The sequence below is a fragment of the Neoarius graeffei genome, chromosome 4 (genome assembly GCF_027579695.1).
Source record: "Neoarius graeffei isolate fNeoGra1 chromosome 4, fNeoGra1.pri, whole genome shotgun sequence".
NCBI classification, from domain to species: domain Eukaryota; kingdom Metazoa; phylum Chordata; class Actinopteri; order Siluriformes; family Ariidae; genus Neoarius; species Neoarius graeffei.
In genome coordinates, this window is record NC_083572.1 from 58,456,866 (window position 1) to 58,601,044 (window position 144,179).

Here is a 144,179-nt window from a genome sequence, read left to right on the forward strand (position 1 = left end):
CTTCCATCTGTGGCGTGTACGGCTTAAAGTGGTCCTATGGACAGATACTCCCATCTCCGCTGTAGATCTTTGCAGCTCCTTCAGTGTTATCTTTGGTGTCTTTGTTACATCTCTCATTAATGCCTTCCTTGCCCGGTCTGTGAGTTTTGGTGGGTGGCCTTCTCTTGTCAAGTTTGTAGTGGTGACATATTCTTTTCATTTTGCTATAATGGATTTAATGGTGCTCCATGGGATATTCAAAGTTTGAGATATTTTTATAACCCAACCCTGACCTATACTTCTTCACTACTTTGTCTCTGACCTGTTTGGAGGCTCCTTGGTTTTCATGTTGCTCGCTTAGTAGTGTTGCAGAGTCAGGGTCCTTCCAGAACAGGTTGATTTATACAGACATCATGTGACAGATCATGTGACACTTACACAGGTGGATCTTAATCAACTAATTATGTGACTTATGAAGTGAATTGGTTGGACCAGCTCTTATTTAGGGGTTTCATACGAAAGGGGGTGAATACCTATGCACACTCCAGATTTCTGTTTTTTTTTTCATCTTAATTATTGTTTGTGTCACAATAAAACAACAATTTGCACCTTTAAAGTGGTAGGTGTGCTATGTAAATCAAATGGTGCTTACCCTCCAAAAATCCATTTTAATTCCAGCTTGTAATGCGACAAAACAGGACAAACACAAAGGGGGATGCATACTTTTGCAAAACACTATACATTTGCAGGGGAAGCACCACTCAGTGGCAGTGTGGGGGGATGTAGAAAACCCAACTGTATATGTGTTCGCAGAATCCAGCTAACTTCGCAGGGTCTCAAAAATATATCTTCAGTATTCAGCTATGATTTTACACCTGTATTCTCTAACTGTGTCTGGCATATTGGACGTGTTTGTGCTATTGTGAGAATGATTTATTGCTCAAAACACTTACTATTCTCTGAAAGCTGAATATGGATTAAAGCTACAGCATTTGCACATGCTGTCTCAGGATAAAATTCAGACACAGACAGGGACACAGTGGAAAACGCTATAACAGGAGAAGAGTGTGTTTTTTTGTATCCCCAGAGTCACAAAGAGGACCTTTAAAAGTCAGTTGCTTTCTTTCTTCAGATTCGTGTAGTCTGTAGTGACGGCCACCAACTGTGAAGTGAAGGAGAGAAGGGAATATATTTAAATCTACTTAGCTTAAATTAAAATAATCAGGGTGTCGACAAAAAGTGAGCACACTAATGTGTGCATGCATACACATATTGATACTGTCTGTCTGCTCACCCCCACTTTCATGCCCCCTGTACTTAGTCACTTTTAAGCTGTTTTAGAAAACTGATTTCTCTCTCTGACCTGCATTGAGTGTCTGCAACAGCTTCCAGTGTACATGGCAGCAGACCCAGTTTCCTTGATTATTTGCATTGATTATTCGCCTCCTGCATATTGATCATTTGGCTGCCTAAACACACACACACACACACACACACACACACACACACACACACACACACACACACACACACACACACACTTTTTGCAATGGAGTGTGGAATCCTGACCTTTAACAAATGTTGACAATTAAATGTACTGTCAGAAAAATATCTTCCAGAGCATTACACTCCCACTCTCACCTCAGCCCAAAACACATAGCACTTTAAATATGTTCTATTATTACTGAGTCCATTTGCATTTTGTTTAAATTCCTCCCAATTTTCTCCTTAATTCAGTCATGGCCAATTCCCATCTATCAGACATTTCCCCATTACACGACAACCATCAACCAGGGAGGGCGAAGGTTATGATGTGGTTCCTCTGAGACATTTAATGCTAGCCAACCACATCTTTTTGCATTGGTGTTTATGCAGTGTTAGGGGGAGGCATAATACACTTGGAGGAAAGCGATATCCAATCACTTCCATATGCATGAGCTCACAGACGCCCATGATTGGTTAGAGTCGCTGTAATTGACAGGATTATAGTGACTCCAGCTTGCCTGCGACCCTGTTCTACAGGGTCGCAGGCAAGCTGGAGCCTATCCCAGCTGACTACGGGCGAAAGGCGGGGTACACCCTGGACAAGTCGCCAGGTCATCACAGGGCTGACACATAGACACAGACAACCATTCACACTCACATTCACACCTACGGTCAATTTAGAGCCACCAGTTAACCTAACCTGCATGTATTCTATTCGTTAAATTCGTTTCTTAAGACAAGGATTTTTTAAGATGTTACCTTGACAGTTTCGGCGATAAACTTCCGCCTTCTTCAAAACAGTCACCAGATGTCGAGTGGTGACGTGCCTTATCAGCTGATGTTACTCTAAGGAGGCGTGAATGTCCCGCCCAATTTGACAGGTAGTTCACGCCTCCTGCTGTCAGGTCGCTCCTCCAGGACTGCGCTCCAGGTGTGCGACAGCGCATACGCTCCCTCATCCCGGTTCATCGTTCTCTGCGCACGCTTTCGTATCTCCACTGCCTCTAAAATCCAACGCTGGAATCTATTTTCTTCAGCGCGAATAACTCTGGCCTCTTCCCAATTCATTATATGATTTTGCCGTTTACTGTGGTCTGAAATGGCTGATTTTAAGTTTTCTTGGTGTACTTTTTCTTTTTCGGATCTTGTGAGTCTTTTTGTTGTTTCTTTTTCACATTCTATTTGGTGTTATTATTTTTTTTTCATATTCATATGAATTCATATTAGCCACGGAACTAGCATGCAACATGTTACAGGACCAAGGGCAGAAGGCCGCATTAAGAAACGAAATAGCAGGCATCCTCACCTCAGCTAAACCGCCACCCAGAAACACAACTAAACAGGAAATGGAAGCCATCAGAACACTCACAAAGAACAAGAAAATAACAATATTACCGGCTGATAAAGGGAGGACCACGGTTATCATGGACACTAATCAATACGAAAAACAAATGAATGAAATGCTCACGGACCCAAACACATATGAAATACTCAAAAAAGACCCGACTGAGGAAAAGAAAAAAAGACTAAAACTATTACTCAAACCGTTAATGGACAACAATAAAATCGATAAACAAACATACAACCACCTCATCCCCACAGCAGACATCACCCCCCGGATATACGGCACACCGAAAATTCATAAACCCGGAGCACCACTAAGACCCATAGTAGACAGTATAGGATCAGTTACCTACAACCTTTCCAAGACACTGGCAGACATAATTAAACCACTCCTCGGACTCACGGAATACCACTGCAAAAACTCAAAACAACTGGCGAAAGAACTAAAGGAAATCAAGATTAAAAAGGATGAAATTTTCGTATCACATGATGTCATATCCCTCTTTACAAAAACATCGGTCACAAACACTCTCAACATAGTAGAAAACCGGTTAAAAGCAGACAGAACCCTGAAAAAATGTACAAAACTTACAGCACAGGACATAACAAAACTATTACATTTCATTTCCACTTCCACATATTTCCAATTCAGAGGCACAATTTACAGACAAAAAGAGGGATTTGCAATGGGGGACCCGCTATCTGCCACTCTATGCAACTTTTATATGGAGGATCTGGAAACCCGAGCCATAGAAACCGCACCGGATGACTGCAAACCTATCTTCTGGAAAAGATACGTTGATGACATTCTTGAAATAACCAAAACAGGTCACACACAACAATTCACGGATTATCTAAACTCCATAGACAAGACAGGCAACATCAAATTCACACACGAAGAGGAAACGGACAAGACAATAGCTTTTCTGGACCTAAAAATACACCACACAGAAGAAGGGAACATTAAAATCACAACATACAGAAAACCTACACATACCGACCAGTATCTTCTCTGGACATCTGAACATCCCATCGCACATAAAATGTCAGTAATCAGAACACTATACGACCGAACACAGAACATCACGGAGGAGAAAGACAGACAGACAGGAGGAGGAACAACACATCCAACAGGCATTAAAAAACTGCCAATATCCACCGTGGGCAATTCGAAAAGGGAAATTACAGACACAAACAAAGGAAAAAAACAAACAAACAAGGAAAAACACAGAAAAAACAAACCGAGGCTTTGTCACACTACCATACATAAAAGGAGTTACAGAACGCATCCAACGATCCATGAAGAAATACCACATCAACACCCCGGTCAAACCATACAAAAACCTCCGACAGCTGCTAGTTCACCCCAAAGACAAAATACAACTGGACAATAAATGCAACGTCATATATGAAATCCCTTGCCGTTCATGTAATAAAGTTTATATTGGTGAAACGGGCAGATGCTTCCATACTCGAAAAAAAGAACACCAAATAGAATGTGAAAAAGAAACAACAAAAAGACTCACAAGATCCGAAAAAGAAAAAGTACACCAAGAAAACTTAAAATCAGCCATTTCAGACCACAGTAAACGGCAAAATCATATAATGAATTGGGAAGAGGCCAGAGTTATTCGCGCTGAAGAAAATAGATTCCAGCGTTGGATTTTAGAGGCAGTGGAGATACGCAAGCGTGCGCAGAGAACGATGAACCGGGATGAGGGAGCGTATGTGCTGTCGCACACCTGGAGCGCAGTCCTGGAGGAGCGACCTGACAGCAGGAGGCGTGAACTACCTGTCAAATTGGGCGGGACGTTCACGCCTCCTTAGAGTAACATCAGCTGATAAGGCACGTCACCACTCGACATCTGGTGACTGTTTTGAAGAAGGCGGAAGTTTATCGCCAAAACTGTCAAGGTAACATCTTAAAAAATCCTTGTCTTAAGAAACGAATTTAAAGAATAGTTTCAATAGGTAGACATAATGAACTTTCACTACTAACCTGCATGTCTTTGGACTGTGGGAGAAACCGGAGCAAACCCACACGGACAGAACATGCAAACTCCACACAGAAAGGCCCTTGCCGGCCACGGGGCTCGAACCCAGACCTTCTTACTGTGAGGTGACAGTGCTAACCACTACACCACCATGCCGCCCTGTCATATATATATATATATATATCTTGATTAGCCATTCAAATTGTTGCCCTTGAACAGCATGTTCTGTTATTCCAGACAGAATCAAAACATTCCTAGCATTAGTGAATGCCTTCCAGCTACACGCACATTCTCTTACAGCTTGTCTAAAAGACAAATGGGCCCAACTGGTTATCTATCATTGTTGTCATCACTGCCAACCCCGATCCAGGCTTGAGGCGAACCATGTTTTGTTGACTTGGCCAGAATTGTAGCAGTAGGGTGGCCAGTTCTTTTCTGTGCACTCACACACATTCACACCTATGGGCAATTTAGTTAACCTAACTGCATGTCTTTGGATTGTGGGGGAAACCGAAGCACCTGGAGGAAACCCACACAGACACAGGGAGAACATGCAAACTCTACACAGATAGGCCCCCGCTGGCCACTGGGCTCAAACCCAGAACCTTCTTTCTGTGAGGCGACGGTGCTAACCACCACACCACCGTGCTGCTCATGGTTAGCTATACCCTACTGTAAATCCCAAGCTGGTCATGAAGAGATTTCTGACCTTTTCCCCTCTTGTACCGTAGAATACCTCGTGAATACCTTTCCTTTAAAAAACTTTGCTTGGACTGAATGTGATTATTTTATTCATCTCAGCTGAATGTGAATTTTTTTCAGGAAATACATGGGAGCAGGAACAGTCAGAGATTTGTGTAGATAGTAGGGACTGAAGGGACTCGTGCCATGGCTCAAGGTTACAGTTCCTATTCCCTGCTGACAGAATGAGGATAAGGCTGGGCCTGGGAGAGGAAAAAAAAAGGTGGGAAGGGAAGAGAGAAAAGGAGGGGGGGAGACAGAAGATCAAGATGAGCAAAAACAGAAGGAGCGAAGGGAAAAGAGATGAAGGGAAAGCAGAAGGAGGGCGAGTAATTATCACTTGAGGTGAAGGAGAGCAGCATACTGGCAGCCTGCCGCTCTTCATTAAACAAAGTTTGTTTCTTGCAGAGGCAGCGGGGCCTGCAATAGTGCAATGCAGGCCCCAGACACCCCAGTGCAAACATATATAAACAAACACACAGTAATAAACAGAGGAAAGGAGTGTGGAACATGAGTCTGGCACAAAAAAATGATAACAGCTGTGATTTTTTTTTAAGATATTTTTTTTGTTTTTTTTCACCTTTATTATTGGATAGGACAGTGTAGAGACAGGAAACGAGTGGGAGAGAGAGACGGGGAGGGATCGGGAAATGACCTCAGGCCGGAACCGAACCCGGGTCCCCGGACCCATGGCACGGCGCCCCAGCCACCCGAGTCACAACGCCCCCAACAGCTGTGATTTTAAAGGTATTAAAGTGTCTATAACAAGTATTATAGTATAAGAAAGCAAAACTGAACTATTGCTCTGCTAAATTCTTCTAATCATGCTGAAGTGCTTGGCTGTGTTTTCTTTTTCTATGTTGAGCACAGATACTTAATAACAGGAAGCAACCAATCTGACTTTCAGTTCAGACTAAGCCTTCAACCTGTTTGGAGTGTTTTTGGTGAGAAACAATATCATGTGGAAGCTTTGAACAGTAGGTCATTTTTCCATGGATGTAGCATGATTTCTATTGTTAGATCATTATTTTATTGATTTTCACAAGGTCCGTTATATTATAACTGGCTAGTATGCATCGGGAGACCAAGACAGACATCATGATGATTCAAAGAAAAAAGCAGACATGCAGGCTTGTAATTCTCCCGTCATACTCATGCCTTTATAAATCAAAATGTCCAAATTCTAATTCTGGCTGTGGTTGTTGGTTGTACGTTAAGGTTTTTAACACAGTATAATCATTCATGCTTTGCTTTTCCACAATGTTTTTTTTTTTTTTTAAGCTGCAACATACCCTCAAAGATCATTTCTCACAGCTTCTTCTCATTGTCGAAGCATATATCTTGGAGCCAGGTGACACTGCCAGATACTGGGCAAACATTTGGCTGTATTTGTTTCTGTACCTTAAGGAAATGGCCTTTAAGAAGCAGTCTTCATCAACATTTGTTGTTTGTGTTCATCAAAGGCAGTTTCTGCCTTTGACTTGCCCAGTTTCTCATGTTGTTAGTAATTACCATCCAATACCCATTTATCTGCTAAATTCCATGACTAAGTTCTCCAAATCATTATCTAATAATTATAGTGGATCAGATGTGCTGCTGGTGGAATTTAACAAATACATGGAATGGCTGAAGTGCCAGAATGAGAGGTTTTGGAAACCTGTATTCTTATAGTCACTTTTTTTTTCTAGCCAGGTTCATTAACAAGATAATCCAGAATCCAAATCCCATAAATAATAAACAGGCTAGGGTCATGGAGCCATGTTATTCATGGTTTTTTCCTTTTTCTTTTACTTTTATTTATTTATTTATTTTCAGACAATGAGCTAAACAAAGAGATCTCAATACCAGTGGCATCATCCGGAATGCCTCAGCTACCAAGTCTTGTCCTTCTTGTTACTAATTTGTACATGTCTTTAAAATATTTTGTACCAGTCAAAAATATGGACACACTCATTTGAATAAGTGTGTCCAAACTTTTGACTGGTGCTGTATTTCAAACAGGAAAGAAGCTATTGAAGAAAGACTATTCAGTCATTTGACTTTGCTGTGACCTTGACCCTGTTTAGGTAAAAAATGCTGCTTGCAATGATAATTCCATATAAAGCCTACAAACATTCATACACTTAGGGCCCGTTTACACGAGGACGCTGTCGGGTAAAAACGACTAAATATTTTATCGGAAGTGCCTTTCGTCTACACGGGGACGGCGTTTCCAAGGCTGAAAAACGGAAAAAATTGAAAACGCCTTCCAGAGTGGATAATTTAAAAACAGCCCCCATTGCATATCCATCTAAACTACCCAATACGCGAAACTCTGCTCGGATCTGCTCACGTCGGGTACGCGTTTACGTCATACAGATGTCATATACTGTACATGCCAGCCCGGGAAGTAAGAAAGTCAGTAAAAAAGTAAGAGCATGTCTGATTACATCGATCCAACGGACCTTCAAGCTGCTCTGGCAGCTTTAATAAACGTCCAGGAGTCCTTCGAACATCTATACCGAATCTGCACATATACCGTTAATGAACAGAGGCGGATATAGTATGCTCTTACTTTTTTACTTACTTTCTTACTTACCATAGCCAGAGTAGTCAAAGTTTTCGCGGCGCAGATGTGCAGATCAGACAAGACGGAAGACGTTGCGCATGCGTGCAGACATAGCGGAGGTCTTTCACAGCACCACCTAGCTGCCTGGTATGCACATCCAATTGAATTCCACACATTTATGCATCACCGTATAGATGCAGATTTCCACCTTGAAAACGGTCGTGTAGACGCGGAAAAAAGTGAGAACGAAAACGGACTCTTGCGTTTTTGTTTCAGACCGTCCCCGTGTAAAGTGGGCCTTATACAATCACATTAATGAGATTCTCTGATGGATGGACAACCCGAAAACATAATGCCTCCATCACCTGGTAACAGAAGTATAAAAACAGGCAGACGAGCAAGGGTCAGGGTAAATAATAATAATAAGAAGAAGAATTTATTATTATTATTATTATTATTATTATTATTATTATTATTATTATTATTTAATAACTTACAGTGGTGCTTGAAAGTTTGTGAAACACTTAGAATGTTCTATATTTCTGCATAAATATGACCTAAAATATCATCAGATTTTCATACAAGTCCTAAAAGTAGATAAAGAGAACCCAATTAAACAAATGAGACAAAAATATTATACTTGGTCATTTATTTATTGAGGAAACTGATCCAATATTACATATCTGTGAGTGGCAAAAGTATGTGAACCTCTAGGATTAGCAGTTAATTTGAAGGTGAAATTAGAGTCAGGTGTTTTCAATCAATGGGATGACAATCAGGTGTGAGTGGGCACCCTGTTTTACAACCCCGATTCCAAAAAAGTTGGGACAAAGTACAAATTGTAAATAAAAACGGAATGCAATAATTTACAAATCTCAAAAACTGATATTGTATTCACAATAGAACATAGACAACATATCAAATGTCGAAAGTGAGACATTTTGAAATTTCATGCCAAATATTGGCTCATTTGAAATTTCATGACAGCAACACATCTCAAAAAGTTGGGACAGGGGCAATAAGAGGCTGGAAAAATGAAAGGTACAAAAAAGGAACAGCTGGAGGACCAAATTGCAACTCATTAGGTCAATTGGCAATAGGTCATTAACATGACTGGGTATAAAAAGAGCATCTTGGAGTGGCAGCGGTTCTCAGAAGTAAAGATGGGAAGAGGATCACCAATCCCCCTAATTCTGCGCTGACAAATAGTGGAGCAATATCAGAAAGGAGTTTGACAGTGTAAAATTGCAAAGAGTTTGAACATATCATCATCTATAGTGCATAATATCATCAAAAGATTCAGAGAATCTGGAAGAATCTCTGTGCGTAAGGGTCAAGGCCGGAAAACCATACTGGGTGCCCGTGATCTTCGGGCCCTTAGATGGCACTGCATCACATACAGGCATGCTTCTGTATTGGAAATCACAAAATGGGCTCAGGAATATTTCCAGAGAACATTATCTGTGAACACAATTCACCGTGCCATCCGCCGTTGTCAGCTAAAACTCTGTAGTTCAAAGAAGAAGCCGTATCTAAACATGATCCAGAAGCGCAGACGTCTTCTCTGGGCCAAGGCTCATTTAAAATGGACTGTGGCAAAGTGGAAAACTGTTCTGTGGTCAGACGAATCAAAATTTGAAGTTCTTTATGGAAATCAGGGACGCCGTGTCATTCGGACTAAAGAGGAGAAGGACGACCCAAGTTGTTATCAGCGCTCAGTTCAGAAGCCTGCATCTCTGATGGTATGGGGTTGCATTAATGCGTGTGGCATGGGCAGCTTACACATCTGGAAAGACACCATCAATGCTGAAAGGTATATCCAGGTTCTAGAGCAACATATGCTCCCATCCAGACAACGTCTCTTTCAGGGAAGACCTTGCATTTTCCAACATGACAATGCCAAACCACATACTGCATCAATTACAGCATCATGGCTACATAGAAGAAGGGTCCGGGTACTGAACTGGCCAGCCTGCAGTCCAGATCTTTCACCCATAGAAAACATTTGGCGCATCATAAAACGGAAGATACGACAAAAAAGACCTAAGACAGTTGAGCAACTAGAATCCTACATTAGACAAGAATGGGTTAATGTTCCTATCCCTAAACTTGAGCAACTTGTCTCCTCAGTCCCCAGACGTTTACAGACTGTTGTAAAGAGAAAAGGGGATGTCTCACAGTGGTAAACATGGCCTTGTCCCAACTTTTTTGAGATGTGTAGTTGTCATGAAATTTAAAATCACCTAATTTTTCTTTTTAAATGATACATTTTCTAAGTTTAAACATTTGATATGTCATCTACAGTGGTGCTTGAAAGTTTGTGAACCCTTTAGAATTTTCTATATTTCTGCATAAATATGGCCTAAAACATCATTGGATTTTCAGCACAAGTCCTAAAAGTAGATAAAGAGAACCCGGTTAAACAAATGAGACAAAAATATTATACTTAGTCATTTATTTATTAAGGAAAATAATCCAATATTACATGTCTGTGAGTGGCAAAAGTATGTGAACCTTTGCTTTCAGTATCTGCTGTGACCCCCTTGTGCAGCAATAACTGCAACTAAACGTTTGCGGTAACTGTTGATCAGTCCTGCACAACGGCTTGGAGGAATTTTAGCCCGTTCCTCCGTACAGAACAGCTTCAACTCTGGGATGTTGGTGGGTTTCGTCACATGAACTGCTCGCTTCAGGTCCTTCCACAACCTTTCGTTTGGATTAAGGTCAGGACTTTGACTTGGCCATTTCAAAACATTAACTTTATTCTTCTTTAACCGTTCTTTGGTAGAACGACTTGTGTGCTTCGGGTTGTTGTCTTGCTGCATGACCCACCTTCTCTTGAGACTCAGTTCATGGACAGATGTCCTGACATTTTCCTTTAGAATTCGCTGGTATAATTCAGAATTCATTGTTCCATCAATGATGGCAAGCCGTCCTGGCCCAGATGCAGCAAAACAGGTCCAAACCATGATACTACCACCAGCATGTTTCACAGATGGGATAAGGTTCTTATGCTGGAATGCAATGTTTTCCTTTCTCCAAACATAATGCTTCTCATTTAAACCAAAAAGTTCTATTTTGGTCTCATCCGTCCACAAAACATTTTTCCAATAGCCTTCTGGCTTGTCCATGTGATCTTTAGCAAATTGCAGACGAGCAGCAATGTTCTTTTTGGAGAGCAGTGGCTTTCTCCTTGCAACCCTGCCATGCACACCATTGTTGTTCAGTGTTCTCCTGATGGTGGACTCATGAACATTAATATTAGCCAATGTGAGAGAGGCCTTCAGTTGCTTAGAAGTTACCCTGGGGTCCTTTGTGACCTCACTGACTATTACACGCCTTGCTCTTGGAGTGATCTTTGTTGGTCAATCACTCCTGGGGAGGGTAACAGTGGTCTTGAATTTCCTCCATTTGTACACAATCTGTCTGACTGTGGATTGGTGGAGTCCAAACTCTTTAGAGATGTTTTTATAACCTTTTCCAGCCTGATGAGCATCAACAATGCTTTTTCTGAGGTCCTCAGAAATCTCCTCTGTTCGTGCCATGATACACTTCCACAAACATGTGTAGTGAAGATCAGACTTTGATAGGTCCCTGTTCTTTAAATAAAACAGGGTGCCCACTCACACCTGATTGTCATCCCATTGATTGAAAACACCTGACTCTAATTTCACCTTCAAATGAACTGCTAGTCCTAGAGGTTCACATACTTTTGCCACTCACAGATATGTAATATTGGATTATTTTCCTCAATAAATAAATGACCAAGTATAATATTTTTGTCTCATTTGTTCAGCTGGGTTCTCTTTATCTACTTTTAGGACTTGTGTGAAAATCTGATGCTGTTTTAGGTCATATTTATGCAGAAATATAGAAAATTCTAAAGGGTTCACAAACTTTCAAGCACCACTGTATGTTCTATTCTGAATAAAATATGGAATTTTGAAACTTCCACATCATTGCATTCCGTTTTTATTTACAATTTGTACTTTGTCCCAACTTTTTTGGAATCGGGGTTGTATTTAAAGAACAGGGATCTATCAAAGTCTGATCTTCACAACACATGTTTGTGGAAGTGTATCATGGCACGAACAAAGGAGATTTCTGAGGACCTCAGAAAAAGCGTTGTTGATGCTCATCAGGCTGGAAAAGGTTACAAAACCATCTCTGAAGAGTTTGGACTCCACCAATCCACAGTCAGACAGATTGTGTACAAATGGAGGAAAGTCAAGACCATTGTTACCCTCCCCAGGAGTGACCGACCAACAAAGATCACTCCAAGAGCAAGGCGTGTAATAGTCAGCGAGGTTACAAAGGACCCCAGGGTAACTTCTAAGCAACTGAAGGCCTCTCTCACATTGGCTAATGTTAATGTTCATCAGTCCACCATCAGGAGAACACTGAACAACAATGGTGTGCATGGCAGGGTTGCAAGGAGAAAGCCACTGCTCTCCAAAAAGAACATTGCTGCTCATCTGCAGTTTGCTAATGATCACGTGGACAAGCCAGAAGCCGATTGAAAAAATGTTTTGTGGCTGGATGAGACCAAAATAGAACTTTTTGGTTTAAATGAGAAGCATTACGTTTGGAGAAAGAAAAACACTGCATTCCAGCATAAGAACCTTATCCCATCTGTGAAACATGCTGGTGGTAGTATCATGGTTTGGGTCTGTTTTCCTGCAACTGGGCCAGGATGGCTTGCCATCATTGATGGAACAATGAATTCTGAATTATACCAGTGAATTCTAAAGGAAAATGTCAGGACATCTGTCCATGAACTGAATCTCAAGAGAAGGTGGGTCATGCAGCAAGACAACGACCCTAAGCACACAAGTCGTTCTACCAAAGAATGGGTAAAGAAGAATAAAGTTAATGCTTTGGAATGGCCAAGTCAAAGTCCTGACCTTAGTCCACTCGAAATGTTGTGGAAGGACCTGAAGCGAGCAGTTCCTGTGAGGAAGCCCACCAACGTCCCAGAGTTGAAGCTGTTCTGTACAGAGGAATGGGCTAAAATTTCTCCAAGCTGGTGTGCAGGACTGATCAACAGTTACCGCAAACGTTTAGTTGCAGTTATTGCTGCACAAGGGGGTCACACCAGATACTGAAAGCAAAGGTTCAGATACTTTTGCCACTCACAGATATGTAATATTGGATCATTTTCCTGAATAAATAAATGACCAAGTATAGTATTTTTGTCTCATTTGTTTAACTGGATTCTCTTTATCTACTTTTAGGACTTATGTGAAAATCTGATGTTGTTTTAGGTCATATTTATGCAGAAATATAGAAAATTCTAAAGGGTTCACAAACTTTCAAACAGCACTATATATAGTGCTATTTACATACACTGATCAAAAGCGCTTAACAATGTCAAAAATAAATATCAATACAGCCAGTTATCTAAAAAACATACAATAGCTAAAATATATATAATTAAAATACCATAAAAGATTAATTAAAAATAAATAAAATAAAGTAGTACGGCCACTAATCATAAAATTCATAATAAAATCAAAATGCAGCCGTAAACAAATGCGTCTTCAACTTACGTTTAAAAACACAAAGTGATTTAATTTCACAGAGACAAGAAGGAAGGCTGTTCCATAAAGTTAGTGCGGCATAAGTAATGGACCTAGCACCCTGTGTTTTATGCATGATTTCCCAAAGAGCTTCTAACGTTAAGCTATGATTAGACTGTAAACAGTATGAGCTCTTTTGCTTAATACTAATTAGCTCATAAAGGTATGATAGAGCCAGTCCATAAATAGCTTTAAAAGTAAGAACAAGAATCTTCTATGCATAACAGGCATCCAGTGAAGTTCATAAAGCGCTGGAGTTATGTGGGAATACTTAGGTATGTCCATGATCAACCTTGCAGCAGCAGTCTGTATGCGCTGTAACTTAGCAATCTGTACATTAGGAAGTCTATACATTAAATTATTACAGTAATCAAGACATGATGTAATGAAAGCATGGATGAGTGTACAGAGACTTTCCATAGACAAATACCTCTTAATTCTCTTAATATTATGCAAATTAAAAAACGCACTGCCACATACCTTTGTAATATGCATTGACATGGACATGTTATCATCGAACCAGACACCTAAATTCTAAGCACTGGTAACAGGACCAATATTATTATCACTGACGCGCAAACTACAATTCAGATCTACAGTTGTTGTCAGAAGTTTACATACAGTGACATGAATGTCATCTTGGATATGTCATGACAATATTTAGGCTTTCAGTAATTTCTTTGAACTGTTCTTTTTCTATGGCAGAATGTACAGCATACAAATTTAATTTAAAAAAATTAGAATTTGGTGCACAAGTTTTAATTTTCTTTGAGTTTTCTGAAATCAACACAGGGTCAAAATTATACATACAGGGTCAAACATTTTTACATCCACTCACTTAGATTATTAATTCAGAGGTGCTGAAACTTCCAAAATGTCTTTTATCTTACCAAGGCTGAGGTCTCTTAACTTCCTGTTAGTGATCATGATTGACTACAGCTGGTAGCTTCTCTCTGTCTTCATAAAAAGGGTTTGTTTACAGCACTCATTGGATTGACTAACACACAATACAATGGGAAAGTCCAAGGAGCTCAGTGCAGACCTGAGAAAGAGGATCGCAGATATACACAACGCCGGAATGTCTCTTGGAGCCATTTCTAAAAAACTGCAAATTCCAAGATCAGTTCAAACAATTGCATACAAATTATTGTGAAGTGTAGTCAGTTTGCCAAGCCACTTTGCTTCAAGAAAACCCAAACTGTCACCCTCAGCTGAAAGGAAATTGGGTTGGATGAGCAGGACCAATCTGGGAACCACCATGGCACAGCCCTGCCATGAACTGGAAGTTGATGGATCACTGTCTACAGTTCAGTGAGTTTTACATCACTGTGGACTAAGAGGCTGCTTTCCAAGAAATAACCCCCTGCTCCAAAATTGACACCTTCAAGCTTAACTAAAGTTTGAAGCTGACCATGTGAACAAAGAAAAAAGCCTTATGGAGGATAGCTGTATGGTCAGATGAGACAAAGATTGAGTTGCTTGGCCACAGTGACCACCATGGACAGAGGGACACTGTACCAACTGGTGGTGGTGGTAGGATCATCGTGCTCTGGGGCTGTTTTGCTGCCAGTGGAACTGGTTCATTGCACAAAGTGGATGGAATAATGAAGAAGGAGAACTACCTCAGAATTCTTCAGCATAAACCATCAGAAACTTGAACATGACTTGGAACTTGGGAGTTACAACAGGACAATGAGCCCAAACATGCATCAGAGCTGGTTGTGGAGGATAAAGCAGGCTAATATTAAGCTTAAAACAAGCCCCGACTTCAACCCTATTGAAAATATATGGACTGTGCTTATAAGTCGAGTCCATGCCAAAAAAAAATAATAATAATTGAACTCTACCAATTCTACCATGAAGAGGAATGAAATATTCATCCAGAATTCTGCCAGAAGCTTGTTTATGGTGAACAAAAATGTTTGGTCAAGGTGAATCTTGCGAAGAGACATTTTACCCAAATATTAGGTTTGCTGTATGTATACTTTTGACCCTGTATGTATAATTTTGACCCTGTGTTGATTTCAGAAAAGTCAAAGAAAATTTAAACTTGTGCACCAAATTCTAGTGTTTTTTTTAATTAAATATGTATGCTGTACATTCTGCCGCAGAAAAAGAACAGTTCAAAGAAATTACTGAAAGCCCAAATATGACCATGACATTCATATCCAAGATGACATACATGTCACTGTATGTAAACTTCTGACCACAGCTGTCTCTTAAAACAACAGCTCAGAACTTACACAAGAAGTAATAATGGGTAAGGCTTTGCAGTGAGCATATGTAATGAACAAGAACTGACTGTGACAACTGAGGAAGAGCTCTCAGAATTCAGAGGAGGGTGCAATTTGATGATGTGGCACTTTTTATGATGGGTTACTCTCTGTGTGTTGGTTTCCTCCAAGTTCTCTGGTTCATACCCACCTCCCAAAACGTACCAGTAGGTGGACTGACTGAATTGGTGCTCAGTGTTCCTGGCATAGACTCCCAATTCACCACAACCCTGATATCATAAAGAAGTTACTGAAGATGAACAAATGAACAAGATGTAGTCTTGTGCTGTGAAAACTTTGTATCTTATAGCTGTCATTTACATAATCCTCAAGAGTTTATTCTCATGAAGATGAAGGAATGAATGAAGGAACAATGTTTAATTTTGATTTTATTAATAAGGAGTCACTCACATAGTACGATACAGAAAAATGTGTTAGTTACTATTAACAATTCGCTATTATAATGTCCTACCTGACATGAAATATAGAGTCAGTCATACTAGATGATAATAATAATAATAACCGGTGGCACGGTGGTGTAGTTGTTGGCACTGTCGCCTCGCAGTGGGGGGGAGGGGGGTCTGGGTTCAAGCCCAGTGGCTGACAGGGGCCTTTCTGTGTGGAGTTTGCATGTTCTCCCCCTTGTCTGTGTGTGTTTCCTCTGGGTGCTCCGGTTTCCCCTACAGTTCAAAGACATGCGCTTGGGTTGACGTGGGGCGGCCATGGGCTGAGATACCCTTGAGTGGGGTGCCTGGCCCCCAGCTGCTCTCCGGGTGCTGTTAGCATGGCTGCCCACTGCTCTGGGTATGTGTGTGCGCTCACTGCTCACGTGTGTGCATGTGTGTGTTCATTGCTTCAGATGGGTTAAATGCAGAGAGTGTTAGTCCTGCGTGCCTTGGCGTGTGCGCCTGAAGGCGTACTTCGGGCTGTGCGCGCCAAACAAATGTCAGCATGTGTGCCGTGAACAAGGTGCACCTGTCCTCAATCAGTGAGCTAAGTGTTGGGCTATTTAAGGACTGTGCCAATGGAAAGACGACACGAAGTATTACGCCACGTTCAGTGTGCATTACCGAGCCTTGTTTCCTGTTTTTGTTATCTTCCTGGTTCCTTGACTCTTCTTCCCGATTCTAGCCCTCATTCTCGTTTTGCCTCCGATATCCTGTTTGTGCCTCGATTGACCCTTTGCCTGTTTTCACGCTTATGACCTTGCCTGCCGATTTGGACTGTTTGTTGTTGTGTGTGTTTGCTGCACTTTCTGTATATAGATCACACTGTCTTATAATAAACACTTCTGCGTTTACATCCACCTCTCTTGCACACCTGACAGAGAGGAATTTCACAAATGTACATGTGATGAATAAAGTTCTTCTTCTATAATAATTTATTACATTTATATAGCACTTTACAATTAAAAAAATGCAAACAAACAATAAATATACTTCAAGTCTAAAATCTTCACAGAATAAAAATAAATGAAAAAAACATTAAAATTCAATAAATAAGTCAGAATCTAAGAAGCATAAGCTGATTTAAATAGGAAGGTTTTCAATTGTTTCTTGAAATTGTTAACATTTACACATGACTTAGGTAAAATACCCAATCGGTGGGTTTGTACAAGACAGTGCATACTTAGTGCTGGTCCCAAGCCCGGAAAGACTGGGGAAGGTTGCATCAGGAAGGGCACCCAGTATAAAACCTATGCCAAATCAAATATGTGGAACAGATCTGCTGTGGCAACTCTGAACGTAGGGGAGCAGTCGAAAGAAGAAGAGTTTTATGGGAAATATGCCACTTGTGTTTTTCATATGAACTACATCCAGGACATTGAGTAACATATTTTCCAATATCCTCACTCGTGAGGATATTGATGAATTATTTTGATAAATTTGGGTACCTTTTGTTTTTGAATGTCAGTATATGAAGATATGAACATATGAAGTTTGTCTTTTCGTCTTGAAAAACTCTTATTTTTCATGTGAAATACATCTCAGATCTGAGTAACATATTTAAGTAATATTGGCTGGATTTTTTTGTGGTGTATCAGATATATTCCATTCAGCTAGCATGGTATTGAATGAGTCAAAGAGTCGAAGACGCATTCAATATCATGCTAGCTGAATGGAATATATCTGATAGACCATGAAAAAAAGCCATTATTATTATTATTATTATTATTATTATTATTATTATTATTATTATTATTATACATACACACTCTCTTCATATCAGCATTTTCAAAGGCCAATGCTAGCTTACCCGCGACTTGGTGCTGTTAGCACGGCAGTCCCATTACCTTCCAGCTGGTGCTGCAGTAGTGTTAGCAAAGGCCAATGCTAGCTTACCCACAACTCTGTGCTGTTAGCACGGCAGTCCAGTTACCTTCCAGCTGGTGTAGCAGTAGCATTAGCTAAGGCCAATGCTAGCTTACCCACGACTCAAAGCTGTTAGCGCAGCAGTCCAGTTAGCTTCCAGCCAGTGTAGTGTTAGCAAAGGCCAATGCTAGCACAGTCAAGCCGAATATTATTCTTATTATTTTTCCTGTGTAATTTACTTAGTTACTTTTAAAATCAACATCGACAACAACACACAACGGCGCGACCTGGCAGCCAAAATTCTCTCAAAATCTTCAGCTTTTAACGAAGCAAACCTCGCAGCCATGTTTGTTTACAAACTGTCACAGTCACTCACTAGCGAGGAAGTTTTACATCTCCGACATGTCTCTTTTCCACTTTTTTGATGTCTGTTGGTGTATTTTTCTCTTATAAATATGCATGAAGAATATATAATGAAATTTTGGTAGCCTTTCAGGTGTTCAGTGCATCTTCAGTTTCAGTTTTCAGTTTATTTATTTGGTGCTTAAGAGAATTGCTTCAGTTTAATCATGAACAATATGCATGTATAGAAAAACAGAAATTAAACCCATAAACCTGCTGATTAAAGTAATACTCCAGCATGCTTTCAATTTAATGTCTATTGACTGCATTTATGGTGTATGTGGGATTACTGGTGAGACAAATTTCCAGATTTCCCTGTATTAAGAAAAAACTGAAAACTATTGACTTGCAACACACCTACATTAAAAGTCTAAGGACAGTTATTGAAACATTATGCTACAGATATGGTTGATAGAAGTTATGTTGAAAAATACTATGTATTTCATTACTTATTACAACATTTGTGATAATTGAGCCAAAGAATATATCAAATATAAAAAAGTATTACTCCATTACGTGCAGCACTGGATTAGCCTCGTCTTCTCTCTTTCCCTGCAGACAAAGAAATGATTGTGCAGAAAAGATTGTGCAAATGATTGCGCAGCAGAAAAGTTTTGTCATTGGATACTTGCATGAGCTCTGATGTGTGACGTCATGTTGTCTTGACAATGTGCAATATTATAAAAATATTGCATGTTCATTCTCCATTGAGTGACGTAATACATGGAGAGTGGTGTAATACATGGAGGATAAGTGATATAATAACAATATTGCATATTATCAATAAACCCACTAGAAGGGAATAGAATGCATGTTTTTATACAGGTTCAAAATTAAAATTCTTTTGATTGACTTGTGTTTTTGTAGATGTGTCCAGATAATATAAAGAACATTACATGGTGGTGCGAAGATTCTATCTATCTATCTATCTATCTATCTATCTATCTATCTATCTATCTATCTATCTATCTATCTATCTATCTATCTATCTATCTATCTATCTATCTATCTATCTATCTATCTAACATGCACACAGACATGGTTGTTATTCCCCCCTGTCTCTAATTCATATGGATGAGAAATGGCATGAAATGTGTGCCAGGCTGGGTTGAGCAAGCAAGGGCACAGCAAATTGTGAAATAAGTGTGTGTGTGTGTGTGTGTGTGTGTGTGTGTGTGTGTGTGTGTGTGTGTGTGTGTGTGTGTGTGTTACAATTTGCACACACTGCCTATCATACTGAGTGACAGGATCAGAGACACTCTTCAGGCGGACCTATGTGAGGAGGTGGGCTCATCTGTGGGTGTTTGTGCAGTCGATGATAGGGATTAAAATATAAATATATATTAAGAGTAAATGTGATATGCCAAAATAGAGTGGTTTTTAAGTCAGAGAGAAAGACTTACTGTGAAGACTTTGCATCTTATAGCAGTCATTTACATAATCCTCACCAGTGTAGTGTCATTAGCTTATCAAGTGTGCTCAAATGATCTTAATTGTCAGCAACATGATACATGCTCAAAGTTTATGCCACTCTCATCTTCTTTCAGGTCAGAACTGTGAGAAATATTCATGTTTAATATATTTGATTAAAGACTTGTATAAAACTTTCAGAAAGTAATTTTGCATAGCAATAACTTTGCTGTGTTTACGTCTTGCTTACTGAGCACTTGGGTGACCAAGAATGGAGTCTCCTACTGTGGGACTCTCACATGAACAGATCCATCAGGGAACAAACTTGGTGAACTAATTGTGGTTATTAATAGTTGTTCAAGTATATTCTTTTTTCATCTTTTTGCTCCTCTGTCACATATTACTGTCTGTGAGTCATTACTGACCATGTTTGTATAATACTTTATTATAAAGTCTCTCCATTAGTCCTTTGAGTATGTACAACTGCATAACCTACTATTGTTATTGATAACGGAGCAACCTCTCTCTATCTGGCATATCACTGCAGTGACGTGGCCACTCTGACAGCTCCAGCCATCAAAGATTCTAGGGAAGAATTACAGTAGTGGTTTCCTGTTGCCTTCTACAGGATTTATTATAGAGGTTTTCTTCTCTCCACCATTCACACCTATGGGCAATTTAGAGTAGCCAGTTATGTCTTTGGATGGTGGGGAAGCCTATGCAGACATGGGGAGAACATGTAAACTCCACACAGAACGGCCCCCGTCAGTCACTGGGCTCAAACCCAGAACCTTCTTGCTACGAGTTGACAGTGCTAACTACGGCACCACCATAATGGAGTAATATGTTTTGATATTTTATATATTCTTTGGCTCAATTATCACAAATGTTGTAATAAGCAATGAAATACATAGTGTTTTTCAACATAACTTCTATCAACCATATCTGTAGCATAATGTTTCAATAACTGTCCTTAGACTTTTAATGTAGGTGTGTTGCAAATCAATAGTTTTCAGTTTTTTCTTAATACAGGGAAATCTGGAAATTTGTCTCACCAGTAATCCCACATACACTATAAATGCAGTCGATAGACAGTCGATTGAAAGCATGCTGGAGGTTTATGGGTCTAATTTCTGTTTTTCTATACATGTATATTGTTCATGATTAAACTGAAGCAATTCTCTTCTGGCACACCTGCTCTTCCATGAATCTTAATAAATATACAATCTGCCAAAACCCCATAATCTGGAGATATCTTTTTAAATTCTTGCAAGAATCTGCAGCATATCTGGAGATTTTTTTTGACAATACTGTGTTCAGAGAGGATATTCCGTATATAGTCTATATGTGGGTCATAGCGTCAAATATTCAGGCAAAACCAGCTCTGGATTCTGGGGCAGTTTTTGTGCAGTGTCCATGTTTCACCCTCAAAATATTTTTTAAACCACACTCTGTTGGATCCCTGTGAATGCGAACATCAAGTTTATGTAACTCATGTAATTTCACTCATTTAGATGCAGTGCCTAATCAGATCTCATTTTCCATCCCCATTGCTATAGTTTATTCATGAATGCCTGGTCATACCACCCTCATGTGGGGTTATAGGGGGTTTACATAACCACTAGCCAGACTTGATTTATATAATCACTCATTTTACATACAGCCAATCAAAATGTCTATGTTGAGAGCATGAGTCAGAAGATTCCAAGTACTCAGGCCAGCAGAGTCGCTAGCCAAATAAAAGAGAAGTTCAATCTGAAGTGTGAGTTGGAAGACCTATGGATTTGCCGTGATTGGGGAAAATTGAGATAATTATGAAAAGTTGATTTGCACTGCTACTGACTCAGTGAGTTACATTTCTACATTTACACACCCTGATATTCCATGTTTTCTTAATGGTTGGTTGGTTGGTTGGTTGGTTGGTTGATTTAGTCTAATTAACCTTATTAAAGTATATCTGTTTAGCTGTGGTCCACCAGCTCACTGGGATTTCTTAATGAAAATTTTCTTAATATTTTTTTCAGTGTCACTGTCCATATCTACACTGAGATCCATTCACATTACATTATTACACATGCTATTACATGCGCTATTACATTACATGCATTATTACTTTGTTATTGCACTTGTCATTACACTCATAATTACATTATTACATTCGTTATTACGTTATTGCACGTTATTATGCTGTTATTACATTGTTATTCCAGGTGATATTACACATTACGCATGTTATTACATTATTACAAGTGTTGTTGCACCCACTTGTCATTCACACTATTACATTGCTATTACATTATTACATTGTTATTGTGCTTGTAATTACACTCTATCACGTTATTACATTATTATACTTGCCATTACACTCGTTATTACATTATTACAATGCTTATTACACATGCTATTATTACAATGCTTATTACACACACTATTACATTGTTATTACACTTGTCATTACACTCGTTATTACGCGCGTGATTACATTATTACACTCATTATTACATTGTTATTACATATGTTATTACATGCGGTATGACATTATTACATGCGTTATTACACACGTTATTACATTACACTCTATTACATGCGTTATTACACTCGTTATTACATTGTTACTACACATGTTATTACACACGTTATTACACTTATTATGTGTTATTACACTCGTTATTACATTGTTATTACATGCGTTATTACACACATTATAACACACATTACATTACACACATTATTACATTGTTATCACACGTTATTACACTCGTTATTACATTGTTTTACACTCATTATTACATGTGTTATGACATTGTTATTACACTCGTTATTACACTCATTATTACATTGTTATTACACTCGTTTTTACACATTACATTACACTCGTTATTACACACTTTATTACATTGTTTTACACTTGTTATTACACATGTTATTACATTGTTATTATTACACTCGTTATTACATGAGTTATTACACTCGTTATTACATTATTCCACACGTTATTACATTGTTATTACATGCGTTATTACACTCATTATTACATTATTACATTGTTATTACATGCGTTATTACACGTTATTACACACGTTATTACATTGTTATTACACTCGTTATTACACGTGTTATTACATTACACTCGTTATTACATTATTATACGCATTATTACATGCTTTATTACATTATTACATGCTTTAATACATGTTATTACGCTCGTTATTACACTCGTTATTATATCGTTATAACACGCATTATTTCATTTTACACGAGTTATTACATTGATATTACACTCATTATTACACACATTATTACATTATTACACTCGTTTTTACATGTTAATACATTGTTATTACATGCGTTATTACATTGTTATTACACTCGTTATTACATTATTACACTCCTATTACATGCGTTATTACATGCGTAATTACATTATTGCACTCTTATTACACTCGTTATTACACTTGTTATTGCACATGTTATTACACTTGTTATTATACTCGTTATTACAATGTTATTATACTCGTTATTACATGCATTATTATATTATTACACTTACATTGTTATTACACGTGTTATTACACGCGTTAGTACACTCATTATTACATTATTATACTCATTATTACATGCGTTATTACATTGTTTTTACATGCGTTTTTACACATTACATGCGTTATTAAATTGTTATTACATGCGTTATTGCATGTTATTACATGCATTATTACATTATTACACTCATTATTACATGCATTATTACACTCGTTATTACATTGTTACATTGTTATTGCACTTGTCATTACATTCATTATTGCATTGTTATTACACACATTATTACATTACAATGCTTAATACATGAGCTATTACATTGTTATTATATTGTTACTGCACTTGTCATTACACTCATTATTACATTATTACAATGCTTATTACACATGCTATTACATTATTACATTGTTATTGCACTTGTCATTACATTCATTATTACATGATTGTGTTATTAATGTTATTGCACTTGTCATTACACATTACATTATTACATTATTTTTACACTCGTTATTACACTTCTTACATTGTTACATTGTTATTGCAGTTGTCATTACATTCATTATTGCATTGTTATTACATGCATTGTTACATTATTATAATGCTTATTACATGCGCTATTCAATTGTTATTATATTGTTATTGCACTTGTCATTACACTCATTACATTATACGCATTATTACATTTTTATTGCACTTGCCATTAGACTCATTACATTATTATACGCATTATTACATTGTTATTGCACTTATTCATTACATTATTATACGCGTTATTACATTGTTATTGCACTTGTCATTACACTCGTTACGTTATTATACGCATTATTACATTGTTATTGCACTTGTCATTACACTTGTTATTACACATTATTACACGCGTTGGATTTGAGATGGATGTAAATGAGAAATTGGGACTAGGCAGTGGGAGCTGGGAAATGTGAACTGGGAAATGGGAAGTGGGAGCTGGGAAATTCCCACTTCCAACTTCCTAGTTCTGAGTTCCGAGTTCTCAGTTCTGAGCTCCCACTTCCGAGCTCCCACTTCCGAGCTCCCACTTCCGAGTTCCCACTTCTGAGTTCCCACTTCCGACTTCTCAGTTCTGACTTCCCACTTCCGAGCTCCCACTTCCGAGTTCCCACTTCTGACTTCCCAGTTCTGACTTCCCAGTTCTGACTTCCCACTTCTGAGTTCCCACTTCCGAGTTCCAAGTTCCCACTTTCGACTTCCCAGTTCCGAGTTCCTAGTTTCGACTTCCTACTTCCAAGTTCCCACTTCCGAGTTCCCAGTTCTGACTTCCCACTTCCAAGTTCCTAGTTCCGACTTCCCACTTTCGATTTCCCAGTTCTGAGTTCCCAGTTCCAAGTTCCCACTTCTGAGTTCCCAGTTCCAACTTCCTACTTCTGAGTTCCCAGTTCCGAGCTCCCACTTCTGACTTCCCACTTCTGAGTTCCCACTTCCGAGTTCCCAGTTCCCACTTCTGAGTTCCCAGTTCTGACTTCCCACTTCCGAGTTCCCAGTTCTGACTTCCCACTTCCGAGTTCCCAGTTCTGACTTTCTACTTCTGAGTTCCCAGTTCCCAGTTCCCAGTTCCGAGTTCCCACTTCTGAGCTCCCACTTCCGACTTCCCAGTTCTGAGTTCCCAGTTCTGACTTCCCAGTTCCGTGTTCCCACTTCCGAGTGCTCAACTTGTCTCTTCAGAATTCCCCATAGGTGTTCAATTGGGTTCAGATCAGGAGACATACTTGGCCACTGAATCTGGTGTTCTCTGCTCATTCTGATCACCATTGTTATTGTCATCTCTATTCATAATTTTTGTACATTTCTAGGGTAGCATTGCAGCCTGGTGGTGCAGGAGGTAATGATTGTGCCTCATGTTTCCAGGTTCAATCCTGAGCTTACTATCTTGAGTTTTCGATATTCTCGTTGTGTCCAGGTACAAAATAAACCAAATGATTATACCTGTCTGCTTTCCTCTGAATAATTCCAGGGACCGTTATCCTCAATGGCATTTACAAATCAAGTTATGAAAGAAAATCTGTCACACTAATTTATTCTGTCATATACACACACATACACAGAGATTTGCTGTGTCTGGTGGTTTGGGAGTGTGTGCTCAGAAAAGAGATGCACTTGCCTTTGCCCTATGACCTGTGGGAATATTCATCCAGCTTGATTGATATAGAGAGCTGTGAGGTCAGACATACACCTCTTCTGGCATGAACCTGAGCATCAAAAGCACTTAACTGTTAGACTCTGATGCCTTTAATGAGACTATTATGTAATTAAGATGTGCTTGATGTGATTAGCATTAGCGTGCCAGGGCTGGACAGATTCTTGTCATGCGTTACCTCTCTGTGACACTTGTAATTAATTACTGTTCATTAATGCACAGGTGAGGCTTTGTCTGCCCTGGTCTACCACCCATTACACCTAGATGCTAACATTTATCAGAAGTACAAGAGCACTGTCATTTTTATATTTCATTCATATTACAACACCTCACATGCATAGTCTGCCATTAAAGCAAACCCAATAGTCTCCAGCAAGACCCCCTGTAATCAATAATTGTAGTGAAGTACCCTATGTTATTTATTATCTCTTGCATACAGGTTGATTGATTAAAATAAACAAGGAGAAAGCTACTGTATATCAAAATAGAACTATCACATCGATCACGTTTCTGCATGGTCTCTTCACAAACCTGCATTTTAAATTAGACAATATGTCCTGTCTTGGAGTGCTGCTGGATTTCTCAGTCAGACTGATGTGGAGGTGATCAGGTGATACACAAGTAGAGGGAATGAGATGCATTAATATAAGAAAAGCAAAACAAAAAAAATGCAGCTGCTTCCCCCATCCATCTCTACTACACACATTACCTATTGTTCACTCAAGAATTGTGATAGTTAGAAAGCACTCTGGTTGAAATATATATTTTTTTCTGATTCAGTAGTGAGGAAAGGCCATGCATACAGGATCATTTCTGTTTCAATGAAACCTGTTGTACATCAGCATGACCCCAAATCCTCATGAGAACGGCAGGGGTTGTACTCTCTTCTGTGGTTAGAAACACATTAGATGACCTTGGGCACACAACCTGCATAAATGTTGGAGTGGGTGCGTGCGTGTGTATACATTAGACAAGCTTCTGCAAAACCTCCATAAATGTTGAAACAGGTGAGCACTGCTATCTCTGTATCTCTGTGTGTGTGTGTGTGTGTGTGTGTGTGTGTGTGTGTGAGAGAGAGAGAGAGAGAGAGAGAGAGAGAGTGTGTGTTTTGGGCAGTGAGAATACAGTTGCTTTCATTCAAGCAGGAATGAAAGAATGATGATCTCAATACCATTACCAACACAAGCACCAGTCATAACATACCTGTATATTCTCCTTATTTCTGATCATCTTCATTTCTCCTTGAACTTCAAAATGGTCTAGCTATCTAGAATGTGATATTTGCATAAACAACATATTTTCCTTTAAAATTAATTGAATTTGAATTAATATTTGAATTTCAGGGCGGCACGGTGGTGTAGTGGTTAGCGCTGTCGCCTCACAGCAAGAAGGTCCTGGGTTCGAGCCCCGGGGCCGGCGAGGGCCTTTCTGTGTGGAGTTTGCATGTTCTCCCCGTGTCCACGTGGGTTTCCTCCGGGTGCTCCGGTTTCCCCCACAGTCCAAAGACATGCAGGTTAGGTTAACTGGTGACTCTAAATTGACCATAGGTGTGAATGTGAGTGTGAATAGTTGTCTGTGTCTATGTGTCAGCCCTGTGATGACCTGGTGACTTGTCCAGGGTGTACCCCGCCTTTCGCCCGTAGTCAGCTGGGATAGGCTCCAGCTTGCCTGTGACCCTGTAGAAGGATAAAGCGGCTACAGATAATGAGATGAGATGAGATTTGAATTTCAGACTTTAGCCAAAGCAGAAAGCCAATCCATGGAAAAAGCATATTTTCCAAAATAAGTTTCCAAAATAAGTTTCAACACTTTCCAAAGATTGTTAAATGGTAAGTGTGTATCACAGTGAGTATCACAATGAACAATGTGTCGACTAGTTAAGATGATTTTAACTTCACAATCCAAACTGGTGTTTTGATCTATGCTATGGATTAAGACTATGATGATTAGATGACATCATAGTCAGAATCAGAATCATTTTATTTGCCATATACACTCAAGGACCATTTTATTAGGAACAATGTAGTAATATTACAAAGGGCCTTCCTTTGCTTTTAAAACAGCCTCAATTCTTCATGTCATGGATTCCACAAGATACTGGAAACATTTCTTTGAGATTCTGGTCCATGTTGAAATGATAGGTTCATGCAATTCTTGCAGATTTTTCAGGTGCACTTTTATGCTGTGAATCTCTCATTCCACCACATCCCGAGGATATTGGATTCAGATCTGGTGACTGGATTGTCACTCATTGTCATGTTCATGAAACCAGTTTGAGATGACATTTGCTTTGTGACATGGTGCATTATCATACTGGAAGTAGCCATTAGAAGATGGTATATTTTGGCCGTGAAGGGATGCACATGGTCAAGAACAATACTCAAATAGACTGTGGCATTCAAACCATGATTGATTGGTATTAATGGGCCCAAAGTGTGCCAAGAAATCATTCCCAATACCATTACACCAGCTCCAGCGTAGGCTGTTGACACACAGTCACTGAGATCACATTTTTTTTCCACATTTTAATGGATGATGTGAAAATTAACTGAAGTTGCTGGCTTGTATGTGCCTAATTTTATGTATTGAACTGTTGCCACACAATTGGCTGATTAATGATTAGGTGTACAGGTATTCTAATCAAGTGTTTGGGGAGTGTACATTTACATGTATTCGGATTTTTTATTGGTGTTTGGTCACAACATGATGCATTCAACACAGTTTACAACCCACACCTCAGACAACACAACACAGTTACCATCCTAATATACAAATATTGCAGTTAAAGCAGAAATGGTAGACTCAGTTGTAATTTATATTACAATGGAGGTAGAAATAGCAGCAATTCAGCGTGCATTAAACAGAGTGGTCCAATTATTATATCTAATAAATAATAGCAATTATGTATATAGTAATGAAATTATTAATAAATAATAATAATATATTTAATAAATAGTCATTAATAGTAACATTTATTAATAAAATACTAAATAAGCACAAAAATCATAAATAAATAAAAAACTTGACATGGGCCTAGAGAAGACAACATGGAAAGTCAAGCTCATGCATAAACAAGCTGGGTAATCATATGTATAGTGAGACCAAGAAAGCATACCAAATTACTCCACAAACTCAAGGTATGTGTGTCTCATTAGGTATGTGATGTCTGTGGCAGAAACATCTGCAGGCTGCAGTGTGCTCTAGGTAACGGAAGTGCCATGCGAAAGCTCCAAAGCACCATTCAGTACTGACACACAGATCCACCCCAAGGCATGACTCCCAGTGCACCCACTTTGGCCTGGGCTGCTGGGCAATGATGTTTGGGGGCACAAGTTGATCCAGACAGGTCTCCCTCTGTTTCTCCCAGATCTGTTTATTCTGGGCTTGCAAACACTTGAAAAATCTGCTGTATCCATCGGGTGTGTTTTGGTGTGATAGTCTGTGGTGTCAATATCTACTGGTTATAGTGTGTTCTAGGTAACATAGTCCAGAAGTGCAATAGTCCGGAAATGCCACTTAGAAGAGCCAAAGTGCCATCTGGTGCCAGCATAAATATAAATATAAAATGTGTTCCCACTTCCCGAGTTCCCACTTCTGAGTTCCTAGTTCCGACTTCCCAGTTCTGAGTTCCCACTTCGAGTTCCCAGTTCCAAGTTCCCAGTTCCGAGTTCCCACTTCCCGAGTTCGTAGTTCCGACTTCCCAGTTCTGACTTCCCACTTTCGAGTTCCCACTAGAGATGGGATTTATGGCTCTTTGATGGGATCCGCATCTTTGCGATCCGTTCTTTGAAAAGAGCCGTTCAAAAGACTGGCTCATTTGGCTCTTTTTAAATATTTATTCAGTTTTAAGAAGACAGCGTCTAAAGAAGCCAGATCCCTCTGCTTAGACAGTGACATCAATATTTCTGGACATACCTTTTATATAAAGCAACCTAGACTTACATTATTGTAACGCCTAAACGCTCATAAATAACCATTAAAAAATAATGAGGGCTTCAATGAATGTCCATGCAGAACGGCTTTTCTGTAAAAAAAAAAAAAAGAACCCACTCAAGAACATAGTTATCAAGAACGCAAGAATATTTTATAGAAAAACACTTGTTTTACAAAAATATTTAAGTCTGAGATACAAAATAGATACAACTACAATAAATATAAACACAAGAACTAGTTATCACACAAGAACATTTTAATAGAAAAAAACAAACTTTCTATATTAAAAATATTGAAATTGTAACAAAAATAGATACAACTAAACAGTCAGATAAATAGATAAAGTTATAACAAGAACAAGATTATTTTAATAGGAAAAAACAAACTATTAATGCAAAAAATATATTAGAAAAATAGATACAACTAGACAAACAGATAAATAAAATACACAAAAATAGAACAAACAAAATGACGATAGAATAAATTAAATGAACGTCCGTGCAAAGTAGTTTTCACACAATATTATCATTAATATCACACAACAACATTATAAACTATATACAAAACAATTTGAACTATTAGGCAAACAGATAAAACTTGAATAAATAAAAACTCTGACGACCACCTCCCACTCCCCGATGTCACATCAGTGCCTATTTGTCTGATAGCTACATTTGCATATCAGACAAATAGGCACCACTGTGCCCTCACCGTAACCTTTCCCTAACTCAGTGAAGGGAGGAGTAAAGGAGGAGCTTTTTCGTCTGAAACACAGTACAGAAAAAGAATGACAGAAAGAACGGCTCCCCCAGCTCGAGACTCGGTTCTCATCGTTCATGCCTAGGAGCCGTTCAAAAGAATCGGTTCGTTCGCGAACGTCACAACACTAGTTCCCACTTCCGAGTTCCCACTTCCGACTTCCCAGTTTTGAGTTCCCACTTCCGAGTTCCCACTTCCGACTTCCCAGTTTCGAGTTCCCAGTTCCGACTTCACACTTCCGAGTTCCCACTTCCGACTTCTCACTTCTGAGTTCCCACTTCCGAGTTCCTACTTCCGAGTTCCCAGTTCCGTGTTCCCAGTTCCGATTTCCCAGTTCTGAGTTCCCACTTCCGACTTCCCAGTTAAAATGTGTGTTATTTTTTTCAGAATTTAATTCAAAAAAGTAAACTTTCATATTCATTACATGTAAAGTAGAAATATTTCAATCCTTTTTTGTTTTAATTTTCATGACTGTGGCTTATAGCTCATGAAAATCCAAAATCCACTATCTCAAATTATTAGAATATTTCCTAAGATCAATCAAAAAAGGATTTACAATACAGAAATGTCAAACTTCTGAAAAATATGTTCATTTATACATTCAGTACTTGATCGGGGCTCCTTTATCATGAATTACTACATCAGCGTGGTGTGACATGGAGGCGATCAGCCTGTGGCACTGCTGAGGTGTTACCGAAGCCCAGGTTGCTTTGATAGCAGCCTTCAGCCTTCAGTCTGTCTGTATTTTTGGGTTGGATGTTTCTCATCTTCCTCTTGACAATATCCCATTGATTCTCTATGAGGTTCAGGTCAGGCAAGTTGTCTGGCCAATCAAGCACAGTAATATCATGGTCAGCAAAACACTTGGTAGTAGTTTTGGCACTGTGGGCAGGTGCCAAGTCCTGCTGGAAAAGGAAATCAACATCTTCATAAAGCTTGCCAGCAGATGGAAGCATGAAGTGCTCTAAAATCTGGTAGATGGCTGCATTGAATTTGGGCTTGATAAAACACAGTGGACCAACACCAGCAGATGACTGGTCTTCAAACACCTTGGACTCTGTGTCTCTCCACTCTTCCTCCAGACTCTATGGCCTTGATTTCCAAATGAAATGTAAAACTGACTTTCATCTGACTTTGGACCCCAGAACAACAATCCAGTTTCTTCTCTCCTTAGCCCAGGTAAGATGCTTCTGACATCTCTGGTTCAGGAGTGCTTGATATTAGGAATGTGACAGTTGTAGCCCCTTTCGTGAAGATGTCTGTGCATTGTGGTGCTTGATGCACTGACACCAGCCTCAGTCAACTCCTTGTGAAGCTCTCCCAAGTTCTTGAATTGACTTTTCTTGACAATCCTCTCAAGGCTGTGGTCCCTTGACAGCAGCACAATGCATAAAATCATGCAGATACAATTCAAGAGCATCAGAATGGGAAAAATTGTGATCTCTGTGACTTTCAGTGTGGCATGGGTGTTGGTGCCAGATGGACTGGTTTGAGTATTTCAGAAACTGCTGATCTCTTGGGCTTTTCACACACAACAGCCTCTAGAGTTTACACAGAATGATGCGAAAAACAAAAACACTGAGTGAGTGACAGTTCTGTGGGCGGAAACACCTTGTTGATAAGAAAGGTCAGAGGAAAATAGCCCAATTGGTTCGAGCTGCCAGGAAGGATATAATAACTCATATAATCACTCTTTACAACCGTGGTGAGCAGAAAAGCATCTCAGCGTGCAACAGCAGAAGACCGCATTGGGTTTCACTCCTGCCAGCCAAGAATAGGAATCTTAGAATCAAGAGCAAGTTCCTATTAAAGTGACCGATGAGTATATCTATATAAGAACTATGAATAATATGAATATGCACAGAAATATAGTAGAAATATAATAATGATTTTATTTTGGGATAAAATAGTTCATGTCTCATTATTATCATGTTAATGAACCTTGGATTGGGAATTTTGGTAAAACCTGGAAACCCGCTCTACGAGCTTCCGCAAGCTGTTCTTGCACGACAGTAAAAACCTTGTGGATACCAGTTCCTGAAACTGGCAAGTTTTCAAAACCAAAAATAAGACTACTCTGTCTTTGAACAATTATTTCATAAGTATTTCTATTTAGTTAAACTCCTAGTGCTTATCCCAGATTTACGGTATCAGTCAAAAGTTTGGACACAGTTACTCATTCATCATAAAGAGTCAATGTGTCCAAACTTTTGACTGATACTGTACCTCTCTGCAAGTGTCTATTTACAACTGTGTACAGTAATGGACACAATCCACTGTCACCCAGAAGAGGATGGATTCCCTTTTCAGTCTAGTGCCTCTCAAGGTTTCGAGGAGTTTTTACTAGCTACTGTCTCTCTCTGGCATTCTCATTAGGGATCTAGATCTACATCCACTTTTCTGTAAAGCTGCTTTAGGACAATGTCTTTTCTTAAAAAAAAAAGCTATACAAATAAAATTGAACTGAATGGCAGAAACAGTGCTGACCCAAAGCTTGTTTCTTCACGAATTTGCTTGTTGAGTAAATGCAATTCACTAAGGACAAACATGGTTATATTAGAGGTAATACTGAGTTAAAGAAGCCTGACAACTGGTAAGCAGGAAGTACTCAGCTAACACTGCACAGCTCTGTGTCATGTCTTCTCTCTCTCTCTGGATGGTGCTCACAGACCAAAGCCAAATAGAAAAACTCAAGGGACAACTATAGCCTTAAAGTGCCACCTCTCTGACTCCTCAACAAGCCTGGAACACAAAGAGACACACAATTTCTTTCAATTATCACGATCAGGGCAGCTCAATAAATTTCAGTTTGTACTGAGAGACACTGGGACCCTGGAGCCCGACTTGGACTAAATGAAGACTAATGTGTGCACGAGCTTGAGCTGCTGAGTTGGTCTTATACTTTAATGCCTCCACAGTGATTCTCAGCTAACTAGGGCCCAATGATTACACACACACATACACACACACACACACACACACACACACAATCATATCATATTTTATTGTAACTATATTGAGTGACTCATATTCATCGAAGATCAGAACAGACCCGAGCTTATTCACTCAGGTTCAGACAAAAGCACTCACATACACACAGTATCCAATGCACTAGTGAGCTGATAGATGTGTACTGTATGTTTGGGAAGACAGAATGGCGAAAATAGGGAAGCTGGAGAGAAAAGATGGAAATTATTGACTGGTTTCTTTTCAAATGAGACACATCTCTCATCTAGCAGAGGTCTCACATCACTGAAAGAACATCTTCATTACGTCAATAATAATAATAATAATAACTCCAATGAATAATACAAAGTTCCTGTTATGACAGAATTGCTATGCCGGGGGGGGGGGGGGGGGGGGTTCGGCCTACAGGCCACAGACAGTTGATTTAGGCAGAACCCTTGTTCCTGCTCTAGCCAAGATATATTATTTACAAGTCAGAGAAGGTGGAAGGAAATTGATTTTACAATGTGGAAGTCTATCAAAGAGAATTATGGCGAGCCGGACCTGTGAGTCCCATTAAATGGATATCCTATTGTTTCAAGTCCCCTTTGGCTTCCAGAAATGAGATTACATGCAAAAAAAGAAAGAAAGAAAAAAGAAAGGAGAGAGAGAGAGAGAAAGAGAGAGAGAATCATCTCAACATTAAAGCTAAAAACTAATCAAATAAAATGATGCAAATATCCAGGCTTGGTTTTAAAGATCTTTTAGTCAGTGGAGTGTAATATGCAAGGTACATTGGCTCTATTTAGCTAATCCTTTGATACAGTAAAATGTAGAAAAAGTTTAAGGTTATGATGATGCACATTGTATCTTCATTAAAATAAGAAAACAAACATTCAGTTAGAGGATGGTACCTTTATTTGCATGTGTACATCCCAGGTTTACCTTCTAATCCATATGGTAAGGATGATTTTGACAAGAAAATAATGTTCCAAATTATTTACAAGATGATTGTAGAGAGATGTGCAATCTCTAGTGAAGCATAAGGATTTAGATATGTTATTATATGAGGCTTATGTAAGAAGAAAGTAAAAAGGAAGGGGGAAAACATTACAAGAAGACTATATACTGATTAAAAAACAAAGTGTGATTTTTAAGAAATATGAAAATGGAGATATGAAAGAGAAAAAGGGGAGAGAGATAAGAGAGAGAGAGAGAGAGAGAGAGAGAGATGTGGTGGTGTATGGGGGGTTTGCAATATATCTTTAATTCTCAATCAGACTGTGAGGATTCCTGCAGGCCATCCTATTACTGCTTGTCCGAAGAAGACGAGGATGACATGAACACACACACAGTACCTGTGTGCCAAAGAATTATGTTCATTTATTCTAATAATCCATACAGATACGAAAATGAGAGAGAAGCAAAAAGACACATAATTCCATTTGTAATGACTTTCCTGAGTGTCTTCATAACACCTCATGATAATTCCATTATGATATTTTGCCATAAAGTGATAAATTCATTATCCTGGTGGATAGTAAATGGCTGCAATAATATCCTTTAATATTCAGGCATTATTCATGCTATTATTTGGAGAGGTTATTTTGCTCTCTTCCATCGTATCTTTGATTTCTCTTTTTGTAGGAGCTGAAGCAGTTGGAAGTGGATACTCTGAAAGATGAAAAAATGCAATTACAGCATGTGACATTTTGGCATATCCATTAATGATTGTTTTTCATGCCGGCACTGGAAGAGAATGTTATCTTCAAAATAACTGCAGATAGTTTAAAAAAAAGTCCTTTAATTTTAAATGTGTAAAAAGTATATACAAAGCACTATGTTTGAAACCTTGAAACCAGCTTCACATCCCTGGATGTACATACATAAACACTCTCTGAGCCAGAACTGGATAAAGGCCTGAATAAACTGGGATCAGTCTGCGGTGGGTTTTCCAAAAGCCTCTTAAAGCTAAGAGCATCTTAACTAGGAGAGAGAGCGTTCATTGTGCTGCTTGCTGTACCATTTAATGATGATCTTTGTGCTGTGATGCTTGTGGGAAACTCAGCACTGGTCTTCTGGCTATTGAACATGAACCACACAGACTTTTTCCCGTGAACTACATACTTAGCTAGTAAGTAAGTAAGTAACTCCCTCAGTGGTTTCTCTAGTGTGTACTGTGGATTGTTTTCTTGCATAATTCTGTCAGGGCCCATGGATAGGCAAGCGATGAGCTGGCGTAGAAACAAACCATTAAAATGTAACAAAAGAATATGTCAGGTTTAGTTAAAATAATTTAAGACTGACAGTAGCTTTGAATTCATGTAGGGTTCAGGGTTTTTTTTTTTGTTTTGTTTTATTTTTAACCAAAAGCCCATAATGCATTTTATTTTTTTTATTTATTATTTTTTGCACATTCACTTTCAGTGGTGCAATGACTCAGTCAAGCAGAAACATTGCCTTTAATGAATGCTTTAGAAAAGCAAACCAGGATTCAATTCTGCCATTTACATCATGCACCAAGACATGCCACCAAACCAAAACATTATACTTGGAGAATATTCAGAATATTTTGTAATAGGACAGCCAGTGCCTCTCACCTCTGTAAGCTGGTCCATGTTCTCAACCACCATTCATGATTGACAAAAAGTTACAGGCTCATATACCAGTGCAGCACTGCCAAGGAACACTGACAAGCCAGAGCTTCATTCTCTCTGCCTCTCTGTCAGGGCTTCCTGGAACACAGTGCACCTTCTCCACCGAATACTCCCAATAATTGTCACATTCAACATTTCCAATAAAAACCTGGAGGGAAATAAATTGGTGACTGGGTGAAAAATAGTCCTTCTGCAAGAGTGGCACACTCAAATTTAAAATAATAAGATGTGTGTTGGCAGTAGCGCCTGTCTCAATCCCAAAAGTGCCTGTGTACACACCCAGGCCTGAAGCATGATGAAGGCAGTAGACAGGTGACAGGAGCTATACCATCAGGGAATACTTCTAAAGGGAGTCAGGGGGATTGATGGAGAGAGAGGAAAAGTGTTAAAGGGTGATGCAGAGATAATGTGAGATACTGACAGTGTAATAGAAGCAGGAAAAACGTAGAATTCCCCTAACACACTTTTACAAAGGTTTTTAAATAGTAAAAAAGGTAAATTAGGCTTCCAAACCCTTTAACCTTTTCTGTATTATAAAGGTGCATTTAGACAGTTATTCAGATTCAACACCGTTTCTGACATACCTGTCATATTTTCCATGCACTGATAAAGATCTTTAATTTAAAAAAATAAAAATAAAAAAACCCCAACAGATGTCGAGAAAATATATACGCCCACTAATGAATGAAAAGACATGTCCAGTTCCACAGCAACTCACATGGCAGGTTGACTCTCTGAAAATAACACGTTCGCTGTTACAAGTGCATGCTGTTATTTTGTCGACATTAGTACTTTCCTTTCCTAACAAAAGTCCCTAACTCGTCCATGTTGCAACATTTCAGATCCTGACTCACTTACTCCCAAGGCCCCTAGATGTCAGTGCTCCCTCTGTAGGGGTTTAAAAGCAGTATCTGACAGCGGGCAGTGCACAAGTGGGCACTCTGAAGGCTGCTCACCAATTTGTACATAGCCATGAGGGGCATGCAGGGGAACGAGCCACAGAGACAGCACTTCAACACACAGCCCCACTAATGAGGCACACAGCATGCCAACCCCTCATCTTCACATACCTGGCTGTACTCACACTGTGTCAGCTACCACATTAAGCAGCCTCTCTTTCACACACATGCAAACATACGTCTAAATATTCCATGCTATACACAGGTGGTCTCTTGCATAAGTAGTTGAGAGACTCAGACAATCGTGAAATGTATTTGTCCACAGATTCTTCCACATACAATAGTGCAACCTTTCATTAACACAGAAATCTGGTGTGAGTTGAGTCTGTGTAAATTTCAGTTTACTGGCATCTTAGTTGAAATAAAAAAAAAAAAGTTAAAATGGTACTGGTTGGCTTACTAAGATTTGTTAGAATAGGTTCAAATCAGGATTCATTTACCCCAGTGCACCGAAATGGTCCTCTAAATATAGTATGCCGATTGAATATGAGGCAGTACTGCTCATTTATTCATTTTATGAATAAATTACAAAGTTTTTTAAAATTATTTTTGCAGGTATTTTCACACATATGATGCAATAACGAAGAAAACAGGAGTGTGTACACTACATCTGTTTCCATTAGTGCCATTATGAAGAATAGGCAGAAAGGCTGCACTAAAACATGTTTAACTAACCATATAATGAGTGCAAAGGGAAAGCATGAAACTGCTTTGTTGCTTTTTGTTGTGAAGATTTGGTTGATCATTTCTTTAAATCACTCTTTTACAGCTGCACTGGTCTGCAAAGTCCCCAGTGGGAATCCTGATACAAATCTAACATATTAAACGGACATAATAGATTTGTGTTGTGCTCAAGAGCTACAGAACCTTAACTGTTCACTTAACATGTGATATAGTTTTATTGCATTTCAATGGGAGAAGAATTCATGTGCTTATTCTACATCCAGTAGCTCCACCATGTGGCCATTGACTTTTTGATTGGGACAAATATTTCCTGGATGTGGACATTCAGCTCTCAACCAAATCACATATCTGCTTAGATCGAAGAGAAATATAGCTGGGTTTAGGCACATAAGAGCCAGACATGGCAACAGCAAGTGCATTTTGGGTCAATGGTAAACAGATGCATTTAAAGGTTTTATCATTTTGGACCTCAAAAAACTCCACTCCCACCATTTTTTTTTTTCAAAATTAGCTTTTGTTTCATTTTTGTGTGGAACTAGTAGTTATTTCCCATGAACCTGATTTCCTGTGAATGGTGCTCTTCACAGGGGCTTCATTGCTCCCCGTGTCTCCTCAGCGATGTAGACTTGGTTCAAGCGGAAGTCTCTGATGAGGAGTGCTGATTGCGAGGTCCCATATGATCAAAACTCTCAGGCGAGTCAGGGAAGGGATTCCCCACTGAGGCTATGCGCAGTGTGTTAGTGCAAGCATGTAGTCTATGGGAAAGGAATAGTGTGTTGAATTAGCACTAATCCCATGTTTTGGAAAATCGAAAATGTTGTCTCGGGCCCCTTTGGGGTGTCACCAATCTATGTGCAAAGTATGGAGTATGTGCATCCAGCCATGTCAATTTGTATAGGTGAACAGACAGCCAGACAGCCTTCCTTTCGTAGTATAGATTGTCACCTTCCATTTGTGTGGCTACTGCTGTTGGTTACCAGTGATGATCTGTATGAATAATTAGATGAGCAGTTGAAGTGAACATTTCTGAAATAGTTTTTGAATTTGTATGTCTTTTATTAATATTTTTCATTATCACTCACTGCTTTATTCAGGCCACATGCACCAAGCATAACACCTAATGACTATAGTTGCAACTGCAGGTTATCTATCCTCCAAAGCTAGTCCAGATACCGATCATTTCCATATTGCCCACATGTTAGCTATGAACTGTTCTATTGCCCCCCTGACATTCTGTGACTTGCCCCCTGGTTTTAATAAAGTGATCAATCAGTTAAGCTGTCTGTCTATCTATCTATACCACAAAGTACAATATGTGGGTTTTGTTGCATTATTGACAATATACTGCAGAGGTGTTCAAAATTTGTGAAAGTCCAATTTCAATGCTTATAACCATTGTTCAATAGTCCATAGCTGCTAAAGAAAAATAATCAGGATGCATCACATATATTTTATAGCTGTTTTATTATGAACATTCCTTCACAATGAGAGCCTAATGTTGTGGGAAGGTTAATTTGTAGTTAGTTATGTTTTATCTCACATTGGTGCTTCACATTAGCACTTTTGACCAACACCACAAATTATGAACGAAGGAAACAAATCACTTTCAAACCTGAAGTAAAGATTAACACAAACATCTCTGTCCATTCATTGTTTTGTTAACATTTTGTATTTGTCATCAACTTTTCTATACATTTTAGTTCTTTCTGACTGAATGTATCTAGCACTGTAAATAATTAGCATAAATGCATGACAAGCTGAAATACAGAATCTGCTACAAAAGCAAAATATTATGGTTACAGGAGGTTATGGTTGGTGAATGGTTGGATGTCCAGTGTACAACTATTTTTGAGGGTAAGTATGGCCTTTTAGGGCAGGATCTTATATTGTTCTCATAGTGTTTTGACGGACCTAGTTAATCATTGACAGTCAAGAGCATGGGCCTGGTGGCAGACGAAATCTAATCTAATCTAATTAACATAAAATCATGCCATATAAGATGCACAGCCAGCACCTTCTGAAGCTGACGATCTAAAGCTAGGACAGCTAAGTATTAAATTACTAACATCTAAATGCTTATGGTAAACAAATCTGTAATGAAACAAGGATTTAATGCCCATCCATCCATCCATCCATCCATCCATCCATCCATCCATCCAGTTTCTGCTGCTTATCTGGGTCCGGGTTGTAGGGGTAGCAGCCTAAGCAGAGCAGCCCAGACTTCCCTCTCCCTGGCCACGTCCACCAGTATTTCCGGGGGAATACCAAGGTGTTCCCAGGCCAGCCAAGAGATGTAATCTCTCCAGCATGTCTTGGGCCTGCCCAGGGGTCTCCTCCTGGTGGGGCATGCCCAGAGAACCTCCCCTGGGAAGCATCCAGGGGGCATCCTAACAAGATGACAGAACCACCTCAACTGACTCCTTTCGATGTGGAGGAGCAATGGTTCTATTCTGAGTCTCTCCCGAATGACCAAGCTTCTCACCCTGTCTCTAAGGAAGAGCCCAGCCACCCTGCGGAGAAAACTCATTTCAACCGCTTGTATCTGCGATCTCATTCTTTTGGTCACTACCCACAGCTCGTGGCCATAGGTGAGGGTGGGAACATAGATTGACCAGTAAATTGAGAGCTTTGCCTTTTGGCTCAGCTCTCGCTTCACCACAACAGACCGGTTTAGCATCCACATCACTGCTGACACTGCCCCGATCCGTCTGTCCAACTCCCACTCCTTCCTACCCTCACTTGTGAACAAGACCCTGAGATACTTAAACTCCTCCACTTTAGGTAGCAACTCCCCCCTGACCTGAAGTAGACACTCCAGCTGAGCGCCATGGACACAGACTTGAAGGTGCTGATCCTTATCCCAGCCACTTCACACTCGACTGCAAACCTTCCTAGCTCATGCTGTAGGTCACAGATTGATGAGGCCAAGACCACATCATCCACAAAAACAGAGACGCAATCCTGATGCCACCAAACTGGACACCCTCCACCCCTTGGCTGCGCCTAGAAATTCTGTCCATAAAAGTTATGAACAGAACCAGTGACAAAGGGCAGCCCTGGCAGGGTCCCACATGCACTGGGAACAAGTCTGACTTACTGCCGGCAATGCGAACCAAACTCCTACTCCAGTCATACAGGGCCCAAATGGCCCGCAGCAGTGGGCCCCAAACCCTATACTCCCGAAGCATCCCCCACAGGGCACCCCAAGGGACATGGTCATAAGCCTTCTCCAGATCCACAAAAACACATGTAGACCAGTTGGGCAAATTCCCATGCACCCTCCAGTACCCTTGTAAGGGTAAAGAGCTGTATTCACATGCAATCAATCAATCAATCAATCAATCAATCAAACTAGAACTGTGAGTAAACTCACTATAGAATACCCCAGCTTACGAACCTGTCATCATATACTGCTATATGTAAAGGAATAAGTTGAATTATTTCCCCTTTGAAACTTCAAACCAGGATTATTTTTCCTTCATGCACATCTTCAGGTGGTATACTGCAACTGTGTAAAGTTTCATCAAAATCCATCAAACCGTTTAGGAGGAGTTGTGCTTACAAGACACATGGACAGACAGATGGAGAGACAGGGTGATTCCTATATAAACCCCCCTGCGCACACACACACACACACTTTATTTGCAGGGGGTGGGTATGAATGAATGAATGAATGAATAGGCTTTATACCTAGTATGCACACATACTGAATTTCTATATAGAATATGTTGCTTAGGGCGGCACGGTGGTGTAGTGGTTAGCGCTGTCGCCTCACAGCAAGAAGGTCCTGGGTTCGAGCCCCGGGGCCGGCGAGGGCCTTTCTGTGCGGAGTTTGCATGTTCTCCCCGTGTCCGCGTGGGTTTCCTCCGGGTGCTCCGGTTTCCCCCACAGTCCAAAGACATGCAGGTTAGGTTAACTGGTGACTCTAAATTGACCGTAGGTGTGAATGTGAGTGTGAATGGTTGTCTGTGTCTATGTGTCAGCCCTGTGATGACCTGGCGACTTGTCCAGGGTGTACCCCGCCTTTCGCCCGTAGTCAGCTGGGATGGGCTCCAGCTTGCCTGCGACCCTGTAGAAGGATAAAGCGGCTAGAGATAATGTGATGTGTGTGTGTGTGAATATGTTGCTTACCGATTTTTGAGTTCTCCATTTGGTCCTGGCTCTCTTCCATCATGCTACACACAGGCTACGATGGTTTGAATATAGTCCATTTCCAATGCAGGCTTGTGTATGACATACGTTTCCAAACTGGGTTTATCTGTGAAACAATTCAATGACTGTGCCTGTATTATATCACATGAAAGTTGATGGTCTTTACAACAAACACAATCAATGTCAGTTTTCTGTTTGGCACACTTTCCGTATCAGCACCAGATAGCTGTCGAACCCTTTGAGCTGCCTTCCCAACTTTGTGCTTGCAAAGCACCACTGATTTCATCATTAGAATCATCTGATTATTCACTGCTGAAATCATTTACTTGATGCGGATAGTTCTTTTTCTGAGGTTCATACAGATATCTGGTTTCTCCACTATCCATACTGACTTGAAGATAACTCTTTTTCATCTGACTAAATCCAGGCTAACAAGTACGTTTACATCGGCCACACTTAACTTCCGGTATCTGGCTATGATATTGGTTTTCCATATTGGTCTCCCATGTAGAATAAAACTTGACGTGCTTTTAAACTTTTAAGATTATGATAGCTATCATAGGGCTTGTACTATCGATATCAATCATGCTTAAATGCTGTACTGGTAGCCTTTAAGGTGTGCAATAGTATGGGGTTGTCGTCATATTTTTCATTTCAAAATTTGCCACACATTCTCTATTGGGGACAGAGGGGACAGACACCCTCTTCTTCCACAGCTATGCCTTTTTAATGTGTGCAGAATATAGTTTTGTATTTTCTTGTTGAAATATTCATGGAAAAGACATTGTCTTGAAGGCAGCATATGTTGCTCCAAAAACCTCAGTGTACTTTTCTGCATTAATGCAGCCATCACAGAAGTGTAAGTTACCTTTGCCAAGGGCACTGACACAACCTCCTACCACGACACACCTTGTCTATTGGACTTGTTGCTGGTAACAGCCTGGATGATCCTTTTTGTCTTTGGTCTGGAGGGCATGGCCTCCATTTCTTCCAAAAAAACCTGGAATACTGATTTGTCTGACCACAATACACATTTCTACTGTGTGATGGTTCATCCCAGATGCCTCCAAGCCCAGTGAAGTCAATAGCGCTTCTGCACAGTTAACATAAGGTTTCCTTTTTGCACATTAAAGTTTTAACTGGCATTATGTGGATGTAACTCCATATTGTAGTGCTTGATAAAGGTTTGCCAAAGTAATCCTGAGCCCATGTGGTTATATCAGCTATAGACAAATGACAGTTCTTGATGCAGTGCCATCTGAGGGATCAGAGATCATGGCTGTTCAGCTTAGGCTTGAGCTCTTACTCTTTATGCACCAAAATTCCTCCAGATTCCTTGAATCATTTAATGATCTTTTGCAGCAAAGAGGGTCTCATCTCATCTCATTATCTCTAGCCACTTTATCCTGTTCTACAGGGTCGCAGGCAAGCTGGAGCCTATCCCAGCTGACTACGGGCGAAAGGTGGGGTACACCCTGGACAAGTCACCAGGTCATCACAGGGCTGACACATAGTCACAGACAACCATTCACACTCACGGTCAATTTAGAGTAACCTGCATGTCTTTGGACTGTGTGGGAAACTGGAGCACTTGGAGGAAACCCATGCGGACAACATGCAAACTCCGCACAGAAAGGCCCTCGCCAGCCACAGGGCTCAAACCCAGACCTTCTTGTTGTGAGGTGACAGCGCTAACCACTACACCACCATGCCACCCGGCAAAGAGGGTGAAATATCAAAATACTTTCATATCTTTATTCAATATTTCAATAACATTCTCATGCATTTGTTGGCAAACTGGAGATCATTGGGACATCTTTGGCCTCAAAGACTAGGCCTTTCCTGGTTACTGATTTTGTACCAAATCATGATTACAATCACCTGTTGACATCACCTGTTTCAAATCACATCATTATTTAATTGTTTTACCTCATTATTAGCTCCAATTTGCCCCTGTCCCAACGTTTTATGGAATGTGTTGCAGGCGTGAAATGCAGGAATGGAAGTATATTAAGAAATGAGATGAAGTTTGGCTTGGTGATTCAGGGCTTCCAAGTCCTCAATGGTGCATGGCTCGGGGAGTAGAGGGCAGACCATCAGATGTTCCATAGTCTGCTCCTTCCTGCAATCACGAGTTGCTTCACCATCGTCACCTCCCCACCGCTGCATAAGGGATTTGCATCTTCCAGTAGCAGTTCTCAGGTGGTTGAGACGTAGCCAAAAGGGCCATGCCTCATTGAAGCCAGATGGGAGGGACTCCTTAGGATCAAGGGAGAGCTTGTGTAATGCACTCTGAAGATACTCAGACCAGAGTGCTATTCTCTGGTTGTAGGAACTGTCCTGGAGCGCTTCAACAGAGTGTAGGAAGTTGTTCCTGGATTTGAGCCTCTTTTCTGCTGGTTCTTGTTGGAAGAGTGGGTGGAGCGGGTCATTTTTCCTGCTTGTTCTCTGAGATAGAACCATCCTTCTGATATGTGGGGGAGCAATGCCACTCAGCAGGTAGAGATAATTTACCCTTGTTGGTTTGAGGCATCCAGTGATAGCTCTGCAGGCAGCATTCAAGACTGGGCCTTTGGTAGTTATCAGGTGTTCATAAAACCACAGTTACATACATAATTGTGATTACAGAAGATGAATTCATGTTTCTGATAGGAGAGGAAACTGGAAACCAAGGTGAATACGGGAAATTCCACAGAGACAATAAATGAGCTCGAAATCAAACCTCAATACCTGGACCTTCAGGCACCAGCACTAGTTGTTTTTATTTATTTTTATAGCCATCTCAGGTGTTATAAAGTTTTGCATATTCCATTACAACACTGCTGTTAAAGAAAGACCAAGTTCCACAGCATGGAATTAATACCTATGTGCTTGAGAGCAACATGTTGTGGTGAAGCACATTTTCAAAATACCAGAGCTGCAAAGGAAGGAGTGTCACTTCACATTTATCTCATTGCATGTATTTAACTGTAAATTTCTCAGTTTATATGAGAGAGAGAGAGAGAGAGAGATGCACATCTATGAAGGTGTGTAAATATTCTAATACAATTCAACATGTAATTCTGCTCTCTACCAGCTGTCAGGTTGGTAATTTAGTCTTGCAACTTTAGCATGACCCTGGGTCCAGACAAGTGTTAATTTAGTGCAACAAAGTTCCACAGTTGTGTTGAAACCACAGATAGTGTGTTATATTAGGAAGCACTAAATATGTTAACACCAGCAGCAGTCAGGAGACTTGGCTCCAAATAGTGGTGTACATTTGTATTATTTAACAAGTACATAGGGCAGATGTGGCAAGAAAAGAAAGACCAAAGAAAACCAAATGAATGTTTGTATTTCTGTCATATTATTTTCATTTAAATTAGTTTTTGTAAATGAATTTTACCATAAAACTATTTCTGCCAAACAATAAAATTAAGTAGAAACATGTCACCTTCACATGCTCATTTATTTTGCTATCATTCTAACATAGTAACCAGACACTCATTGCAGAAGCATTTGTTAGTATTAACAAATAAACCATTTACTGTATATGTATACACACACACACACACACTACATGGACACAAGTGTTTTACTGGGAAATATGCCACTTGTATTTTTCATATGAGCTACATCTGGGACACGGAGATCCAAAATCCATGACATATTTTTCTGTGTGTCACTCGTGAGGAAATCGATGAATTGTTTTGATAAATGTGGTACTTTGTGAATGTGTCTATATAATAAAAAGAAAATTGGGAAATGTGTCACTCAGATCCATGATATATTTTGTATGAAAAATACAAATCTTTCAACATGAGAAGATAAACTTCATATCTTGTTATTATATAGACACATTCACAAACAAAAAGTATCCAAATTTATCAAAACAATTCATTGATATCCTCATGAGTGACATATTGAAAAATATGCATCACTCAATGTCCTCCCAGATGTAGTTCGGATGAAAAATATGAATACATATTTCCCCAGTAAAACACTTGTGTCAATAAATAAATTTTATATGGACATGAGTGTTTTACTGGGACATATATATATATATATATATATATATATATATATATATATATACACACACACATATATATATATATATATATATATATATATATATATATATACATACACACACACACACATATATATATATATATATATATATATATAGAGAGAGAGAGAGAGAGAGAGAGAGAGAGAGATGTGACAAAGGCATGGGTGGCTCACTGTGTTACGTTGTACAGGGGAATTTTGCTGCCATTGTTTGGATGTTTGGATCCACTTGTTCTCTTAGATGGAAGCATCACTGCAGAATGTTACTTCGGCTGATGACTTTTATCCTATGATGAAACATTTCTCATGGTCTCTTCCATGTCGTAATCCACAAGGTTATAATGTCCTAATCCCCAAGGTTCAAGGGCTCAGTTGATCTAAATCCAATTGAACACCTCCAGCACCATCAATATGTTCTTTCGACTAATACAGTTCCAGAGATTTGAAGCTGTTCTGGCGACTTATGGTGGCCCAACATCTTATTAAGGCACTAAAATTAATTAGTGCCTAAATTTTTTACACTAGGGTAATGAAAACATAATGCTTCGCTATCTGTAGGGACTAGGGAGCAGGGCATTATTTAAGACCAGTTACAGAAGCAAATGTTTACCATTGGTAACCACCAACCCATATCATTTTCTCTAAACTAACAGGTTTGTATTGCACTTAAAGGATAATTGGCATTGGCACCAGGTGGGCCAATTACATGCAATTAATACAAATATTACAACCATTATGTTTTTTTTTTTTTTTTGAATGCTGCTCCATTAGTTACTGTGTAAGGGCCATAAAGAAAGCCAAACTAAACAAGAACCAAAAAGTCGCATAAACAAAAGCTGTAAATATAATTATGAAAATAACTTGACAGGGGCTTTAAATCCGAACATTAAAAGATACCTATGAACTTGCCGTTTTATGTTTGGTTAATGTGTGCTGGTGATATTGGTGTATCTGCTATAGTGCAAAACTACAATTCTAACAATATAGTTGTGGTTACTTTAGGATACAAAAAGCTTTAAAGTGACTTTTACAGGTTCAGATTGTCCCACACTATATACAGGTCTATACATACACTACATGACCAAAAGTTTGTGGCCACCTGACCTTCACACCCATGATTGGGCCTTTCACAATGTGTTGCCATAATTGCAGAAGCACACAATTGTCTAGAATATCTTTGTATGCAGGAACATGAAGATTTCCCTTCAGTGTAACTAAGGGGCCCAAACCTGTTATAGCATGACCGTGCTCCTGTGCACAAAGCGAGGTCCATGAAAACATGGTGTGCCAAAGTTTGAGTGGAAGATGCTGAGTGATCTGCACAGAGCCCTTACCTCAACCCCACTGAACACCTTTGGGATGAACTGGAACACTGACTGTTTGCACATTATTAATGTTCTTGTGGCTGAATGAGCACAAAGCTCCACAGCTACACTCCAAAATCTAAAGGAAAGCCTTTCCAGAAGAGTGGTGGTTATAATTACAGTAAAGGGGGGGACTAAATCTGGAACAGGATGTTCAGGTGTGATTTACAGTGTTGTAGTCGAGTCACTAAACCTCAAGTCTGAGTCCATTCTCGAGTCCCCAGTGTTCAAGTCCGAGTCAACTCCAAGGCATTACAGAAAATATCAAGTCGAGTCCACTATTGATCTGAGTTGAGCCCGAGAACAAGACTCCAACCGCACCATTTGATGGTGGCTGTTGCTGCCTTTATGTGAAACTGCTTGCAGTGCGTGCGCTGTCCAGAGCGTGCCCGAGAGTCTATCTGATGCACGCGCCAAGGCGTGCAGGTGTGACACACTTGCATGAAATTCGCATAAAAATTAACGTAGATATAAACATCTTACGCTAAATTATTATGACATGTTAGAAAAAATAAAGAAAAAAAAAACAAGTCCTCATCTCCAATTTACAAGTCCAAATGCAGTTAATGCACGAGTCTGAGTCCAAGTCTGAGCCATCAGTGCTCAAGTCCAAGTCAAGTCACGAGTCCTTAAAATTAAGACACGAGTCGGAGTCCTGGACTCGAGTACTACAAGCCTGGTGTCCACATACTTTTGACTATATAGTGCGTCATATGGACTGACTGCTTTGCTAATGCCAAGTTGTTAATATAATGGAAGTGCTATACTGACTTAGCAGGCTAATCACATACAGTACATATGTGACATTCAGTGATCCTTTCGATATCTGAACATTTTCTGACATGGTCTAGAAATTACTGCTGATAAATCACCATAACACATACAAAGCTGAAATGCTTACATTTGCACATTGGTTCAGACCTTTGACTGTTGTTTTCTTGATATGTTACGGACTACATGCACATCTATGAAAAATTGTTTTCCTGATTATTTTCTGCCTTTATTGGGTAAGAGCAACTGAGAACAGTATAGAAAAACCAACAGTCTCTCTACAATAGTGCATCAAATACATAATCGTAAATAGTATCAAATACATAATAAAAGTAAACGATCGCATACACACTAAATTAAATGTCATTTAAATTTCCTGTGTGAAGCACAAACATGCAGAAAAAAAAAAACTGAATAATCAGGCGAAACAGAGAGGAATCAGAAATATTGCTTTTATAGACAAAACCATCATTCTTTTCTTGTCCATAAATACAATAATGTACACCTTGAACTCTGGAAAGTAAATACTTTTCCTTCACGGAATAAAAAGTATATTACAAAGATACAACATGCTGCTGAACTATATAAAACATGACCAAAAATACAGACATGTCATCAGTTTAAAATATTTATATAAATAACAGTTGTGTTAATAGAGACCCACTAAATTAGGGACACAGAAGGTGACTTTCAAAGTCCACCCAGATTACCAAATGTGTAGGGTCTTGCTTAACAAATGGTTAAGCAAACAATTTAAAATACTTTGTGGCACTTCTGTCCAAATTCAGGCTCTTCCATGTGAATGATCAGTGAGCTGGTGCATGTAGAGCTGGGCTGTGGGGAAGCAGTATGTTTATGCAACATCATTATTATTGATGGGAAGCCTGGTGAGTGTAAAAATCACAGATGATGAAACTAAAGTAAATGACAAATAATTTCTTGCAATATTTACCCTGTAGTTGCTGCTGTGCAAAAGATTAGCTGTTGTTCATTCATCTCCCTCCCCAACCTCCATTTGCTCCAGGATGTCCTCCAAAACTTGAGCTTGCTTCCGCTTCTTAGGAGTATCTAGCAAAGCAACAACAGTATCAACTCCAGTTTTTTGGCTCAGCCTTTGGCTGAAGCCTATAGAGGCACCTGTCTTTACGTGTATGTTTAACTGGGTTCGAGCATGTTATTGGTGTGCCAGCCTCGGGTAGTGATTCCACAGTCGCAGTGTGGTGCCACTGTGTACTGACTACATAATTGCCATGTTACATAACCTCAATTCACAACGTAACCCTCCATGGCTGAGCGGTCTAGAGTGCTGTCCAGGAAAGGAATGGATTTTGCCAAGTCAGTTCGAATCCTGGCGTCAACGTATTTTTTATAAGCGGGCTATTTTTTCTATTTATGTACCGTAGCTTCTATCTCCCCAGGCCTGCAAAGGTCTCTAGTTTCTCCATGTAGGCAATTTTCACAAATATCACAACTCTTGTAATGTCATCATTCAAAAAGTCAAAAGTCCTTCCCGTGCCAGGATCTGGACTTCCCAGGCAGTCTCCTATCCCAGTACTAACCAGGCCCTTAAATGCGCATTGGGCAGCGCCAATCTCCTATAGCCCTCAGCCTCTCACCTATTATACAGCTAAGGTTACAGTGAGGGGCTAGTCCTCTGGTAATCGCGAGAGTTTGACTCCCCACTCATATCTGTATTGCAGCGTGCCTTGCCAGACGACAGTAAGTACCATTTTTATGATGGTCCTTGGTATGATCCAACCGCAAGTAGAACTCGCGATCTCCCAATCGAGAGGTGGAGACGCTAACCACTAGGCCAGTAATGTCATCATTATAGTACATTACCAAAAGTATAACTAACGATTTTAGTAAATTATAGTATTATACATCTGGAATTAACTAAACCTGGTCCACATAAATGTACACTCGCTGAACACTTTATCTGGAAAACCTGTTCACCTACTCATTCATGCAATTATCTAAATTAGCTAATCATGTGGTGGCATTGCAATGCATAAAATCATGTAGACACATGTCAGCAGCTTCAGATAATGTTCACAACCACCATCAGAATGGGGGAAAAGATGTGATCTCAGTGATTTTGACAGTGGTATGATTGTTGGTGCCAGATGGGCTGGTTTCAGTATTTCTCTAACTGCTGATCTCCTGACATTTTCATGAACAACAGTCTCTAGAGTTTACTCAAAATGGTGCAATAAAAAAAAATCTGACACCAACAGCATGAATCCATGAACCCAACCTGACTTGTGTCAACAGTCCAGGCTGGTGGAGGTGGTGTAATGAATGTTTTCTTGGCAAATGTTAGGAGTTTATTAGGATAATAACCCATCATCCATTACACCAGCCATTTGAATGCCACAGCCTATTTGAGTATTGTTGCTGACTATGTTAATCCCTTCATGACCACAATTTACCATTTTTTAATAGCTACTTTCAGCATGATAATGCACCAGATCACAAAAAAAGTCATCTCAAACTGGTTTCATGAACAAGTTCAATGTTCTTCAATGGCCTTCCCAGTCACTGGATCCAAATCCAGTATAACACCTTGAGATGTGGTGGAATGAGAGATGCACATTATAAAGGTGCACCTGAAAAACCTGCAAGAATTGCATGAATCGATCATTTCAACATGGACCAGAATCTCAAAGGAATGTTTCCAACATCTTATGAATCCATGCCATGAAGAATTGAGGCTGTTTGGAGAGCAAAGGGAGGCCCTATGTCAGTGTTTCTCAGTAAGCTGTTAATCCCCCCCCCAAGTTAATTTTTTACTCATCATCAGGTACAATTGCTGGGTTGCATCCGATGTCACATCCGCTTCATTAAACTACGGTCACACTACAGATCGTGATGCTTTGCAATGGGTAATCGATGAAAATGAGGCATTTTGGTGGTGATACACGCGTGAGCTAAAAGTTGTGGTCACGCAGCAGGTGAACACTTGACTGTCACACCTTTGCATGCTTGAGCCTGGCGCAACTTGAGCGGCCGTGCGCGCTCACAGAGTGCGTATGGATTAAAGTAAAAAAAAAAAATCATCTGACTGAAAAAAAAGCTCCATGTCGTTGGCCCTTACCACGTCAGCGATGCGTCAAATTTTAAACACCGTGTTGTCCATTATCCCCTCGGCCCCTACTTATAGTGCATTTACGTAATTTTAACAATGACTAAAGCTAAGGCAAGACTTTACCATTGTCATTACTGGCTATTCATGATGAAACATCAAGTTTTCAGCGCAAAGTGCAAATTTATTTCAACAATACTTTAGTAATGCACAACAGTGGTTCAGAGAAAAGTGCAAGTGCAGTCGAACTTGAACCATGCTTTCAAAAGAGTGGAACAGAAAGAAAAATAAGAAAATCTGTTGAAATAAAGCCAGGAAACAAGAAAAGTAAAGTGAAAGTTCACTTTTTCTGCTTCTTCGCAGTGAAGTCAAAGGCATCTAGTTTGGCAACACCTGATGCCTGTTTTTGTTTCTTTTTCCTTGGCACAGCAGCAGGAGCTTGCCATTATCACCCATTTCATTTCACCAAGCCCATCTCCACTTATTCTTTACCATTTTGTCGATGTCTGACACATCTGTGCCTTCATTTAAAAGAAGCGCGTCCATGCTGGCAAAACCGAAAGTAATTTGACACACTCTAGTGATGGAAATCGAAGGGCCTATGTCCGGTGGCCTTATACGCAGTACTCGAGTTGAGGGGGGGGATGTGGGGGGATAGCATCCCCCTTCTGAAATAAAAATCTCAAATCATCCCCCTTATAAAACGGCCATCCCCCCATCACATCCCTTGTGCCATTTTACCAATTAATGTGGAAATTAGCCTACTATTATTTTAACAAATATTACTATCTTTTCAACATTAGAGGCTTTGCGCAGTGATAGCCTACATGTAGCTGGATAAAAAAGACGCATATTTATTTATTCGGTTGCACCTCTCATTCACACCTACAGTACCAGTCAAAAGTTTGGAAACGCCTCTAATTCAGTGGTTTTTCATTATTTTAAAATTTTCTGAATCGTAGATTAATACTCAAGTCATCAACATTATGAAGAAATATATATGGAATTATTTGGTAAACAAAAAAAGTGTTAATCAAACCAGTATGTTTTATATTTTAGATTCTTCAAAGTAGGCACCTTTTGCTTAGATGACAGCTTTGCACATCTTGGCATTTTCTCAATCAGCTTTACGAGGTAGTCACCTGGAATGGCTTTCAGTTTACAGCTATGCCTTGTCAAGAGTTAATTTCTTGAGTTTCTTGACCTCTTAATGTGTTTGAGACCATCAGTTGTGTTATGAAGAGGTAGAGTTGGTATACAGTGAATAGCCCTATTTGAGTACAGCTCTAATCCATATTATGCCAAGAACTACTCAACTAAGTAAAGAAAAACGACAGTCCATCATTACTTTAAGAAATGAAGGTCAGTCAGTCCGAAAAGGTTTGGGATGAGTTGGACCGCAGAGTGAAGGCAAAGCAGCCAACGAGTACTCAGCACCTCTGGGAACTCCTTCAAGACTGTTGGAAAACCATCTCGAGTGATTACCTCATGAAGCTGACTGAGAGAATGTCAAGAGTGTGCAAAGCTGTAATCAAAGCAAAAGGTGCCTACTTTAAGAATCTAAAATATTTTGGTTTGATTAACATTTTAAAGTTTACTAAATGATTCCTTCCTTTGACTGGTACTGTATACGGAGGTTTCGGTCACTGAAAACAGCTACTTTCGCAAACTCGGGGCAGAGTGGAGATTTCTGAAAACTCCATCTTCAGACACGCGTGTAAATCGGGAAAACGAAGCAACAGTGGGCGAGAGGGCGCGCGTGAATATAATGAGTCATAGGTGTGAATCTTTCACCGAATGCCAATTGTCCCGGTTCTTCATGAAATCGCACGCGCAAATTCATTCGGTTAACTTTCAAATAACTGTTCTTGTGCACTTGCGACACCGGAGCCACTTTCCTGAATTTTGAGCTTTGGAGTATTCGCTTCCACTGTTTTCTGACCTTTTGTGCTGAGTGAATGAGACACTTCATTACACTCCACTGACTGACTTCCAATTCCGGACTTTTTTGAAAATGTAAAATATAGGCCTACGAGATGGTTTTTGGGACTTAATTCGTGTTGCTCCTTCACCATTAATTTTTGAGACTGATGAGGCACTAAATACTGTGGAATTATTTTCTCCTTACTATGAAGTTTGACATCTTAGTGTCGGGAAATCTTGCAGCCCGACTCTGCAGCCTCCAATGTTTAAGCGAACTGCTGAAACCATAATGTTTAAAGATTAAATCGTAGGCTAATCAAACCAAAGAAAAATACAGCCTTTCCAGAACATTGTCTGCCAAAGCCTGTTTAACCTACAAAAGGCTTAATAGCATAGGTCTCGCTGCGGCTTCAACAGGGCTGTTTAGATTTTTTTTACCTGATCACCTTTCAATAGGCAAATCATTATTATTACTATTACTACAATAGGCCTAGTATTAGTAGTAGGCAAGTAGTTGCCTAGTAGTAGGACAGCCAGATTGTTTCATCAGTGGAGCCGCCGTTAAAAGGAAACTGATGTGGAGCGCCGTGGCTCGCCCCGGGGTGAATCGCGTCCCGAGGCGCGGGGCTGGCCCGCCCTGGCAGCGCTGGTTCGTTGGGGAGAGGGCAGAGGTCGCTGGCTGCCAAGTTTGGGGAGGCTGGGACCTCCCCTGGCCGAGTTACGAGCATGCAAAGTCGGGCTGGAGCCGCCGATAGAAACGAAATTCAAGCCGAGCACCACGGCTCGCTGCCTACGCCGAACCTTCCCAGGACTAGACAGTAGCGGAGGCCTAAATAAATAAATACAGCCTATCTAGCGCAACAACTTATTCCTTTACATATACTCAAACATAGCACAAGAAAGGGTTCAACAACAGGCAATCACAGCAGCTTGGTGAAGTTCTAAATCACGTCGGTGTCAGACCTATGGGCCTACCCCCCACCCTTTTTTTTCTTCCTCGGATCTGCATCACTCTCATTATTGACCTTTAGCGCTCCCAGTTGACGGAAATCCGTCGTAGCGACGGAAAACTTTAATCCATGAGTGCGTTGTGCGTGCGCTTGGGACCCAGTCGTTATGGGAAACACGATACTGATTTGAGCAAATCAACACGCACAGATATGGAACCTGTTTTCACAGAGGCTTTGCGAAGTATTATTATTACGTTTGTTTCTAGCCATGTTTATAACGCTGTTTAAATACTCTGATTTATGATTCTGCTTTGCTTTTTTTTTGTAAATATCACGCCTGCTAATAAACACACTTCCTACATTTAGAGCCGTCTACCGCCGTCTATCTTGTAGCGTATTGATCCCCAGATCTTTAACCCAGCCACACGTAAAAAGGTTGTTTGCCTCCAGCTTTTCATCTGTTTGTCTGTGTAGAACCATGTCTGCAGCACCAGGTAGTTTAAGGTGTTGGGGAACTCAACGGATGGATAATTTTCTAACTCATAGGAAAAATCCTTCTTTGATAACGTGTAAGCATCCATCCCATTGAGTGGTTTCTATATGCACTTCACTGCAAAAAATTGAAAACTGAATTTGAGGAGAAAATAACTTAATACTGGTGAAATTATCTTGCTGCATGGACAAATATTTTTACTTGCTAAGATATCATTTTTTGCAGTGTTCTTTTGAGTGGACTTCTTGGTTTTAATAACTTGCTTGTTTGCTGTACACAAACATGGCAATAAATTCTTGTGTTAACTGACCAGACTCCACTTTTGGATCATTAATCCCTTTTGACTGTGAATGCCCTGCATGCATGGGTTTATGTTGGCTTCTGGCACATCCGTACAGTTTTGAATACAATACCTACAATTAAAAACAGTTTGTTTTTATTGCATTTATTTAATTCCTGAGCTCCCATCTGTAACAGGGAGTGATGCTGCATTCCGTTAATACACTTTACAATAGATTACTAGATTGTAATAGAATAGAAAAGCGAAATAATCGGGAATCTTTTTAATGGGCCCCGACTCGTTACAAGTATGAATGGGTGGGCCTCGAAGCAGAAAAGGTTGAGAACCCCTGCCCTATGTAATATTACCATTGTAGTTCTAATAAAGTGTTACGTGAGTGTAAATACAGATTTACTTAAAATAATTAATCAGTTCAGCAAAAGTCTGGTGGAGAAGTTGTATGGTCTTACCATGGAAATGTTGAGCTGTTTTTCTCCGCAGTTCTTCGACACTCTCCCCTGCATTGGCCCACTCCAGTACCAGCCTCCTACCGTACAGATGGGTGCTGTGACACAATGCTGAGAACGCTTTCTAAAAGACAAGAAACAATTTTACTCCATGCTCATGCTTTCAGCCAGACTGGGATCTTAATAAAAATGGAGTGACAATGTCTGAATAACAGCATATGAGAGAGATACGGAAACCGATACACTCACCTTGGCATCTTGCTTCGTGAGAAACTCCACAAAAGCAAAGCCACGGTGAGCTCCACCGACTCCTTTCTTGGGCAGCCGGACCACCTTCAGCTCCCCAAATGTACTGGAGAAGAGAGATAGAAATTAATGTGCTGGTTAACAATTTTAATGATTATTAGTCCTTTCCTCATTTTAACTGAGCCAATACTCTCTTACAGTGGTGCTTGAAAGTTTGTGAACCCTTTAGAATTTTCTATATTTCTGCATAAATATGACCTAAAACATCATCAGATTTTCATACAAGTCCTAAAAGTAGGTAAAGAGAACCCAGTTAAACAAATGAGACAAAAATATTATACTTGGTCATTTATTTATTGAGGAAAATGATCCAATATTACATATCTATGAGTGGCAAAAGTATGTGAACCTTTGCTTTCAGTATCTGGTGTGGCCCCCTTGTGCAGCAATAACTGCAACTAAACGTTTGCGGTAACTGTTGATCAGTCCTGCACACCGGCTTGGAGGAATTTTAGCCCATTCCTCCGTACAGAACAGCTTCAACTCTGGGATGTTGGTGGTTTCCTCACATGAACTGCTCGCTTCAGGTCCTTCCACAACATTTCGATTGGATTAAGGTCAGGACTTTGACTTGGCCAGTCCAAAACATTAACTTTATTCTTCTTTAACCATTCTTTGGTAGAACGACTTGTGTGCTTAGGGTCGTTGTCTTGCTTCATGACCCACCTTCTCTTGAGATTCAGTTCATGGACAGATGTCCTGACATTTTCCTTTAGAATTCACTGGTATAATTCAGAATTCATTGTTCCACCAATGATGGCAAGCTGTCCTGGCCCAGATGCAGCAAAACAGGCCCAAACCATGATACTACTACCACCATGTTTCACAGATGGGATAAGGTTCTTCTGCTGTAATGCAGTGTTTTCCTTTCTCCAAACATAACACTTCTCATTTAAACCAAAAAGTCCTATTTTGGTCTCATCCATCCACAAAACATTTTTCCAATAGCCTTCTGGTTTGTCCACATGATCTTTAGCAAACTGCAGACGAGCAGCAATGTTCTTTTTGGAGAGCAGTGGCTTTCTCCTTGCAACCCTGCCATGCACACCATTGTTGTTCATTGTTCTCCTCATGGTGGACTCATGAACATTAACATTAGCCAATGTGAGAGAGGCCTTCAGTTGCGTAGAAGTTACCCTGGGGTCCTTTGTGACCTTGCCGACTATTACATGCCTTGCTCTTGGAGTGATCTTTGTTGGTCGACCACTCCTGGGGAGGGTAACAATGGTCTTGAATTTCCTCCATTTGTACACAATCTGTCTGACTGTGGATTGGTGGAGTCCAAACTCTTTAGAGATGGTTTTGTTACCTTTTCCAGCCTGACGAGCATCAACAACACTTTTTCTGAGGTCCTCAGAAATCTCCTTTGTTCGTGCCATGATACACTTCCACAAACGTGTTGTGAAGATCAGACTTTGATAGATCCCTGTTCTTTAAATAAAACAGGGTGCCCACTCACACCTGATTGTCATCCCATTGATTGAAAACACCTGACTTTAATTTCACCTTCAAATTAACTGCTAATCCTAGAGGTTCACATACTTTTGCCACTCACAGATATGTAATATTGGATCATTTCCCTCAATAAATAAATGACCAAGTATAATATTTTTGTCTCCTTTGTTTAACTGGGTTCTCTTTATCTACTTTTAGGACTTGTGTGAAAATCTGATGATGTTTTAGGTCATATTTATGCAGAAATATAGAAAATTCTAAAGGGTTCACAAACTTTCAAGCACCACTGTATGTATCATGACATAAGGTTCATAGTTCTAAAAATATAACAGGAATCCATTTTTTGACGAGTTATGATTTCATAAATTTATCTTTCCCCAAATATATTTTGCAATATTCAAAGGCTCTCACCAGAAAAGCTCTCTAAGCTCCTTGACTGTAGCTTGGAAGGGGACATTTCGCACCAAGATCTTAGATGATGTCTGTTTTTTAGCAGTTTGTTTCTTCCTGTTAGTGCGTGCCACACCTGACCTGAGATTTAAAAAACAAACAAACAAACAAACAAACAAACAAACAAACAAACAAACAAACAAACAAACAAACAAACAAACAAACAGGCATACATATTATCTTTCAATGCAACAAGGCATGTTCACCTAGACTGATATTTATATCCTTTCAAGAATCTGAGCTAGTCAGTAGACTGAAATACGGTAATGGATCGCAGCTTCATTTCTCTTACTTTAATTCTCTTTCAGAAATTTTCAGCTCAAGTTGATGCCCGTCGACAGTACAATGCTGCAGAGAAAACAGAACATTTTTATAGAAATGTACTGAAACAGGAATACACAGGACTGACGCTTGTTAAATTTATACCCACTTGTAGCTGACGGATAGCTTTCTGGGCTGCTTTGGGAGTTTTGTATTGTATGAAACCATAGCCCATAGATGACAGTTTGCCTAAAAGACAGATTACGTACCGATTAATGATCCTGTCATACATGCAGCTCAAAAAAGGTTGAAAAACAGGCAGCAATATAAACAAACACTCGGTGCAAATGTGTCCCTGTTACGTAAAATGTTTCCTAGAAGCATCGTAGCTAAATGATAACTTAAATCATAGTGCAAGTATCTCACTGGACACTCCATCTATTAGGTTATATTATTATAACCTTATGATGCTTTTGAGCTAAGGCTTATGAGCTCATTTATGACATAGATTCAGGCTGTATTGGTATAAGAATGGTATTCAGATCACACTTTAAGGTGGTCCGTGACAGGCCTAGCAAACCGGCAGGAGATGAAGTGCGCTCAAGACAGACACAAACAGCCTCGTAAGAGGCTGGCAACTGACGGGCCAAATTTATATTTTCACTCACTCACTACAAGGTGAGTGAGTGACTAAGATGGTGTGATTCTGTTTATGGTTTAGACTAAAAAGGAAAACACTGATGCATTATTACATACATCAAATCAATTTTAGTAAAGCCTAAATGAACCTTAAGGGTCAGTATGGACATACCTGATTTCTCTCTTTTTTTGGATATAGAGCACATTTTCAATGCCCCACATTTGGAGAAGGTCTGTGAAACGAAACACAAACACACACATAAGTAAGTCTCATAAGAAAATAAGTCTGATCTGAATACATCGTGATAATACAATTATGTTCTCGTGTGTCCATCCTAAGTTTCTACTAAAATTTCGGACACCTGATCCTACGACCACATGTGCTCCCCTCAGCCTGACCCTTCACCTCGCTTCCATAAACTCTCACCCCACCTCCTGTAGTGACTCCTCAGTGGTGCCGTAGTTCAGGTTCTTAATGAAAAGTGTTGAACCAGGCAGAATTTCTTCTTCTTCTTCCTCCTCCTCATCTTCCTCCTTCTTGTTTGTGTCCGTTTGCTGATCTGCTGCATTTTTATTCACAGCTGCAGGTTCAGTTGAGTGTGTGTGTGTGTGTGTGTGTGTGTGTGGGGGGGGGGGGGGGGGGGGGATAAACAGATTGAGCAATGAAGAATACACAGAAGAAAGCTAAAAACAGCCCAGAACAGATATCAGACCTGTTCTACAAACCTCACGGTGGATGCTTTTTTATTTATTTATTTTTAAAGTTTTACCTGCTTTGTGCTGCTTAGGAGGGGTTGAAAAGACAGCTGTTGGAGCCCATTCTAAATACAACGGGACATGCTGAAACTAGGATGACAGAAAAATGAAAATCAAGACTGAGAATAAAAAGAAGCTGTAAAACATCCCAACCAATAAAACTAAACCAAGTGTTGCCAGGCAAAACAAACCTCTCCCAGCAGCACTTATTTTATACCTATATGCCGATAATGGTAATATTTCTCCATCATCAGCTGTCAGGTTATAGTCCTATGAAAATCCATGACGTGCCCTGTGTCTGAAATCGCTCACTCGTTCACTACTCCCTATACAGGGAATTACTACATAGAGGACTATATAGTGAGCTCATTGGTAAGATGAAAAAACACTTTTGGACACTAGTCTGGCGCACTGTTATTTACGTCATTACTGTCGCACAATTAAAACGTGCCAGATCAGTCAGCTGGTGGGTTTTCAAAATAATAAATACATGCATGTATTTTTGTGATAAATCCATATTATACTGAGCGCATTTCCCACATTAATCAATACAAAGTACCTGCATCTTTCAGTTTTTTTTTTAAATCAAGGCTGAATCAGGGATGAGAATGAAAAATATTTTAAAAGTCTGAAAAAACCGGGGCGGGGCCCATGGGACTAATGATTTTTGGCTATTTTTTTTTTTTACCCCAAAACCATTAATTTTATCAGCAAAAATTTGCAATTTATTTGGAAATAAATTCCCCTTCTTGGTGGACTACCAGGTGAAAATGATTAATATGGTACAAGAGACTTGTTTTTAATCAATTCACATTTGATGATTTCAAAAAATCAAATGCACCTTTTAATATAAACGAGCTCTACAGTATTATATTTCTGCATTTTAGCTATTCATGTCTTTGAATACTCTAATCCTTTAAAATGAAGTGCAAACCAGAAAAAAGTTCTATCGTATAATTCTCTTAAGCTTTCTTCTGATGTTATCATGGTAGCAGGAGGTCTTGCATATTAAGCAGGCAACATTCAACATCACTTATCACTTCCCTTTCAACTGTTGTGTGTACTAACTAGGATTTATCTGGACAGGATGTTGTGTAATGTAATACAGATACCATATGGTCAATTTGAAGATCAAGATGGTGAGTTTGAATTAAAGAACAGGCATGTACAATGGGCATTACATACTGGAAATTTTTTTTAAATCAAAAACTATAAGTTCATCTCGGCCTAAAAAGTTTGGGCAGACGCTCCCGCGCAGCACATGCCAGCAATTCCCCCCCTATGAAATGAGCAATAAGTAGGAGAGTTATACATGCTAGCATACTTAAAATTTTATCAGAAATATAGATACGATACTATGATTCTCCCCAACATGCTACATTAGATAAGCTAACCCCATTTATAAAAGATACACACTTATATATGACATGTAATTGATATATATTTTTTGGGCGTGTGCTCTCTCTCTGCCATGCCGATCCTGTAGGCTGCACTGACTCAATACAACTGAAAACTCCGGTCCTCAAGAAAAGAGATAAAAGCCCGCCCACACTGAAAGCTGATTGGCTTATTTTGCTGAGTAACCCAATCAAGATGCTCTTTGTCTGGCATGCGCTACATGAACAGGCACACAGGCAGTGTTGCCAGATTGGGTAGTTTTAAGTGCATTTTGGCGGGTTTTGAACATATTTTGGGCTGGAAAACGTCAGCAGTATCTGGCAACACTGCACACAGTCTCCCTCGCGCGCGCACATTCTAAGATGAGTGATGCAGACCTTAATGTTGCGCGCGCACGCTCTTGCTCGCTTCTATCAATATGCAGGAGACTCCCGGAACTTCCGGGACACTTGAGATGTCTGCGTTATAAGGTGACCACAGATAGTTAATCATACCCCCCCCAAAAAAAAAAAAATTCTCAACGGATTTACATCAATCTCAAAAACGATCATTTTGGTCTGAAAAAGTCGGAAATCCGCCAATTCTCATCCCTGGTGAATGCTTTCTTCTTTGCTGCTGCCTTTTATTAAATCAAATTTGAGACTTTTAATTTGATTTATTTCAGCGCGACCGCAACGCATGATGGGACATATTGCTTAATTAGTGACCATTGGTTGTACACTACTTTTCGTGATGCAGTGTGGGATACTTTGAGTGCACTATATAGGGTGTAATCCTCACTATCATTTCGGACAACACTACAAAATGGCGTCCTCACTATATAGTGCCCTATACAGTGAGTATGGAACGATTTCGGACACAGGGCTTGAGTTTGACATTTCAAAGTCATCCAAGGTCAAAGGTCATGGTGGCAACTGAAAGCCCATATGTGACTTCTTATATGTTGATAATGGTAAACATCTGGCTATCATGAACCATTTTAAAGTTATAGCCCTTTGAAAGCCCATAACCTTCAGTTTGACCTTTCAAGGCCACTCAAGGTCAAAAATCATGGTGCCAAATGAAAGGCCATGGGGAGTTTCTACATGCTCACAATAGTACACATCTGTATCGGCAACCATTTTTGAGTTATAATGGAAAATGTTATTTTGACCAAAAGGGTGACCTTGACCTTCACCCAATTAGCCCCAAAATTTAAAATCAGGTAATCTACAGACCATTGCCCCCCTTCCCTGAAAATTTGAAGTCAATAGGTGCAACTGTCTAGACACTAGATTGTTAACACACACACACACACACACACACTGATTACAATACCTCACCCCGCTTACTCCATCATGGGCAAGGTATTCATACTTTTTTTTTTTAAAATTACATTAGACAGATACATGTACCTTACTATATGCGAGTCTGGTGAAGGCACGTTTGGCTTCAGTGGGCTCCAGAAATTCCACAATAGCGGTGAGTCCAGATGGGGGCAGCAGAACCCTCCCCAGAGAGCCGTAAGGGGAGAAGAGAGCTTCCAGCTGCTCCACTTGTACTCCAGAAGGCAAGTTCTTCACCAAGATCACAGAGTTACTCCTCTGGCCCAAGGCCTGGACATGTTCAAATCCAAAACAACAGAAGATGTTAAAGTGCAAATTGGTTAAAAAGGCATGCAAGCCACAAAACATGATTCATCTTGTAAATTCTTGATAGAGCATTAAAATTCACAGTTTCGTACCTGACTGAAGGAGTCCAGACACACATCACTGTCCAGCAGGAACTGTCTAGTTTCTTGAACGATCTGTGTCTCTCCAAGTGCCATTCTCACAGCCAGACTGTTCTGTGACTCCTACACACACACACACACACACACACACACACACACACACACACACACACACACACACTTCACTAAACCAATTTATCCAACACATTTTTGTTAGAGGAGGTTATGTTTTCACCTCCATTTGTTTGCCTGTTCCCAACATAACTCAAAAAGTAATAAATGGATTTTGATGAAATTTTGACAAAAGGTGAGCCATAGGCCAAGAAACAATTGATTCTGGATATGTCTGTAGAACCCAGGAATTTTTTTTTGTCTGTTCCCAAAGTAACTCAAAAAATATTGAATGGATTTTGAAGAAATTTGTTGGACAGCTTAAGTATCATCCGAGGTTCAAGTGATTTGATTCTGATGTTGATAATATGTGGCTTGGCAGAGTGCCCTTCTAGCAAGTGCCCTTCTCATAAATTGCTAAATGTTATTGATGTTATAACTCACATGATCAAGGACTTGGCTTTTTGTCGTTTGGTACTTCTCAGCAATAGCATCAGCTACTGCACTCGTGCCCAGGAACAGCGTGTTCCAATTATGGGAGCTGTGCGAGACAAAGAATTCATCAAAAATGTAACAGCAGCAACCATAATGTTATTACTGAACAAATAATCTGCAATACAGAAGTGCAATATTTTAAAATTAAATCCACTACCATTTACAGAACTGACAGTGAAAATTTGCTATTAATCAAAGAAAATGTGCTTTTTCATGCTGACCTGCCACTGGCTGCCTTATCCTTGGCAGCCTTCTGTCTTTTATATGAAGAACTGCCTGGAGCATTGAGACCCTGCTCAGGCTTCTCCTTCTTTATCCTGGAGGGTATAATGTGCAATATCCGTCCCTACAGGACAAACAGTATGGAAGCAAACCAATATAAACCTGCAAAGGATTAAATAATAATAATAATAATAATAATAATATAAAAAAACCACCATATCTGTACCTGGAATACATGGCCGTCCAGCTGGGCTAAAGCCGTCACAGCATTTTCTGGGATCATGTAGGTAACAAAGGCAAAGCCCTTGGGTTTCTTAGTCAGTGTGTCTATGGGAAAATGGAGCTCACAGATGTGACCTGCAGAGAAAACACACATCAGATTACTTTTAATATATACGCCAAGTATATGACACATACTATACAGTGCTTTTTTTTTTTAAACATAACCTCTACTGAACTCATCTGGACCGTATGAGGAAAAGCCACAGACAAGAATTTTCCCTTTACTGAAATAAACTTGCAACTCACTTATAATGGACGTCTAAGGGCAGCTGTTTGGGAGTCACTAAACATTTACGCAAAATATATTGTATTTTTTTAATAACACTTAAGAATTCTTCTGATTTCCAAATGCCTCAAATCCTCTCTTTCAGATATAGGATGACTTTCACATTAATCCACACATCTACAGGGTGTTTCAAAAAAAATCTGACAGCATTTCACAATCTAATAACTTTGCCAATTCTCATTCAATTGACCTCAAATTTTAACAGCATGTGTGGAAACAGTTCAAAATGTTTTTTTTTTTTTTTTTTAAATCTTTTTAGGTATAGAAATGCCATTCACTGGAAAAGAAAAGGCGTTTTGTGTCTGAGAGTACGCTCAAACACAGTTGAACAAGACTGTGCAGCGTGCGTTTATGAGAAAATTCTCTCTAAAAAAAAAAGAAAGAAAGCACCAACTGCAATGCAGATTTGGACACGGCACAAAAAGTTCAAAGAGGAAGGCTGTCTGTGCGTCTGTCTCAGGCGATGCGCGTATTGAAAATTTGTGAAATCGTTTATGGAATCCAGATACCTTTGAATTTCTCATTCAAATTTTGAGGAATAAATCTTGTGTTGCTCAACATTAAGCCTGTTCAGTTTCATTTGCCTAAACTATGTACAGTGGTGCTTGAAAGTTTGTGAACCCATTAGAATGTTCTATATTTCTGCATAAATATGACCTAAAACATCAACAGATTTTCACACAAGTCCTAAAAGTAGATAAAGAGAACCCAGTTAAACAAATGAGAAAAAAATATTATACTTGGTCATTTATTTATTGAGGAAAATGATCCAATATTACATATCTGTGAGTGGCAGAAGTATGTGAACCTCTAGGATTAGCAGTTAATTTGAAGGTGAAATTAGAGTCAGGTGTTTTCAATCAATGGGATGACAATCAGGTGTGAGTGGGCACCCTGTTTTATTTAAAGAACAGGGATCTATCAAAGTCTGATCTTCACAACACACGTTTGTGGAAGTGTATCATGGCACGAACAAAGGAGATTTCTGAGGACCTCAGAAAAAGCGTTGTTGATGCTCATCAGGCTGGAAAAGGTTAGAAAACCATCTCTAAAGAGTTTGGACTCCACCAATCCACAGTCAGACAGATTGTGTACAAATGGAGGAAATTCAAGACCATTGTTACCCTCCCCAGGAGTGGTCGACCAACAAAGACCACTCCAAGAGCAAGGCGTGTAATAGTCAGCGAGGTCACAAAGGACCCCAGGGTAACTTCTAAGCAACTGAAGGCCTCTCTCACATTGGCTAATGTTAATGTTCATGAGGCCACCATCAGGAGAACGCTGAACAACAATGGTGTGCATGGCAGGGTTGCAAGGAGAAAGCCACTGCTCTCCAAAAAGAACATTGCTGCTCATCTGCAGTTTGCTAAAGATCACGTGGACAAGCCAGAAGGCTCTTGGAAAAATGTTTTGTGGACGGATGAGACCAAAATAGAACATTTTGGTTTAAATGAGAAGCATTATGTTTGGAGAAAGGAAAACACTGCATTCCAGCATAAGAACCTTATCCCATCTGTGAAACATGGTGGTGGTAGTATCATGGTTTGGACCTGTTTTGCTGCATCTGGGCCAGGAAGGCTTTCCATCATTGATGGAACAATGAATTCTGAATTATACCAGCAAATTCTAAAGGAAAATGTCAGGACATCTGTCCATGAACTGAATCTCAAGAGAAGGTGGGTCATGCAGCAAGACAACGACCCTAAGCACACAAGTCGTTCTACCAAAGAATGGTTAAAGAAGAATAAAGTTAATGTTTTGGAATGGCCAAGTCAAGGTCCTGACCTTAATCCAATCCAAATGTTGTGGAAGGATCTGAAGCGAGCAGTTCATGTGAGGAAGCCCACCAACATCCCAGAGTTGAAGCTGTTCTGTACGGAGGAATGGGCTAAAATTCCTCCAAGCCGGTGTGCAGGACTGATCAACAGTTACCGGAAACGTTTAGTTGCAGTTATTGCTGCACAAGGGGGTCACACCAGATACTGAAAGCAAAGGTTCACATACTTTTGCCACTCACAGAAATGTAATATTGGATCATTTTCCTCAATAAATAAATGACCAAGTATAATATTTTTTTCTCATTTGTTTAACTGGGTTCTCTTTATCTACTTTTAGGACTTGTGTGAAAATCTGATGTTGTTTTAGGTCATATTTATGCAGAAATGTAGAAAATTCTAAAGGGTTCACAAACTTTCAAGCACCACTGTAGTTTCTGGGATATTTACATTTCAAATAATATCACATTTTTTGAAACACCCTGTATACCACAGTAATTTTTGGGAGAACCTGAGGAACAAAATAAGTTTTCACTCTGCTGTTGAAATGCTTAAAACCTGCATACAACTACATAATTTCAGTAATGGGAACACATTCTCATATCCATTTCATTCCAAGACCTTTATTGTTAAAATATAGCTTGGAAATTGCATTATATGGTCATGATTTTCAACAGTTGCCTGAAGGCTTCCTTCATAATCAGGTTTATAGTAAACAGATTCGCTACTAAGCCCTGCCATGGACTGGACTGGAGTCCCATCCAAGGTACTATAAATTCCGACTTAACCACTACTTGTCACTCGCCATAAAAAAATCCCTGCGTTCATGTGGAGTTTTTCTAACAGAGCCAGATGTGCTAGTGCCGAGATCCGATGAGTGGCAAAGATCTTGTTTAAACAGATGACTGAATAAGCATCTAACCTTCCACACTGCAAATCAGTAAAACATACCCAAAGCTTTTAATTGCTTAATTTTACTTGCTTCTAATTATGTCACCAGGAGCAAGCAGGCTATCTCAGAATTAAAGAGAACTTAATCTTATATCAAAAAACTGTTAACCCCGTTAACTGCAGACAATTTGAAAACACATGTTATGCCTTTACAAAATGTCATGTTTTGCCATACGCTACATATATATTTTTTAAAGATATTTTTTGGGGCTTTTTTCACCTTTATTGGATAAGACAGAAAGACGGGGAGGGATCGGGAAATGACCTCGGGTTGGAATCGAACCCGGGTCCCCGGATTTATGGTATGGCGCCTTATCCACCTGAGCCACGACGCCCCCTACGCTACATATTTTTAAGTGATGAATATGTAGATGCATGTGCTTAGATGTCAGTTAGAATATACAGTCAGGTCCATATATATTTGGACACTGACACAAGTTTTGTTATTTTATCTGTTTACCAAAACATATTCAAGATACAGTTATATAATCAATCAATCAATATGGGCTTAAAGTGCAGTCTCTCAGCTTTAATTTGAGGGTATTCACATCCAAAGTGGAGGAAGGGTTTAGGAATTACAGCTCTTTAATATGTAGCCGCCTCTTTTTCAAGAGACCAAAGATAATTGGACAATTAACTCAAAAGCTATTTCATGGGCTATTCCCTCATTAATCCATCATCAGTTAAGGTCTGGAGTTGATTCCAGGTGTGGCATTTGCATTTGGAAGCTGTTGCTGTGAACCCACTACATGCGCTTAAAGGAGCTCTCAATGGAAGTGAAACAGACCATCCTTAGGCTGAAAAAAAAAAAAGAAGAAATCCATCAGAGAGATAGCGGAAATGTTAGGAGTGGCCAAATCAAGAGTTTGGAACATTCCGAGGAAAGAAAAAAAGAGCACACTGGTGAGCTCGGGAACTCAAAAAGGCCTGGACATCCATGGAAGACAACAGTGGTGGATGATCGCAGGATCCTTTCCATGGTGAAGAAAACCCCCTTCACAACATTCACCCAAGTAAAGAACACTCTCCAGGAAGTACGTGTATCAGTATCTAAGTCTACCATAAAGAGAAGACTTCAAGAGAGCAAATACAGAGGGTTCACCACAAGATGCAAACCATTAATCAGCCTCAAAAATAGAAAGGCCAGATTAGACTTTGCCAAAAAAAACATCTAAAGCTGTGTTCACATATATACCGGTACGACAGTGGTATAACTGTATCGATACAAAGTATACCGGTACAGTTTAGTGCATCTGTCCACACTAGCGAGAAATGTTTGTGGTTTTCTTTCACGGTAGTTGAAATGCGCGTGCGCGAAATGTTTCCGTGGTTACCGAGTAACTTCCTTCCGAGAATATGGCGGATGAAACAACGTGTGTGCGCTTTTTGTTGTCAATGTACAGTCTGTATTTCTGGTGGTCATTTATTCAGTCGAATTGTATAAAACGCGCGAGGCAGTTGAGCATCGCTCGTCTCCCCAAAGCTTCAACAAACACATAACTTCGTCTTTGCTCCATGTAGCTCCACGGTCGTTTTGAGCCATTTTGACGTTTTATTTACAGCTGGAAAGCACGGGCGTATTGTACTGTATGAATAACCCGGAAGAAGTAGGAATGGTTCATTGCGCATGCACATTATATTTGTATCAATACAGAACCGCTTCATCTGTCCACACTATAGCAAAGCACTACAGTACCGATACTGTACCGGTACGAAACCCATACATTTGTGGGTTTCGTACTGATATAGTTATACCGCTACAGTACCGGTATAGTTGCTAGTGTGGACAGGTGTTGCGGTACGAAAGTAGTATCGTATCGGTACAAAATCCCTAGTGTGGACAGGGTATTAAGAAGCCAGCCCAGTTCTGGAACAGCATTCTTTGGACAGATGAAACTAAGATCAACCTGTACCAGAATGATGGGAAGAAGAAAGTATGGAGAAAGCTTGGAACGGCTCACGAGCCAAAGCACACCACGTCTTCTATAAAATACAGTGGAGGCAGTGTGATGGCTTGGGCATGCATGGCTTCCAGTGGCACTGGGTCACTAGTGTTTATTGATGTGACAGAAGCAGCCGGATGAATTCTGAAGTGTATCGGGATATACTTTCTGCTTAGATTCAGCAAAACGCAGCAAAGTTGATTGGATGGCGCTTCACAGTACAGATGGACAATGACCCAAAACATACTGCGAAAGCAACCCAGGAGTTTAAGGCAAAGAAATGGAATATTCTGCGATGGCCAAGCCAATCACCAGATCTCAACCCGATCGAGCATGCATTTCACTTGTTTAAGACAAAACTTAAAGTGCATATCCTGGACCAATTTCATTTTTTTTTTTAGTATGTCCCTTTACACACTCATCCAGAAGGGTAATTTTGCACAAGGCCATCTGCCTACAGCAGAAAAAAATAAAATAACAAAAGGGGTCTGGAAAAATCCCAAGGGAGTCTGGAGCCATATTCGTGACGTCACCTGCAGAAGCACCAGCAGGCTGCAAGAGCTCGCACGGTTTCAGTGCACAGCCTGTGTAGACCAAGTTTAGCAGCTAGCAATTTTGCATTGAAATTTGAAATTGTCACCTGAACGCAATGTTACTTCACCTTTGGATGAAGAATATAATGAGATGTCAGAATTATTTCTTATCCTGGCAATAGTCAACTTGTGAATTGCCGATTTTCTTGGTCTTTTTCTCGGCTCTGCTTGGTCCTCGGCTTCGAGGGCCTCAGTGGATGCGGCACTTCGCCTTCAGTCAGGGGAGACGAACACGGCTGGCTCCTTTGGTGACGCTGACACAGATGGAGACGGTGTTGCTTTGGGCATTCTAACAGATGGAACTGTGTCTTTTTTCAGATCAAGTTGCCTCGCGAAGCCCATTTCCCACTGCAAATAGTTCTCAAAGTCATCGGGCCTTGTGAAGTGAGCACCGCAAATAATACTGTAGTCTGTTGCATGTAGCCAATTTTTCCGGGTGCCTTGCACGAAGCGCTCCCATTTCTCTCTCATTGTCCGGTCTTTTGGAAAATGATGGGTACGAATCCCATCAAGACTGGTGTTGCTACACCCTCCTACGATACATCTGTTAACCGTTTTAATAATTACGTGATAACGTTGAAGAAATTTGCAGAAAACCACCAGGTCGTTTTCTCATAAACAAACCAGCGCTGACGTAGGATTCAGAGGGAGGCGTCCCGCACGCGACGTCACGAAAATCAATGTTTGCCGGGAAATCCAAATGCCAAGTTTTTTCAGAGGCGGACCAATTCGCCTCAAATGGCTTGATTTCAACTGAATTTTTCTGGTATTGCGCAAGGTAAAAAAAAAATTGCACAAAATGTGAGAGATATTTGACCAAAGTTTAATATAAAATAGGAGAATTACATTGATCTCGCTCCTGAATTTACCCGTGATATGCGCTTTAAGGCAGAAAGACCCACAAACAAGCAACAACTGAAGACAGCTGCAGTAAAGGCCTGGCAAAGCATCACAAAGGAGGAAACCCAGCATTTGGCGATGTCCATGGGTTCAAGACTTCAGGCAGTCATTGCCTGCAAAGGATTCTCAACAAAGTATTAAAAATGAACATTTTATTTATGGTAATGTTAATTTGTCCAATTACTTTCGAGCCCCTGAAATGAAGAGACTTTTTAGAAAAATGGCTGCGATTCTTAAACGTTTCATAGGATATTTTTGTTCAACCCCTTGAATTAAACGTGAAAGTCTGCACTTCAAATGCATCTCAGCTGTTTCATTTCAAATCCAAATGTGGTGGCATGCAGAGCCCAAATCATGAAAATTGTGTCACTGTCCAAATATTTCTGGGCCTAACAGTTATTCCATGAAATCGAGCGGACAGCCGAGGAGGTGTGTAGTGCCGAGTTGCCTACAAGTCATGCATGATGAGATTGAGTGGAATAAGTGTTTTATTTTGTCCACATTCACTGGATTTTGAGAAACAGAGCATTTTTATTTTTTGCAAATCCGATACATAAAAAACTTTATATAAAACATCTGACAAAATCATTTCCGCTTAGAATGTAAACAAACGGTGAAATGATGGGAGCAATTTGTGAAAAATACTACTACTAATAATAATAATAATAATTCTTGAAAAAAAAGATGTTCTTACCATCAAATACTTTCATTCCATATTTTGTTGCTTTTTTGTATTCTTGTGGGTTTTGTTTTCAAGTAGTTTTTATTTCGTCCTCGGTTGGTTTAGCAACACACTCCGCCATTTTGTTTTTCTCTATTCATGGTATATGAACTGATATCCTAGTAGTAGAGTAGCCAATCAGAGCGCGCGACTGCTCATATCCAGTGAATGTGGATAGAATAAAGTTGAATAACATTTCTCCACTCAGCCAGATTTACTGTACTATGCTGCACCGCATGTTCGCGCCGACTCAAAACTTGCATACACGAGGTGAGGTGAGACGTGATGTGATGAGACGAGAGACTTGATCGTAGCCTCCACCTCACGCCCACATTTATAAATGCTGAGCTTTGAGTGGAAATGGCCACACGCTCAGTTTTGTGTTGTACTTTTGTAAATCAGAGCCATTATGTCTAATATAAAGTCCGCAGACATTTCAAGGTTAGATTGAGAATCACTGACTTTCACTGCAATTTGTAGCATTTATTCTGAAGAAGGTTTGATACGCTCACAAAAATATAACATGCATGCTAATGAAATGACCTCTCACCATGCTTAGTGAAGAGCTCTTTGAGATCATCTTCTGTACATGTATAAGGCAGATTCCTGACGAAGAGCCGTCCGGATTCTGCCACGTCCTCCTCTTCTTCATCCTCTTTCAGCTCGGAGATGAAGGTTTTCTCCTGTGGAGCTGCTCTTGTTTTCCTCTTGTCACTAAAGTTTGTGACTCGGAACACTTCAATGTAGCGTCCACCTATGAACAAATTCATTCATTCATTCATTCATTCATTCATTCATTCATGTAGATAGATAGATAGATCATTAATTAATTAATTAATTAATATAGATCATGTAGGTAGGAATACATAGATAGACAGACAGACAGATAGATAAATAGATAGATCATTCATGTAGATAGATAGATAGATAGACAGACAGACAGACAGGATTCATTCATATAGGTAGACAGACAGACAGATAGTATGCATTCATGTAGCTAGATAGATAATTCATTCATGTAGGAAGGAAGATAGATAGATAGATAGATAGATAGATAGATAGATAGATAGATAGATAGATAGATAGACAGACAGACAGACAGACAGACAGACAGACAGACAGACAGACAGACAGACAGACAGACAGATCATTCATGTAGATAGATGGATGGATGGATGGATGGATGGATAGATAGATAGACAGACAGACAGACAGACAGACAGACAGACAGACAGACAGACAGACAGACAGACAGACAGACAGGATTCATTCATGTAGGTAGACAGACAGACAGATAGGATTCATTCATGTAGCTAGATAGATAATTCATTCATGTAGGTAGGAAGATAGATAGATAGATAGATAGATAGATAGATAGATAGATAGATAGATAGATAGATAGATAGATAGATAGATAGATAGATAGATAATTCATTCATGTAGGTAGGTAGGAATATCCATGGATTAAAGCAAAAAAAAAAAAAAATCATCTGACTGAAAAAAAAAGCTCCATGTCGTTGGCCACTACCACGTCAGCGATGTGTCAAATTTTAAACGCCGTGTTGTCCATTATTTCCTCAGCCCCTACTTATAGTACATTTACATAATTTTAACAATGACTAAAGCTAAGGCAAGACTTTACCATTGTCATTACTGGCTATAAATGATGAAACCAAGTTTTCAGCGCAAAGTGCAAATTTATTTCAACAGTACTTTAGTAATGCACAACAGTGGTTCAGAGAAAAGTGCAAGTGCAGTCGAACTTGAACCATGCTTTCAGAAGAGTGGAACCGAAAGAAAAATAAGAAAATCTGTTGAAATAAAGCCAGGAAACAAGAAAAGTAAAGTGAAAGTTCACTTTTTCTACTTCTTCGCAGTGAAGCCAAAGGCATCTAGTTTGGCAACACCTGATGCCTGTTTTTGTTTCTTTTTCCTTGGCACAGCAGCAGGAGCTTGCCATTATCGCCCATTTCATTTCGCCAAGCCCATCTCCACTTATTCTTTACCGTTTTGTTGATGTCTGACACATCTGTGCCTTCATTTAAAAGAAGCGCATCCATGCTGGCAAAACCGAAAGTAATTTGATGCACTCTAGTGATGGAAATCGAAGGGCCTATGTCAGGTGGCCTTATACGCAGTACTCGAGTTGAGGGGGGGGATGTAGGGGAGGCATCCCCCTTCTGAAATAAAAATCTCAAATCATCCCCCTTATAAAACGGCCATCCCCCCATCACATCCCTTGTGCCATTTTACCAATTAATGTGGAAATTAGCCTACTATTATTTTAACAAATATTACTACCATTTCAACATTAGAGGCTTTGCGCAGTGATAGCCTGCATGTAGCCGGATAAAAAAGACGCATATTTATTTATTCGGTTGCACCTCTCATTCACACCTACAGTACCAGTCAAAAGTTTGTAAATGCCTCTAATTCAGTGGTTTTTCATTATTTTAAAATTTTCTGAATTGTAGATTAATACTCAAGTCATCAACATTATGAAGAAATATCTATGGAATTATTTGGTAAACAAAAAAAGTGTTAATCAAACCAGAATATGTTTTATATTTTAGATTCTTCAAAGTAGGCACCTTTTGCTTAGATGACAGCTTTGCACATCTTGGCATTTTCTCAGTCAGCTTTACGAGGTAGTCACCTGGAATGGCTTTCAGTTTGCAGCTGTGCCTTGTCAAGAGTTAATTTCTTGAGTTTCTTGACCTCTTAATGTGTTTGAGACCATCAGTTGTGTTATGAAGAGGTAGAGCTGGTATACAGTGAATAGCCCTATTTGAGTACAGCTCTAATCCATATTATGCCAAGAACTACTCAACTAAGTAAAGAAAAACGACAGTCCATCATTACTTTAAGAAATGAAGGTCAGTCAGTCCGAAAAAGTTTGGGATGAGTTGGACCGCAGAGTGAAGGCAAAGCAGCCAACGAGTACTCAGCACCTCTGGGAACTCCTTCAAGACTGTTGGAAAACCATCTCGAGTGATTACCTCATGAAGCTGACTGAGAGAATGTCAAGAGTGTGCAAAGCTGTAATCAAAGCAAAAAGGTGCCTACTTTAAGAATCTAACACTACATTCAGACTGCAACCTGAAACGACCCATATCCGATTTGTTGTGAAATCCGATTTTTTTGTTAGGCCGTTCACATTACCAATTATATGAGACTTGTATGCGATCTCCAATATGAACAGAAAACGACCCAAAAGTGTCCTGCATGCGCAAATTGACACGTAATAAGCACATCTACGTAATACGTAAACAACAAAAAAAGCGCACTCTTCAAGTTTGCAAGTAAAGCATGGAGATGAGGCGAGGCCTGGCGATGTGGTTTTTGTGGCGGCGGCGGAACTCACACAATAACCTGGTATTGTGGAGGCGATTGAGAAGCAGGAGGGCAAGGGCTTTGGTCCAGGCGCTGTGTGGGGCCGTGGCAGCAACCTCCGTTGAAAGGAGGGTATGGATGCGGAGTCGCAGCCAGGAGTGGTGGGATGTTGACGTGCTGCGCTTCTCTGCTGTTGTTTTCCACCAAAGAGGCGGGATTAGCCAACGCAGAATAGTGACGTTTGTCTCTTGTTGATGACGTGTAGGTCGCATGAATGCAACCTGTCCGGTCAGACTGCAGTCGCATGTGAAAATAACGGATATGCATCGGAATTAGGACCACATATCCAAGCGCCTGGGTCGCATGTGAAAAAAATCGGATCTGTGTCGTTCAGATTGTCAATAACAAATCGGATACAGGTCGCATATGGGCAAAAAAATCGGATATGGGTCGTTTCAGGGTGCAGTCTGAACGTAGTCTAAAACATATTTTGGTTTGATTAACATTTTAAAAAGTTTACTAAATGATTCCTTACGTGTTGCTGCATAGTCTGGATGACTTCAGTATTCATTTACAATGTAGGAAAAAAAATTTTTAAATAAAAATATTGAATTTGAAGGTGTTTCCAAACTTTTGACTGGTACTGTATACGGAGGTTTCAGTCACTGAAAACAGCTACTTTTGCAAACTCGGGGCAGAGTGGAGATTTCTGAAAACTCCATCTTCAGACACTCGTGTAAATCGGGAAAACGAAGCAACAGTGGGCGAGAGGGCGCGCGCGAATATAATGAGTCATAGGTGTGAATCTTTCACCGAATGCCAATTGTCCCGGTTCTTCATGAAATCGCACGCACAAATTCATTCGGTTAACTTTCAAATAACTGTTCTTGTGCACTTGCGACACTGGAGCCACTTTCCTGAATTTTGAGCTTTGAAGTATTCGCTTCCACTGTTTTCTGACCTTTTGTGCTGAGTGAATGAGACACTTCATTACACTCCACTGACTGACTTCCAATTCCGGACTTTTTTGAAAATGTAAAATATAGGCCTACGAGATGGTTTTTTGGGACTTAATTCGCGTTGCTCCTTCACTATTAATTTTTGAGACTGACGAGGCACTAAATACTGTGGAATTATTTTCTCCTTACTATGAAGTTTGGCATCTTAAACAAGTGTCGGGAAATCTTGCAGCCCGACTCTGCAGCCTCCAATGTTTAAGCGAACTGCTGAAACCATAATGTTTAAAGATTAAATCGTAGGCTAATCAAACCAAAGAAAAATACAGCCTTTCCAGAACGTTGTCTGCCGAAGCCTGTTTAACCTACAAAAGGCTTAATAGCATAGGTCTTGCTGCGGCTTCAACAGGGCTGTTTAGATTTTTTACCTGATCACCTTTCAATAGGCAAATCATTATTATTACTACTACTACTACTACTACTACAATAGGCCTAGTATTAGTAGTAGGACAGACAAATTGTTTCATCAGTGGAGCCGCCGTTAAAAGGAAACTGATGCGGAGCGCCGCGGCTCGCCTCGGGTTGAATCGCGTCCCGAGGCGCGGGGCTGGCCCGCCCTGGCAGTGCTGGTTCGTTGGGGAGAGGGCAGAGGTCGCTGGCTGCCAAGTTTGGGGAGGCTGGGACCTCCCCTGGCCGAGTTACGAGCGTGCAAAGTCGGGCTGGAGCCGCCGATAGAAACGAAACTCAAGCCGAGCACCACGGTTCGCTGCCTACGCCTAGCCTCCCTGGGACTAGACAGTAGCGGAGGCTGTATTTATTTATTTATGCCTATCTAGCACAACAACTTATTCCTTTACATATACTCAAACATAGCACAAGAAAGGGTTCAACAACAGACAATCACAGCAGCTTGCTGAAGTTCTAAATCACGTCGGTGTCAGACCTATGGACCCCCCCCTTTTTTTTTCTTCCTCGGATCTGCATCAATCTCATTATTGACCTTTAGCGCTCCCAGCTGACGGAAATCTGTCATAGCGACGGAAAACTTTAATCCATGAAGATCATCCATCCATCCATCTAGACAGATAGGAGCATTCATTCGGATGGATGGATGCGCACACACACACCTTTGTCCTAAGCTTCTTATTCAACAATATTTGTTGTGCAGAAATAAACTAACTAACTTACCCATATAATCTTTGTCGAGTTTCAGAGCTCTCTCCACCTCAGCTTCTGAGTGCAGGTCCACATACACGTTACCTAAACACAGAAAACAGCCTTATATCAGTCATGTATCTCATGTCCAATGTGAACTGCTACCTTTGACGATAATATGGAGGAAGATCATTCAACGATACAGCTCTAAAACGCTCAGTGACTGTCTCTCCAGGAATGCTCTTCCCGATCCTCCTTTAAGGAATTCTGAAAATTTACTTTATCACTCAACACTAATCTCTTCTCACTTCCTGCTATCCATCAGTGTTGCCTTTAGTCTCGGTCTATTTGTGGCTTGTGTTATCTCTGTCTTATATGGTATTCACATTGCAACTCTGCAAAGCGGTTTAGAATTTTTTTTTGAGAAAAATCCTGTTCAGAGAGTTGAAGAAGTGAGAATGGCAGCCAATCAGATTATTTTATGTGCTGTACATCTCGTAAGTCACACCTACAGTAAAGCTATGCCGAAGTAGAGCCAATATGAGTGAGTATCATAAGGACAGGGTGGCACGGTGGTGTAGTGGTTAGTGCTGTCGCCTCACAGCAAGAAGGTCTGGGTTCGAGCCCCATGGCCGGCGAGGGCCTTTCTGTGCGGAGTTTGCATGTTCTCCCCGTGTCCGTGTGGGTTTCCTCCGGGTGCTCCAGTTTCCCCCACAGTCCAAAGACATGCAGGTTAGGTTAACTGGTGACTCTAAATTGACCGTAGGTGTGAATGTGAGTGTGAATGGTTGTCTGTGTCTATGTGTCAGCCCTGTGATGACCTGGCGACTTGTCCAGGGTGTACCCCGCCTTTCGCCCGTAGTCAGCTGGGATAGGCTCCAGCTTGCCTGCGACCCTGTAGAACAGGATAAAGCGGCTAGAGATGATGAGATGAGATCATAAGGACAAAGTCAGGACAGTGCGAATGGAAGAGACAAAAAGCAGTGCAGTAACGAAAATGTGATTACAGCAGCACAATTATTGAAAGTTACTCTTTGTAGCGGAGCAGAACCCCATAATTAAGAGAATACGGTAATGCATCGAACTGATTTTTGATGGCTTGACTGTACGAACGATGAACGTGTACCACCACAGGGAACCCAATCATTAGTGCAAGGCAATGCATCTCAAACACTTGACCACTGGACAATGAAATTTGCATCTTTACATAGCCAAGATAGATGGGTTTTTATCCAGCGCTTATTTTTAATTTGCTTTTTAAAAAAATAATGTGGGATTATTTACTAACAAACCGTCAGTTAAAGGTAATGGCTGCAGACGGATGTAAGTGCAGGAAGGTTTATTTACAACACAGGTAGGAATACGAATCTGAACATTAGGCAAACAGCAGAGTCATAAAGAGGCAAGGATCATCCGAGGCGCCAACAGAACAACAGAGGCAACGCGAAAGGCAGAGTCCAAATAAACAGAGCAAAGTCAAAAACCAGAGTGAGCACAGAGATACGAGGCTGAGCAGCGCAAGACACAAGGAACAATGTGTATACTCCGCAAAGTCCTAGAGCACTGTTTCTCAAAGTGTGGTCTGCAAACCACCAGCGACCCCTAGTGGTCTGTGAGTTGATGTCATAAAACATCACATTTTATCAGTGTTTCTCAAATCGCCTATGTGACTCCAAAAGCAAAGTTCTGAGTAGCACAGAGGAGTTGTTTTCTATATTGAATAAAGTCCTATGTAAATTCAAATAGTAACCTATTATTGGATTTTGTCTGACATGAAGCAAGCCAACAGTTTTGCGACACTGCCTATAGCTTCGTCAGTTTAGGTTACACTTTCATCATCAACATCGCCTCTGAATGTGGAGAAACTACGAGTAATCAAATTAGACTTGGTATCAAACTGTCAGAAAGATAATGGATAGGTGGCTGAAGACCAGGTCAGCCAAAAGAAAAGCACAAGAAACATCCGACACAAGCGAGGATAAAGTGCAAAGACAGGATGATTCTTTGTTTGAGAAAACAAAGCAGTGCAACCAGATCAATGTGGCCCCCAATATGAGATTAAAACTGTCCAGTTTGGAACCAGACATTGCTTCACTGATGTATCAGAATTAGGGATGTTAACCGATGACCGTTTGACCGGTGGTTGACCGAATCAACGTCAACTGGTTAATTTTTTTTTGGTTGTCGGTTAAAAAAAAAAAAATCAATCGTTTTGAAGCTGCCGATTTTGGAGTGGAGAACCTGGAATTCTGTGTTGTAAACGCTTGGGGCATGCCATGCGGTGTAAGGACGACAGCTGACAAATCAGAAACACCCATTTAGTCATGTCCCGCCCTCCCGCCCCAGTTGAAGACAGCTGCTACTCGGCAAAAGAAAAAAGTGTAGACACAGGCTTTTTAGCTTACAGATTACTATTCTGTTTTTTTTTTTTAATTATTATTAGAAGGCACATCGAGTTTAGTCCTGCCTTGGCCAGTGCATTCTGAAAGTATGTTTCGGTCTGTAGCCAACAATGCATGTTATTGCAAATCATATCTCTCCACACAAACTAAAGGTGCAGATGCCGACTTTTGGAGGGAAGGGGAGAGAATGAAATGACAGCGGTGTCTGGAGGGGGAGTGACAAACGCAGCTTTTATGTCTGTGAGCCAAGTCGGTGACGGCTTCAGAGCAACTTCAATACCATGCAGTAATGGCGTGTTGATATTGGTAACAGCGTTATAACGATTGCAGCTAATTAATTAGATTACCCGGCGTTATAACAGCCTTTATTTTAACGCCGTTATTCCCATCACTGAATGTTATGTACTTCTTCTAGCACTTGACTTTATTTTCAACGCCATCATGGCCAACTGAAACTGTCTCTAAGCTGGAGCCATTTGTCCTCCGCTCCAATACAAACCCCTCGACATCAGTGCCGCGTTTGACTAAATGTTTCGCGCTGTAGAAAAGGTAATGTGAGTGGAGGGCAGCGACTGGGACTGAATGTGCGGATGCTCGCGGTTAGATTTAGAATAGATTCTAATACGAATTTTAAACAGGGATGCAAACGGCGCGCCTTTTGGCGGATGCCGCCTTTTTTATGGCTGAATCGTGCAGATCCGATTTTTTTTTAAAGGGGGCGTTGGAGTGTCTGAATAATTTCATCAGAGTAAATTCTGTATTAAAATTACTAAATAAGCAAATGCCGTTACAGTCCATGAAACATAGGAAGTATGAGAAGAAAACAATAAATCAGAAAGCTGCACACATTTGCGCAGCTTCCGCGAAAACGTGCGCAGCTTTCTGATTTACTGTTTTCTTCTCATACTTATACTTCCTATGTTTCATGGACTGTAACGGCATTTGCTTATTTAGTAATTTTAATACAGAATTTACTCTGATGAAATTATTCAGACACTCCAACGCCCCCCCCTAAAAAAAAAAAAATCGGATCTGCACGATTCAGCCGTGAAAAAGGCGGCATCCGCCAAAAGGTGCGCCGTTTGCATCCCTGTTAAACTCATAGGTTAACCGACTTTAACCGGCTAATGAGGCTCGGTGGTCGGTCAAGATTTTTTTTTGTTTTCGCCATCCCTAATCAGAATAAGCAACACCATTCTTCCCATTAAGAGGACAACAATGAGTGAGTTGGCTATACTATTCAGGGCTCGAAATTCATATATTTTTTCACCAGCCAGCCAGACTAGTTACCTTCCAAAGTAACTAGCCAAACAGAAAATCAACTCGCCAAAATTTGTTCATGTATGAATTTTACTTTTGTCAAAAATAACACAAAAGAGAGTAGTTACCATTGTTCATGACTAATGTGCATTTATTTCAAGACCCGAGTATTTTGATACTGTTTTTTTTGCACACTTTACAAACTGGCATTTGCTGTTCCACGTCCTCCTCGCAATATCCAAAAAAATGCCAGATGACTGACCCCTTACTAGTTCTTTTAGGAACCAATTCATCCGCTTCCATTTTTAATTTGTCGCTGAAATTGACAGAGCTTACACGATAGTTCGTGCAATCGCTGGTGCTGCACAGGCTGAGTCAGCGCTGTAAACCGAAACTAGGAAATCTTCCCGCATGTTCCTTTCAGCACCGAGATGTCGCCCGGGATTGGTTGGCCAGTGTGTGACGTTATTGTTTTGGGGTTTTTTACCCTTAGGCAGCCTCTCACGTTACTGCCTGAGGGACAGGGAGAAAACCACCGGAAAAGGTTTTAAACAAACGCAACAAACACGAAACAAACGCAAGTCGGCAGATGACCATAAAATACTCGATAGTTACGATATAATAATTTTATGTATCTCACACAGAATTTTCAGAGATATATCGAGTATATTTGATATATCGCACAGCCCTAGTCTGAATCTTTGCTTCATATATTTTTTTTATTTTCAACTAGCCAGCCGGGCTGCCTAGTGACAGGAATTACCCGCCAAATGACAAATTAAGTCGCCTCGGGCGACCAGACCACCGCGAATTTCGAGCCCTGCTATTTGTAAAACCGTCATTTCAGTAGTATGTAATTTGTAATATACTGTTGAAGTAGGCTCATTGTTTTTTGTTTGGGATATTTGGGGGTTAGGTGGCTTGCAAAGTTTTTTTTTTATGGATAAAGTGGTCCTTGGCCTGAAAAAGTTTGAGAAACACTGTCCTAGAGTTACCAGAGTCCTTAAATGTGTGCCGTGATCGCGCTCTGATCAGGGACAGGTGTATGTAATTATTAGTCCTTGAGATGCATGCGTGTGGATGTGAGTATAAGTTAGTAGCATGTGGATGTGACACAAATTACTTGACCACTGGACAACGAAATTCGTATCTTTACTTAAGACAGATGGGGTTTTATGCAGCGCTTATTTTTAATGATGTGGAATTATTTACTAACATTTTATGGAAATATTCACGACACTGTCATATAAAACTAGTTAAAACAGCTTTATTAATCCACTAGTTTGTCAGACAGTTGATAGTTTTGCTGTGACTGAGCTCTAATCAGGAACAGGTACATGCTAATTCGTCCTAATGGCGTGCGTGCGCAATGCAGTTTGTGGCTACACACAAAGCGCATAGATGTGAAAGATGTAACCAGACAACTGTTTGACACATCAAGTTTGATACTGAATGGTAACTATACAGTAATGACGTAAAGTGAAAGTGCTGAGCCACTGCTGTCCACCAGGCACCCAGCAGAGTCACGCCATAATAAATGTCGTGTTGTTGTTTCTGTTGCATGGCATGCGATGTCAAATAAAGGAATAAATCTGTATTCGTAACTGCAATCCGCATCTCATTATTGGTATCACTGTCACAAGACAATGCAGCAATTTACTGATGCGAAATACATAACAATACACAATTTGATGGTTCATATGCTATAATAGTATTATTCTCTGCAGATTGATTTTGTGCCCTTGCAAATATTTTGCTCATACGCTCACCAGGAGCGCTGCTTTTAGGCAGTGCATAAATACCTATATTATACTCCCAGTGGATAAATACGGTACCAGTCAAAAGTTTGGACGCACTGCTGAAAAAGTTCATGCTGGCTAAAACAGAAAGGTGTCAGGGTTAACTTTTTCAGCAGTTTGCACTACAGTAGCTCTTCTATGGGATTGGACCATACGGGCTAGCCTTCGTGCCCATGCAAATCAATGTGCCTTCGACACCCATGACCGTCACCGGTTGTCCTTCCTTGGACCACTTTTAGTAGGTATTAACCACCACATAATGGGAACACCCTACAACATGTGCCATTTTGGAGATGCTCAGACCCAGTCATCTAGCCATTACAATTTATCGCTTGTCAAAGTCCCTCAGGTCCTTACGCTTGCCCATTTTTCCTGCTTCCAACGAATCAACTTCAAAAACTGACTGTTCTCTTGCTGCCTAATCTATCCCACCGCTTGACAGGTGCCACTGTAATGTAGATAATCAAATGTTATTCACGTCGCCTGTTGGTGGTCAGAATGTTATGGCTGATTGGTGTACACCACAATTTGGACATTAAAAAGGTGCTATATAAATAAACTAGATTCGTATTATTGTTTATAGATCATGGAAAGGACGTGGTGGGCTCTTACCAGAGTTACGGCCTTCCGTGTTCTTGGCAATACGGATGGCCACAGGTTTCAGGGGTAGCATAAACTCTCTCACTTGTTGCTGCAGAAAATAAACACAAGACATCAGCAAGAATAGAAGCACAAGGCACCAGCTATTTTGAAGCTATTTTGAATTCCCATTATTCTGTTGTTTCTTCTGTCTTTATTCCTTAAGGATCATTTTATAATATTTCTATTAATTATTCTGCAACCGGGCAGCACGGTGGTGTAGTGGTTAGCACTGTCGCCTCACAGCAAGAAGGTTCTGGGTTCGAGCCCCGTGGCCAGCGAGGGCCTTTCTGTGTGGAGTTTGCATGTTCTCCCCGTGTCTGCGTGGGTTTCCTCCGGGTGCTCCGGTTTCCCCCACAGTCCAAAGACATGCAGGTTAGGCTAAGTGGTGGCTCTAAACTGACCATAGGTGTGAATGTGAATGGTTGTGTGTCTCTATTGGCCCTTTTCCACTACCCTTTTTCAGCTCACTTCAGCCCGACACGGCTCGCGTTTCAACTACCTCAGAACAGCACGACTCAGCTCGCTTCAGCCCTGCTTAGCACCCAAAACTTGCACGGTTTTGGAGTAGGGCTGAAGCGAGCCAAACCGAGCCAAGTGGAGCTAGGGGCGTGAGCAGACACTCCCCTGTGCACTGATTGGTGAGGAGGAGTGTCCTCACATGCCCACACATGCCCCGTGAGCACGCTGGGATCTGTAAACACCGTAAACCAGGAAGAAGAAGAATTACGAATTACGAGAATTTCTGAAGCCTTATGCGCCTCGCCTCATCTATACGCTCTTGCTAGTATCTGTTGGCGTTGTCGGTGACAACAAGCCACAGCACCAAGACCAGCAACACTAACGACTCCATGTTTATTGTTTATTATCCGCTTAAAAGGTCACTGATGTCACTGTTTGCGCCGCCTAACGACATCACGTGATGTCCACCCACTTTCGCTAACTCCACCCAATGTGTCCACCCACTTCCAGCCAGCACGGTTCAGTGCGGTTGTAGTCGAAATGCAACTCCAACAGCCCCACTCAGCTCGACTCGGCACGGGACGGCTCAGCCCAACTCAGCCGCGTTGGTAGTGGAAAAGCGGCATATGTGTCAGCCCTGCGATGATTTGGTGACTTGTCCAGGGTGTACCCCGCCCATAGTCAGCTGGGATAGGCTCCAGCTTGCCCACGACCCTGCACAGGATAAGCGGTTACAGATAACGGATGGATGGATTCTGCAACAGCATTGAAACTAATACCCTGCCCACACTAGGGATTTTGTACCGATACAATACTACTTTCGTACCGCAACACCTGTCCACACTAGCAACTATACCGGTACTGTAGCGGTATAACTATCGGTACGAAACCCACAAATGTATGGGTTTCGTACCGGTACAGTATCGGTACTGTAGCGCTTCGCTGTAGTGTGGACAGATGAAGCGGTTCTGTATCGATACAAATATAATGCGCATGCGCAATAATCCATTCCTACTTCTTCCGGGTTATTCATACAATACAATACGCCCGTGCTTTCCAGCTGTAAATAAAACGTCAAAATGGCTCAAAACGACCGTGGAGCTACATGGAGCAAAGACGAAGTTATGTGTTTGTTGGAGAACGGAGATTCGTTTTCTTTGTTTCTTTCTCAACTGCCTCGCGCGTTTTATACGATTTGACTGAATCAATGACCACCAGAAATACAGACTGTACATTGAGAACAAAAAGCACACACACGTTGTTTCATCCGCCATATTCTCGGAAGGAAGTTACTCGGTAACCACGGAAACATTTCGCGCATGCGCATTTCAACTACCGTGAAAGAAAACCGCAAACATTTCTCACTAGTGTGGACAGATGCACTAAACTGTACCGGTATACTTTGTATCGATACAGTTATACCACTATCGTACCGGTATAAGTGTGAACACAGCTTCAATGGAAGGAAATGTCGGTATGAGGCTCGTCACTGAGGATCGTCAGTCCTGACCCATTAACAGGGTTTACTAACAATCGACTGGAGAAATGGTGCTCGAGTAGGATTTAAACATTACCTCTTTAACAGTGAATGGCACTCCTCGTAGCTTGACTGTGAATTCTGTAGCAGGTTCAAACTGTGAGGGAAGAACAGTATAAAAATGGAAATCAGACATCTGGCACAAGATAAGGTTCAGAAATGTTTCATAAGAGTTTGAACAAACCTTGTTTTTTGATGATGAGAATGGTGGTGTTGCCTTCTGGCTGTCTTTATCTCCACTCTCATATGCACTGTCCATCTGTTGCACTTCTTCTTCTGCCTTATCCTTATCCCCCTCCTCCTCCTCTTTCTCATCCACCACGTCTGGTTTCTTCACTACTTTGGAGCGGAGGTAGTCCATATCAGACAGGCCTTCCTTCAGAGCCAATTTAGCAGAACCTGTTCAATCACGAGACATGAGAGTTTATATTCTAATGTCAGTTAAACAGTTTTATTAAATGGTGTATGTAAAAGTTGTGGGGGAAAAAAAATCCTTTCCTTTTTTTTTAAGCAACATTAGTTGCATAAAAATACTCTGTCCTTTATGTAGGAGAGAAATAAAAAGACACACCCTGCTCATCTTCATCCTCAGATGTACCCTGCTCCTCATCCTCACTCGAGTCCTCGGACTCATCCGAGTCGAAGTTTAAGTAGTCATCGCTGGCAGGCTTCTTTTCTTTCTTTTTCTCCGTCACTTTCCTCTTTTCTACTGCTCCGGCTTCCACGGTGTCATTGGCCCAAGTAGGCACCTGTGTGCGATTTTTGTGCACAGCCAGGAACTCTTGGAAGCCTTCATCATTTTTCAGCTGAGGATTGAGAAAATGCCAACGTTTACAGAATACAATTTCACCGTAAACCCCACTGTGTGCTCAGTATACAGGGTTTAACAAAAGCACCGCAGAACAAAGATCATCATGACAGTGCAGTGAGCACGGTAAACACTATTTATACTTTCTTTATAGCAGTTGATCACAAGTTTACAAAACATCTGTTGGTCCTGAATGATTAAGAGATTTATAGCTTGTGTTGTACTGCAAGCCCTCAAAACCGACAAGCTGTGCGACACTGCAGCGTTTACAGTATAGTCTACATGTGCACAAGCAGCCTTGGGAAGTAACGGAATACACGGATGGAGTTGCGTAATTAGGGCGCCACGGTGGTGTAGTGGTTAGCGCTGTCGCCTCACAGCAAGAAGGTCCTGGGTTCGAGCCCCGTGGCCGGCGAGGGCCTTTCTGTGTGGAGTTTGCATGTTCTCCCCGTGTCCGCGTGGGTTTCCTCCGGGTGCTCCGGTTTCCCCCACAGTCCAAAGACATGCAGGTTAGGTTAACTGGTGACTCTAAATTGACCGTAGGTGTGAATGTGAGTGTGAATGGTTGTCTGTGTCTATGTGTCAGCCCTGTGATGACCTGGCGACTTGTCCAGGGTGTACCCCGCCTTTCGCCCGTAGTCAGCTGGGATAGGCTCCAGCTTGCCTGCGACCCTGTAGAACAGGATAAAGCGGCTACAGATAATGAGATGAAATGAGATTGTGTTTACCCCGCCCCAAAAAATAAATCAAATTCAATTAGTGTAATCATAATAAAAGTGAATGTTAAATGTGTTTAATGACTGAAATGGACACTTAACAGAACCAAACAGTAACATTATCTACACTATATTAATATTTTTGTGGGACAATGTGAGAAGACATCTATCAAATTTAATATATTTTTGTAGTTATTAAAATTGTTACTAATTACTGGCCACTGACGAGGACAAACGCTTTGTTCCTCGACATAATGTGCATTGCACGTACACATTTTTGCCTTTTATTTCAAGTAATGAAAAGCAATGTCTGTATTTCCAGTTTGAAAGCGCAGTGTTGGGCTGACTGCTCGCCATCGCTGTGTCTTCTGATTGAAAGAGCGCGCAGTAGTGCAGTAGGCGTGGCCTACCTACGTATGTTGTCCAAATCTACTCTGATTGGCTTAATGTGCCGTTGTCTCGTGTCTCCCCGCCCCACACTAAAGCAGAGTAAAGAAAGGCTGAACGAGCAGCGTGCCAGATGAGAACAGCTTTAATAAAGTAACGCATAGTATTTTATTGTAAGTAACAGGAATGGTGTTATAACGATGTAAAAAGTAATTAGTTAGATTACTCGTTACTAAAAAAAGTAACGCCGTTAGTAACGCCGTTTATTTCTAACGCCATTATTCCCATCGCTGGCTGGGATAGGCTCCAGCTTGCCTGCGACCCTGTAGGACACGATAAAGCGGCTAAAGATAATGAGATGAGATGCGTAATTAGGCTCCAAAAAAAATGAAAAAAAAAAAGTACCTGCATTCTGTTCAAGTTACAGAAAAAAAAGACAATCAGATTACTGATGCATTTAGTAAAAATGGGGATTATTAGCAGGATTACAATTTTAAAATAATACAGAATGATATACTGTCACACACATGCCCACGCATTACAACACAAAGTCTCACAACACTGCTCTGGTCTCAAGTGAACCCATAGCTAATCTTGTAATTGGCAATTCATCATCATGGCCTCTTGTGAATAAGATGCTTTCACTGAGTGGAAATGTTGCCAGTATTTTATCTTTGAAACAGAAAAGGGGAATAACATTACAGCAGAGTGCAAATTATGCCTTCCAGCTGTGAAACTGCGGTCATCATATAAGGATTTGACATCTAATTTAATCCAAAGGTAACAGAAACTAAGGATGTTACTGTAATATTGTGATACTTGGATTAGGCTCCATTTGTTAAAGGAGAACTGAAGGCAAATTTTTTAGTATCAAAATTCTATTTACCTCATTTTATTAAATATAGGAATGCATTTTTGATCGCTATTTTGTCGCTGCTATAGCAAGTTATGAGTGTTTGAAATATGCTCTGTAATATATCAGTCCGTATGTCAAAGCAATGGCCGTAAACGAGATTTGTTGAGACCTGTGCGAGACATCGTAGGACGGAAGTAAAACATCCATCCTATGATGTCTTGGGGCGGCACAGTCGCCTCACAGCAAGAAGGTTCTGGGTTTGAACCCAGCGGCCGGCGGGGGCCTTTCTGTGTGGAGTTTGCATGTTCTCCCCATGTCTGTGTGGGTTTCCTCTGGGTGCTCCGGTTTCCCCCACAGTCCAAAGACATGCGGTTAGGTTAATATGGGACGGCCTTGGGCTGAGGTGCCCTTGAGTGAGGCACCTAACTCCCAACTGCTCCCCGGGCGCTGTTAGCATGGCTGCCCACTGCTCTGGGTATGTGTGTGTGCTCATTGCTTACGTGTGTGTTCACTGCTTCAGATGGGTTAAATGCAGAGAGGAATTTCGCAAGTGTGTGATGAATAAAGTTGTTGTTCTTCAAAACGTACAGCGGAAATCAAAGTGACCAACATCTACCAATGTTGTCAAAAGACGCGCGCGCCCTCTTTCGAATGCTGATGCAATCAAGCCGGAAGTTTTGTTTGTTTTGATAGCAATCAGCAAAGTTTGAAAAAAGTAAGCAGTAATCGTCATTTAAACTCGTTTTTGTGCAATATTTCGTTTGGAAAGCAGTTTTCAAAATGGCGGCACTGACACCTGGCTGACGCGCCATGTTTCGAAGTCTCGCACAAGTCTCGTGAAGATCGCGCGGATAAGCGACGCCTGCCGCGGACCAAACGAACTACATTCAACACGGCTAAAAACCGAATAGGCTGATAAGTATGATATTTAATTGCAATTAGTTGCCAATACGAGTCACGATATAAGGTTACTAAAACCAAAAAAATAATTGAATAACGCTTTAATTAAGAAATAAAGCAAGTTTAAAAATGACTTCAATTCTCCTTTAACAGGTAATTAGGAATTGTACTGGAATACATTTTTAATGGAACCCTTCCAACCTTGTGCATGGGAAAATACTTAGGCTCTGGAACAGCATGTGGGAATTTCCCACGATATTTTTAAGACAAACAACAATAACAACAACAAAACCCAACAACTTACTTCTCCAAGAACGTCAAGAGGCTTTTTCTCTTTCTTTCCCTGTGAGAAAAGGCAAAATTAATTCTTAAAAAAAAACAACACAAATTTTGGAACAGTTTTGTCAATTATCAAAGCTTAAAGTGTATGCAATGCCTCTAAACCCCACTTTTTTGCTTGTACAAAGCAACAATCATTATGATGATTGGCCATGTGTTTTTGAACCACAGCTGATCCAAAAGGCCATAAATTGATGGAAAAATCAATAAGATCAGCCGATTTTCACAGAAGCTGCCGAGACTGATCTGGAAGATCCCGAAGGAGTGCGTGACGTCACACGTGTATCCATCCAGGTATCAATTTCGTTCCCGTGCGCAGCAGTGGTGAGACCAGTCTTGATATGGAATCACGTTTTGGAGAGAATTCTGATAGTGACTGGGATTCGTATCTGTCAGATGAAGGGGCAAATAATTATCAAGGATATTCCGGAGTAAATGGTTATCATTTCGAGCCCCCAAGATGAGAAACTGCCAGTTCACGACAGTCTTCCCCTGTCGCGCGCATGAGATGGATGGATGGATGGATGGATGTGCAGAATGCAGTGGTTACCTTTCATCGAGTTTTCCTGAACAAAACTAAACACAAATCGAGTCTTGCAATATTGCAATCTATGAGCATTTAACATGTTTCAGTTAATAATTAATGATGAATTCGTGCATGCATTTTTCTTCCTGTTAAAGTGCATCAAATACGATGAGATCAGATGTCGCAAGTGTGTAAATGTTGCTCATAATTCTGCGTCTGGTGCACTGTGTGTGAGATAATAGGGGAATCGACGAACTGTCCAAATATCAGATCGAATGTCATTTATTAGGGGCCAAGCAGCGAAGCTGGCGAAGGCCCCTAATGTGTTTGTAGGTTTTCTTATTATTATTATAGACAATTCAACTTTCTCCTTAGGGATGTCTATGGCAGCCCATAGAACCGTACATAGGAAAATGCTCAAATTTGGCACACACATTCTGGACAGTCTCATGATTCTCCACAACAAATTCTAGGTCCCCACCCCCAACCCTCTAGCGCCACCAGCAGGTCAAAGTTGCAGGTACATTTCTGCTTGTAACTTTTGAACCGTTGGTCCGATTTTCAAAAACTTGGTATCCCTGGAATCCTTGGGCCAAGACGAATCCAACGGACCCCATGACGTCATTTTCCGCCCGGATAGTTTTCCCGCCATTTTGAATTTTGTGAAAATCAATTAAAATGCTTCTCCTCCCTCATTTTTTGACCAATTTCTCCCACACTTGGTAGATGGCAACTTTGGACTAAGCTGCACAAGAAACTTACCCGGTTTTTAGAATTTCGTAAGCGTTTGGCCGTGGCAGCCAATCAAATTTGGTAGTGCAGACGCCAAACAGGAAGTGTGCTCATATCTCTGTCGGCCTTTGGCATATCTTAACGAAACTTGGTGGCATTATGCCCCACCCCTCCAAAAAGGCCCTCAAAAAAATTGGAACAAATTGGCTGCTAGGGGGCACTATAACTAGGAAAAATGACTTTTGGCTCATATCTCATGATTGCTTTTGGGTAGAAACAAAATTCCACTGCCTCTGGAATCCTTGGGTCAAGACGAATCGATCGCACCCTATGTCGTCATATTCTGACTTGAGGATTTTCCGCCATTTTGAATTTTGTTAAAATCAATGAAATTCTATGGCAACCCATAGAACCGTCTGACGACAGGTATTCAAATTTGGCACACTGATTCTAGGCTGCCTCAAGGTTCTTATCAGCAAATTTCAACTCACCACATCAAACTCTCTAGCTCCACCAACGGGTCAAAGTCGCAGGTACATTTCTGCTTGTTACTTTTGAACCGTAGGTCTGATCGTCAAAATCTTAGTATCGCTGGAATCCTTGGGTCAAATCGAATCCAACGCTCCGTCTCATCATATTCCACCCAGTAGATTTTCCGCCATTTTGAATTTTGTGAAAATCAATTAAAATGCTTCTCCTCCCTCAATTTTTGACCAATTTTTCCCAAACTTGGTAGATGGCAAATATGGACTAAGCTGCACAAGAAACTTACCCGTTTTTTAGAATTTCATAACCGTTTGGCCGTGGCAGCCAATCAAAATTGGCTGCGCAGATGCCAAACAGGAAGTGTGCTCATATCTCGGCCGTCCTTTGGCGTATCTTAACGAAACTTGGTGGCTTTATGCCCCACGCCACCCCAAAGGAGCACAAAACATTAGGACCAAATAGGCCACTAGGGGGTGCTATAACTAGGAAAAATGATTTTTGGCTCATATCTCATGATGTGTTTTGGGTAGAAACAAAATTCCACTATCTCTGGAATCCGTCTGTCAAAATGAATCCAACACGCTCTATGGCGTCATATTCCACCAGGTATATTTTCCACCATTTTGAAATTTGTGAAAATCTATTAAAATCCTTATCCTCCCTCAATTTTTGACCAATTTCTCTCAAACTTGGTACATAGTAACTTTGGACTAACTGTCTGCCTGGTCAGTTCTTTCTGTTGCCATGGCAACTTAGGCTGGGTCACACTGCTTGGCCCCGCATTGCTGCTTGCAGCTATATTTAAATAAATGAGTTTCTTTTTGCTCCAATAATTACCATGTGGTTGTTCTGGTGATGAACCAGATTTATTATTAGTAGGTGACACGAAATCTGCACACTTCGTTTGCACAAACTTCACCCACTGTCACTTTAGATTTGTGTTCTTTCTTGGAAATTTGTGAACCGAATGTCCTGTTGTATAGGAATTTGAACATCCAAATACAACACAGAGCTTTCCCATCATTATTTTTGTAAGATTCCAACAACAATATCCAATTTCAGTGCGTGAGCAAGCACGGAGTCAAATGAACCAAAATGACCCAGATAACCAGGGTTCCGGGATCCGGACGCCGCGATTTATCGACAGTTTTGTGCTTGATAATAAAATAAATAATTTATATAATTTTTCTCCTGCTTTATTAATTCATTTTGGTCGTTACTAATGATGTATATTAATTTTAAAGTATTACAATAAGGCATTACATACACTTTAAGCAGCCTTTTTCTTATGCTCTTAGAGAAATGTTCCTGTTTCACCTTGTTCTCAGCTGTCTTTTCTCCTTCTGGCTTCTGCTTGTCTTTCGTTTTGTCAGGCTGGCGGCTGTGCTTGCTCCAGGGTCTCGCTTTGTTGGGGTCTCCAAAATCTGTACAAAATTCCACCTGACAAACAAAACAAATAAAAATAAAAACTAGAAGGACACACAGTAGAGTGCATACCTCCGTCAAGCCACATGTTATCAACATCAAAATCAGATCACTTGAACTTAGGATAATCCTAAAGCTGTACACCACATTTAATCAAAATCCGTTCACTACTTTTTGAGTTAAGTTGGGAACAGACAAACAGGGGCGAAAACATAACCCCCTCCAACAAAGTTCACCACACTTCAGGTTCCAAAAGAACATCCCAATAAATTACTGATGGTGTTTATGAAGCTCAAGCTTTCAATAAGCTTTCAATTCATCTTAAAAATGTTTTGTCACTTAGTCAAGATTTTGATTTGGGTTTTTTTTTTTTAGTTGTTTGATTACTAACATGGCCAGAATAATGTAAACGTCCCTCAGAAAAAGGAAAGAAACTTAAGATAGGGGACAGTGGGGAGACTTGGGACGGTTTGTATTCCCATAAATTAATTTCAATCAATTAGGTTTTAGATTACATCAGAAGTTAGATGTTGGCCCTTAGAGTAATCTACTTCCTTTGAAACCATGAAGCTGGACACTGCAGATGTGTTTGTGCAGTTCAATATTTTTATCAACCAAAATGTGTATTTTCTACTTCACAGTCCACCTCTATTCTATGATGTAATGTCTGCTGGTGAATTCAGGATCTTGTTAGGAATTAAAATATATCAAATTTATCAGCTGGGAGGTCCGTATCGTGAAATACCGTGACCGAGGTCTTGAAAGTACTGACCGAGGCCCTCTGAGCCGAGGTCAGTATTCAAGGCCGAGGTCACGGTATTTCACCATACGGACCGACCTTAAACTGGTAAATAATATATTTATATTTTTCTTTACAAAATTCTAACAGAAAACGAGAGCGCCCGAAAGGGAAAACTGAGCTGAGCCGCCATTCTGAATCCTCATTCACGGCTGTAATGCAAATGGCTTCCTCCTCGGTATACAAGTGCACTTCCATGGCAGGGAAAAAAAACTACATTTTGCCGCCTATGTCGTCCCCTATTAATACAAATAGGAGTCATTCAGGATTCAGCCATGTTTTTGCTCGGCGTTAACAGTTACAGGTTTTTAGCTTTCTCCTGAAATGTTTTCTTTTATTTCTTCTTCCTCAGGGTAGTAAAACTCACTTTCGCTGTGAACACTGTCGTTATCGCTATCCATGCTGTAAAATTAATGCTATTCTCCTGAGAAATGCTGGCAAAAATTTATAAGATTGTTGATAATCTTATAAATAAATCTTATTAAAAAAATGTTGATAAAAAAATGCTACTATGTTTGTTGTTGTTGTGAACGAGCGAGTTGCCAGAGTTCCATAACCGGGGTCCGTACCATAGGATACGGACCCGCTTGCCAGCCAATCAGAGCGCAGGATTTGATGAAAACCGGACTGCGAAAAAAATAAATAGTATTATTTATTAAACTTAAATTCTAGGGGAAAAAAACAAAGATTTTTTTTTTCAAAATGGCCAGATGGGGAGAATTTTCACAGTTCCTGTTACAGTTTTTTTCTTGTGGTTTTAAACTATTATATTTGTACTTTTTTTTTGTTAAAAACGTGGCCATGTCCCTGCATGAGGATCAAGTTTATTTCATTCCTTCTTGAGAATGGAGCCATTTTTGTCTCATCAGGTTTTGGGTAAACTGACATTTTTCTCTCGCTGTACCAGCATTGTGATCGTGAGTTGGCCTAGTGGTTAGTGTGTCCACCTCTCGATTGGGAGATCACAAGTTCTACTCACGGTCGGGTCGGGTCATACCAAAGACCATCATAAAAAAAAAAAAAAGTACCTACTGCCGTCTGGCAAGGCATGCTGCAATACAGATGCGAGTGGAGAGTTAAACTCTCATGGTTACCAGAGGACTAGCCCCCCACTGTAACCCTAGCTATGTAATAGGTGAGAGGCCGAGGGCTATGGAAACGGAGATCGGCGCCGCCATATGGCGTGGGAAGGGACTTTGACTTTGTACCAGCATTGTGTGTTCGTCCAGTTCACATATTGCAGGTTTTGATAATAAATAAAAATTAAACAGGTAGGCCTAGGCCTTTTATTTTGGTCCCATTTCTCCCTGGGAAAAAAATAATAATAATGACAGATCCACAAACTTTGACCAGCATTTTGTGTTCATCCAGTTCACATATTGCAGGTTTTGAGAATAAATAAAAGTTAAACATGTAGGTCTAGGTATTTTATTTTTGTCCCATGGCTCCCTACTATGTCCCAAGTCTCCCAACACAATGTCCCATGTCTCCCTGGGAAAAAAAAATTAATGACAGATCCACAAACTTTGACCAGCATTGTGTGTTCGTCCAGTTCACATATTGCAGGTTTTGAGAATAAATAAAAGTTAAAACATGTAGGCCTAGGTAGTTTATTTTTGTCCCATGTCTCCCTGGAAAAAAGATAATGACAGAAAAAGTGAAGCCTGAAGGCCAGTATAGACCCCTTGCACTGACGTCACCCGAAACCGGAAGTAAACAAACCCTGCGCCATATTGGAAGACCAACAAACTCGTGATTAGGGGGAAATAACGGCAGCGGTATGTGAACCCACGAGAATAAAGTGGAGTGGCTTTATTTATGATTTATTGGCCCAACAGTAGACTTGAAAGAAACCTGTGTGAGACTTGGCAAAAAACTGTGGATATAATGGATAAGTCTGTGCATGATCTGTGGACATAGCAGATTATTTCAAAACCCTGAAGCCTGCTGAAAGGAAGCGATATGTTGAGAAACTGACTCTGATTGATGGTTTTGTCCCTTGGCTGCATTTATTACAGCCAGCCACTGACACAGTGTGTCTAATGACTAGGGTGTTTTCGTTAGAATTTCATGCACTTGGTTCATCAAACACCCTACAATGGTAAACTTTTGTGCTGTGTTAGGGTGTTCTAACAAAGCTGATGGGAAAGGTGAAAAGAAGTCTTTCTACAGAATACCAGCTGTGATTGAGACACAAGGGGAGCAAACCAAGGAGCTTTCTGCCAGGAGACAGAGAGAGGATTTAGCTGCTTTATGCAGAGCGGATCTGAATACTTCAAATCTACAACAGTACAGAATATGTTCAGACCATTTTGTTACTGGTAAATCACTAGGCTAGTGTTGTAGAACATTTTTTTAAAATGTTTACTGAATAAAACCATCCTTAATTTTATCACATTTATGTTATATATTTCATTTCTTTCTTTTGTTTTAATTTTCCTCCCTCCATCCCTCTTTGGATTTTAAATATAGTTTTTCCCCCACGTCCAAATAATTCAAAGATATATAAATAAAAACAGATAAGTAGTAAAAAACTCTCGCTCGTAGTTTGTTTTATATTGTATGTATGTACTTGAGGTCTTCCAATATGGCGCCCTAACAAAATCTCGCGGTATGGTGACGTCACGCAGTAGCCCTCTATATGTGACAAGGTGAGAAATTAGTGTTGTGGTTAAGAGGGTACAGTAAATACTCTCTAATGCAATCTGCAAAGAATTTCATATAATCTACAAAAGCTGAAAACTTGTCCCCAGTACATACATGTCAACCTATACAGAATGTCCGTATTTTATACGGATTTGATTCAATAAACGTAGTATACGGGCGTATAAATAAAGTTATACGGATTCTTTAAAAAAAACTTCAATATTTATTTTGAGCTATAATCAATTCCCACGATGATAAAAGAAAGCATAACATTTACAAACGTACTGTACACCACAGACAGCCAGTAAAGAGTCTTATGAAATCGCGCGTTATCTTGTGGTAGCGAGACTTCGTTCCACTTTTGATCATGCGCACACCGCATTGCGAGAATCCCGCCAACCGGGAAGTCATAGACATATAAACATAGACGCCGCCTTCTGCGTAGAATCATACGTCATCCCCGCCGCCATATTGGATGGGGCAAAGTGGAGATTCTTCAGCCGTCTCTGGTATAGCGTCTAGACAGTAGCCGAGAATAAAGATGCCTCATTCATGTGCTGCGCTTAACTATACCAACAGGTTTACCGTCCAAATGAGATCACATAGGATTACCTTTCACAGGTGAGACTGGAAAAATACTTTTCATTGTATTTGGTCATTATAACGTAATTTTACGAGCAGATTTTTCTGACTTTGTGGCTAATATGAAGTCTCGCGCATAATAGCCGCCCGGTGAAACCTATCTCCAAACAACGAAGTATTTCCTTCGTAACTACGCTGATAACACTTTGTGTTTTTGTCGAACATTGGAGCTTTGTATTCATTCTGAAGGTTTATTGTTATTAATATTGAATAAAAAGTAACTGGGATAGATCATTGTTAATTATCATTCAAATTTTACGAGCAGATTTTTCTGACTTTGTGGCTAATATGAAGTCTCGCGCATAATAGCCGCCCGGTGAAACCTATCTCCAAACAACGAAGTATTTCCTTCGTAACTACGCCGATAACACTTTGTGTTTTTGTCGAACATCGGAGCTTTGTATTCATTCTGAAGGTTTATTGTTATTAATATTGAATAAAAAGTAACTGGGATATATCATTGTTAATTATCATTCAAATTTTAGGTAAATTATTTTAATTTGCATCTTATACGGATTTTATAAGGGAAATACGGATTTTGGAGGTTGGTTATACAGGTTTGATTGACCAAAGGTTGACATGTATGCCAGTATAAATCTGTGAGTAACATGACGTCACTACGGTACAATTTAAAGTGGAATATAAAAACAAGGCAAAGACAAATTCTGTTCCGTCAGAGACTCACCGTCACTCTGGACGTGTCTACAAAGCTTTTATTGAAATGTTTCAGCGCTTCTGAAGCATCTTCTTCACACTTAAATCCAACGAAGCCAAATTTCCGGAATTTGCCGTCCTTGGTGAACTTCAGCCCGCAGTCTGTCAGAGTCCCGAAGGCTGTAAACATCTTCCGGAAACGCTCCTCTTTCATCTGGACACACAGGAGACACACTTCAACCCACCTGCACTACATCCTGCATAACATACGAGTATTTAATCGCAGAGAGGAAGATCACACAGCAGCAGCCTCCTTCAGCTCTCGGATGAGTGCAGGTGATGTTGTGGATCTGAAGCGCACAGAAAGAAGCGATTGTTAGGTTTTGTGCAGTAGAGACACAGACTCACCCCGTTCGGGAGATTTTTCACAATAAGTCGTGACATTTTGTCTCCAGTTATTTTTACGGTACTATTTTACTTTTGATAAATAGTTGAAAAATGATTTCTCAACAGTTAAGCATGTGAGCTTTCACTGAGCCGCCATCTTTGCAGCGTGACGTAGTTCATGTCGTCATCAAGAGAGGAAGGCTCAGTGCTCTTTACTGCCATCTATCGAACAGTAAAAGTACAGCAAGTCAGTCATGAAGCTCTGTTTTCATTAGCGAACACACACACACACACACACACACAGAGGGTGGTGCAGTGGTTAAAGTGCATATCCTGGACCAATTTAGTGTTTTTTTTTTTTTTATATGAAAGTATGTCCCTTAGGCGGCATGGCTGTGTAGTGGTTAGCACTGTCGCCTCACAGCAAGAAGGTCCGGGTTCGAGCCCTGTGGCTGGCGAGGGCCTTTCTGTGTGGAGTTTGCATGTTCTCCCCGTGTCCGCGTGGGTTTCCTCCGGGTGCTCCGGTTTCCCCCACAGTCCAAAGACATGCAGGTTAGGTTAACTGGTGACTCTAAATTGACCATAAATGTGAATGGTTGTCTGTGTCTATGTGTCGGCCCTGTGATGACCTGGCAACTTGTCCAGGGTGTACCCCACCTCTTGCCCGTAGTCAGCTGGGATAGGCTCCAGCTTGCCTGCGACCCTGTAGAACAGGATAAAGCAGCTACAGATAATGAGATGAGATACTATTTTTTTTTTCACGGTGCGGTTTCCATCAAATCCTGCGCTCTGATTGGCTGGCGAGCGGATCCGTATCCTACGGTACAGACCCCAGTTATGGACCTCTGGCGACTCGCTCGCTCACAACAACAACAAACATAGTAGCATTTTTTTGTCAACATTTATCTTTTTTTATTTATAAGATTATCAAAAATCTTTTAATTTTTGCCAGCATTTCTCAGGAGAATAGCATTAATTTTACAGCATGGATAGCGATAACGACAGTGTTCACAGCAAAAGCGAGTTTTGCTACCCTGAGGAAGAAGAAATAAAATAAAACATTTCAGGAGAAAGCTAAAAAAACTCTAACTTGCTAACGCCGAGCAAAATCATGGCTGAATCCTGAATGACTCAATTTTGTATAAATAGGCATACATGTCAACCTATACGGAATGTCTGTATTTTATACGGATTTGATTCAATAAACGTAGTATACGGGCATACAAATAAAGTTATACGGATTCTTTAAAAAATACTTCAATATTTATTTAGAGCTATAATCAAGTCCCAAGATGATAAAAGAGCGCATAACATTTACAAACGTACTGTACACCACAGAAAGCACAAACAGCCAGTAAAGAGTCTTATGAAATCGCACGTTATCTTGTGGTAGCGAGACTTCGTTCCACTTTTGATCATGCGCACACCGCATTGCGAGAATCCCGCCAACCGGGAAGTAACATTTTGTTTGAAACGCGTATTTCCACCTGAGCGACTTTCACTAGCGACTGAAAAGATTCTGAATGGGCACTCCGGCAAGATCAACACAGACACTTGCTGTGACATGCAGCCTCATGAGGTACTGGTGCAGACTGCTAAAAAAGCTGTCATGGAGTACAATTCAGAACATTAGAGTGACACTTTGTGTTTTTGTCAAATATTGGAGCTTTGTATTCATTCTGAAGGTTTATTGTTATTAATATTGAATAAAAAGTAACTTGGATATATCATTGTTAATTATCATTCACATTTTAGGTAAATTATTTTAATTTGCATCTTATAAGGATTTTATAAGGGAAATACGGATTTTGGAGGTTGGTTATACAGGTTTGATTGACCAAAGGTTGACATGTATGAATAGGGGACTACATAGGCGGCAAAATGTAATTTTTTTCCTGCCATGGAAGCACGGGCGCAGATAGAGGGGGGGACGGGGGGGATTTGTCCCACCCAGATTTAAATTCACCTCGTTCGGTCCCCCCCACTTATAGGGAGGAAAAACGTCTATGCTGTCTTTCTTTGCATAAGGCAAACCTCACGGAAAAATCAAAAGACTAATTACCATTCGGTTTATTGAGGTGCACAGCAGTACAGACGTAGTTGCAACTGCGCAGACTGCACAGGTTGCGAGCTCGAGCTTGGTTGCTATGGTTACCGGCCACAACAAGTTTGACAGGCATATCGGGGACAGCGCCTCCTAGTTCAGGACCCCAACACGGCATGATGAAGGGTGCCAAAAGGCAGAAAACGATTGCATCGTTTAAAAAAAAAAAAAAAACGACTGTAAGTAAACTGTGCCTTACTTTATCATATCACCTTGCAATTTTTTGATAGTCTGTTCAAAGTAATGTCGTAGTGAAAGTAAAATCGTACGGAGTAGAGATGCCTTTCTGGTAGCCTCCTTCTTTCGGTGGCAGCCTGTAGATACAGTGCTCAGAAGGCAGTTTTAATGTTTAATCTGGCGTTCCCTGCCATAATTTCAGCGAGCATATTGTTTCATAAGGAAACTTTGCGAAGAGTTGTTGATTGACCGCCGCTCACGCAACACACAGGCATAGTTAGAAAGTCAGGATGCACTGGTTTACACTTTACACACACACACGTAGCCCAGCCTCTCGCTATGGTTAACAGTTGGAACTTAGCGGTTTTAAAACTAGTTTTGCAGTTTTGCAATTTCTGTGCGTGATGATAATGTGTAAACTTTGGATTTCCATAGGCTATGTTAAAATGTTATCATTGTCCTGGCCTGCAGGTAGTTCCTGGTGATGGCAGTGAGGGAGGTGAAATAACATGTATACACACTACCGTTCAAAAGTTTGGGGTCACCCAGACAATTTTGTGTTTTCCATGAAAAGTCACACTTTTATTTACCACCATAAGTTGTAAAATGAATAGAAAATATAGTCAAGACATTTTTCTGGCCATTTTGAGCATTTAATCGACCCCACAAATGTGATGCTCCAGAAACTCAATCTGCTCAAAGGAAGGTCAGTTTTATAGCTTCTCTAAAGAGCTCAACTGTTTTCAGCTGTGCTAACATGATTGTACAAGGGTTTTCTAATCATCCATTAGCCTTCTGAGGCAATGAGCAAACACATTGTACCATTAGAACACTGGAGTGAGAGTTGCTGGAAATGGGCCTCTATACACCTATGGAGATATTGCACCAAAAACCAGACATTTGCAGCTAGAATAGTCATTTACCACATTAGCAATGTATAGAGTGGATTTCTGATTAGTTTAAAGTGATCTTCATTGAAAAGAACAGTGTTTTTCTTTCAAAAATAAGGACATTTCAAAGTGACCCCAAACTTTTTAACGGTAGTGTGTGTGTGTGTGTGTATATATATATATATATATATATATATATATATATATATATATATATATATACGCACACATACATGCATACACAAAATGGAATCATTTGCTGACAGCTCAGTCCCCCCCAGTTCAAAAATCCTATCTGCGCCCCTGCATGGAAGTGCACTTGTATACCGAGGAGGAAGCCATTTGCATTACAGCTGTGAATAAGGATTCAAAATGGCGGCTCGCCTCGGTTTTCCCTTTCGGGCGCTCTCGTTTTCTGTTAGAATTTGGTAAAGAAAAAAAAATATATATTATTTACCAGCTTAAGGTCGGTCCGTATGGTGAAATACCGTAACCTCAACCTTAAATACTGACCTCGGCCCAGAGGGCCTCGCTCAGTACTTTCAAGACCTCGGTCATGGTATTTCACGATACGGACCTCCCAGCTGGTAAATAACATATATGTATTTATATATTTCTTCATTTAGAAGAGTACTGGCTACTGTAGGAGAAAGATTTCATAAGCTACACACATGGAATCGGCTAAGCAGGGTTGTATATACATTTAATGTGTTGACAGGTCCCAAGATCTCAAGGCCTGACACACATATCCCTTGATACATGTGAAGTAAGTGTATTATCGCCCAGCGCTTTCATGTTGTTTACTTTTGTGTGTGTCAATAAATAACATTATCCGTGTACCACACAAACACAGGAACACCTAATTTAGAGTATAGTCTCTTTTATTTCTTATCCTGGCAACAGTCAACTTGTGAATTGCCGATTTTCTTGGTCTTTTTCTCGGCTCTGCTTGGTCCTCGGCTTCGAGGGCCTCAGTGGATGCAGCACTTCGCCTTCTGTCAGGGGAGACGAACACGGCTGGCTCCTTTGGTGACGCTGGCTCAGATGGAGACGGTGTTGCTTTGGGCATTCTGACAGATGGAACTGCGTCTTTTTTCAGATCAAGTTGCTTCTTGAAGCCCATTTCCCACTGCAAATAGTTCTCAAAGTCGTTGGGCTTTATGAGGTGAGCCCCTCATATGATGCTGTGGTCTGTTGCATGTTGCCAGTTTTTCCGGGTGCCTCGCACTAAGCGCTCCCATTTCTCTCTCATTGTCCAGTCTTTTGGAAAATGATGAGTACTAATCCCATCATTGATTGGTGTTGCTACACCCTCCTACAATACATCTCTTAACCATTTTAATAATTATGTGATAACGTTGAAGAAATTTGCAGAAAACCACCAGGTCATATTCTCATAAACAAACCAGCGCTGACATGGGATTCAGAGGGAGGCGTCCCGCACGTGACATCATGAAAATCAATGTTTGCCGGGAAATCCAAATGGCAAGTTTTTTCAAAGGTGGACCAATTCGCCTCAAATGGCTTGATTTCAACTGAATTTTTCTGGTATTGCGCAAGATAAAAAAATTGCACAAAATGTGGCAGATATTTGACCAAAGTTTAATATAAAATAATTGAATTACATTGATCTTGCTCCTAAATATACCCAAGATGTGCACTTTAAGCCAGTATCTCACTGGGCTGCGACAGCTTGCGACAAATTGCGAACGTCATTCGCAAGAGAGTTTCAAAAGTGTCTTGAAACATTCACGGGGCTTCTCAATTTCCTCACGGGGCTTCTCAATTTCCTCACATGAGTTGGAAAGTGTTGCTCCTTCATCGCTGAAATTTTGAACATGTTCAAAAAATTTGTGCAACAAAATTTCTCTCAAAATAGCTGCAAATGTGTCGCTGGTGTCGCAAAGCCATCACGAACCCTTCTCAAGTCAGTTTCCGTGAGACAGGAAGTGCGAGTGTATCTCACTGGGCTGCGACAGCCTGCGACTAGTTGGAGACGCAACAATTGTGATAAAATATGCGAATATTAATTCAGTGTGATTCCAAGTGAAAATTGTCGCTAATTCACATATTTTATCGCAATTGTTGTGTCTCCAACTAGTCGCAGACTGTCGCAGCCCAGTGAGATACTACCCTTAGTACTGTAGCCTCACAGCAAGAAGGTCCGGGTTCGAGCCCCGTGGCCGGCGAGGGCCTTTCTGTGCGGAGTTTGCATGTTCTCCCCGTGTCCGTGTGGGTTTCTTCTGGGTGCTCCGGTTTCCCCCACAGTCCAAAGACATGCAGGTTAGGTTAATTGGTGACTCTAAATTGACCATAGGTGTGAATGTGAGTGTGAATGGTTGTCTGTGTCTATGTGTCAGCCCTGTGATGACCTGGCGACTTGTCCAGGGTGTACCCCGCCTCTCACCCATAGTCAGTTGGGATAGGCTCCAGCTTGCCTGCGACCCTGTAGAACAGGATAAGTGGCTACAGATAATGAATGGATGGAAGACACACACAAAACACAGCTGGACATGGACAGGGATGCTGAAGTAAGGTGACCGGATTTCTGAGAAGAAAACCGGGGATATTTTCAGTTTGGCAGTGAAAATATCATTAAAACATCTAATGTTTTCATCTTTGGAATAAAAGCAGGGACATTTCTGGCAGACATCCCAACCTGACAAAATTCATTTCAGGGAGGACACCCCCCCCCCATTTGGTTGATGTGATTTCCTGCATTCTGGTGGATTTTGAGGTGGCTTTTTGGAGATGAACAATACCTGAATTCATTCAGTTCACTCAGATTCAAAGCTGACACCCTGACTTGGGGACTTAGCTGCCCCCAACCCATAAACTATGATAACTACAATGTGCCATATATTAAGCTCCTTACTGATTGAATCTGGACACCCAGAGTATTCCTTGCGCTTATCAGACAAGGGTACACTTTTGTGTATGTAAAATGTGTCTTATATTTTTGTTTCTTGGGGCACTCTGCCTCTGCCATGACGCTCCTGTTCCTATGCACTAACTGACTGAATCATTATTAGAGGGAGAAGCACGCGGAAGATGGCGGTCGGTTCATCTCTTCTCCTCTCCACTGCTTTGGTCAAACAGCGCACGCAAAGGCAGGAGAAAACATGCCTCACGCGCCGTCGCCGCCACATTGCATGCCGTGCACACACATACGAACCACCGGAGGGCATGCGCATACACTTGAGTTTGGTTTTTTTCTTAAATCGGAAATACATGTTGTGAAATTGGCCGCATCCCAAACCACATGCTACCCTACTCAATAGTGTGCCACCACACTACAGGCTGCATGGGCCTGTTATTATGACATACACAAGTTTGCATCTGGTCGGTTTGGGATGAAGCTTGCTCGCTTGCTCTAGATTCCGTGAGATTGTACGTAATTTGTGGGCATAAGGGAGACGCTGTCAATATGCGGGAGACTCCCGGAACTTCTGGGAGACTTGGGATGTCTGTTCTGGTTTTCATGGATTTTGATCATGCATTGCATAAAAAGTGGGATTTTCCTCACTGAGTGCACTTCAGGCCGATTCTGCAACTGCTTTAGGTTAACATTAATTAAAAACAATGTGAAAATCTCTGGTATGGGTTCATACAGTAGTTTAGATTTATAGACTCTTAAATTGTAGGCTAGCTGAAATAGATGCTTTAGACCCATCCATCCATTATCTGTAGCCGTTTATCCTGTGCAGGGTCGCAGGCAAGCTGGAGCCTATCCCAGCTGACTATGGGTACACTCTGGATAAGTTGCCAGGTCATCGCAGGGCTAACACATAGAGACAAACAACCATTCACATTCACACCTACGGTCAATTTAGAGCCACCAATTAGCCTAACCTGCATGTTTTTGGACTGTGGGGGAAACCGGAGCACCTGGAGGAAACCCACGCAGACATGGGGAGAACATGCAAACTCCACACAGAAAGGCCCTCGTCGGCCTCTGGGCTCGAACCCGGACCTTCTTGTTGTGAGGCGACAGCGCTAACCACTACACCACCGTGCCGCCCACAAAGCACATAACACAATTTAAATAAACAGTTTACTTCAATCCAAGCAATTTCAAGGTATGGTAACATCATCATCATCATCACCATTATTATGATTATTATTATTATTGGGGATACAAATGATTCCCGATCTCCCGTAGCCTAAATAGCTGAATTGATGACCGAACCTAAATGAGAATGAGAATCAAAATGTGTAGTCCGCTACACATCACAACAAATTATACAAATTACTGACACTTTGGTAACATTACTATAAGCCTACAGCTTTACATAGCCAGCTACTCTATGGGATAACACGCCAATTTGTGTGTCAGTTAGCTTATGCCATTGAACTGTTACAATTTTACCTCGGCTGGATTTCTGTTAGAGCAATGTTACATCTAGCAACAACTTCAACTGACTGATTGGCACTGCACTGAGCTTTCTCCTGCTAGCATCGGCCACAGCAGGCTACGGTTTGTTAGGTCAACCGCTACATTTCAATACAGTGTGGCAAGCTTGTCATATACAACATCGCAAAATGTAGCTTACACATTGAAAGACTAAATAACATTGATGATAAACAATGTCACTTAGGCCTACAAGAAAAGACTATGGGTCACCTGTCCAGGAGCAGATGAAGTGATCTGTCAGAGTCGAATGAATGACTAGTTTAGGCAAAGATTCTAGCACTCTGCTAAAAAGTTGTTCCTCAGCTCCACCAATCAAAATACTGGAAAGGCTATCGCCAGAGGTGTTTGAGAACATCTCTACTATCAGCCTGAGCCCGTCTTAAAGTGATCCACAGAACAATACGTAAGGTGTCTGCTGAAATCTGTTAGATGTTTCTGTCTGGGTTTTTTTTCAGCTACTAGAAAAATCTCAGGTATTCAGGTAACTAGCAGCTATGCAGAAAAGGAAGCTAAGAAACTAACAGTTACGTAAATGCATTTGTACCAAAGATATATTGTTTGAACATGTTAATGGTAGGGTGTGTACGTGTACACACACACACACAAGATAAAGGTGAGTGAGCGTGTTCCAAGTGAGGTCATTAAATGCTTCATGTTAATGCTTTCATAACTTTTGGCTGCTGAGCCCTGTCTTTTCCTTGTTGAAGTTTCCAAGCCACAATACTGTGGGGATTCATGCTAAATGAGTGCTAAATTGCCCCAAGTGTCATGAATATACACAGTAGTAATTTATTTAATTCTCATTGCTACTCCTTATTTGTTACCTCGCCCGCTACGGAGTAAGCAGGGCAAGGTATTATTTTCGGTCAGGTTTCTTTGTTTCTTTGTAAATGATATTACGGGAAAACGGCTGGATCAATCTTCATGAAACTGTCAGGATAGATGGGTATTGGTCTCAAATAGAACCTCCAACATTTTGAGGGTCAGCCAGTCAAGGTCACCAAAAAGGTCAAAATAATTTTTTTGTTATGTCTACTGCCTCATATAGAGGTGCTAGCCACTATGTCATCGTGCTGTAAGAATGTAAGAGTGTAACAGTCGTGCACTGAGCATGCGCATACACGTGTTCCAATTAAAATGGCCGGTGAGTGTATACAATTCGGTTCACCATTCAAAATAAATGGACTAGACTAAAGAAATCGCTTTCAGACGTTTATGCTTATGACAGAGAGAAAGTGTGTTCCACTGAGGTCTAGCGCCGGGCCATTTCTGGGAAATAAGAGTTTGGGTCATGGCGACAGCGTGTGTATGTCAGCCTCGGTTCGGAGGTTTCAGTTTTAAAAACTGTAAGAGGTAAGAGTAGAATAATGTAAAGTACAGACACCTGATATATTTTACTTCTGTGATTTTTAAATTGCTCATTTTTGGATTACGTTTCATTTTTGTGGCTACTGTCTCATAGAGTAAATACAGGGGGCTGCAAAAGTAGGTATACAGTAAGGAATATTCCAGTATTACCAGTATTATAATAGTGGTGCTAGGGTTCATTTAATACTAATATTTTGTGCAAACATTTTGTTTTTCATGACTGTATATCTACTTTTGCAGCCCCCTGTATATATGCTATATTTACTGTATGAACATGGTATCAGAAAGCAATTTTATTTATAAGCAGTAGCCACATGTACCCATGGGGTACCTTTTTTTTTTTTTTGCGATATCTTCCTTCATATTCATCATAAGTGCTACCAGGCGAGGTTTGTTTTGCCTGGCAACACTTGTTTGTGATGTACTGAAGTCAGTGTGTATCATGCTCCAACATAACTTCTTTAAATGTATGCATTAGTTTCTGAATCTTTCATTCTCAACTGGACAGTTTGAGTACTGGGCTCCATTAACTGAATAACCTCATAATCATATGCTTTAAAATTATATATATATATATATATATATATATATCATGGTTAACTATTACTCATTCACTTTGCTCACTCATGAAATATATTCACCACTCGAAGATAAACTTCATATCTTTGCATGACCGTGTAATGTTCTCTATATATTTTACTGGCTACCTTTTACCCAGCCCTGTGATGACCTGGCGACTTGTCCAGGGTGTACCCCGCCTTTCGCCCGTAGTCAGCTGGGATAGGCTCCAGCTTGCCTGCGACCCTGTAGAACAGGATAAAGCGGCTACAGATAATGAGATGAGATGAGACCTTTTACCCATTAACGGTTTCATATTATTCCACTCTGTCACTGACTTTTGGTCTTCTCTAAACTTTTAAATGAGACATACTCTCAATTTTTACTCTCAGTTGAGACATTAATTGTCAATTTTTGATTGAGAAACCTTGGCTAAATCTCCTCTCATGGACAATCAGGAAAAAAAATTAAATAGGCTTCATGGATTGAATATCAACATTTAATAATTACACAATATTTAAGTAACATTTTAACACATTAGACAACAGCTCTACAAACAGACAATAAATTAAAAAAATGCAATAAATATTAAATAATCAAAAAGAGCTGAAATAATATATGTAAACAAATTCTCTCTCCTTATGGCATAGAATATGCCCTTCAGTTTAAATTTTCAGATATATACAGTGTTCAATGGTTTAAGCATCTCCTATCTAGATTCTAACCTTTATAATATAAAAAATTTGAAATAAATCTCAATCCCTTAACATGTTCAATGAGTTACTGGTATTGCAGAACTATAGCTCTCTTAGTTTCTTAGTTTACCACCTGCCCTTGACAGATGTTCTGTAGTGCCATGCTGTCGATGTGCAATTAAACATCAAGCTAAACTTTTTAATTTGGCCAGCATCTGAAATGAGGGCACACAAAGTGGTTCTCTCACAAAACTGTATACAGTTACAAAATGTATAATGGTGAAAAAATAACAGTAAAAATATCAGTCAATTTTCAGTCACTATTCAATTGCTAATTGGTCCATTTATTCACAATGGGAGTCCATTTCAGTAGAAAGGAGCACTGTGTGTATTTGCCAACTGGCCCAGTGCAAGTTGAGTTTAAGCTCCGAGGCCAGTTTGGTTATGCTCATTAAGAGTTTATTAGAATGCAACTCTGGTGATAAATCTTAGTGTCACACTGCAAAGACATCCACAGGACTTGAAGTGGGATCCTGAAGACCCAGAATGCTATAGGCCATTCTTTTCTGGTGACCTGGCAACCGAACCCCAATCTTCTTGATATCACTATATTAAGAAACAAGAGATAAAAGAAAGGTGAGATTGGTATGAAACAATAATAAAAGATTACAATGTTATATAGTTAATTGTTTTGTTAAATGTGTGTGTTTACTTACTCAATCTTCAAGTGCAACACTTGCTCCATGGTGGTAATTCCAGCATGGCTAAAGGCTTCTTTATACTGGCCCATCTTCATGGACTCTAACCATTCATCCACAGACCTGAAGGGGCTCCCATCATTTCCACTACTGCTAGGCAGGCGAATAGACGCTCTGCAGATGGAAAAAGCTAATTAGATTGATTAAACCCATCGCTAACAGAGACGCACCTGACACAGGCTATTTCTATCCCATAATCATGCCAGCTGCATTTTTTGTTTAACCTTGTAGAAATATTTTTATTTCTCCTATGACTAGTGACTCCTACCGTAGGTCTATGTCGGCAATTGTTGTAAGAGACTCTGGGCTCCGCAGAAGTTTGTCCAGCACATTGACGACATCGAGGAAGCGTGGGCGTTTGTAGTGGTCCTGCATCCAGCACTGTAGCATTAACTGGTAAATAGCAGATGGACAGTTTATCGGTGCCGGCAGCCTGAACCCTTCGTGTATGGACTTCATAACCTGAGATGTTGAGAGGAAAACAGGTCACCGTCTTGCTCTTTAAACCCACACCCAATGAGTAACAGCTCTTGATTAAACAACTTTAAGTACACATACATCTCTATTCACAGCCTGTACCTATATGCTCAGAATAACCCTATGGTACACATTTGGCGTTGTGAACTTTTAGTCATGATGAAGTAGCCTACGTGAAATGATCTAACATTCAGAGAAAAAATGATGTACCTCATGGTTGCTCATGTCCCAGTAGGGTCTCTCTCCAAAAGCCATCACCTCCCACATGACAATACCAAAACTCCACACATCACTGGCGGAGGTGAACTTCCTGAAAGCTATGGCCTCTGGGGCTGTCCAACGAATGGGAATTTTTCCTCCCTGAGAGACAAAATGAAAACAGATTATGTAACTAAAGTGTGTTAAGGTGCTATTTGATATTGCGCTGTTGTTATGTACTTATAATCTAAAATGAAGCTACTATATTAAACACTATTAAAGTAGCTTACAGTGGTGGTATAGGTGCCTTCAGGATAGTCTTCCAACACACGTGACAGGCCGAAGTCTGAAACTTTGCATTCGAGGTTGCCATTTACCAGGATGTTGCGTGCAGCAAGATCTCTGTGCACGTAATTCATATCTGACAAATACTTCATCCCTGCTGCAATGCCACTAAGCATGCCCACCAACTGGTATGAGGACAACTCCTCATCATGATCCTATACATTAAAGTCGAGGGATATTTATCCATATGACAGAAGTAAGTGACCAGAAATATCACAATACAATAAATCCAAAAAACAACATGAGCTTTAGAGTGTTCAACCTACCCGCAGGTACTGATCCAAAGCTCCATTTTCCATATACTCTGTGACAATCATAGCATGTTTGACTGAAATGAAAGCAACGGAAGCATCCAATTAGAATACGACAACACAGTCATTGGTCACTGGCATATGACATGCTTTACATGTTAAATGACTCGGCTGTGTGGGTGCATTGTGAGCCATGGTGATAGAGTTGACACGTACATTTGGTAACAACCCCCTCCAAGCGTATGATGTTCTGATGGGAGAACTGGCCCATGATACTGGCCTCGCTCAGGAAGTCCTGCCTCTGCTTTTCTGTGTAGCCAGCTTTCAGTGTCTTTATTGCAACGGCCACCTCATTACGGCCCGGCAGTTTCAGAACACCACGAAACACTTCACCAAACTCTCCTATCGGACAAAAAAAGAGGCAGGATTTGTGAATTGTTTTAATATATAACATTAATATCAACAGAATGTAATTTGGTGCATGAATTGGTTATTTCCTGAACTAATAGGCAACTAGGAATTGAATGAATGGAAAAACATTCCAACTCCAACCTTGAAAAGTGTGTTAGTACGAGGATAGTGTTCTAGTATTAGAAATAATAATGTGATTATTTGCTAGATTACCTGCTCCAATGACTTTCTGCTTAGTAATGTGATTGGTGTGAATTTCACTGGCAAACTTAAGGATAGCTGTGTTGGGGTCTTCATAGGTGTGTGGGTCCACATAGGTCTTCAGTGGCTGATGTTTTTCTATGGAACAGGAAGAGAGCATGTTTATAGATCATGTGATTTATAACACATGACATTAATGAGGTTAATTATGACTATGTCATACCTGGACAGGCGAAGTAGGTGCCCCCTGTTCTTTGCCGGATGCGTGAATTTAATCTTCTGATAAGAGAAAGGGCAAAGTCAAAATTGTATTTGCACATCAGTGCTTTCAAGTTTGTGCTGTAATGAGACAAGCTTCATATTTTCACAAAGTAAACAGATCACAGGGTGGAGAGGGTGAGGCGAGCTTCAAGGCGGAAATATGATAAGAACATAATGAGGAGGAGGAAAAAGGAAGAAAGCACGAAGACTTCTCTAACCTTTTGTGTAGGAGTAAAATAACCACCACGATAAGCAACATGACTCCGCCTCCAGCTATGGCTCCCATGACAATCATGGAACTACCCTGTGTGCGCAACTCAGCTGTTGGACAGATACAAGGCATCTGGTTACACACAATTCTATACTTCTGTATTGTTTTAAGACAAAAATATCACCAAGCACACACCCACACACCCACCCACACACACATTCATATACTTACCCATAGGCAGGGTCTCAAATTCATGTTCTACACTCTGGCTGCTAGGATGGCCTTCTGGTGTTAAAGTCTGAACACGAAACACATACTTAGTGCCAGGTAAGAGGTCATTAATCTGGACTAAGTTCTTGTCCAACCTCAGAACATTGTATGTGGTGACGTCTTGCTCTTCCTTATTGTCCTATTCAAAAGAGACATCGTAAATCCATGTGTAACAAGAGGCAAATAGACTTCGCAATTAAACAGTGATTTACCTACATACCTTGACGCGGTACATAAGCTCGTAGTTAGGAGAATGATGGGAAGTTGTCTTTTGGTCCACAGCCCAGGACAGAGAAAGACTAGTAGGGGTACGAGCCACTACTTGGACGAATGTTACCTTTGGAGGCGCTGTGATGAGAAAGGCATAATATAGTTTGAAAACATTTCACTTGCTTACATCTTAGTATTTCATGCTATTGAATACACAAAGACCTACTTTTACTTAAAATACTATGAGCCAAGGTTTATACCTGTGAAGTTTAGCATAGTTGTAATGCTGGCAGTTGATTTCTGAGGGCTCAAAGGGGAAACTCCATTTAAGGCTTCCACTTTGAATGTGTAGTTGATGTGAGGCTCCAGATCACTGATTGTAACCTCCGGGTCATGTAGAGATGTATGCGTAGGCTCGAAGCGCACCCTCCCTCCACATGGTGCACACATGGCGTCATTACAACGCTCACACGCCACATTGTATACAATGTCAGTCCTGCCACCTGTATTAGATGGAGGTCTCCAGGTGAGCTGTATACTCCCTGCTGTTAGGCAAGGAGTGGACTTCAGGTCTTCTGGTGGAGTAGGTGGACCTGAGGGAGTCACAGATTGCAGGAGTGAAGGACTGAAAGCTATCTGTACATCACAAGATTTACAAGAGTGGGAAGTGTTAACTCAATCTCTGCAGCCAAACACTCACCAGAACATGGAGCAGAACTGGGGTCTGTGGCTGCTCGGTAAAATCCTTCCAAGCAAGCACAGTGGAGCGCACCAGGACCTGAGTGCTGCGTGTTTGCTGGACAGACTTCACATGGCTGGCTGGAATCTGAACTCTTGTAGTAGCCTCCATCACATGCTTAAAAAAAAGACAGGAAAGGCGAGTTTTGAAACATGCTGTTCAGCTAGGCAAGTGCAAACTGTGATCTACCGAAACAATATTATCTCATAAAACTTTCCCATGAACACATACGTGCCACTGAGCATGGCTTTTTTTTTTTCCATTTTTATGCAAGAGTGGAACAGGTTAATGAAGAGACTTAGTTAAGGTGAGATTTCATCAGTCTCAGAATCTATTTATGAGCTAGAGCAGCAGGAGACTGCTGTTATCCCCTCTCCCCGTCTGAGAGGAACAATAGGGGTAAAAAGATTCACACCAACTAAGCTACAGACAGGATGAATCCATCAACGATGACACAAATCCTCACACCGTATACTTATCAAGACAAGAGACCTGCAGTGATTCTGGCTTCTAACAAAAGAAAAGCAGTTATGGGCATGTGAAAAAACCCTTCAGGCAAGTTTAAGCACTGAGTAAAAGAATGTCAAGAGAAAGGTTTTGAGCCCTGCAGGTGAGCTGTAGAGCACTGTGTGGATGTTGGTTTGACAAAACAGGATGCGGGAATTGTGAGTTTGTATAGGCTTCATCCTCTCCTCCTTTCCTTCCTGTGTCAAGGGATGAGAACATGCTAGCGCAGAGTACAGGATTCCAGAAAAGACGGAACGCAACAACACTAACAATCACTATCAAAGAGGATGTAGGGGTCATTACGAAGCACATGAACAGTACGAAGAAGTGATTGGTGGTGATATATGTATGTGTAATGACCATGAGAAACTTATAAGCTTGCAAACAAAAAGTTTCTGGAGAAAGGGGGGCTTCTTTGGCGTGTATGACCTCCCAGGGGTCAGTTTTTCAGCCTCACTTTAAGCAAAAGAGTTCGAATTAGATGAGCAGTAGGTGGTGCATGTGTGCGTGTATGTGAATGGGGACATGCTCTTAGGGATTGCTGACAGCAGTTCTCTCAAGGGGATTTTCTGTGGGGATTTGTGTATTTGCTGCGTGTTTGCATTTAAGAGAGTATGAACGGGGGGGGTGGGGGGGGGGGGGTGGAAGAGATGTCCACATAAGAAAAGAAGCCTCCCTTTCCATGCTGTTTGAAGTCAGGAGTGAGCGGAAAACTCCCACTTCATTCTTCAGCTCTAACGTCCGTATCCGTTCTGAGAGAGGAGCTTTGAGTTTTAAATTAAAGCTATCTAGCTGACCATAGTGCCAATTAAACTGATTTAATACTGCATCTCCATCGGTGCAGAACAAAGAATTAGCTTCCGAAAGTTCTTGGACGTTACAAAGTTAACAAGTCCACACTCAACATTACAAAGATGTAGATGGATTATACAATGTTTGTTTTATGTCACAGCCAGAAAAAGATACAGCTTGCGTGAGCTGTGGCTACGGCAGTAACATATTTGCTTTGAGGCCATTGTGGGTGGCTTCAGCTATGATGAATATCAGTGACACTGTGTAGGAAGAGTGAAGAAAAATGACTGTGTATTGTAACACTGAATATTTGCTTTCGTTGTTATCTCCTAGCAGCTTGAAGTCATTTCATTGCAAAACACCACACAAAGGGACGAGTCATAGTCATATGGGTGGAAGAGTCAATGGTTAAAACAATAAAGCGACAGTTATAAAGTGCTCTGGAAATGTCAACTTTCAAACAAATTACTAGTCTTGAAAGACATGGGGATGTTCTAGTTTTCTAACCTAATAACATTATGTTAAGACAATGTGTCAAATTAGAACAAGTTGGAAACACACCTTTTGCTAATCATTACGCTAATCTCTCATAATTGTTTATGGAGCCTTATCGGCGTTATAAAGCAGTCATTATATAGAAGGCGTGAGGGAGCCAAACTTTCCACCATAAATCAATAGAACGATATCTTCCCTACAAAATCAGATGACCTAAATAAACTCGGATATCTCGGAAGCAGAAACATTAAGCACCCACGTGACCCCCAGAATTCCCCTACTCAGTTTCGCTGTAAACCTACTAATCAGTCACCACCCCTACTCCAGTGTGGCATCAAACCACAGGAGGGTCTGATGAAGACTGGCAGGTGGCGATAAGCCTGGAAGAACAGAAGTCACGCACAAAGAGCCGCTCATAAAATTCCAACGAGAACAATGTCACCAGCAACATTGTTGTCTCTATACTTGTTTAGGCGTAATCACCTTCTCTTTCACTGAAAGCCTGAAGGCCTTCTGCTCAAGGGTAGTTCAGCTGACCCAATGAGTTTTAATGTTCACAGCCTTTTAACAAGCCAAATGCTGCAAACCACAAAATGTTAAGTGAGGAATATAAAAAATGAACATGACAATATACGAGGAGTATAAAGAATTCAATTTAATAATGAGTAGCACAGAAGGTTTTGGGGGGGGGGGGGGGGAGTGAAACGTGTAAAGTCTGGGCTTGTACTTCGTTCCTGACTTATGCCATCATGCAATGATAACAAAACGCCTCTCTCACAATCACATTCCTCCCCCAGGCCTCTTCATTCAGCCATCCGCTGAAGGTGGGAAAAAACATTTGGAGCGTCTCCTGGAAAGTACGGAATGCCAGAAAGTTTTGGAATGTACCCTTTTCCACAGACCTGTATACCAGTAAATCCTCCCAATCCCTGATGAAGTCAGTGTCCGTTTCAGGTGCAGCCTGATGGATCCTGTTAAAGCACCAGAAGTCAGGCTCTCCAGAACATTCCTTCCTGAGTTTTGCCCTTCCGTATTATTTCAATACACAGTTGCCTATTAGGAGAATCACTTCAGTGGTCAAGGGATTTGTAAAAAGGTTTTGAATTGTTTGCAAGTGAGGGAAATGAGCTTAAATGTCTAACAATTTTATAAACCGAAAAGACATATAACAATTAAACCATGTAAAATGAGGTTTTGCGTTTGATGATCAGGCAAAAGCTTTAGGAAGTTGACTTAACGATCCCTCCTTTATCTTTTATAGGATTTAGAGAGTTACAGTTAGTCAGCATGAGAAAATCTACGTTTCAACACCCCGGACTAAACCTATATTTCCCACCACTACAAAAGTAATCCAGAGAGCTGAAGCCCTCAATTACATGATAACTGAGTCAGTGTGTAGCGAGGGTGCGCCAAGTCTTCCCTGTAATCTGTGGTAAGGTGTAGTCATGGAAACACACATACAGGAACAAGGTAGTATTCAGGTAATTCTAGACCTGTCCACTGAGTCATATCAGCTACCGGATGACATGAGAATTCACACCAGAGAAACGCCTGGGAAAAAAAAAATCCCCCCCAAATTCCTAAATCCTTCTATCATGCAAGCCTAAAATGGACTAACCCAGTTTATTCATTTCATTACAAAAAGACCTCAAATTAGAAAGACTGAGAGGATTTAGCACCCTTTGCCATCTTTAGATTTTTTTCCCCTTTATTTTATTTCATGATAAAAAAAAAAATCTCAGCGTCTTTTAGGATTCTGTTCATTGTCTCTCATGTTGGGAATCTACAAAGCCAATTCTGCCATTTTTGTCTTTCTACATAGATACATTTGTGCACACACACACTTCTCTACTGGTAACCTGGTATCTTTATACTTCCTTCCGAAAGCAATAATCTCTCATGCAGATCCGAAATAAAATGTGAGCAGGTGAGAGGGTGTGGACAAGACTGACATTCCTTTACACTGGAGTCATGTTCTCTGTTTCCAGTGTGCTCACAGGCAACTTGTTAGACAGCTCTTTGGTAACAGTACGACACACTAAGGCATCTTAGCACACACACTTATTCAGAAACACACACAGGCAGCCCACCCACAAAGCCCTGCAGTTGTTCCTCAACCATCAAACCACTGACTGCTTTACAAGTTGTGTGTGTGTTTTTTTTTAATTAGAACTCAACCTTGATTTAAGGGGATTTGGTGGCTCAAGATAAAACAGTCAGCCATATACTGACTTCAGTGCTTTCATAACAAAAATAAAACAAAGAAATGAAATGGTATTTCACTCATTTTAAAACATTAGTCAGGCACTACCCCACAAACTGCACTGTAACCCACTTACCTTGGCAAGTCTGTCCCACAGCCTGATAGCCGGCTCTGCAGTAGCACTGTCCAATAGGAACGACCCACTCCCCTTCAGCAGTGCAGTACATACGAGGAGGTGCCTCGCCGACGGTCACTGCGTTCTTCACACATGATCCCTCTACCTCAGTTAGACCTGTTGCAGTCACATGCTCAGGAAAAGTAGCCAGGTTGCGCTTGATGGCCGGACAGGTGGTATAGAACACTCTCACACTCAACAGAGCCACACAGGCACCTAGGTCTTGAAAAGCCAGGTAGAAGCCTCGCCTAGACAGCGGTCCAATGCTCCGTGTCTCCACATTCACCCTCACTGATGCTCGTCCACCACCCTTATTTGCTGTCACTTCATCTGGGGCCACTGTGGCAATCTTACGGAACTGACCTTTCCGGAAACTGGTGCCTACGTCCATGTCCATTTCAGACAAGTAAAGGCTGAAGGTCTCGCGGCAAGAGGAGGACGAGCCGTCAAAAGTGTTGCAGTCACGGACAACAAAATGCAGCTCAACAGAGACACGTGAAGCTTCAAGAGGACGCTGGATGAAGGTGGTACGAAGCCAATTGTCCTGTTCGGTATCAGCGGCCACATTACACACGCTGTAGGTGTAAAGGAGGGAGCTATTCACCACTGTCTGGACAATTTCCCACTAAGTGACGGAGAGAAAGCACAAGGTAGAGGGAAAGATTTGTTATTAATACATTGTATACTAATACTAATGTTATAAGTATATGAATTACATTCTACAGTGTAAGCATAAAGAGAATAGAGCAAATTATAATTTTTTACAGTAATTTTATATACTTCATAATTTGTAATATTGCTATTATTCTTCTGAGGAGTACTCGCATACATTTTGTCCTTTCTCACGATGTTGCATACTGTAATTTGTAACAGACGTGGGTGTGGAAATAGCATGTCTAGGCATATCTTTCATTAGTTAAACTAAAGGTGTATCAAAGACAGGAACGACAGACTGTCCTTCATGAAATGATGCATCAGTTGAAGGCTCTTTCACTGGTTATCCTTAGAAGCCAAGAAGCCTTTATTTGTCACACATACACTCAAGCACAGACTTAAGCACACAGTGAAATTTAACCTCCGCATTTAACTGATCTGAAGCAGTGAACACACACATGCGCACGCACACACACACACACCCAGAGCAGTGAGCAGCTATGCTACAGCGCCTGGGGAGCAGTTGTGGGTTAGGTGCCCTTGCTCAAGGGCACTTCAGCCCAACCTCAGGCCATGACTGCCTCATGTTAACCTAACCACATGTCTTTGAACTGTGGGGGAAAATGGAGCACCCGGAGAAAGCTCACACACGGAGAGAACATCCAAACTCCACACAGAAAGGCCCCCGTCAGCCACTGGGCTTGAACCCAGAACCTTCTTGCTGTGAGGCGACAGGGCTAACCACTATACCACTGTGCCACCCCAGTTAGTTAGTTAGTTAGTTAGTTATAAGCATGCCACTTCCCTCAGCTCCCCACAACAGCACTTGAACAGCAGATCAAGCCAGGCATGCAAACCTCAAAGGCCTTGTGTGGACACAGCAGCTCAAGAGCTCAGAGATCCCAGGCTAGGCTTCTACCATCAGAACAAGAAAATGACAGGACTAGTCTCCAAAGGAGTAATTACCCCACACACACATACACTCTGAGAGTGTGAATGCCTTGAACTTGCCCTTAAACCTATCCAGCCATCCCCTTGCCACTGTAGGTTTAAGAGAACAAACTTGGTGTGTAAATCTCTCATGAGGCCTTCGAGCCACAGAGTGGAATCTCCAGACGATTCTTTTAATCCCAACAGCTCGCGGAAGTAAAGCAGCTCACTGCTGCCCCTGACCATGTCTCCATTTCCTCCAGTTCCTCAGAAAGGAAACTGCATGACTAAAGATAGAGGACTGTACACTCCCTCTAACCCAGACATTTGGTGTCTTTCTGTTCCTACTGTATAAAACCGCGATCATGGGATCTATTGAGCCATAAAACGGTTCACGTCATTAAAACAGAAATGTGAATCATATCATTTTAACATGATACAGAGCTTAAAAGTAATATACCACTAGATAATACTAATCCAGTAGCTTTCATTTAAAAAAAAAAAAAGCCATAGCAAGAACACAAGTCATATCACAACCCACATTTAACACGAACAGCTGGCAGGTCGGATGTCTGACTCATAAATACATCAGACTGAAAATGTGAAGTTTTTCAATAAACCTCGGCCTACTCACCCCTTCATTTGGCGAAGTCAACCAGCCCAGCTCTCCTCTAGACGCCTTCATATCAAGCAGAATGTCTAAAAAAAAAAACATGGAATTGCATGTATTAAAATGACTATTAAACAAATTCAAATAAGAAAAAGACAAACTACATGGCTAGTGACTTTTATCTGTTTTATCTGGTGTATGATAATGGCTGGAGTTTTAAACACAAATAAAATGATGAAAATAGTGATAGCAAAAAAAAAAAATCACATGTATTTAAATAATAAATATACCTTACTGAAAGGCCAGCATTCAACAAGTCAGTACAGTTATTTGAACTTGAAAACACCACATTTCACATGACTTATTAAAAAGTATCCTTGCTCCAGTATAAATTAAAAAGGGTTAGGTAAACTGTGTTATAAAGGTATTTAGTCTACACATGAACAGCTTGAAATGTTTTACATTTATAACCAACTGGAAGAGTTGTTTTAAAAAAGAAGTATAGACTACTTACGTTCCTTGGCTTGAATTAGAATAAATATGCTGTTAATAAATAAATAAGAGAACAAAGCGCGAAAGTGGTAATCCATTTTTTAAGATGCTTTTTTGTTTCGTTTCTTATCTCAGCATTTGCTGTAGTCACCGGGCGGTGCGTCCGGCACGCGCACACAACTTTTCCACACTGCTGCCGCGAGTCTCATTCATGAAGAATTGAATGACATTAGCTCCGCCCTCTGGAATGTCGCCTCAGTGTTGAGTGGGCGGAGTCAGAGCAAAGCGCGAGGTGACCAGTGAGCAGTGATTACTGATGAGAATTCTGGATCTTTTCAGTGAGTCAGATGAGTCATTTGGCTCGGCTCACCAATAGGAGCCGACTCTTTCAGCAAACTTTTGATTATTCTTCTTTGTCTCTACATACACCACCGTTCAAAAGTTTGGGGTCACCCACACAATTTTGTGTTTTCCATGAAAAGTCACACTTTTATTTACCGCCATAAGTTGTAAAATGAATAGAAAATATAGTCGAGACATTTTTCTGGCCATTTTGAGCATTTAATCGACCCCACAAATGTGATGCTCCAGAAACTCAATCTGCTCAAAGGAAGGTCAGTTTTATAGCTTCTCTAAAGAGCTCAACTGTTTTCAGCTGTGCTAACATGATTGTACAAGGGTTTTCTAATCATCCATTAGCCTTCTGAGGCAATGAGCAAACACATTGTACCATTAGAACACTGGAGTGAGAGTTGCTGGAAATGGGCCTCTATACACCTATGGAGATATTGCACCAAAAACCAGACATTTGCAGCTAGAATAGTCATTTACCACATTAGCAATGTATAGAGTGTATTTCTGATTAGTTTAAAGTGATCTTCATTGAAAAGAACAGTGCTTTTCTTTCAAAAATAAGGACATTTCAAAGTGACCCCAAACTTTTGAATGGTAGTGTACAGTAGGTTATGTTGGTCAGCAAACAGCAGTGTAGCGGATCCTCACTGTCATGCTTCGGCTCTCATCCATCCATCCATTATCTGTAGCCGCTTATCCTGTCCTACAGGGTCGCAGGCAAGCTGGAGCCTATCCCAGCTGACTACGGGTGAAAGGCGGGGTACACCCTGGACAAGTCGCCAGGTCATCACAGGGCTGACACATAGACACAGACAACCATTCCCACACCTTCACATTCACACCTATGGTCAATTTGTAGGTGAGATCTGGGATGAGATCCCTTCGACTGGTGCGGGAGTATGAGAGGACTTCCAGAAAACTGGCAGACATCTTAGCCAGAGAGGATCGTTCATTTTTGTCAACCTGGAACGACCATCACTGAACAGAGGTGGGTGTCTAAGACATCTTTTATCAGCCACCTACAATGCAGCCATCAGCATTCTGATTCGGATTCTATGATGATCCATGAGAGGATAAATACTTGATACTCCCTATTAGTCAGACAGAACTGAGGATGCCTTTCAGATGAGAGGCGAAACGTCTTCAAGAATCTTCAAGCAAGTCCAGTTGCTCTCTTCTACCAACCACAGATAACGTATTGCACAGACTGTTTAGTTTAGACTACAGAATATGTTTAAGATTCTTCCACCCTAATCTGAGTTAAAGTACGATTTTAGTACTGCAATAAATTTTAGCCTAGACTTTATTCCAAATGTCATGGTACCATCCATCCATCCATCCATCCATCCATTACCTGTAGCCGCTTTATCCTGTCCTACAGGGTCGCAGGCAAGCTGGAGCCTATCTCAGCTGATTATGGACGAGAGGCGGGGTACACCCTGGATAAGTCACCAGGTCATCACAGGGCTGACACATAGACACAGACAACCATTCACACTCACATTCACACCTACGGTCAATTTAGAGTCACCAGTTAACCTAACCTGCATGTCTTTGGACTGTGGGGGAAACCGGAGGAAACCCACACAGACATGGGCAGAACATGCAAACTCCACACAGAAAGACCCCCATCAGCTGCTGGGCTCGAACCCAGGACCTTCTTGCTGTGAGGCAACAGTGCTAACCACTACACCACCGTGCCGTCCGCACACAATTGTATAGAATATATTTGTATGCTGTAGCATTACAGTTTCTCTTCACTGGAACTAAGGGGCCCAAACCAGCATGACAGTGCTCCAGTGCACAAAGTGAAGTTCCTGATGACATGCTTTGCCAATGTTGGAGTAGAAGAACTCAAGTTGCCTGCACAAAGCCCTGATCTCAACTCCACCTTTGCGATGAACTGGAATTCCCACTGCACACCATGCCTTGTCGCCTGACATCACTGCCTGACTTCACTAATGCTCTTGTGACTGAATGAGCAAATCCCCACAGTCACGTTCCAAAATTTTCTGAAAAACCTTCCCAGAAGAGTGGATGTTAACCGCAGAGGGGGATTAAATCTGGGATGGGATGTTCAACAAATACATATGAGAGTGATGGTCAGGTGCCCACATACTTTTGGCCATGTAGTGTATATTGGTACAGTTTTTAAATTTCCAACGTGTCTAAGCTTTTTTTGTTGTTATTAAAACAATACACAAGATACATTTCTGAAATCCTCAAGGGGTTGACTATCTACATGTGAATAAATTTTTTTTGTCATATTCTAGAGAAGCATGACTTACCCTTTTGTCTGACTGGCTGAAAAAAAATTTTAAATGATAATTTTGAACAGCAGATAAGGTAATTAAGGACATACTTTTTTTTTCTGTCCTCAATGGCATATTTAAAATGTGTTTTATTTTTAACATATGATAAATAAATAAAACCAATCAAATTTAAATAACATGAAGTGAAAAAAAACTTCTTCAAATTCTGCATTCTCTACACTTATATGAAGACAGTACACAAAATAAAAATCTCTGCACACTCAATAGTAGGTGTAAGTCATGGTCTATACTTGCCAGTCCACTTTATTCTTCTGTTTATTAAGATATTTCATAAAAACACACCATTTATTGCGCATATATTCCATTAATGCCTCATAACCACAGATGTGTGTTGGTTCTTGTTGGATGGCTATCTTGAAAATGGTTAAATTATAAACATGTATATATGATTTGCACTGAATTTTTGGTTATCTTCTTATGTACATCTTATGTATACTGTATATGCATCATAAATATGTTGAATGTATTAGTCATGACAAGTTAATAACCTTATGTAAAGAAAAAAGCTTGTTTATGTGATGTCACATGAATTAAGTCATTTTATTTATATCAAGCACTTTCACTGCTAGGGCTTAGTAATATAGGTTTTGACTTTTACTTTTCAGGCCAGAAAATCAACACTGACAGAAATAGGGGTACAGTAGGAGTCCATTTCTGTCCCCCAAGGTACACTCTACACTAATGTACCCCCTAAGGCTCGTTATTGGACCTCAAGGTAACTATGTGTACCTTTTTAGGGCAAAAAAAGGGTAAAAATAAGTACTTTAGAGGGTACTGCCCCAGTGACAAGCCCCTCAAAATACAATAACGTACTTTATTTTCTGAGAATGAATTCAGGTCACAGTATACCTGAATTCCACACATTACTACCCCAGGTTGCAGTTCTATTAACACACATCATATTTAGCATGGTAGTAGAATATGTGTTTTTTTGGTCTTGTTTATTTCTTTCTGTTTACTAACCTCCAAAACCAAATTTGAAAACTTAAAGGGGTGTATCAAGAAAGTGTATTATTATTATTATTATTATTATTATTATTATTATTATTATTATTATTATTATTATTATCCAAACCACTAATTACCAGTACCATCTTGGTAATCAGGTCCTTGAATATGCAACTGTAACAAAAGACCTTGGTGTTATTGTGTCAAGTGACCTAAAATGGAACAAGCACATTGAGGGTAAGTGTGCGAAGGCGAATAAGACCCTAGGACTGGTAAAAAGAACTTGTGGAAGACACATTAAAGAGGTGACAATGAGGAAGACTTTATATTGCTCGGTGGTAAGACTGCAGCTTGAGTACGCCTCCAGTGTATGGTCACCATACACTGTGAAACACATCAAGCTAATTGAAGATATTCAACGTAGGGCAACAAAGATTATTCTGAACTATCCAGAAGAAATGTGCTACACTGAAAGACTCTGCGTACTCGAGCTCCAACCATTGGAGCATAGAAGGAACATCACTGACCTTATTCTCCTATACAAGATAAGAAAAAACTTAATTGACACTGACCTCAAACAGCACCTCCTACCTTCTGTGTCCTCCTACAACACAAGGAACTTTGACAGAAATAACTATATTCAGCCTCAACACCACAAGCAAACCTACTACAGAGCCACCTTCCTCCCAAGAACAGTTGGTCTCTGGAATAAGCTTCCAACTGAAGCTAAGTCAACGAAATTGAAACTATCGCAATTTAAGAAACATGTAATTAGCTACTATCATAATCAACTGTCACAGTACAAACCTCATTAACTCTTTACTTGACTATTGAACCCTATTTTATAGCCCATAAACTTTGATAATTTTGAAGAATAAGATCAAATTATATAAAGACTTATATATATATATATATTAGTGCTGTCAAAAATGTCGCGTTATTAACGCGTTAACTTGACTCAATTTTAACGGCGATAATTTTTTTATCGCGAGATTAACGATCTGTGACATGATGCCACGCCCCGCACAGCCAGAGTCCTCTGCCCTCCCCCGAAGAGCCATGGTGCTCGGCTTAGGTTTCGTTTTCCCATCGGCGGCTCCAGCCCCACTTTGCAGTGGCTGTGACAAGACGTGTTATGCTCTGCAATAAAAAAAAAAACATTGGTACAACCAGTGTTCGAACTATGCCGATATTTTCGGGGGGGTCCCTTATTTTCCCTTGGGGGGGTGCTTGCGCTTGTCTCAGAGCGCGGCTCTCCATCGCGCACTCACTTCGGATATGCAAATGCTTCCCGTTACACACGATTGCTATGTCAATAAACATAATTTTGCCAATATTTTAGAGACCCCCCAACGTTTCCCAAATCATGTTTTCAAGGGATCTCATGTCTGTTTCAGGGGATCTCGGATCCCCCGTGTACCCCCGTAGTTCGAACGGTGAGGAAGCCCATTCACTTTTTTATGCTGATAAGAGAATTACAATGGTTTTTCATGTGACAAAAATGTGCGATTAAATTGCGATTAATCGCGAGTTAACTATGACAGTCGCGACATTAATCGCGATTAAATATTTTAATCGCTTGACAGCACTAATATATATATATATATATATATATATATATAATCTCATTATCTGTAGCCGCTTTATCCTGTTCTACAGGGTCGCAGGCAAGCTGGAGCCTATCCCAGCTGACTACGGGCGAAAGGCGGGGTACACCCTGGAGAAGTCGCCAGGTCATCACAGGGCTGACACATAGACAAACAACCATTCACACCTACAGTCAATTTAGAGTCACCAGTTAACCTAACCTGCATGTCTTTGGACTGTGGGGGAAACCGGAGCACCCAGAGGAAACCCACGCGGACACGGGGAGAACATGCAAACTCCACACAGAAAGGCCCTCGCCGGCCACGGGGCTCGAACCCGGACCTTCTTGCTGTGAGGCGACAGCACTAACCACTACACCACCGTGCCGCCCATATATATATATATATATATATATATATATATATATATAAAAAAAATTTATAGGAGAAGTTTATCAATTGGGACGAAAGTCCTGTAGCTTCCACCTGTCACAAGATTTAGTTTTAGAAATTTTATCATTACCTGCTTCTCGTTTCATTTTATTGTAACTGTATTTATATATATTGTGACAAATAAATAAATAAAAATTTATTATTATTATTATTATTATTATTATTATTATTCAGACCATTTCTGCATAGCAATATCATATTTATGAGCATAACGAGATATTTATATTTGGCTATCTTAACTAAACGTAGAAAATGTGGCCTCCCTTCAACATTCCCATGATAAAAGATGAAGGGGTTGAGTGGGAGTGCCATCATGAATGAATCACCGCTAATGACTTCAAAAGCTATGAATATGTAGACACAAAAATACGTCACACAATGGCGTCGCTGGGCAACACAGAGGAATTCTGCAGTCAGGGCTTTTTTGTGCAGCAGTCTGTCAAGAGTCCCGTGACCTGAGCGTCAAAAAGAGCTGACTTCTTCTCAAGCGCTTAGGAAGCTGCTTGCATTGTGCTAGGACTATGAATATTCATTAGACAGAGGCTGAATGAAAGGTCTCCCCAGTAATTTTAGACCAGCTCAGGCAGACGTTCATGTGGATTTGACCTGAGTGAAAACAAGCTTTTCGATGAGGGTCAAGAAAACCAACATGCACAAGCTTTCTATATTTCTTTTTCATTGAAAGGTTGGAAGTCATTTTCATATCTTGGATTCCTAGAAGTGTTCACATAAAAAGCATGATTAATGACTTTGGTTAGTTTGGTTTATGGGGCAAAACACTTGTGTAAAGAAGGGTGTTTTTCTTCAGCAAATGAGGTGCCACGGCCATTGAGACACGCTTACAATGAGAAGGTCCACTTTTCACTTCAGGGCCATGTGTGAAGCAGGAGCCTGGTGTTTTCCACCTCACTCCCACTATTATTCACAGCATAGCCGGCTTCTTTTCTTCTTTCTCCCCCTCTGTGGCACCCTGTGCCACACATCCACCCTTATAAAAGTGTTTGCAGCAGGAGGCTGGGCTCAGGCTTAAGGGGTCACAGAACCAACATGGCGAGGTCATTTTGCTCACTCACCCCTCCTGCCTCCCACTTGTCTCTCCTTTCCAGAAGCTCTTAGCTCAACCCAGAGGCAACACTCCTTTGTGTGCAGCACTGAGTGTGTCTGCTCCTCAAATGCTTTGTTAACAGTCGCGACACACTGCTGAACTCTCTGGCTGAACTTTATGGCGTGAGATCTGTGTTGGAGATCTGTGCTGGGGGGGCTGTTAACACATTTTTACCTCCATACTTAACAAAATAACTTTCAAGGTCTGTGTTGTAAGTTTGATCCCAAATATCAGCATTGATGGAATTTTAAGATTATAAAACGTCTTTATTTTGAGGCTTTGTTGTATTTTTGCATTAGGATTAAAATCTCATCTCATCTCCGCTTTATCCTGTCCTACAGGGTCGCAGGCAAGCTGGAGCCTATCCCAGCTGACTACGGGCGAAAGGCGGGGTACACCCTGGACAAGTCGCCAGGTCATCACAGGGCTGACACATAGACACAGACAACCATTCACACTCACATTCACACCTATGGTCAATTTAGAGTCACCAGTTAACCTAACCTGCATGTCTTTGGACTGTGGGGGAAACCGGAGCACCCGGAGGAAACCCACGCGGACACGGGGAGAACATACAAACCCCGCACAGAAAGGCCCTCGCCGGCCAATATAAAAAATTACTAACAGTAGTATCTGTATGTATATGTAAACACGTACAGTCTGTATGTGTTTGTAAATGTGTCTGTGTTTGAAATCTGCATTTGAAATGAAACTTCACCGATTAAGTGCAGAATGTCATCCTTAAATGGACAAATGATTGAGGCTACATCCACACGACAACGGCAACAAGATGTTATTTAAAAAAATATCGCGTCCACATGGGCAACGATCAGTAAAATATCAGGTCCATATGGCAACGCAACGCTTGCTGAAAACGATGCAATACACATGCCACACCTCTAAGGGCGCTGTAAGACGGTCCCTTTGGAGACACCAGAACAATAGAAGAAGTAAGGACGCATGCGCATAAACTATTATGCGCGAGACTTCATATTAGCCACAAAGTCAGAAAAATCTGTTCGTAAAATTACATTATAATGACCAAATACAATGAAAAGTATTTTTCCAGTCTCACCTGTGAAAGGTAATCCCATGTGATCTTGTTTGGACGGCAAACCTGTTGGTACAGTTAAACGCAGCACATGAATGAGGCATCTTTATTCTCCGCTTTGACCCATCCAATATGGCGGCGAGGATGACGTATGATTCTACGCGGAAGGCGGCGTCTTTAATGGTCCGGAATAAATTGAATGCTACACGTTGATGGATTAATTTGTTCTTCTATGCCCTTTTTGAGGAATGTATTGTAGGACTTAAACCAACATCTGAAGAGGTGAGATCGCTCCTTTTTTTCCCTATTTTTGCTGGCGGGATTGACTCTGCCCTAAGGGCTATTCTCTCTCTCTCTGCACCATTACACAATAAATATTCACAGTGAAAATATTTTGTAAGCGCATTTCATGAACCAAGTTATAGGATTTGTTGACAACTCGCATCGAGTTCGTTACACTTCTACCTGGCGTGAAGCACTCACAGTCATGTGGTTGTGATGTCATCGTAAACAAATCCGTTCTACTCATCCAGACGACTTCGCAACAGCAATGTTGCCAGATCTTTCCACTCTGGAACCCGTTCTCAAAAGATTGCGTTTTGGGGCACCCAAAACGCCGGTGCCATGTGGACGCCAGGCTGAAACGATAAACAATTGTATCGGATTCACCTGAATCCGTTGCCGTGTGGACAGGGCCTTAGGTAGGAAGTATGGCCCCTTTCAAAGGGTTATAAGAAACTGGATGATTAGCTACTAAGTTTCTTGAACAGGTGTGTGTATGTTTTGGGGCATGTTTTTTTATCTTGCTGGTGATAGACAGATAGACAGATTGCTGGGTTTCACGTGATGTCACATCCGCCTCATTAGTTATTCAAAACTTTAGCTGGTGGTCTACCAAAGCTCAGTTGACAAAGCGTTTGTATGGAGAAGGTGCATTGCTTGCATGAAAAATGCCTTACACTTGCGTTGTTTTAGGTTGTTCGAATTGATCAAACCATGAAATTGATAAAAGTTTCTTCAGGGTTCCCTATGAACTAATAAAAAAGGGTGAACGAACACAGGATTTCACAAAAAGATATCGAGAAAGGTGGCTTTTGAACCTCTCACTGAAATCAAAGGGAGCCGAGTCGAAGCATGCTTGAGTTTGCAGTGATCACTTTGTGAAAGGTTTGCATATCCCTCTCAGCTATGGCGTTAGTGTTTTCCAAGGACTTTTCTTGCGATGTGTCGTTATTTTATGGTATTTTTTTTCGTCATGAAGCGCTAAAGTCCCCAGCTGTTTCTTTGTTTCCTCCTCACAAAGTCCATATGCATGAAGGCTGCGACAAAATTCTTACCCAGCCATACAGTTACAATGCGCCGTGATCACTTCTCCGTCTTGTTTAACTAAGCTCCAGGTCTTTAAAGGAGTTTCTGATGATCTTTGTGAATGATTTACCTGAGAGATAAGAACGAACACAAGTGAGAATCAAGCAAACTGTTGTTTGTTTACACTTCGACTTGCAGCACTTCGTTGTAAAGATGTGAATGAAAAGCCTAAAAAAACATACACGGGCAAAAACAATACAGGATTCATTCGGCAGCGAGTTGATACCGAGGTCCTTTACCCAGCCACTTACAAAAAAGTTGTAAGCCTCCATACTCTTCCGCGCTTTGATCTGTTTTGCGGTGTAGAAGGATGTCTGCAACACCAGATAGTTCGAGATGTCGGGGAACTCGACTGAAGGGTAGTTTTCGAGATCGTATGACAAATCCTTCTTTCCCAGACTGTAGGGGTCGATTCCATTGCACATAGCGATCTTCTGAATATATCTAAAGTGAGCAGTGGCTTCTAGATTACGAGCATACTCTGATAACTTATCGCTAGTTGTTTGCACTACGGCAGCCTTTAGACCACCAGCTTCCGGTAAAACCGCTAAGAAAAGTCACATGACTGAAACCCAGCAATAGACAGACAGCTTGATTGATTGATCCACAAAGGGAAAGTGCAGTGTTGCAGCAGCAAATTCACATAAATCACAAAATACACAATATCTGACAGTTTTAACTTTGCAAAACATTTGGTCATTACAAGGAAAATTGCTTTTAGTTGATTTATTTTTTAAATTCAGCTTTCTTTTTGGTTACAGTGTGAAAGTTTTAGTTACATTTAGTCTTAAGCATAGCATTAATTCACCGTATTAATCATTATGACAAGGTCACTATGGAAGGTCTTCATATGCTAGAATTAATCTGGAAATACTGAAGTTTTTACTTGTGGCATTTCCATCTGGAATGCAGCTGTCACTCATCATTATGACAAATATATTATAGTACATTGGGCTGTTATGATGTAAAAATAGAATAATGCAATCAGAGAAAGAAATTTCACAAGTAAACACAGTGGGGACAAGCAGAAAGAGGTAAAGCTGCAAAAGTTGAGACTGCACAATTAATTATGTACTGTACTGCAGACCGTGCGTGCACACACACACACACATACACTCCACAATTTATACAAGTGTACTTTAATGAGCATGCACACTTTTTGCCTGTTGTGTTGTTTGTACAACCTGTAGAATCCCTATGCAGATTTCTGCACTAGCTTTGATCAGGGAATTCCTCTGATGCACTGATGCTACCTAGTTATCTAACATTACCTGGGGATATTCATTAAAGGTAGACAGCCTTTCGAGTTCATAAAATCGGTGAAATTTAGTTCCCTCTGAAATTTGGTCATTGTGATATATGTTTATTTCTGTAATATCTCACAAAATATCAGGACATTCTGTGGCTGGGAAGTTATTTATTTTGAGGGGATTCGCAAGCAAATAATGTGCATAAAATTGTTCACTTCGTGCAGTCAAGCAGACAGAGGAAGTCTGTGTGCACATGCACAGGTTTACCTTTGACTGTGCTCTGAGAGTTACATCACCTTGTCACTAAACAAACAGCTGATCACACCGAGGTGCTCGCTGACCACCGACATTCATTAGTTTGGTCCTGCGTTTCCTTTCCTTCGCAACATAATATCTTTTCTTCTCGCTTTCCGTTACTGTAGTCAGTCTTTCACGTTTCATTCGCACACTCACATCCTCCATTTTTCTCTCCTGTTTCAAATTTGTATCCCACAATGCCTTACGCGAACGGGGAAAGCCTACCACGTGATGCATGACATAATATCTTGAATTGGGTCATGGTGAAGCAGGAAATAATAGTGGAGAATTTAGGGCCACATGGCCCTAAATTCATTAATTGTTCTATTTAAAAATAATAATAATAATAATAATAATAATAATAATAATAATAAAATTGGAAGTCTGGGATTCAAATTCAGTAGTGTTCGGTCCACTAAACAAAAATAACTGAGTGTCAGGGAAAATTCTTTTTATGACCTACACTTGAAAAATCTGAAAGGCAGTCTACCTTTAATCTTAGTTAATTAGCATTATGGGGATTTTCATAAGTAATATCTACTTAGCTTTGTTCGGGGGTTTCCCTCTAATGTTAGCTAGGTAGATAACTATTTTTAGATAGTTTTAGAGATATTTTTAATGTTAGCTAATTAGTTTTGATTGAGGATTGTTAGATAGTTAACTAACATCCATTGGTGATGTTAGCCACCTAGCTTTGTTTGGGAATTATCTTGAGCAATATCTAATTAGCATTGTTTGGGATTTTTGTTTGCATTTTTAAACCCTCCTTGTTTAGCACAGTTAAATTCTTTTAGCCTAGAACTGAACTATCAGTTTAGAGTCTCTGAACAACATGGGATGCATATTACATTGCTTCGGAATTGCTTTGACTTTTAACTGTAAATTTAGTGTCTAACATGTACTGGTGAAACAGTGCAGTAAACATGACAGTACACATTCACATGCACACTGCCGTGTATTCAGCTTGACTGGAATTTCACACTGCAGTTGGAACAAAGTGCTAACTGGGAGGAAGGCAAGTGTCAGGTTGGCAGTAGGAAACAGGGATATTGGACTGAGGCAAGAAGTGTGGGTGATCTTTAACACAATAGACCTCCTGGTGGCCTGAATAGCTGTCTTTAACACTCACACACATACATGCGTGCACACCCACACACACCTAGTGCCCTGATGCAATGGTATTACAGTGACAGCTGGGATCATTGGGTTTTTTTCCGAGGTTCTCTTACACTTGTTACACAAACAGGAGCTCTGTCCTCTTGTTTACTGTGTGTCTCACTTTGACCACTTTGTCACTAGCTCGGAGGCCTTACTGTTAAACTCTCCCACACACACCACACACACACACAGAGAAAGAGAGAGAGAGAGATTTGGTAGAATGCCATTATGATTATTAACTATGAACATAAGGTATAATTTTCATTTGTGAGCCCTTTTGCTAAGCTGGATCTCCTCTATCATTTTACAGTATGTTGAAAATATATGCTGAAAAACGAACTCTTCAGCCCTACAGCTATTGAGGTGTCAGATGTCCGTCTCCACTCAGGTAAAATGGCCACCTGTTCAGTTAAAGTTGGCCAGTGACAAAACCATCACTCTGAACAAAGCAAAAACTGTCTGTGTTATACTTCAGCTTTAGTAAAAAATAACATTACAAAAAATTATTTGAAAAGAAACTGTGTGCGGGTGTGTGAATAATGTGGCAATGAATGTTTGTTACAGATAAAATTGTGACATAATATCACAAACAAATAGAATAGAAATGAACAGTTATCTTAAAAACAAAAATTGTTTCATATTCTGTGTACATGTATGAGAGAGATCAGAAGCGGGAAGTAGCTCTGTTGAATTTTTGTATGGTGCATCCTTCATCTGCAACCTTGAAACCAGTGTGCAGATCAGTGTGTGTGGACTTACACAGTAAAAATTATGTGTATGTACTAGTGCATCACAAATATTTATAATATCATGAAAAAGTTCAGGCGGCACGTTGGTGTAGTGGTTAGCGCTGTCGCCTCACAGCAAGAAGGTCTGGGTTTTAGCCCCGTGGCCAGTGAGGGCCTTTCTGTGTGGAGTTTGCATGTTCTCCCTGTGTCCGCGTGGGTTTTCTCCGGGTGCTCCAGTTTCCCCCACAGTCCAAAGACATGCAGGTTAGGTTAACTGGTGACTCTAAATTGACCGTAGGTGTGAACGGTTGTCTGTGTCTATGTGTCAGCCCTGTGATGACCTGGCGACTTGTCCAGGGTGTACCCTGCCTTTTGCCCGTAGTCAGCTGGGATAGGCTCCAGCTTGCCTGCGACCCTGTAGAACAGGATAAAGCAGCTAGAGATAATGAGATGAGATGAGATATTCTAGACTCTGTACACATAGAAAAATGCTTGAAACATTTTAGTTTATTTTAATTTTGATAATTATGGCCTATAGCACAAAAAAAAACATCTCAAAATATTTGAGTATTTCATTTTGAGTTTGAGTAAAACAGTATAAATACTGTGCATCTCTCTGTCTAGTTCAGTACATGCAACCACAATCATGGGGAAGACTACTGACTTGACAGTTGTCCAGAAAACAATCATTGATACCCTCCACAAGGAGGATAAGCCACAGAAGGTCATTGCTGAAAAGGCTGGTTGGAGAAAGTGCACAAGCAACCGGGATGACTGCAGCCTTGAGAGGATTGTCAAGAAAAGTCAATTCAAGAACTTGGGAGAGCTTCACAAGGACTGGACTAATGCTGGTGTCAGTGTATCAAGACCCACCATGCACAGACGTCTTCAGGAAAGGGGTTACAACTGTTGCATTCCTAATATCAAGCCACTCCTGAACCAGAGTCAACATCAGAAGCGTCTTACCTGGGCTAAGGAGAAAAAGAACTGGATTGTTGCTCTGTGGTCCAAAGTCCTCTTTTCAGATGAAAGTAAATTTTGCATTTCATTTGGAAATCAAGGTCCTGGAGTCTGGAGGAAGAGTAAAGAGGCACAGAATCCAAGGTGTTTGAAGTCCAGTGTGAAGTTTCTGCAGTCTGTGATGATTTGGGGTGCCATGTCATCTGCTGGTGTTGGCTCACTGTGTTTTATCAAGTCCAAAGTCAACACAGCCGTCTACCAGGAGATTTTAGAGCACTTCATGCTTCCATCTGCTGACAAGCTTTATGGAGATGCTGATTTCCTTTTCCAGCAGGACTTAGCACCTGCCCACAGTGCCAAAACTACTACTAAATGGTTTGCTGACCATATTAATATATAGATTTAGGCACTGCCTAAAAGTGGAGCTTGCATCTGTTTCTGGGTTGTAGAATTTTCTTATATCATAGCCAGCCTCTCTTGTTTTATTTCTTTACCGTTATAGTTACTATACTGTTTATGTTGTACAAAACGTCAGGCAACAACAGCGACAAGTTACTCACTACAATACTGTCCCAACTACTACTCTACTTCACACTTCACTACTCACTTAACTAGTTGTTGGGTTTCCTGTGGTGGCAGAAACACACAGGACCAAAACCATCAGAAAACAACTCGATGGGTTTCTTTATGGATCCACACTTTATGCCTATGGGGATTCGCTATTAAAGAGAGTTTTTTTCTTCATTTTGTTGAATAAAGACACTGTTTCTGAAGGTACTGCAATACAAGGTTGATGTGTGCAGCAGAAAAAGCAAGTCCCTACTCCAGCTCCCTGTTTTAAAAATTGGTTTAATAAAACAATCTTCTCGAAAGAACATATCAAATAATAAATTGACAAGAACAGATACTACACTAAAGTCAATGGCTTTAAATATACCACTTCCAAATATTAAAATCCAGAAAGGTAAACACAGCTAGACTCCACCCCCAACAGCTGGATCCTTTTGAAGAGAGACATCGTCTTGGGGGCGTGCGTATGTGTGTGTGTGTGTGTGTGTGTGTGTGGTTTCATACAAAAAGCTCGATATTTTTCACATTTGACCACCAAAAATGTACAGCTCTGCCAGAGCAAAGTCTGTGCAAAAATAAGTTGAACTCATTAACATTCCTCTCCACGGAACTCTTTAGTAAAAAGCGAAAGATTTACGTGTCAATGAAGAGAAAAATAAGCTACACTTAACACTGGATCAGGTTAGTGAAACTGTATTGGAGGTCCAGAAAGCTGGTATTGTTAGGGTTTTGCTGGGAATCAAACCTGGATCGCTGAGGTAGTGATCCAGCAAACCCCCACTAGGTCACCAGGGGAATGACTCAAGTGCAGAGGTGTGAGGCGAAAGTAGAGTATCAAAAAACAGTTTATTTACAATATATACACTATATACAATCCAGGGCAAAAAACAAAAAGTATAATCCAAAGGTTCAAAGTCCAAAAAATGAGAAAAGAAGAGGCCAAATGCAAAATGCTCAGAAGATCCAAAAAGGTAGTACAAAGTCCAAAGAAAAGAAAAGAAAAGAAAAGAAAAGAAAAGAAAAGAAAAGAAAAGAAAAGGCAAAATGCAAAATGCTCAGAAGACCCAAAAGGGTAGAACAAATCCAAAGAAAACAAAATACCAAAAAAGTACAAGAGCATAAGCAAAGTACACGGGAAAGAGGAAACAAACCATAGGTAGCACAAAGACTCCGTGACTAGGGACCAAACTGAGGGAGTATATATACACAAAACTAAATGGGAAACAGGTGACACTAATGAGGACAAACAGGCAATCAACACAAACACAAAACACAGGAACAGTGGCAGCCTCTAGAGGCCAAAACAAATAAGACAAGATAAGGAAATAACAGCGGCCTCTAGAGGCCAAAACAGTCCCAGTCCTAACAGGACCCCCCCCCCAAGGAGTGTCTCCTGACGTTCCCAGGGCGATCCGGATGGGCCGAATGGAAGTCCCGACAAAGTTCCTTATCTAATACATCCCGAGCGGGGACCCAGCAGCGCTCCTCAGGGCCATAGCTCTCCCAGTCCACTAAATATTGGAGCCCACCGCGGACCCAGTGGGAATCAAGCAGGAGGCGCACAGTGAACACAGTCTGACCCTGGAGAATGCGGGGGGGGCGGGGGATTCCTAGGGGCAGGGGCATACATGGACGACAGTACAGGCCGCAACAGGGAAACATGGAATGTGGGGTTGATCCTTAGCATCCGTGGTAACTGGAGCTGGTAGGAGACAGGGTTCACCCTGTGCACAACTTTGAAGGGACCAACGTAGTGAGGAGCAAGCTTGCGATTCTCCACCCGCAGCGGAAGGTCCTTGGTGGACAGCCAAACCCGCTGCCCAGGGCGGAAAACGTGGGCAGGCCTTTTATGGTGGTTGGCTTGAGTCTGGTTTGACCTGGAAGTCTGGATGAGGGACCTCCTGACCTTGCTCCAGGTCTTGCGACACCGTCTCACATATTGGTTGACTGAGGGCACCCCAGCGTCCTCCTCCTGGTCCGGAAACAGAGGTGTCTGGAACCCGAATTGGCACTGGAACGGTGACAGCTTGGTGGCCAATGACTGCAGGGTGTTGTGGGCATACTCTGCCCATGGCAGCCAGGTGCTCCATGATGTTGGGTTATCCATCACCAGGCCTCGCAGGGTGGCTTCCAGGTCCTGGTTGAGCCTCTCCGTCTGGCCATTGGACTGGGGGTGGAACCCAGAGGAGAGGCTGGCAGTGGCCCCAAAGAGCTTGCAGAAGCTGTGCCACACTCAGGAGGAGAACTGGGGCCCCCGGTCTGAGACAATGTCCTGTGGGAGACCAAAGACTCGGAAGACATGATTAAAAATAAGTTTGGCTGTTTTCAGAGCAGAAGGGAGTTTGCACAGTGGTACGAAGCGGCAGGCCTTCGAGAATCTGTCGACAATGATCAATATGACAGTGTTACCTTGTGAGTCAGGAAGACCCGTGATGAAGTTGACTGCCACATGGGACCAGGGGCGCCGGGGAGTGGGCAGGGGATGCAGGAGGCCCTGGGGATGCTGTTGTGGGTTCTTGGTTCTGGTGCAAACATCACAGGACAGGACGAATGACCTCACTTCCTTATCCATGCTCGGCCACCAGAAGCATCTTTTCAAGAAGTCCAGGGTCCTCTGAGCTCCCGGGTGGGTGGTGAGAGGGGACGAGTGACCCCACTGGAGAACCTTGGCCTGGGCTTGACGAGGGACGTGCAAAAGGCCTGGTGGCCCCGTCCCAGGACCAGGGTCCTGGCGTTGAGCCCGTCGGAAGTTAAAATGACTGAAAAACAGGGCCCACCTAGCCTGTCGTAGGTTCAGTCTCTTGGCTTGCTGAAGGTACTCCAGGTTCTTGTGGTCCATCCACACCAGGAATGGAAGTTGCGCTCCCTCCAGCCAGTGCCTCCACTCCTCAAGGGCTAGTTTGACCGCTAGCAGTTCTTGGTCCCCCACATCATACCGGGACTCCGCAGGGCTCAGGCGGTGGGAGAAGTATGTGCAGGGGTGCAACTTCCCCTCCGAGCGTTGAGAGAGAACTGCTCCGACACCACTGTCCGAGGCGTCCACCTCAACGATGAATGGTTGAGAAGTGTCCGGGAGGACCAGAATGGGTGCCGTGCAGAAGCGGTGCTTGAGGTCTTTAAATGCCTTTTCCGCCTGAGGAGACCAGACATAAGATCCACCAGTCCTTTTGGTGAGATCTGACATGGGTGCTGCTACGGAACTGAAGTTCCTGACGAACTTGCGGTAAAAGTTAGCGAATCCTAAGAACCGCTGCACCTCCTTGACGGACTTGGGAGTGGGCCAGTCCCAGACGGCCAGGGTCTTGGCTGGGTCCATTTGGAGTTGTCCCTTCCATACAATAAATCCCAGGAAGGCGACCTCGGGGACATGAAACTCACATTTCTGGGCCTTTGCAAACAGATTGTTCCGTAGCAGCCTCTGGAGAATCTGACGGACATGGTGGCAGTGCTCCTGCAAGGTCTTCAAAAATATTAAGATGTCATCAAGGTAGACGAAAACGTGCTGATTGATCATGTCCCTCAAGACGTTGTTGATGAGGGCCTGAAAAACAGCTGGTGCGTTGGTGAGTCCGAAGGGCATCACCTGGTACTCGTAGTGCCCTGACGGGGTGTTAAAGGCAGTCTTCCACTCGTCTCCCTGTCGGATACAGATGAGGTGGTATGCATTCCGTAAGTCCAACTTGGTGAAGACGGTGGCGCCTTGGAGCAGGTCGAATGCTGTGGACATCAGCGGAAGGGGATAGCGGTTGCGCACAGTGATCTTGTTCAGGCCCCTGTAGTCAATACATGGTCGGAGCCCCCCATCCTTCTTGCCGACAAAGAAGAAGCCGGCACCAGCAGGTGAGGTGGAGAGTCGAATGAAACCAGAGATCAGGGCGTCCTTGACGTATTCCTCCATGGCCTTGCGTTCTGGCTGAGAGAGGGAGAACAGTCTGCCCCAAGGAGGGGTAGTCCCAGGGAGCAAGTCAATGGCACAGTCGTAGTCACGGTGCGGAGGGAGAACGGCGGCCCTGCTTTTGCTAAATACTTCTTCCAAATCCCAGTATTCTGTGGGAACTTGAGATAACTCGGTGAGATCAGGAGGCTCGACAGGAGACACAGGAGAGCTAGAGAGCAGACAAGAGGTATGGCATGCAGGACCCCATTCCACAACCTCACTTGTTACCCAGTCTATATGAGGGTTGTGGCGGGTAAGCCAAGGAAGGCCTAGAATGACCGGGAACTCTGGTGAATGGATCAGATGCAGGGATATTTCTTCTTTGTGAGCTTGAGACTGGAGAAAGACTGGAGAAGTAACTTGGGTGACTCTTCCGTCACCTAAAGCTTGACCATCAAGGGCAGACACCATCGAGGGCAGACAGCGGGATTTCAAGAGGAGCAGTAGGGACATTGATACTTTGGGCGAAGTGGATATCCATAAAGTTTCCCGCTGCCCCGGAGTCTAACAAGGCCTGACAAGAGTGGACGGACTCACCCCAGGAGATGGAGACCGGGATGTAGACTCCTTGGCCAGGGAGTTCGAGAGAGAGGGTAGGCCCCGTCACAACCCTCCCTCGGCTGGACGGGGCGGTCCTTTTCCCAAGAGCTCAGGACATGATGCTCGGAAATGGCCAGGCTTGCCACAGTAGATGCAGCACTTGTCCCTCCTTCTGCGCTCCCTTTCAGCTGCGGAGAGACGAGTACAGCCAACTTGCATGGGCTCTGGACAGTCACTGGAGGAGGTAGACGGACTCCAGGTCGAGGCAGTGAGGCTGGGGAAGCTCAGGACTCGGCGGCGCTCTCTAATCCTGTTGTCAAGACGAATAGCATGTGAGATCAGGGTTTCGAAGTCACTTGGGCATCCGATAGAGGCCAGACCGTCTTTGATGGGGTCAGACAAACCATGGTGAAAGGCTGAAACCAGGGCAGCCTCATTCCAGCCGCTGACAGCTGCGAGCGTCCAGAACGCGATGGCGTAGTCTGCGACGCTTCCTCCTTGCCAGATGGATATGAGCTTTCTGGCTGCGTCTGTGCTGATGTCCGCCTGATCGAAGACACGAAGCATCTCTTCTGTAAACAGCTTGAAATCAGAGCACTCAGGTCCCTGTCTCTGCCAGATGGCCGTGGGCCAAGCTCGTGCCTTACCAGCTAACAAGGTTATCACAAAGGCGATCTTGCGGCGATCCGTAGTGTAGGTGGTAGGCTGGAGCTCAAAGGTGAGTTGGCACTGGGTAAAGAACTCCCGGCACTCACCGTGCTTGCTGTCATACCTCTGTGGTGCAGGAAGGCTGGGTTCGCGAGGTGAAGGAGGCAGCGTGGCGGAAGGCACTGGAGCAGGAGCAGATGGTGGAGCAGGAGCCGGATCAGGATGAGGAGATGCGGGCAGAGGAGTCAGCTGTGCCAGGGTTTTCCCAATTTGCTGAACCAGAACCTCATGGCGAGCAAGGGCCTCACGTTGGCTTGTAAGTGTTCGTCCATGAGTGTCCATGGTAGCTCCGAAGTGTGTTAAAGAAGCCATAATTCCCTGAAGGTTAGCCGGGTAGACCGTTGAAGATGCCTCTGCTGAGTCGGTCATGACAGAGTCTTTCTGTTAGGGTTTTGCTGGGAATCGAAACCGGATCGCTGGTGTAGTGATCCAACAAACCCCCACTAGGTCACCAGGGGAATGACTCAAGTGCAGAGGCGTGAGGCGAAAGTAGAGTATCAAAAAACAGTTTATTTACAATATATACACTATATACAATCTAGGGCAAAAAACAAAAAGTATAATCCAAAGGTTCAAAGTCCAAAAAATGAGAAAAGAAGAGGCCAAATGCAAAATGCTCAGAAGATCCAAAAAGGTAGTACAAAGTCCAAAGAAAAGAAAAGAAAAGAAAAGGCAAAATGCAAAATGCTCAGAAGATCCAAAAGGGTAGAACAAATCCAAAGAAAACAAAATACCAAAAAAATACAAGCGCATAAGCAAGGTACACGGGAAAGAGGAAACAAACCATAGGTAGCACAAAGACTCCATGACTAGGGACCAAACTGAGGGAGTATATATACACAAAACTAAATGGGAAACAGATGACACTAATGAGGACAAACAGGCAATCAACACAAACGCAAAACACAGGAACAGTGGTGGCCTCTAGAGGCCAAAACAAACAAGACAAGATAAGGAAATAACAGCGGCCTCTAGAGGCCAAAACAGTTCCAGTCCTAACAGGTATAGACCCCTTTCACTGACGTCACCCGAAACCGGAAGTAAACAGACCCTGCGCCATTTTGGAAGACCAACAAACTCGTGATTAGGGGGAAATAACGGCAGCGGTATGTGAACCCACAAGAATAAAGTGGAGTGGCAAACGACTTAAACAAACAAATCTGAGCTGTTTTATTTATGATTTATTGGCCCAACAGTAGACTTGAAAGAAACCTGTGTGAGACTTGGCAAAAAACTGTGGATATAATGGATAAGTCTGTGCATGATCTGCGGACACTTTGAGGTAAGCAAACGCAAGAAATTCAGATTTAAAACATGCTAAATTGGCCCCAAGTTGATAACTGTATGAGGAGCAAGCCCCCCAGACTTCTACAATTTAATAATAATAATAATAATTTAGGATGGTTTGGGGCTTGCTCGCTGCTGCCAGGTTGGTTGTTGAGTAGCCTGACTGTTTTTTTTTTTCTTGCGTGTGGTATCATTGTTGACGCGAGGTTGTTTTTTGAACATGCCAATGTGGACACAATTTCCCTGATGAGTTATGACTTCAGACGCGATGAGTGTGTGGAGGTGTGGAGTCGCGTGATATGTGCGTAAGATAGGCTTCTCATGTGTTTGGAGATCCGTGCTCCGAGACAAGCGCAAGCACCCCCCCAAGGGAAAAAAAGGGACCCCCCGAAAATATCGGCATAGTTCGAACACTGAGTGTAGGCACTGGGTGTAAACAACAAATAGTTTACAATGTCTGGGTAGCAAACAGATGGCAGAATTGGTGTCAGGTCCTCCTTATGTTTCCATTCTCCCTTGCCCCGAGTCTTATCATATGGGTCAAACCCATCAATCACAGCCAGTTTCTCCACATACCATGCCCTTTCTGCAGCTGGTAATGTACTCACATAACCAGAATTATCATCCATCGTGTCACTTTACTCTCGCTCGTACTTTGTTTTATATTGTGAGTGCATGTACTTGGTCTTCCAATATGGCGCCTAACAAAATCTCACGGCGCGGTGACGTCATGTGAAAGGGGTCTATAGGGTCAGGTGGCCTGGGCCAATCTCTTACACCTTTACAGCTTTATTAGCCATTGCAAAAAGACAGTGAAATGTCTGACCAATGAGCATTTTTGATTGATAGATAGATAAAAACATTTTTGGTGGTCAAATGTTAGAAATATTGATCTTTTTGCATGGACCCCCCCATTTTTTTTCTTTTGAAAAGGTTTATTGTCACCACTCATTTGAATAAAATATCCATTCAATTCATCTGGGGTGGCACGGTGGTGTAGTGGTTAGTGCTGTCGCCTCACAGCAAGAAGGTCCGGGTTCGAGCCCCGTGGCCGGCGAGGGCCTTTCTGTGCAGAGTTTGCATGTTGTCCACGTGGGTTTCCTCCGGGTGCTCCGGTTTCCCCCAAAGACATGCAGGTTAGGTTAACTGGTGACTCTAAATTGACCGTAGGTGTGAATGTGAATGGTTGTCTGTGTCTATGTGTCAGCCCTGTGACGACCTGGCGACTTGTCCAGGGTGTACCCCGCCTTTCGCCCGTAGTCAGCTGGGATAGGCTCCAGCTTGCCTGCGACCCTGTAGAACAGGATAAAGTGGCTACAGATAATGAGATGAGACAGTGGCATGGAAAAGTTTGGGCACCCTTACTGAAAATGTCTGTTATTGTGAGCAGAAGATGAACTGATCACCAAAAGGCATAAAGATAAAGATGACACATTTCTTTTCAGCGTTTTCTGCAAGATTTGTGTATTATTTTTGTTTTGTACAGTTGGAGAGTGAAAAAAGAAAAGGAACACCATGTGAAAGTTTGGGCACCCCAATACATTTGAGTTCTCAGGTAACTTTTACCAAGGTTCCAGACCTTAATTAGCTTATTGAGCTGTGGCTTGTTTAAATTCTTCGTTAGGAAAGGTCAGATGATGCAGATTTCAAAGCTGTATAAATTCTCTGACTCCTCAAACTTGTCCCTAAAATCAACAGCCATGGGCTCCTCTAAGCAACTCCCTCGCATTCTGAATAATAAAATAATTGATGCTCACAAAGCAGGAGAAGGCTACAAGAACATAGCAAAGTGTTTTAAGTAGCTGTTTCCTCAGACTGTAATGTTATTAAGAAACGGCAGTGAACAGAAATAGTGGAGATCAAGGTGAGGTCTGGAAGATGAAGAAAACTTTCTGAAAGAACTGCTCGTTGGATTGCTAGAAAGGCAAATAAAAACCCCTGTTTGACTACAAAGCCCTTCAGAAAGATTTAGCAGACCCTGGAGTGGTGGTGCACTGTTCTACTATGCAGCAACACCTGAACAAATATGACCTTCATGGGAGAGTCATCAGAAGAAAACCTTTCCTGCATCCTAGCCACAAAATTCAGCGTCTGAAATTTGCAAATGAACATCTAAATAAGCCTGATGCATTTTGGAAACAAGTCCTGTGGACTGATGAAATCAAAATAGAACTTTTTGGCCACAATGTGCAAAGGTATGTTTGGAGAAAAAAGGGTGCCAAATTCCAGGAAAAGAACACCTCTCCAACTCTGAAGCATGGGTGTTGATCGATCATGCTTTGGGGTTGTGTTACAGCCAGTGGCACAGGGCACATTTCATTGGTCGAGGGAAGCATGGATTCAAATAAATACCAGCAAATTCTGGAAGCAAACATCACGCCATCTGTAAAAAAGTTGAAGTTAAAAAGAGGATGGGTCCTACAATAAGACGATGATCCAAAACACACCTCAAAATCTACAATGGAATACCTCAAGAGGCACAAGCTGAAGGTTTTGCCCTGGCCCTCACATACCCCTTTTCCACCAAATCAGTTCCAGGGCTGGTTCGGAGCCAGTGCTGGTGCTGGTTCACAACTCGTTCAACTTGCGAGCCAGCTGAGAACCAGTTTGCTTTTCCATAGCTCGTGGTGCTAACGGAAGACACGTCATTACGTCGCTGTATACGCCAGTTACGTTGTTGTATACGTCATTACGTCGCTGTATACGTCAGTTACGTCGCTACGTTTGCATAAACCTTGGCGCGAATATCGAAGCAAAAACAACACGGAAGAAGCAGCAGCAGCAGCAACAACAATAATAATAATAATGGATGACTTCGTGTTTGTACAGCTGCTGCTTCTCGTCACTTAAAAATGGCGATCTTTCGCGGTCTTGTTGTTGGTCTTAACAACTCTGCCCCCTGCTGACATAAGCGGTTCTTTCTTCTGGCCCAGCAGAGAGTTGGTGCTAGCCTGGAACCGGTTTTTCTGGCCCCAGAGCCAGTTCTTTGTCAGTGGAAACAGAAAACCTGGTTCCAAACTAAGCACTGGCCCTGAACCAGCCCTGGAACTGCTTTGGTGGAAAAGGGGCAACAGTCCCCTGACCTAAACATCATTGAAAATCTGTGGATAGATCTCAGAAGAGCAGTGCATGCAAGACAGCCCAAGAAACTTGTAGAACTGGAAGCCTTTTGCAAGGACGAATGTGTGAAAATCCCCCAGGTAAGAACTGAAAGATTATTAGATGGCTACAAAAAGTATTTACAAGCTGTGATACTTGCCAAAGAGGGTGTTACTAGGTACTAACCATGCAGGGTGCCCAAACTTTTGCTTCGGGCCCTTTTCCTTTTTTGTCATTTTGAAAATGTAAAAGATGAAAATAAAAAATTGTTTTTGCTTAAAATATAAAGGGAATGAGTCATCTTTAACTTTATGCCTTTTGGACATCATTTCATCTTCAACTTGCAACAGCAATTTTGACCGGGGTGCCCAAACTTTTGCATACCACTGTATATAGAACTACAGAAACAGTAATATTCTATTTAACACAGTTTAATTTTTTAGTTGTTCAGTAACAAACTATCATAAGCAAATAATACACAGTTGACTAGTTAAAGATTATTTAAAATGCTGATGAGAATTTTCATCACCATTTCTATTTTGCAGTGATTCAGGTTTTCCAAAACATCTGCACTCTCATTTATTAACCTTTATACACAAAACTATGTGTACAGAACAGTGCACACATTCCACAAAGAATGGAACCTGTGAAGTTGTTCTTGTGTGTGAAGATGACCATGTGTATGCAGGAACCTCTAGTGGTAGAGAAATACAACTGTATTTCCAGATGAATTTCATCTCATCTCATTATCTGTAGCTGCTTTATCCTGTTCTACAGGGTCGCAGGCAAGCTGGAGCCTATCCCAGCTGACTGACTACGGGCGAAAGGCGGGGTACACCCTGGACAAGTCGCCAGGTCATCGCTGGGCTGACACATAGACACAGACAACCATTCACACTCACATTCACACCTACGGTCAATTTAGAGTCACCAGTTAACCTAACCTGCATGCCTTTGGACTGTGGGGGAAACCAGAGCACCCGGAGGAAACCCACACGGACACGGGGAGAATATGCAAACTCTGCACAGAAAGGCCCTCGCCGGCCACGGGGCTTGAACCCGGACCTTCTTGCTGTGAGGCGACAGCGCTAACCACTACACCACCGTGCCGCCCGCATGCCACTGTATCACTCAGATTTCAGAATGAACTAGTCAGCAGGCTGATCAAACTCTAACCATGTATTTAATCACAACCCAGTTGACTAATACAGGAAGCACTTTAGGAATGTTGATGCAATTTGTTTGATATACAGTGGAATAGGCTCATTAAAATCAAGTTAAGCTGAACAGTTAAATTGTGGTAGTTAAATTATATTATGCAGCAGATCACCTCAACAGCAAGCAGTGTACATTTCCTCATTTGTTTTTTTATTTGTTTGTTTGTTTGTGATTGATGCATGTCATACCTTAGGGAATTCCATGTAATTCCACTGACATGCAATGGAATGCATTTGTTAAACAAAGTGGAAATAAACAGTTACTGTCTATTTGAATTAATTAACTGTTTATTAGTTCACTGCATGTGTAGCATTAATGAGCCTAATGTTCCACACTGTCTGCTAATATCACAAAAACTACAGAAGGTCCTTATACTCATGAACTGTGTAATATTATCAGAATATTCAGCAACATGCGGAATTATCACACATGATCAACTGTATTATTTACATTCAATATTTGTTTTAATGATTTGATTTCAATAATTATGACTCCATCTTTTCAGAATTTCAGAATGTACAACATTATTCGCTGAAAGATTGATGCCAGAATTGATGTGACTGTGAAAGTAGTTGGAGTGAGATGTGGTGAGATGTGGTGAGATACAGTTTAGAGAGTTACACAGAGTTACTGCCATTTATATCGACTGCAAGAGAGACACAGCAATCATGTTGCTCTTTGTTTTTATAGTCGTTAAAACCTTTGGTAAGTCATTTATATTATGCACAAACTTTAGGTGGATGCTGGAGATTTTTGTACTGACACCTACATAAACATGATGATTTAGTTGGTTAAAAAAAAAAGTCCTAAAATAATGAAAATAAAAATGTTTATGTTGTTGCAATGTCTTTACTGCAGGTGCTGTTGACAGCAGCATCACACCAGTCCAAACCATTATATCTTCAGCTGAGGGCAGCAAAACCACACTGACCTGCACATATGATGACTCGGCTGACTCTCTCCACTGGTATCGACAAAAGCCTCAATCAGGACCAGAGTTTCTTCTGATGATTACTATTTCTTCAAATTCTGTCACTAAAACTAAACAACCTGACCCAAAATTGTCTATCAGACTTCGTAAAAAGGAAAAGAAAGTAGATCTGGAGATCTTTCCTGCTGCAGGATCAGACTCTGCACTGTGCTGCTGCGCCATGGAGCCCACAGGGACACAAAACTCAAACACACTGTAGAAAAAGTGAAGCTTGATTTTTTTTTCCTCAGGAAGAGGAGCTGTTTACCTGTTTCATTCAAATACAGTTTTCTGTCTGAGTTCCCAAAGTTTGATATTTATTTGCTTTGAATATCTACAACCATAGCGGCACAGTGGTGTAGTGGTTAGCACTGTCGCCTCACAGCAAGAAGGTCCGGGTTCGAGCCCTGTGGTCGGCGAGGGCCTTTCTGTGTGGAGTTTGCATGTTCTCCCCGTGTCCGCGTGGGTTTCCTCTGGGTGCTCTGGTTTCCCCCATAGTCCAAAGACATGCA

The 144,179-nt window shown here is 41.1% G+C and overlaps 2 protein-coding genes and 2 non-coding genes across 4 annotated transcripts; all 4 read right to left on the reverse strand.

Annotated features, from left to right (window-relative positions):
- Window positions 1-48,492: 48,492 nt before the first annotated feature.
- On the reverse strand, window positions 48,493-96,535 carry rbm19 (RNA binding motif protein 19). Its single transcript, XM_060919405.1, has 25 exons — window positions 96,373-96,535; window positions 95,996-96,178; window positions 91,116-91,238; window positions 88,020-88,058; window positions 84,620-84,854; window positions 84,233-84,447; window positions 84,086-84,145; window positions 82,023-82,101; window positions 75,983-76,054; window positions 71,056-71,259; window positions 63,281-63,411; window positions 63,054-63,178; window positions 62,782-62,878; window positions 62,239-62,349; window positions 61,910-62,110; window positions 59,132-59,207; window positions 58,794-58,942; window positions 58,534-58,594; window positions 57,892-57,971; window positions 57,754-57,809; window positions 57,423-57,542; window positions 55,500-55,602; window positions 55,254-55,374; window positions 49,005-49,120; window positions 48,493-48,886 (listed from the first exon to the last, which is right to left on the reverse strand). The coding sequence occupies exons 1-24, from the start codon at window positions 96,406-96,408 to the stop codon at window positions 49,041-49,043; spliced, it is 2,757 nt and encodes a 918-aa protein (XP_060775388.1). The 5' UTR covers window positions 96,409-96,535; the 3' UTR covers window positions 48,493-48,886; window positions 49,005-49,040.
- A 9,808-nt stretch (window positions 96,536-106,343) lies between these two features.
- On the reverse strand, window positions 106,344-117,936 carry epha2a (eph receptor A2 a). The gene is made up of 17 exons (XM_060919406.1): window positions 117,770-117,936; window positions 117,280-117,344; window positions 115,023-115,686; window positions 110,851-111,006; window positions 110,411-110,743; window positions 110,161-110,288; window positions 109,902-110,079; window positions 109,678-109,780; window positions 109,422-109,477; window positions 109,211-109,336; window positions 108,803-108,988; window positions 108,602-108,663; window positions 108,281-108,490; window positions 108,003-108,152; window positions 107,584-107,777; window positions 107,274-107,429; window positions 106,344-107,163 (listed from the first exon to the last, which is right to left on the reverse strand). The coding sequence occupies exons 1-17, from the start codon at window positions 117,843-117,845 to the stop codon at window positions 107,052-107,054; spliced, it is 2,955 nt and encodes a 984-aa protein (XP_060775389.1). The 5' UTR covers window positions 117,846-117,936; the 3' UTR covers window positions 106,344-107,051.
- A 14,154-nt stretch (window positions 117,937-132,090) lies between these two features.
- LOC132885564 (U2 spliceosomal RNA) lies at window positions 132,091-132,273 on the reverse strand. Its single transcript, XR_009654613.1, has one exon. It is a non-coding gene; the product is annotated as a U2 spliceosomal RNA (small nuclear RNA).
- A 181-nt stretch (window positions 132,274-132,454) lies between these two features.
- On the reverse strand, window positions 132,455-132,571 carry LOC132885577 (U5 spliceosomal RNA). The gene has a single exon (XR_009654618.1). It is a non-coding gene; the product is annotated as a U5 spliceosomal RNA (small nuclear RNA).
- Window positions 132,572-144,179: the final 11,608 nt, after the last annotated feature.

What these genes read in the sequence shown, in the direction of transcription:
- rbm19 (XM_060919405.1), bottom strand. Translation starts at nt 96,408, where the DNA reads ATGTCACGACTTATTGTGAAAAATCTCCCGAACGGG. An exon ending in CACGGAAGGCCGTAACTCTG is followed by an intron (nt 76,055 to 82,022) that starts GTAAGAGCCCAC and finishes TTCTGTGTTTAG; the next exon opens with GTAACGTGTATGTGGACCTG. An exon ending in CTGAGGAGTCACTACAGGAG is followed by an intron (nt 58,595 to 58,793) that starts GTGGGGTGAGAG and finishes TTCGTTTCACAG; the next exon opens with ACCTTCTCCAAATGTGGGGC.
- epha2a (XM_060919406.1), bottom strand. Translation starts at nt 117,845, where the DNA reads ATGGATTACCACTTTCGCGCTTTGTTCTCTTATTTATTTATTAACAGC. An exon ending in TGACTTCGCCAAATGAAGGG is followed by an intron (nt 115,687 to 117,279) that starts GTGAGTAGGCCG and finishes TCCGTCACTTAG; the next exon opens with TGGGAAATTGTCCAGACAGT. An exon ending in TGTGGGACAGACTTGCCAAG is followed by an intron (nt 111,007 to 115,022) that starts GTAAGTGGGTTA and finishes CTTTTTTTTAAG; the next exon opens with CATGTGATGGAGGCTACTAC.